The sequence below is a fragment of the Phoenix dactylifera genome, chromosome 4 (assembly GCF_051530095.1).
Source record: "Phoenix dactylifera cultivar Ajwa chromosome 4, Ajwa_hap1_PhDact_Kaust_v1.1, whole genome shotgun sequence".
In the NCBI taxonomy this organism is placed as follows: Eukaryota; Viridiplantae; Streptophyta; class Magnoliopsida; order Arecales; family Arecaceae; genus Phoenix; species Phoenix dactylifera.
This window is the reverse complement of record NC_143193.1, coordinates 41,834,376-41,978,554: the sequence shown is the minus strand read 5'-3', so window position 1 is coordinate 41,978,554 and position 144,179 is coordinate 41,834,376. Positions and strand designations below refer to the sequence as shown.

Sequence of the window (144,179 nt, the reverse complement as noted above, 5' to 3'; positions counted from 1 at the left end):
GGTCTTCCAACATGCATGTTTCTCATCCTAACTTCTCAATTTGTCCAAGGATTTTGGAAAATTGATATTTTTGTAATGTTATTTTAATATTTTAATACCTCTATTATTGGCCAATCTCAACGAAGAATAAAAACTCAATTTTCACACCATTATAGTGGGAAAATGCATTATTGGAAGAGTCCAATCTCTAATAATCTTTAGAGTTGCACCTAGGAAAACTTCGTAAATATCGACGCGTCTGATATCTGTTTTGGATATGTATTTGACACAGATTCCAGGAGTCGGATAAAAGCGTCCAAGTAGAAGACTTTATCCAAGGATATTCTTTTCCTATTTAAGAGATTTCTGAACATAATGTTACAATGACTGTTACATTTAATGATTTGATAAGATGGATTTCTGATGATTTTTATTTCATGCTATGAATACCTGAATACTGTTGGTGACAAAAACAGATGGACAAAAGTTGAGGTAGAATTGTTGGAGGTTTTTTGTAGGGGAAGAAGTTCTATATAGTTAGGTGTTCTCCACTGACGATGAGTTGAACTGCTTTGATTAATTGGGTATTAAAACTTTTGGTGGAGACTTCTATGGGGATATTTCATACACCATCCTAATATGACTGATGATATTTTAGTTAACAAAAAATTGTTGATGTGAAACTGTGGAAATTTCAATCTCAAATTTATTATCCAGTGAATCTGATTTTCTTTTTTGGTTACTTTAGTACGATTTGTGTAAAATTGCTTATAAATTTATTTCACAGGATGGTAACTGTATTGTACATGACATGTTTGGGCATGAAGTTGTGGAGAGGATAAAAGAACTCTACTGTGATGCATTCCTAACGGCCCACTTTGAAGTTCCTGGAGAAATGTTCTCTTTGGCAATGGAAGCAAAGAGGAGAGGAATGGGAGTTGTGGGTTCTACCCAGAATATATTAGATTTCATTAAAATTCGGGTGCAGGAAGCTTTGGACAGGAACCGGGATGATCACCTTCAGTTTGTGTTAGGAACAGAGTCAGGAATGGTGACTTCCATTGTGGCTGCAGTTCGTGGATTACTAGGTTCCAGTGAGTCCTCTTCTGGAAGAGCAAAAGTTAAAGTTGAGATTGTGTTCCCAGTCTCATCAGATTCAGTGTCAAAAACCTCAGTGAATGGATCCCATGGGCTGGATTCTATTACAGCAAATGATCTTGCTAAACTGGTTGTTGTTCCTGGTGTGGCAGCTGGTGAAGGATGCTCCATTCATGGTGGTTGTGCTTCTTGTCCATATATGAAGGTCAGCATCTCTTTACTTGTGATAACCTGCATCAACTCACAATTTCTTTACTTATCCAATGATACATGATAGAAACTTATATATGGAAATACTGAGGCATGTAGCAGCAGCATGCAATTTTTTTTTGGTTCAAGACTTTTTTTTATCCCCTGTATTTAAACTAGTCTTTGTCACATCATGACGACCAGGATATGCTAGTTCCTTAATAAAAGCTGTGACTTACAAAATAGAATTACAGGGGACCCTCCTATGGTACGGCTAGTTTCTACCCAACATACAATTTAATAGCCTTCTCAAGGAAGAATATCTAAAAGACGTCTAGCTACTTATGTGGATGACTAGCATACAAAGTTCGACCATGTCTGGGAAATCATCACCATCAGCTAAGGCCACTGAAATCAGTATTTTAGCCTGGACGCTTGTCAGCTTTTTTTTTTTTTTTTTGCTTAAAAAAAGGGTGAAGGGGGGGATGCTTTCAGTATTATCATTGGATTTTTACCTCTTTATTTTTCTTTTCTTTTTTTTCCCCCTCCCTTGCTCTGTACTAGACTAGTCACTCTTTCTCATATTCAGCCTATGATTGTAATTTAGGGTGATTGTAATTTAGGGTTGTGTTAGGGGTGTCAAATTGTGGTATGTATGAAAGATTATTTTATACAAATGTGAGATGCACCTGGAAGGGTTTATGTGCTGGAGATATCTGTTTGGTCACTAGTTTGGAGTCTCCAATCAGATACTGCTGAGACATGCTGTCGTATCTGGAAAAATATTGGGATCATGTGAGGTGCACTTGAAATGGTGGATGTAGTGGAGATGCTTGTTCACTAGATTGAAGTCCCCATTGGGATGGGATAGCTGCTGTATCCAGAAAATTTTGAGATCATGTGACTAGACTAATCCTTTCTTCTTCCACCACCTCCTCAACTGAATCGAAGACTTACAGTACTGATCTCACCCAGGTATGGGACATCATATGGAATGAATAACTGAGCATAAGACACCTAGTACTATTGATTAATCACCAGCATGATACTTCCTACGTTATTATGAGATATATGATGTAATGGCTTGAGTGTGTGAAACATGTTCTAAAGGCGAACAATATTACAAATAGCTAAGTAACACTTGGATGCATCATCCATATCATCACGAATAATCATTTCATGTGATTTAGTTTCTTAGCACTGTCATCTTGTAATCCAAAATGTTTTCTGAATGTTTTGAGGGTTTTTTTCTAGATAATATCATGACCATTTTTTTCTATGATTATATTTTGTCTTTAAGAAATATTGCTTCAAGACATTGCTGGTGTAATTATTCTTTGATCCAGGAATGGAGATACCATCCATTTTATAAGCATTGTGTGGTTAGGACCTTTTAAAAACATATAGTTACTTGTCTTTGGTTTGCAGATGAACTCCCTTAGGTCGCTATTGAGAATTTGCCACCAACTTCCTGACAAAGACGGTACTCTATGGGCCTATGAAGCAAGCAGATTCAATGCAACAACACCCCTTGGAAAATCAGTTGCAGAGGTCGGGTGTGAGCCAATTCTGCACATGAGGCACTTCCAGGTTAGCTTCGAAGTTTTTGGACTCCGTTCCCCCTCAATAGTGTAGCTGCATTACATAGTCTATACTCTGTACTTGCAGTTTAGCCGGCAGCATCAAGAACTTTGATGTGCAAGACAAGATCATAGTCCTTGTGTGAAGGAGTGTCTCTTGCTTGCTCTTTATCCTTAAATCTTCTAAATCTTTAGATCAGAAACATGTTTCCATATATTTTTGGGCTTGTTCAAAAAATTATGAAATTTATCTCTTTTGAGAGAAAATTATGAAACTTAATATAAATATGTTCTGGTTGAAGTTGACATCCTGTTCCCTCCCTTGGGATCTCATTTATAACTAATGAATAGATCATAGCGCATTGTTAAACTTTTATCTGATGCAATCAACTGGAGCATTCTACTTGTGATTTCCCTAATATTTTTCTTCTTTCTTCTTATTTTTGGAAACTTCCAGGCAACAAAAAGATTGCCAGAAAAACTTGTCCATCAGGTTCTCAAACAATCAAGTGACGGAGCAGCAGTATCATGACAGTTGATCTGTGATGTGATGCTAATTTATGATCTGAGTTTGACTGCAATGCCTTTGTTCCACCCAAGTCACAATAAGGATAGCCATCCTTCAGCAATGCTACTCGAAAACACAAGACTTGGTGTTGTATGAAGCAAGCCAACCTGTGTTGCTTGGCTTTGCCAGTCAGTTTTAAATTTTGAGCAATGCCACAGGAAATGCTTAATCTGTTGTACAAGAACTGTTCTCCACCTGTTTTGTTTGGGTTCTCCTAATTTTGGTTCTCAATTTTGTTTGGCCTTTCAGTAGTTAAATGTAACATTATTTATAGTTCTGCACTGGAGGAATTATATCACAAGTTGTGAAATGTTTTCAGTAGTCAGCAGGCTTTTACTACTATATGTGAGGGTGGTTCACATCGGTTGCATCCCAGAACCGTAAAGGAAATGCCCTAGCGGGAACAGAAAAATGCTTCGTCCAATTATAACTGATTTTTTCCTGAACTGCCCAAACCTTTCCATGCTCGCTCAAGATTGCAGATGAGCTTTCATCCTTAGAAATTTCTTTCGGTAAACCAAGCAGCATGAGCAAAGGTATTTTATTGATAATGATCAGCTGATCAGTGTTTGTCCAGACGACAATTGCAGCTTGTGGTGCTGCTTGTTTTGTTTAGAATGGACTTGTCGAACGCTTTTTGTCCGATTCTGTGCTGCCTCTGAATCAGGCTAGTGAGATGAAGAAAAGCTTATGAACTTTTGGACCGGTGGGCAATTAACGAACTCATGAGCTCTTGGAGTCATGGACCAACAATGGCAACGGTAGGGGAGTAGATGAATAAAAGAAAAAAATAAGAGGTGAAATTTTTAGCATCCTCAGGCAAACCGGAAAAATCCAAGCTGCAGCTGCAATCAGTTCTACACGTCATGATGAATTGATGAAGCCAGAAAAGCAATTCTATTGCAAGATTTTTGAAGGCCTGGATCCTCAAGTGTCTTGGTTGGTGGCCATGACCGGATCAAGGGGAACTAGGGGTCCAGCATCTCGGCCAATATTATAGGACGAGATATTAAAATCTAGGTCAATATGATTAATCCAAAACTAACAACTATATTACAACATTAATTTGTATTTATTTTATAAAATTTACTTAGAAGAGGCAAAAATATGGTTGAAAAATATCAATCGATAAGGTGATATATTTATATCATATTGGTGGAATTTCTCTGCTTATATCAGCTAACATATATAAGCTTAAGATGTTCAATGTATTGTATCGAAGGGTGCATATGATACTGATGCAAACCCAGATCTTGGCTGAGAAGAAAGCTTTGCACTGTTTTAAGCCGGGTAAGAATTGTCCAAAGGAAGCTTGTTTCAGATCACAAGTCAAAGGAACGCTTAACTTTGAGAGGTTCAATGCCTTTCCAAATGGGACTTTGTCTTTGATGGCTGATCCGACCAATTGAAGAAGTTGGGGATGCAAGTTAAACAATCCTGTATTTTTAAAATAATGAATTTATACACCAAATACCATTAGTCAAAAAGCGAGCAGTAGGATCTGATAAAAAAAAATCCCTTGATGGATCCTGATACACGTCCAATCCAGCTACAGCTCACCAGAAGGACCAGCTAATCAAAGCACGCCATGGCCTTAGCACATGGTGGATCAAGAGATGTCCACCGGACGGGCCCAACGCCATACCGCTGACCTTATCTATCAGGAGCTATCTACTGGTGGATGCATCCTTACTAGAGAGTCTAGTGATCATCGTGACACTACTGATGTGACAAGCAGGATGTCGTCCACGTGCGAAGCATTCAGGCCAATATCCAGGTTGTACTCACACTAGTCACTTCAGGCTGACCCACGTACCCATATCCTCTGGCGGTAAATAAACTTCTCCACCTAACATACACAAAAGAGAAGGGGTAAGTAATAGAAAATATTCTATCAACCTAAGACATAACCTCCTTCTGTTCCTTAAGAACTACACTGACTTAGGCATTGAAAGGTCCTCGCCGGATATGTTCCGGCCAGAGGACTTTCTTGCTTGGTGCTGTTTCAGGTCAGGGCGCCGTTATACGATGAGGATCTTAGCCGCGGCCATCGAGCTCTCCAGCATCATCATTTCTATCACAGTGGTGCCTGGGACTAGTTAGCTTTCAGCGGCAATAGATTGACGCTAGAGGAAGAGCCTAGACTACCCTAGGAGGTTTCGTCTCTCCATCATTATGAAATCTTGAAGGGCTCAGCCAACACCTACTACTTCTCAGCCGAACACATTGAAGGAGTCCGATATCTCTTTACAGAGTCCGCAGAGGGCTCCACCTCCACCAGAGCCACAGATGGCTCCGACAGTGACCTCTGAACAATTCCAAGCATTCTTTCAACCAGTTCAGGCACTACTGCTGCGGTCCAACACATGCAGCAGTCAACCATCCACATACTATAAATGAACAGAAGAACCATTCTGATTACCTCAATGGCTGTGCGGCAGGATGAGTTGATTATACTTTCCAGTGATCTCTGCCGCAGCTCCCTCTTGTCATTGGAAAGTATGAACCTCTGGACCATCTCCCATACGCGGGGATCGCCCTGGCATAATACTGAATCAAAGACCTTCATAGACCAGTTCAGCACAAAGGTCCTTGTCTCTGTGTTTTGGGAAGTCGACCGGAGTGAAGAGGTTGACGCATGCACACCCCCAGCGGGAGGGTTGAAGACCGACTTGAACGGCTCAGCCGACAGCCCGGGGTGGTGCAATCGACAGAAGAAGATAGCCCCACTTCCAGAGCTGAAGAAGGATCGGCAGCCTTGGGTGCGGTCTGTGAAGCCAGAATAGTCGCAGAGGTCGTCCCCAGAACAGAAATGACCGTCGAAGCAGATGACAGTACGCCAATGGGGAGGGCAGTAAGCACCTCCACCTCTAATGGTCCTCCACCTGCGGACTTCTCCTCGATTCTGATGACCGACCCCATGGGTACACTCCTCGCCAGATTATCTCTTTCTCGAGGTATGAAAGAGTTCTTCCATCTTGAACTTCATGGCTGCAGAAACGAAAAAGAAGTAGGTCAGTCACAGATTCGAATCAATAGAAAAGAAGCCAAATAAGATGATTAAATATACCGACAAAAGAGGCAGGACTCAGGCTAGCGTCGACCAAGGCCGACTCCCAAAGCAGCTTGGTTAAAGGTGGAGCCTTCAGTAGATGAAGCCGATTGACGGACTCCTGCTCTCCATTAGACAAAAAGGAAAAGGTGTCCTCCATAGGGTCGGAAAATCCCAAGGAATCGCCGAAGACACAAAGAAATACTGACCCTTCCATCCATGAATGGACGAAGTGCCAAGAGGAAGGATGTTGTAACCCTTCTTGCAAGAAAGGTACCACTATCTCTTATTCGGAGGATGGGCCTTCACTTGAAAGAAGGCTGGAACATCCCCAGAGTAGGGATAATCCTTTAAAGCCGGACAAAACAAAGGAAGCCCACAATCATCCTCCAAGCATTAGGGACAAGTTGTGCAGGGATGAGTTGGTATTGGGCTAGCAGGTCGGCAATAACCGATGGAATCGAGAGTCTTAGACCCACTTTTAGATGCTCCTCATACAAGGCTATCCGATTCTCTCTAGGTGAAGTCACTTGATTTGAAGGACCAAGGCGTTCAACGACAAAGTCCTCGGAGATGGAGAATACTATTTGGATTCGATCGAGATCAAACTCCCCTAGAAAGCTTATTTCATTCTTCGGGCATGAAGATATCTCGAGATGAACTTCCCCCGAGGCCACAAAAACCTGGTCAGGAGAACCCCGACCCACTACCTCATTGTCGGAGGACCGACTTGAGTAGATGGGTCCAAGAATATCTTCTAAACAAAAATAAGACAACAAGGAAAAAAAAGCAAAATAACCAACTAGAAAACAAAAGCAAGATTCTGATCGAGACAAGAAATGAGAACGTTGCAACAGGATCGCAGAGGTTACACCCTGCAACTTCACACCTTCTTTCTCTCTATGTCTTGAATTGTAAAAGAGTGAGATAAATGGGTTATGACAACAACCTTCGCTATTTATTGAGGGTTGAGCAACTCCTTTCAAGGTGACACTTCACCTAGCCTCAGACATATGTCTCCTAGGCGTTTGCCCCAGGATGACCCATTCGGATCGCTGCCAAGACTTGGATGCCAATTAAACTCACAGACACCTCGCCTATGATTACAACACTCCAGGAAGGATAACGAAGCCACGCCCTTCATAAATGCGGGATTTGAAAAAACTCCATTTTTCCAAAAAATAAGGCACCATATGTCCAACTTGGCGACCTTCATTAAAAAGGCCCTTATGGGTGATCTACTTCTGCAACTCGAGCAGGATAGCTCGACTCAGTTGTGGAAGTAGGGGGCAAGTGATCACCTCCAATCTTGCTACAACTCACCAGAAGGACTTGCTAATCAAAGCATGCCACAACCCTAGCACGTGGAGGATCAGGAGCGGTCCACTGGATGGGCCTAGCACCATACCGCCGAGCTTACCTATCAGAAGGGTTGGCTACATCCTTACTGGGGGGGCCCAGTGATCATCACGACACCACCAATGTGACAAGTAGGATGTTGTCCACGTGCGAAACATTCATGCTCGATATTCAGGCCGTACTCACACCAGTCACTTCAGGCCGACCCACGTGCCCACATCCTCTGGTGGTAGGTAAATTCCTCTTCCTAACATACACAAAAGGAGAGAGGTAAGCAATAGAAAATACTATAACAACCTGAGAGACAACCTTCTTCTGTTCTCTATGAACTACATTGACTTAAGCATCAAAGGGTCTCCCGCCGAATACGTTCCAGCCAGAGGACTTCCTTGCTTGGTGCTATTTTAGGTCGGGGTGCTGCTATTTGATGAGGATCTCAGCCGCAACTATCGAGCTCTCCAACATTGTCATATCTATCACTGCGGCGCCTGAGACTAGTCAGTTTTCAGCGGCAACAGATCCTATCCGCACACCCGCAGTGGAAGAAAGACTCAATCTAAGTGAAGCTCCAAATTACCCAACAAGTGCTCGGATTATTCTATCAGGGACTATCCAATTTTATTTGAAGAGAGGGGATTAGAATACCCTATTATCAACCACCTCAAGGTGTCCACACTTGAATGTCGGGGCAGTCTTCAAATCTCTCCTCCAAAATGTGGACAACTTAGAATCCTAAAGATTCTCATTATGTAGAATATAAACAAAATTGATTACATAATTATATTGTAACACCCAACCCAACTAATAGAAAACTGAGCCTAGTCTACTTGACTGGCCGAGATGTAAGAGTTGGAGTAGGAGACAAAAAAATGATAGAATCTTGTTCAACTTGGAGCAGGAGACAGACTCCTCTCTCCTGATTTTCTACAGGAGCTAGAAAATCTAGCCTTTAATAGCTATTTAAAAACTTAGACACCCTCTTTCACCTCACCGATGATAGATTTTGCCGATCACCATTGCTATACTACTGTTGGTTCCTTCTCATTTTGGCTTCTAATGATCTTGGCTTATAGTGTTCATTGAAGATTTTAGTTAACGGAGTCTTAGGTTCTAAGAGGGATTGTCCAAATTATTAAACCAATAGTTTGGTTTTGCTTGTAAGATAAGTAATAATCTTTCTTTTTAAAATTTTTTATTTATATAATATTATTTTTACATCAAATAACGTGTTAATCGATTTATATGTGATTTATGAATTTTATGAGATGGTATTTTGAATGAAAAATAGATATGTAATTCAGAGTAATATTTTTCAGACTATTGTTATATTATTTTCTGATCTTACATTGTATATGCATATTTTGATTGAATTATGATATATACATTATTTTGTAAAAAGAACTTTGACATGTATTAGATTTGAACTCTCAGCTAACTATATTTTGGACCCTGCCAATTGAGGGTTATGTATTGCACTCTGACTATTATTGAGCTCATTAATTCTAGTTTGGGCCCTGCCACAAGGTATAAATATGATATTCTAGCCCACTCCGCAAGGTATCAGTGTGGTATTTCAGCCTGCTCTGTGGGGTATAAGTGTGGTTTTGTTTCTGGCCTAGCCATAGGGTATAAGTGTGGTCATAGTTAAAGACTATTGAGTTGAATATGATTTATTTCGAATCGAATTTATGAATACGTATATAAATATTTAAAAAATATAGATTTTAATGGATTTATGTTGTGAAACAGAAATGGTTATGTCTTTACATTGATTCGTGATAATTTGTGTTTTACTATTGTATCTTATGTTATTACATGAATTGTCCAGTTAAGGCATTTGTTACTTAATGGGTTATCGAGCTCATCACTTTTTCTGATTTTTAGATTCTGAGAACTAAGATGGTACGGGTTATGATCGGAAGAGCGATTAAAGGCAAAGTTTGACATTTTTAATTTAGTTTAGAATTTGACTAGAGTTTGATATAAAATTTTTTAAATATTGTGTGAGATATTAAAATTTGATTCTAGAATCTTTTTAGTGTTATCGTCGGAGGTTTGAATTATGTAAGACTTCAATTTTATTTGACAGTTGGATTTGTTAATTAATTGAATTATAACTTTTAGCTAAATTATCTCTACCGTGATGCGTTTGATATTATGTTTGAATGCCTTGCATGCTTGTAGAGAAAGTTTTCTATGAGTATGCAATGGTTGCCGTGACGCTTAGCTTACGATCTCGAGTCGAAGGCATGACACATATAATTTAAGGGATAAAAAGAAAAAGAATGGTGGCAAACTTATAACCAATTGCAATATGATAATTTTTTTGAGTATCAAATTTCAATGCACATATTTTAATTTAATTTTGAATTTGAATTCAAATATTTGAACTCATATTTGACATCCAAAGTGAAAAAATTAAACCTTTCCTACTACTCCCTTGCTAGCTAGAGCGTGTGAGAATTTGTCACACCCAACAAGAAAATAAGAAACCAAAATTATGCATGTCCAAGGGCTTTGGTAAAGATATCAGCTCGTCGATTAGTTGGAACATAACGAGTGGAAATCAACCCCAGAGTGATTTTTTTTTTCATGCACAAGATGCTAATCGAGATAGCGGGTTTGTAGCAATCTGAAGAATGATCAATTGTCATGATAAAGTAATGTAGTATGCCAAATCATTAAGAAGATATTTCAGCCAAGTTAGTTATCTCACAAGTTGTAGTGCCCATTGATCGGTACTCATCCTCGGTAGATGATCTTGACACTTTTCCTTTGTTTATTTGTCTTCCAAAATATTAAAAATAGATCAAGCAAGACCATGGACCCAATAATACAATGTTGCCATTGAACTAGAAGAGGAGAGAAGTATACCATGGCCAAGTGCAATCTTGAAATAACAAAGTATAAAGTAGCATCCACATGAGGTTGATCCATAAACTGACTCGAGATATTCATCAGATCACCAGGTCAATGTTGTCTGTCCTAGTGTTTGTTAAGTAAATAAGATGACATATGAGGTGATGATATGTCACGCCCCGGACCTGGATCCGTGACACGGCCGTGCTATTGCCGACTATCGCCCACAGTAGCACGCAGCCTCATACAGGGGTAACAGGTAGCCAAAAGGATTCAAACTTTTATATATATTAAAAGTTTTGCAGTACAACCTTGAAGTTTGATACCAAAAATACAGAACTTCTATGCTATTCAAATGTACAAAAGTATATAAGCTTCTCCAAAAATAACGAAGCTCTGTAACAAAATAAAAACATATCTGATGGCGATCACTGGTGAGGATCTGAAAGAAAACGAAGCATAAACAGACGTGAGCTACACGGCTCAGTAAGTAATCCTGCATAATCCTACCGGATCAACTAGTAGGCTAAACACATAAATCAGGGTTTGAGAAGCTGACATGCATATTTATCTAATAATCATCATGGCATAATATGTATGCAATTTAAACAAAGCAGTAGTGCAAATCACAAAAATTTTCATAAAATATGCATATGAAACCGTGCCCCCGGCATGCCGTGGTCCATTCTCTCGGATGCTACTGCGAAGTCAGTCTCGGCCGCTGGCGGGGCCAGCTCAGTTACTATTCAGCCACTGGCGGGGCAGACTCAGTTATTATTCAGCCACTGGCGGGGCAGGCTCAGTCATTCTCGGCCACAAGCAGGGCCAGCTCAGTTGCATTCGATCAGTAGCATCTTTGAGTTCATTATAGTGCCTCTTGGCTAGCTAAGACTTTATAAACTTACATGCATGATTAAAATATCAGCATCATCATGTTGCACACATAGCCATAGCTCCTGGGATCATGCAAGTTACTTATGCATTGTAACATATCATGCATGAAACATATATACTTAAAAAAATTGCTGAGGAAGCATTAATAACATGACATGATCCATAACATGATTAGAACAGGTTACTTACAATAAGTTGTTATCAATCCCTTGAGTCCGGACGACGAGTCTTTAATTCCTAGGACCATATTATAAGACTCACATTATCCTCTATTTATCATAAATTTTAACCCAATTAAAGTAAATTTGAGTCTACCAGGCCTAATTGGGCCTCTAAGGAAAATGTTGGGCCTGATTTGTGGTTAAGTCCACTTTTCCTAGCCAATTTGGCCTTCTGCCAATTTAATTAGGCCTGGTCTGGGCCTGTTTTAGGGCTAATTGGGCCTGCTGGGGTCAACCTTTTATGAACATGGTTCGGACCCATTTTAATGGGGTTCAAATTTAGCCCAATTTGCTTAATTTGGGTTCATTCAGGCTATGTTGGGTTCAGACCCAACATCAATTAGGCTTAATTGACTCGTTTAACTCGATTGGGCTTGGATCAACCCTACATTGGGCTCACCCCAAACCGATTTGAATCATTTGGGCCTAATGGGTTTCGGATCCGAACTTGGATCCGACCCGCTAGGCAACCCGTTAAGGCCCCCCTCCCCTTTTTTTTTTCTTCTTCTTTCTCCTTCCGGGAGCTTCCAGAGGCTTCGGCCTCGCCTCCCTTCTTCGCCCGTGCCTCTCCATCTCCCATCCGCCGGCCCCCCCTTCCGCCTTCACCGAAACCCTCCCCGGCCTCCTCCTCTCCCGGTGCCTTTCTTCTTCTTCCCTCGCCGCCTTCCGGTTCTTTCCCTCCTCTCGCAGGCGGCCAGGGAGGCGAGGCTCCCGATCCACCAGCCCGGAGTGGTGCTTCCCTTTCGGGGCGGCGGCGGTGGGAGGCCAGCTCTTTCCCTCTTCTCCGAAGTGGTGCCGGAGGAGAGGAGAAGAGCCGGGAGGTGGGATCGAGGCCGATCTCCTCCGGGAGGACTTCACCGGCTCCGACCACGGCGAGGTAAGGCCGTGGTCTGAGGTAAGTACCCCCCCCTTTTTTTTTTTGTTCTTCTTCCTCTTCCGTTTTCTTCTTCTCCCTTTTTCCCCCTTTTTCTTGTGGAAGTCGCGCCACCACCTCTCGGCCGGCGGAGAGGTGGGGCTCGGCTGAGGCCGGCGGCCTAGGGGCCGCGTCTGTCGCCGGTACGGCCAGACCCGGTGGCCCCTTGGCTGCCCCTCAGCCTTAGGGCGGCGGCAGCCGCAGGCTGTCACCCGCAGGCCGAGTCCGGCTGGGCTCGGCCCGGGTGGCGTTGGGCTCGGCTTGGGCCGTTTTGAGGCCGGCCCGCGGCCCGTGGGTCCGGCCCGTAGCGGCCCTCCTCCTGTCTCTCCCATGCCGGTTTCCTCCCCTCTATGCCGGTTTCCTCTCCTCTGTGCCGGTCTCCTCCCCTCTGTTTCATCAATGAAGCAGAGCAGAGAATACCCCACAGAGGGGTGTCTCCACCCTTTCCTTGCCCTAAAAAAAAAACTACTTACAGGGCCCTTACCTTGATTCGGTTGACTGGAGTTGGGCAGTATCTCCTTCTCGGCAAACTCCCTCCTTCCTCTCCTAGGGCTGCAGGGTCCCTTCCGCCTCCAGCTCCAAGGCTTGGCTCTCTGGTGCAGTAGATCCAGAGGGTTAGAGGTTTAGGGAGGGTACATTCAATTCGGGGTTAGCAAATCTTAGGGGTTTTAAATATAGGGCTTATGACTTGACCCCAAAGGAGAGGTGGCGTTCTCTCCTTCCTCACTGCTCCGGGAGCCACCAGCTGCCCCTCCTCCTCAGGCCAGCTCACAGCTCATTTGCCGAGGGGGAGGAGGTGGCGGGCTCCTGTTTTGCATGCCTGTGGGGGTTTTTCCGTTGGCCATCTGGTGGTCTTGTCTTTTCAGCCCTCAGGCAGGAATTATTGCCATCTTGGGCCAGTGTGGCCTGCTAACCCCTCCCTGGCCCAATACTATTCAACTGGGCCCTACAGCATTGGGCCCGGTCTGTATTGGGCCCGGACATTACATCCTTTCCCCTTTAAATAAATTTCGTCCTCGAAATTAAGCATACCTTGGTTCTCGAAGAGCTGAGGGTAACATTGTCGCATCTCTTCTTCCAATTCCCAGGTGGCTTCCCTTTCAGTGTGATTGGTCCACTGGACCTTAACGTAGGGAATGGTGCGCCTTCGGAGGATCTGCTCTTTTCTGTCGATGATGCGCAGGGGGGCCTCTTCATAGGTTAAATCTTTGTTTAATTGCAGAGGCTCATGTGGCACCACATGGCTGGGATCCGGAACGTACCTCCGTAATAGAGAGATATGGAAGACGTCGTGTACACCTGATAGCTCTGGGGGTAGGGCCAACTTGTAGGCAACCTTGCCTATTCTGGCGAGAATCTCGAATGGGCCGATGTAGCGAGGACTTAACTTGCTGTGTCTTCCGAATCGGATAATACCCTTCGTTGGAGAAATTTTTAGGAAGACAAAGTTTCCCTCCAAAAATTCCAAGGCCCTTCTTCCTCTGTCAGCCCATCTTTTCTGTCTGTCTTGGGCAGCCTGAAGCCTTTGCTTAATCAGTAGTACTTTATCTCTGGTGTGCTGAACCAGTTCGGGGCCTAACATTCTTCGCTCCCCGACATCATCCCAATGTAAGGGAGATCGGCATTTCCTCCCATAGAGAGCTTCGTATGGAGCCATCTGGATGCTGGAGTGGTAGCTATTGTTATATGCGAACTCCACAAGAGGTATATGACTATCCCAATTTCCGCCCAGATCCACAGTACATGCCCTCAACATGTCCTCCAGAGTTTGGATTGTCCGCTCTGACTGGCCGTTTGTCTGGGGGTGGTATGCTGTACTGAGCCTCAGTCCGGTACCCATAGCCTTCTGAAAGCTTCCCCAGAATCTGGATACGAATCGGGGGTCGCGATCAGAAATGATGCTCACTGGTACTCCGTGCAGGCGTACAATCTCGTCGATGTATAACTGGGCCAGCTTGTCCAAAGGGGTTCTAATTCTGAAAGGTAGGAAATGGGCCGATTTTGTGAGGCGGTCGACAATCACCCACACTGCATCATTCTTTCTTACCGTTTTGGGGAGTCCTGTAACAAAATCCATCGTGATGTGCTCCCACTTTCATTCTGGAATTTCTATTGGTTCCAGTAGCCCTGCTGGCCTCTGGTGCTCTGCTTTTACCAGCTGACAGGTCAAGCATCGGGCCACAAACTCAGCTATCTCTCTCTTCATCCCCTTCCACCAGTAATGTTTCCGAAGGTCCCGGTACATTTTAGTACTGCCTGGGTGAATAGAGAAACGGGATTGGCGGGCCTCTTCCATGATTTCCCTCTTCAGGTCATCATCTGCCGGAACACACAATCGGTGGCCAAACCTCAGGGTGCCATCTGGGTGGATTTGGAGCTCGGGTCGTAACCCCTTCTCCACTTCATCCTTAAGCTGACAGGTATGCTCATCGGACTGCTGGGCAACTTTTATTCTGTCAATCAATGTGGGTTGTATACTCAAAGTGGCCAGTAGACTTCTTGCAGTTCGGGTAACCACCTCAACCTGCAGTTTATCGAGATCCTTCCGAATCTGTGGTTGAGTGGTGAGTAATGCGGCGGAGCCCGCTACTGACTTCCTACTTAGGGCATCAGCCACCACGTTGGCCTTTCCTGGGCGGTACTTAATACTCAGGTCATAATCCTTCAGGAGTTCCAACCACCTTCTTTGCCTCATATTCAATTCCTTCTGGGTGAATATATACTTTAGGCTCTTGTGGTCAGTGTACACTTCACAGTGTTCGCCATAAAAATAATGTCTCCAAAGCTTCAAGGCGAACACCACCACGGCCAGCTCCAAGTCATGTGTCGGGTAATTCTGTTCATAGGGTTTCAGCTGTCTTGAGGCATAGGCTACCACCTTGCCATCTTGCATCAACACACAGCCTAGCCCGTTCTTGGAAGCATCACTATAGATGGTAAATTCTCCAGTTGAGGACGGCATTGTTAAAATTGGGGCAGAAACTAACCTTGTTTAAGCTCCTGGAAGCTCCTCTCACACTTGTCGTCCCAGATAAACTTGGCCCGTTTCTTAGTCAAATGGGTCAAGGGAGTAGCTATTTTGGAGAACCCTTCCACAAATCGCCGGTAATACCCGGCTAATCCCAAAAAGCTTCTAATTTCCTTGGCGTTGGTAGGACGAGGCCAATCCACCACCGCTTCTATCTTCTTGGGGTCCACTGACACTCCTTCCTTGGAGACCACATGGCCGAGAAACGCCACACTGTCTAGCCAGAACTCACACTTGTTCAGCTTGGCATACAGCCTTTTCTCTCGAAGGGTTTGTAGCACCACCCTCAAATGGTCTTCATGCTCCTTTCTGCTCCTTGAGTAGATTAGGATGTCGTCGATAAAAACTATCACAAACTGATCCAAGTATTGCCTAAAGACTCTATTCATCAAGTCCATAAATGCAGCCGGAGCATTGGTCAGTCCGAAAGGCATAACCAGAAATTCATAGTGCCCATACCTGATTCGAAATGCCGTTTTTGGTACATCATCAGCTTTAATCTTCAACTGATGGTAGCCTGACCGCAAATCTATCTTGGAGAAGACCTGGGCGCCCTGCAGCTGGTCGAACAGGTCGTCGATCCGGGGTAGGGGATATTTGTTCCTTATGGTTATCTTGTTCAATTTCCGGTAATCGATGCATAGCCGCATACTCCCGTCTTTCTTTTTCACAAACAGGACAGGAGCTCCCCATGGCGACGCACTGGGCTGGATGAACTTTTTGTCCAGGAGTTCTTGTAGTTGTATCTTCAATTCCCTTAACTCCGCAGGGGCCATCCGATATGGAGCCTTGGAGACTGGCCCCTCTCCGGGTGCGAGGTCGATAGCAAATTCGATCTCTCGGTCTGGGGGTAATCCCGGTAATTCCTCCGGAAAGACATCCGGATATTCTCTGACTACTGGAATGTCTTCCAGTTTGATCTCTTTCTGAGCATTCTTTACACAGGCCAGATAGGCCATACACCCCCTTTTTAGAGCCTTTCCAGCTTTCAAAGCGGAAATGAAGTGCAGTGTGGGAGCACCTTGAAGGGGTATGTCGCCCTGAAAGAAAAATTCTTGCTCCCCAGGTATCCGAAATACCACCCTTTTATGGTAACAATCAATGTGGGCGTGATAGTGTGACATCCAGTCCATGCCCAAGATAATATCAAAGTCTTGCATGTCAAGCTGTAAAAGATTTGTCTCTAATTCTTTTTCCCCTATCTGAATTATGCAATCTCTATATTTAGTGTCAACAATTGCGGTTTTCTAAAGGGGTGTAGCAACATGCCATGGTTCCACTAATTTCTCAGATGTGCTATGTAATTGTCTGGAAAAGCTAACTGACACGAAAGAATGCGTAGAACCAGAATCAAATAGAATGAGGGCAGGGGCCGAGTTGACTGGAAGTGTACCTGTCACCACCTGATCGCTAGCACTGGCATCCTGATGGGTCAGTGCAAAAACCCGAGGGTTACCCCTCGACCTCTGGTCCTCCGGTGCAGTATGCCTGGGCTCATCCCTTTTTCGGCTAGGGCAGTCGCGGGCGATGTGTCCTGTCTGCCCGCAAGAATAACAACCCCCGGTCTTCTTCAAACAGGTACCCTTATGGTTCCTGCCACAGGTGGGGCAGCCTCTGCTTTGTCTCTTCTTGGGCACAGACCCCTTGCTGCCTCCGGACCCACTACTCGGTGCTCCCGACGACCGGGTCCTCTTCAGGTCCTCCCTCTCTCTCCCGGACCGTATCAGGTCAGCCTCAACCTTCAAGGCTCGGTCCAGTACATCCTTGTAGCTTGAGAACAGATGGGAGGATATTCGGGACCGAATCCCGTACCTCAACCCCTGCTCGAACCTGTTTACCTTGCTTCTCTCCTCCTCCATGAACTGGGGGCAAAATCGTCCCAGCTCGTTGAATTTATTGGCGTACTCCAGAACGGACATCTGGTCAGTCTGGGTCAGCGTCAAAAACTCATTTTGCTTCGCCTGGTGGACTGAGTCCGGAAAATATTGGTTGTAAAACATCCTCTTAAAGTCCCTCCAGGTGAGTCCGTCAACGGCATAAGCCGTCTCCATGGCCGTCCACCAGTATTCGGCATTTCCTGTCAGCATAGAGGTCGCCAGTCGGACTGTCACCTCATCAGGAAAGTGGAGGGCTCGGAACATCTTCTCCATCTCCCGGATCCATGTTTCTGCCGCCATGGGGTCAGACCCACCCTCAAAGATCGGGGGGTTCAGTCGGCGGAACCTCTCATAGCAGGAGTCTGCTGATGGCATAGCGGCCAGCTGCATCATCTGTTGCTGTTGCAGCACTTGTGCCATAAGCTGATATACTCCGGCTAGGCCTGCCTGACCCGCTGCAGACCGTGGAGTATCCGGAGAAGCTGACCGCTCGCTGGGCTCCGGGGAGGGTGGTCTCCTGTCGTCGTCCATGTCTTTCTAATGATCACCTAGCAGTCAAAAATTTTTAAAGTGAGATTATGATAATCTAGCATATTATAACATTTTCCATGACGGTGACATTCTTAACTACCCCTTTCCTCAGGCATTTTATGGTTATTCTATTGTTTAACCTAAGGCTCTGATACCACTAGATGTCACGCCTCGGACCCGGATCCGTGACACGGCCGTGCTATTGCCGACTATCGCCCACAGTAGCACGCAGCCTCATACAGGGGTAACAGGTAGCCAAAAGGATTCAAACTTTTATATATATTAAAAGTTTTGCAGTACAACCTTGAAGTTTGATACCAAAAATACAGAACTTCTATGCTATTCAAATGTACAAAAGTATATAAGCTTCTCCAAAAATAACGAAGCTCTGTAATAAAATAAAAACATATCTGATGGCGATCACTGGTGAGGATCTGAAAGAAAACGAAGCATAAACAGACGTGAGCTACACGGCTCAGTAAGTAATCCTGCATAATCCTACCGGATCAACTAGTAGGCTAAACACGTAAATCAGGGTTTGAGAAGCTGACATGCATATTTATCTAATAATCATCATGGCATAATATGTATGCAATTTAAACAAAGCAGTAGTGCAAATCACAAAAATTTTCATAAAATATGCATATGAAACCGTGCCCCCGGCATGCCGTGGTCCATTCTCTCGGATGCTACTGCGAAGTCAGTCTCGGCCACTGGCGGGGCCAGCTCAGTTACTATTCAGCCACTGGCGGGGCAGACTCAGTTATTATTCAGCCACTGGCGGGGCAGGCTCAGTCATTCTCGGCCACAAGCAGGGCCAGCTCAGTTGCATTCGATCAGTAGCATCTTTGAGTTCATTATAGTGCCTCTTGGCTAGCTAAGACTTTATAAATTTACATGCATGATTAAAATATCAGCATCATCATGTTGCACACATAGCCATAGCTCCTGGGATCATGCAAGTTACTTATGCATTGTAACATATCATGCATGAAACATATATACTTAAAAAAAATGCTGAGGAAGCATTAATAACATGACATGATCCATAACAGGATTAGAACAGGTTACTTACAATAAGTTGTTATCAATCCCTTGAGTCCGGACGACGAGTCTTTAATTCATAGGACCATATTATAAGACTCACATTATCCTCTATTTATCATAAATTTTAACCCAATTAAAGTAAATTTGAGTCTACCAAGCCTAATTGGGCCTCTAAGGGAAAGGTTGGGCCTGATTTGTGGTTAAGTCCACTTTTTCTAGCCAATTTGGCCTTCTGCCAATTTAATTGGGCCTGGTCTGGGCCTGTTTTAGGGCTAATTGGGCCTGCTGGGGTCAACCTTTTATGAACATGGTTCGGACCCATTTTAATGGGGTTCAAATTTAGCCCAATTTGCTTAATTTGGGTTCATTCAGGCTATGTTAGGTTCAGACCCAACATCAATTAGGCTTAATTGACTCGTTTAATTCGATTGGGCTTGGATCAACCCTACATTGGGCTCACCTCAAACCGATTTGAATCATTTGGGCCTAACGGGTTTCGGATCCGAACTTGGATCCGACCCGCTAGGCAACCCGTTAAGGCCCCCCTCCCCTTTTTTTTTTCTTCTTCTTTCTCCTTCCGGGAGCTTCCAGAGGCTTCGGCCTCGCCTCCCTTCTTCGCCCGTGCCTCTCCATCTCCCATCCGCCGGCCCCCCCTTCCGCCTTCACCGAAACCCTCCCCGGCCTCCTCCTCTCCCGGTGCCTTTCTTCTTCTTCCCTCGCCGCCTTCCAGTTCTTCCCCTCCTCTCGCAGGCGGCCAGGGAGGCGAGGCTCCCGATCCACCAGCCCGGAGTGGTGCTTCCCTTTCGGGGCGGCGGCGGTGGGAGGCCGGCTCTTTCCTTCTTCTCCGAAGTGGTGCCGGAGGAGAGGAGAAGAGCCGGGAGGTGGGATCGAGGCCGATCTCCTCCGGGAGGACTTCACCGGCTCCGACCACGGCGAGGTAAGGCCGTGGTCTGAGGTAAGTACCCCCCCTTTTTTTTTGTTCTTCTTCCTCTTCCGTTTTCTTCTTCTCCCTTTTTCCCCCTTTTTCTTGTGGAAGTCGCGCCGCCACCTCTCGGCCGGCGGAGAGGTGGGGCTCGGCTGAGGCCGGCGGCCTAGGGGCCGCGTCTGTCGCCGGTACGGCCAGACCCGGTGGCCCCTTGGCTGCCTCTCAGCCTTAGGGCAGCGGCAGCCGCGGGCTGTCACCCGCAGGCCGAGTCCGGCTGGGCTCGGCCCGGGTGGCGTTGGGCTCGGCTTGGGCCGTTTTGAGGCCGGCCCGCGGCCCGTGGGTCCGGCCCGTAGCGGCCCTCCTCCTGTCTCTCCCGTGCCGGTTTCCTCCCCTCTGTGCCGGTTTCCTCCCCTCTGTGCCGGTCTCCTTCCCTCTGTTTCATCAATGAAGCAGAGCAGAGAATACCCCACAGAGGGGTGTCTCCACCCTTTCCTTGCCCTAAAAAAAAAACTACTTACAGGGCCCTTACCTTGATTCGGTTGACTGGAGTTGGGCAGTATCTCCTTCTCGGCAAACTCCCTCCTTCCTCTCCTAGGGCTGCAGGGTCCCTTCCGCCTCCAGCTCCAAGGCTTGGCTCTCTGGTGCAGTAGATCCAGAGGGTTAGAGGTTTAGGGAGGGTACATTCAATTCGGGGTTAGCAAATCTTAGGGGTTTTAAATATAGGGCTTATGACTTGACCCCAAAGGAGAGGTGGCGTTCTCTCCTTCCTCACTGCTCCGGGAGCCACCAGCTGCCCCTCCTCCTCAGGCCAGCTCACAGCTCATTTGCCGAGGGGGAGGAGGTGGCGGGCTCCTGTTTTGCATGCCTGTGGGGGTTTTTCCGTTGGCCATCTGGTGGTCTTGTCTTTTCAGCCCTCAGGCGGGAGATTATTGCCATCTCAGCTGGTTGTAGCCTCGGAAACCAGAAACCCAAAAAGCCAGTAGCTGATAAAACCTACTTATCTTGGGCCAGTGTGGCCTGCTAACCCCTCCCTGGCCCAATACTATTCAACTGGGCCCTACAGTATTGGGCCCGGTCTGTATTGGGCCCGGACATTACAGATAACAACTAGGATCTTTGAGTAAAGCACTAATATTTTGAAGTTTAGATGTTGCTTCGTAGGGAAATCACAAGTTCAAAAGCCAACATAAGTGAGAATATCAAGCAAATTTCTCAAGGGCCAAATCTTCTATAATTCGAACCAAAGGGTTAGGTTCCCCAAGGTGATTGATCTAGACTCAGGTCTTATTTAGAATTGTTGTTAGTAGTAGAGCTTTTGTTAATAGAGCTTTTGAAAGTAGAGGTTTTGCTAGTAGAGCTTTTAACATAAAGTTGTTTGCCATTTGGTAGCTATATTTGAAGTGCTGTGGTAGAATTTTAACATCTATTTGGTAACAAAACTGGGAAAGTGCTTTTAATATGAGAAAATGACAGTAAAGGATATTGTACAATATTTTTTAACTTTTTAACTCTTTGTACTATCCGGACTAGGTCGCACGAGGCTAGAAGCTGGGCTCGATCTTCTTGGTGACAAAAAAGATTTCCTGGCGAATTCTATCAACATGCTCAAGCACAACCTTAGCATCCAGAAGAAAGAAAGTAGAGGGGAATCAAGTACCAATTGCAGTAGCACCAGGCATTCGTTGTAAGAAAGAGAAGGCTCTTCGACCCCACCAATCTTCTATCAGTATGATCCATAACAAACTGCCAATCGGATTGGCTCAACTCCCTGTCCAATAGAAGTCCCAGATAATTGGTAGGAAGAAACTCACTTGCAACTCAGAATATAGCTGAGAGACGTTCTCCCAATGCTGAATCATCACCAATCACAATCAAACAGCTCAGGAGATAATTGATCTCCAAAGCTGATATTGAAGGTTCAACCAAAAAGCCTGATGATTTGTATAGGATCATCAAGCATCTCTCTTTCACCAGAAGGCAGCTTAAACTGTTTACCGAGAACCATAATATTCATTCAGGTTGGCTTCCACCATGGAAGGGGTTACCATCATCAAATCTTAATGCTGAGGTATGAAGTTGCTTAAGGTAATATACTCAACTTCCCCCCTCCTTTTAAATACCAAATGCTTTGAATTTGTGCTTGCATAAGCAAGGTTTCTCTTTTGTAATTTTGATGACAGAGTCCAATACTGCAGGCATACATAAGGAATTTCCTGATGAGGGTGGAAAAGTTTGGCAAGGAGGCAGGGCTCCAGAATCCACCACTTGATGCTCTTCATCTTGTGTGGACTACCCCAGCTATAGAAAGCCTACCATCTGAATAAAAGAACCAGCAGTGGTAACCCATGCCCAACCTATACGAGGTGATAACTATTATATTGGTCATCTAGGGTAGACTCTTTTTTGTACCCTTATTTGTTTTTGTGGCATAACACCATTCTCAAGTTTTCTGTTGGCTTGTTGATGAGTTGTTGCTTTAGTAGTCTGATGCCAACAGTCATTTTTCCAATTATTGAGATCTCTTGCTTGGTTGGGAGAATTTCATATGCATTATCTGTGAAGATTTCTCTCTCTTCGGAGGAAATTTGTCGATTCAGTTGTTCTCCTCTATGTTATTTGCAGATATTAGACATTGAAAAATTACAGCAGTTTTCATCCAAATGTCTGTCACCTACCACCCTTTAATCAGCTAGCAATCTCTTGATCAAGATGGTGTTGCAGAGAATTTATCGATTGCATGCATTTTAGAAAACACAAGAATTTGACCTGCCATTCATGTACCACACCATTATCCAGGCAGCAAAGATCACAACTTAGTAATGAGTTGTCATGAAACATTTTAACTTATATTTGCCGATCTATCAGAGTTCTGTAGCATAATACAGGGAAAGAACAATTCAAAGGAGTAAACACAATAACATGCTATCACTCTCGATGAACAACTTAGAAATTAACAATTCATGTGAAGCTGAGATTCATGGTCGCAGGCCCGAAACAGTTTCATCTCATAATATTCCAGGTGCGACATGGTCTAGAAATTATTTCAGGGTCATATAGACATGCATTCATCGCAAGTACTTTTGTGGAAAGCTTACATAATTTCATTGTGGAAATTAATCATTGGGTGACTGTTTATATGTATGACAGGCCGAGGTACTTGGTCAATGAACCTCAAATGCTCCAATACCTATACAGATAACACTTAACCCTCTAACCTAATTACCAATGGTTGACTGTTTGCCTCATCCTACATAGATCAATGATATAAGAGTACAAATTCCCATTTCTCACTAGAACTATCCAACATCTTAGCTCATGTGTTTAGTATGGAGAAAGTTAACGTCTTCTTGACCACTTGCTTGCTATGACAATGCTGAAATGGACTTCATCATCTATCATTCTCTGCCTTTCTCAGACAAAGGTGCTTGAGCAACAGATTCTGAAGCAATAGGAAAACTAACCCTTTTCGGGTAAGATCCTAGGTCCTTATATTGGCAGCTACAACTTCAGATGTTGATGATGCTGTTATCATGTGAATTGTTAAACTACATCACATGGATGAATGATAAACTTGACACAAAATTGAAGGCAATATCAGGAGCATCAATTTAGTGGTGTGAAATAATCATGGTAACACCAAACCTTGCAGTCAATTTGTATCTGTTCCTATGTAAATGGTTACCGATATGTAATAACAAGTGCAATATCAAATATTAGTGCAACTCATACATAGCTAAATTTGACAAATTGATTGAAGATCGATTACAAATCTATCCCTAGGCCTTATTTTTCAAGAAAATCAGAATGAATTCCCTGTAAGTTACAATTAGCAACTAATGCCTATCAACAAAGATTTAATCTCACTGGCTATCATTTCCTGTAGTACTTGTCCTACTGAGTTTGTCTTCTGGTAACATGATATAAGTAAAATCTACTTGTTACTTTTTCATGCAATGCAACCATTTTCAAAATGTTTTAATTAGACATTTAGATTGCAGCTGTCTTGGAAGCCAATTGTTCTTGCTATATGATCATTCTGATCCATGAATTAATTGTGCAAAGAGAGTATCATATAAAGTTTCTCTCAGTGAATGAAGCTTGCTTAAAGTCTATATAGCAGCATCATGACCCTAGTTTGAGTCATATTTTAAGACTAGCCAGGCATCTACCACTCTAATCTATACTTAGAGCCAGCTACAGGAAACATATTGTTAAAGATAACATTTCAAAAAGGCAATAACTGAAAATGTTCAGCCAATAGAAATAACTGAAAATGTTCAGACGAATTTAAGGCATGGAGAAGAGAATATGCTCCAGTATCACAGGAATAACAGATGAAAATAACCCCAGAAATGAGATACAAGCAGAGTTACCAGACACCATTGAAGTTGCAGAAATGTAAGACACTACAAATACCAACTTATCACTAAGTTATTTAATTTGGCATCATATCTAGGCTGATTTTGTGTAGATTCTGATGGCAACAGCCAACCCCAAGATAGCTAAGGGAACCAAAAACTGGAGTAGCTTAATGATGAAGTCAGAGGTCTTGTCCTGGTTGTAGTGAGGTTGCTTGGGAGCGGTATAATTGACTTTGGTGGGAATCGTCGTTGCATCTATCTCCCCAACATAGTACTCATCCATCATTGCCCTTGCAGTGGTACTGTGGCCCACATCCTCGAAATCGTCTGTGGCATCCTTCCCTACAAATTGCAGAATCATACTGAGGTAAATTACCACATTTTCAATAAGCTCAGTCTTCGTTGAGCATTGGCAAGTATAAACAGATTTACCAGTTGCTGACAGCAAAACCTCATCTCCCCCAGGGTGATCTTCTAAGAATTTTGTTACATTGTAAACCTGTTCAAACATATTAAGACGTGAAACTCAACAAGAGATTATGCAAACAAGATGTCAAATTTTATGTGCAATGGAGAAGGCAAGAAAAAGAATCCATATGAATAGTTGTAAATTATAAATTCCTGATGGAATTAGTGACTACCAGCAGTGTTGCTAATCCAAAACCATAATCATGATCATCAAACCCTTGCCTGACCTATTTGGCCCAGCTTTATGAATCCTCAATCATCAAGGATTCCTATTTAGGACTATCTCCGATGTTACCTTAGGTCATCCCTCCTTGCCCTATTATTCTTCAACAAGGATTGAAGTACCCCTCCTTACTGCCGATATTACTAACGTTACTGCTTGGTGAAATTGTCCCATTCAAATGCAAGTAACATGGATTATAGACCCTTCTCAAGAGTTTTAATCTGGCCTGCAGGTAATTTATCATCTGGATAGCATATAATTAAGCTGATTATGCTTGAAAAAAAGTCTTTGCTCCATAAAACACCATGACATCCACATCATGCAAGGTTCAAAGCTTTGGCAGGAAACAAAGAGTTCAAATGAAAAAGATCAATTGCAGCCAAAAATGAATTCAAAATCTCCTGAGTTCCAGCAGTTCAGAAACTGCTCATAATAAGGATAAATGCCTCATTTGAGGGTTATATCATGAGTTGATCAAAATAATGCTTTCCCATGGATAATAAATTACAACCATAGGAAGTCTTTTCGCGATATTAAATTCATATTTGTCAGATGAGTATTTGTTTCAAATATTTTGTTGTCTTTATGTTTTGTTTTAGATATGTAAAAACTATGCAAGCTCTTGTGGAGGCACTGCATTCATTTGATAAAGTATCCTAATTTTGTAAAGAACAAAAAGAGTTTCTGTTATTTAATATTTTCAACAAATATAACAATTTGACCCTAACACAATTTCTTAGTTTTTTCTGGTAGTTTGTCTTGTTTTCTATTTCTATTTTTTTCCAACTACTGACTTTGAATTTTACTGTGTTTTGGATATTCTAGATAGTTTGTAAAAAGTCTAAAAATAACCGACACAACATAAAAAGCTAAATAGACCGTAATAATAATCATAATGTAAAATGACAGTTAACTATTTTCCCACTCATACATTATTTTTATCTGTTATTTCTGATTTTGCAAAATATTCTCTTCTTTTGTTCCAGTCAAAACTCAGGTTTAACCAAAATCTTTGAAATTACCGAAATTGAAACCCATTTGGTCTATCCTTAACCAAGACTAAAACCAGGTTCAATCTTTGATTAAAAGCAGAGCATAAAGTACTTCGGAGCAGCAGCGCCAATTTCATGATTGTTATCTGCCATAATGTCAGTCTTCTATGAAAAAATTGAAATAGGCCCCAATACACAAAGTAGCGTTGCTAAGAAAAGACTGATTCCATAAATAATTACAGAGAAAAATGGTTAAGGTGTGAAGAGAAAAGGGGAAAAATCTCAAACACTAGGGAAACATATCCCAGAATTTGAACCTGGAAACTCCTCCAAATGGAGGAGAGATGCAACCACTGGCATATAAGCAGCTGTTTAAGGCCAAGCTGGAGGGACAATGGACAGCTTAAGTTTAGTAGACTTCAAAGGACTCCAATAGGCAAGTAGGGAGGTTCAATGGTATGTCCAGTGGCTTGAAGTGAGAGAGAGCAGAAAACGGACATGTATGGCCACTCCCTTCCATATCTCACCCTTGTACCCCTACTCTTAGGTTTTTACTCATTATCTTTCTTCCTGACTCTCCCTTTATCTATTGTTTTCTATTCAATCTATGGTTGTTCTAATACATTTTTTTAAAGCTTCAACATATATGGTTTCTTGCTTTAAATAGCTTGCAATTCTAAGTTTCTAACCATCCTCCTTGTGCTCTTTTATATTAATTGCATGATTGCTTGAATTTTCAAATAACTTTCGGTAATTAGACAAAGAACAAAGACTTCTTCAGGTTATCATAGTTTGTCTGGATTGAATTGTGGCTTATGTGGACATTCCCTTATTTTTTTCCTGTTTCGTCTATTGTTTACCAACCAGAGCATATTCAGCAGCTTTGACCTATCAGTTATCCTTAGGACTAATCAATATCGCCTTAGTACTTACAGAAGTTATCTTAAACATTCTGCATTAACTGTTTGCTGAGTGAAATTGGGAAAAAACATTCTCCCTTATAAGAACACAATACTCAAACATCAAAAGCACCATAAAGCAACTGACTTTTGAGGGAATAAGTGAGCAATGATGGAAAAATATCAAGCATTTATAGGTAAAGGAGAACAAGATGTCTAAAGATTTAAGGATGAGCCACCGTACAAACAAAGAAATCTAACAAATTTTACAACAAAATTATGTTTTAGTACTTACAGAAGTTATCTTAAACATTCTGCATTAACTGTTTGCTGAGTGAAATTGAGAAGCAACATTCTCCCTTATAACAACACAATACTTAAACATCAAAAGCACCAGAAGGCAACTGACTTTTGAGGGAATAAGTGAGCATGATGGAAAAATATCAAGCATTTATAGGTATAGGAGAACAAGATGTCTAAAGATTTAAGGATGAGCCAGCATACGAACAAAGAAATCTAACAAATTTTACGACAAAATTGGGTTTCAGATCCAATAATTGAAGACATGCAATTTGAAGGCAAAGGTTTTTCGACATTTGCTGACATATGACAAAATGAATAACCTCTGAGAAGTTGATTGTTTATGATCAATGACACAAAATGTCTTTCTTGATTCTTATTTCATGAAAAGAAATTACCAATTCTTGTGACTCCAACATCAAATGACTGATCAAAGACCAGCATGTGACTAAAAATTTTCAATAAAATGATGGCGTCAATTGGTTGAATTGATCAAGTCTCTTGTCAGGGAATAAGAGACCGAGAGGTGTGATATGACAATACTTCAGTATCGCTTCAGTAGGCCTATTGACACATGGTATAGATGCTGTCTCAACTTCAGCAGCATACCATGTGGTGGCACGGCATTATATCGTATCAACCCAGCCTATACTAGTAAGGTACTAATATGGTGTCTAGTATCCAAACTGCCGACCTTGATATCCCTAACATATACAACCAAGAAGTGATGCCTTCCTAATAATACGGATATATAAAGAACTTAATTGAAGTACACTGTAATAACTTTAAGGTCAAGATAGAAGGATTTGAAAGCAGTGTGTAAACATAGGAGGAAATAAATGGATCAAATGCATCCTCAATTCATCAAAACTTTCTCATGTAAATTAGATGAGATAGTGTTTGTATATTGTGTATAATGCTAACTATACCGGTCACTATTCTAATTGTGAATTCAAAATTAAGAACCAAAATGTCTAAGCATATAAAGACAAATATGGCCTCAAAAATTTTAGGAGTATCTCTTGTATGTTGACTCTTATTATATGTGTATACAGCAATGTTGTCAATACTTCATGAAGGTTTTGATAAAAAATTTAAATCCCATAACATGCAGGGTGCCCCAGTTTCTCCATCATGCCCTACTATCCCGCCCTATCCCAATGGTCATACCCGTCAAGTGCCCGTCAAGTGTCCCAACACGTTATGTCTGTCTCTCTCCTCTTCTTCTTTCCTTTCTTTCTTTTCCTTGTTCCTTTATTTCCTTTTATTCTTTTTCTTTCTTTCCTTCTTTCCTTCCTTCCTCCCTTCCTTCCCTTCTTCATTCTTTCCTATTTCTATTAAGGCTGCAAGTGGAAGAGATTAACCTCTTCTTGGTCCACAACCAATCTAAAGAATTTGAACCTATTCAGTGAAAATAACCTAATTCAATCTAACCCAATCATTTGGATCAGATTTGGATCAACAAAATGTGACTTGTCTAAAATATGGAATGAATATGGATCACATAAGAGAAAATCCATACCGGAACCATCAATAAACTGATGGAATAATTTTTTCTCAGCCATACTGGCCCACCTCAAATATAAGAAACTAATATGATGTTAATAGTAACTCTTAAAAGGGTACGTTTTCAGAAAGCTGCAGAGAAAGTATTCTGATGAATGAAATGGCCAGAACTATCTACTAATGAGCCATTATATATATACACACACACACACACACACACTATCATTAGATTATAAAAATCAATTATGACTGATGTCACATAGGGATGCACAACATTTGCGTGTGTAAAAGTGTAGGGAATTGCAATATTTATTTCCCCCTTTTGAAACACACAATCAACTACAGATAAAGATTATTCCATAATGCATGAAGTAGCATGTGTCTTTGTTGTGATATTCAAAGACAATATCAAAAACACGTCCATGGGAAACTGGATTGCTAGCCATCTGGACAACCTTTAGGTATTACAACATATATAAGTTGGTCCTGTGTTGCCTATGTACGAGGGCAATTGAGAAAACCAGACTAGCATTTAGATCATTGCAAAGCTATTGGAACAAGCTATAAAATCTAGCTGCCTTTGTAAGATGAGGTTTTCTAGAAAAGATAGAAGAGCCAATAAAAGAATGATCAGTAGAATCATTGGCTCAATCAACAAAGCTACAAAATTCAGTTTGGAGGGCAGGAAAGACAGCAAAGTAAGAGTGTCATGAAGATAACAGGAAGAATGTAAAGGCAAGTAGCATTTGGATGGATTGTAGAACACATGCAAACAGACTCATCACAAAAACAAGCTTGACAATGCACGTGAAGAGATATTTAAAAAGGCAAAGCCACTAAACATCTACTAATACCAACTGCAATTTAGGAAGGGTTTGCCATTAGAGGTACAACTGAAATGAAGCCCCACCAGATTAACAGCATCCAAGTGTTGACTCGACAAAACATAACCATCAGCAGGTGTGCTCTCTTTACTTTTTTCATTTTTCTATCCTATTCCATGTTAAGATGAATAGCATTCACTGGCAGGAAACCAAGCCATCCTTACTATTTCTGAATACCAAGTAAAAAACATAAATAAGATTGTGCAAATTTTTAGACAAAGGTCTTTAATAAAAAATTATAATCTTTAAGATTTTTTTTTTTTTTTGTGATCTCTGAACAAAGTCCATTCTTGTTCATCTGAATTACTAAAACTTCAAAACACGTGCATGGCACGGGGTAACTATCAAATACACCAATCGTGCAAACAATTAGAGTACGGTCAGATCTCCTGATATCTTCATGCACAATATAAGTATGAAGCAAAATATTTTCTATGTACTTATAGATACAAAAGGATTGTATATAAAAATCCTCGTATATCAAAATATTTCTGTTCCTCTGAGAGGGATCTGCTCTCCTTGAGAGTACCAATCAAAAAAGCCCCGCCTTTTTCCGCTACAAGGTATCACAGAATCGATCCATCGAAGATAAAAATCCCCCTCTGCCCTTTTGACCCACTTTCTCTCCACATCATCAACCAAAAAAAAAATCTCACCTTGTTCCCCTAAAATCAATCCCAGAACGGATCCACAGACGGGGGATCGATTCATGGAATCAGACAAAGACGTACGAAATTGGACATGAAGAAAATACCAAAAGCTGAGATTTTTGAACCCAGATCGATGATTAAATCCAAGAATACCTTGCCGCCGATGATAAGCCAACAGTCCTCGTTGGAATTGTGCTTCGAGACATCCTCCAGCGTGTACACCTTCGCATCGCTCCCCATCTCTCTCTTGCTCTCTTTCTTGGATCCCAACGAAACAAAGAGAGCGGCGAAGAAGCCGAGGATTTGGAGGTCGATATATACCGTGCAGAGCGGCTCGGTAGGTGAGCACAAAATCTATTTGATATTCATGCAAGATTTTCTTAAATTTGTTAATTAAAAAATGGGAAATAATTTTTTAAAAGGCCCAAACCATGCACCAAATAAGTTTCTCGATCCGATGTGGCCCCGTTAAGGAAAGTGGGGGGACCACGTCATTAAAATAACAAATAGCATATTGCCGCGTCAGTTAAGGATTTCTTTGGTAACTATTCGGGTCTGCTATTATAGTCCTCTTAGAAACCCTACCTCCAGCAAACGAGGCGTGTGCCCACCCAACTTAACAGCGCCTATTTGGAAAAAAAAATTAAAAATTAAATAAAGATAGAACTCGGACCTATGACTTAAAAAAAATTTAAAAAAATTAAGTATACCAAGAAAGAGAGACCGTGTGCAATTTTTTTTTTCCATGTTCGACATTTTCATCGACCATCTTCCTTATCAGGTCGTCTATCCCGTCTATAAAATTTTTCTTAATCTTTTTAGTTTCTTTCTCCTCCTTCAATTCCTTTTTTTTCTGGTATCTTTAGACTTAAGAGTTTATAAAATCACAGAAATGATATGTATATAATTTTTTTTATGTTAGACAAAGCTAATAAACCATGTATCAGTACCAATAAAAACTATATATCAATTTATCTAGAGGTATATATTAGCTTGCAAGATAATTAATTTACTTGGTATGTATCATTTAGGGGTACAAATGGGTTGGGTCGGATCGGATCTTGAGTGATCCCGACCCAACCTGGCTCCTTATTCGGATTCTAATTTTGAACCCAGATCTGACCCAATAGAAGATCGGATCCACCGCTATAATTTGTGACCCAACGGATCATTCGGTTTGGGTTGGATCCATGTATAACCTGACCCAACCCAAAAAATTAGGATCCGGTTCGAATCAATCCATCATGGCTTTAGAACTTATGTTTGTACCCAAATAATTTTACAGATTCGGATTGCGTTGGATCGGGTCGTAAAATTGAAAACCCAAAATTACCCAAATTTCAAATGGGTCGGGTCGGGTTTGAATTCAGTAAATCCAGACCTGATACGAAAAATAGAACGGGTCCAATTTTAGAATCTGATTCGGCCCCACATGTCCTTTAAAATGGGTTGGATCGGGTTTAAGCGGCTCGGGTCGGGTTTAAGCGGGTCAACCCAACTCATTTGCAGCTTTAGTATACTTGACGATATGGTATTACTGATAAAAAATATATCTAGATATGTGTATCGATTTATCTGAAGGTGTGTATTGAATCACTGCTATGTGTGTATTAATAAGCTTGCAGTATATATCGAAAAGTCGATGAGAATGTATTACCGGTCATATAGTGTGTACTAGTGAATATAATATTTTAAAATTATGTATCAATTTGCTAGAAAATGTATATTAAGTTTCTAAATAACTAATTTACTAAATGTGTATTCTCTAATCATGTACTGTGTACTGGTTAACACAATGTTCTTAAATTATGTATCAATTTTTTAAAATATGTATATTAGTTTGCTAAATAACTAATTTACTTAGTGTGTATTATTTGGCCATGTAGTATATACCATGATTTTTTTATTTTTTTAATTGCAGGAGTGATACTTTGTTTTTGACTTTTAGATTTTTTTTCTTTAAAATTGGTACCAGAGAAAATACCCACTTTTTTTTTTTTTTTTTTTTTGGTGTCGCCCCATGTGATTTGTTCCCTGCCCGCTGTATGACGTGTATTTGCCCGAGATCAGCATGGATGGACGGCTGTGATAAGCTGAGATTTTCCATCCGGGTTTTTGAAAAGACAGTAGATCCGCTCGGTATCTTTGTTCTCTTTGTCAGATCATCTTATATTATTTTAATACCAACAATAATTTTATATTAACAATATTCATAATTTATACTTTTATCCTGCCAACGAGATTTAATAATTTTTAAGCATATACTCTTAAAGCAATCAAGCTAGATAACTCTCAGGCGTCTGATTTAATGGACGGTGTGGATGGAAGAAAAACTGGAGAAGTGGAAGGGGAGCGGGGGGGTTGGTTGGTTGGGTCACCGGCTGGTTTTTTCCATTCCCTCCTACCCTTTGGGGTTTGTTGGCTTACGATGGTCCCATGGCCAACTTGGTTTGGTGGAGTCCAGCTTCAAATTTTCATGTCACATTGACCGGTCTCAATAATTGATGTGGCTAGTAGATTGTTTTGGGACAATAAAAAGGATCCAACCAAAAAGACTTCTAGATTTGAAACCTTATGAATATAATAATTTGCTAACCAAAATAAAAAAAAATAAATCTTAGTTCTTCTCCTCATATTGAGATCAAGATCTTGTAAAGATATGCTTCTCCTTTACATTATTCCCTTGAGACCTCACTGACCTAACTATTTGTGAATCTAAAGCCAAAATTTAAGTCTTGATTCTTCCCCTTATAATATAATGTTAATCTCAAGACGATACAGTTGGAGAATGCAATCTTAATCTCAGGAAGAGACAGCTAGTCAAGATTATTTGTTTTGCATGAAAATGTGGACATGCACTGTTGGGTTTTGGATCTAATTGATGTTAGAATAATTTCAAAATATGGGCTTCTACTAATTGCGTATTTTTGTTTTATAAAATGGATTAGACGTATAGCTCATAATGGTACTATGGTTAAGCCCAATATAATTTATGATTAACAATTGGGTAATCTATGATCGGCTAGCCGGATCTAAATCACTTAAGATTCAGACATGAGATGGAGTAGTTATGCGAATGTAAGAACTACCGGATAGTTTCTGCTTCCCTTTTCCTCTTACGTATGAGTTATGCTACCTCTATTCATGCAAGAAATCTTCTCCCAGCACTTACTAAGTATTTCAAAGTAAGGAAACACCTAGACAAAACTCTCCCTAGCCTTATTCTTGCACCTAGAGCATTTGCACAGTAGATTTTGCATGTTTTTCCATTTTTAATTGCATACTTAGCTTAGAGTGAGTTTCAGAAGCAAAAGAGCACATGGTTTAACCCTTCAAGATCCTAAGAGTTTCATACTTTACATACTTTTGTGGTAACTAATGAAAAATTGTATTTTTTTTATTCTGCATTCTTTCATCATGCACATTGAAGTTTGATCTTTTTTAGAATGTACTTAGTCTTGATTCAATCTCTAACTTAAAAACATAATGCTATAAATATAAAGGATCCAGTTAGTCAAGATTCTTCTTCTCTTCATGAAGCTAATATTCAGTGAAGGAGACGTTTAAAATTTTCTAACCTAAACTCTTATCTTAAGAGAAGAAAACAAAGATAAACACACACACACACAAAGATAAAACAGAGCTATCTTGAGAGCAAAGAAATTTATCTTTTATAAAGAAATTGATTATCCAGCATGATAATAATTAAAGTCTCCACTGTAAAAGTGCACAGAGCCCATAATGACATTCATAATATGTTAGAATTTTCTCTCCATACTTTAATGTTTCATAAATAGTTGGTTGGACGTTAAAGAGAAACACTGGTTTGATTGTAAAATAAATACTTCCAATGATCATCAAATAATCACAAGATGGTCAGCGTCGTCTAAGGAAAGATATACAATCTTTTTACTAAAATTCCTTCACCATAATCATTATAATAGTCCAATCTTTTCATAATTATTTAGGATCGGCTTTATGGTTCTTTCTTCGCCAAGTATTCTTTTTGAGGATCACCTATAATATTATTTCAAGTCTCTTAGTATCCTTCCTTATAACCTCCTCCATCCATGTTAATTTAGATATTCCTTTTCTTTTTTTTTCTTTTCTTATAAGAACTTCCTCAGATCTTCTTGTACGTGTTCATATCATCCTAATTGATTTTCCACCATCTTATCTTAATTTATGCAACTATTATACCTCCTCAAATATGTTCATTTCTTAAACTATCCTTTCCAATATTATCATACATCCATTTTAATATTTTCAGTCTTACCATATTCAATTTCTTTTCATGTATTATTCACTGCAACAATTTAAGGATACATCGACAGCAGCATATATATAAAATATTGGTAATTTAAGCTGAATTTAATAATCTAACCACAGAGATAGGAAATTTAATAAATATGATATATATTGCAGAGGCATATAATAGATATATGCCACTACTAACAATTTTATTATTAGATAACCAGCTCCTGCACACCTCTACGATTTCATGCCAGGAAGTTTGATTTTGTGGGGGACCCCTAGTGAACTCATATTTTCCGTCATGGAGAAAGCCTCAGCTCATCTAGTTGAAGATATCCTGAGACAGCGAGAGTAGAGAAAAATCATGACTTCAAAGCGCAAAGTTTTGGCAGAGAAACAAGACATGATTAACTGTAACAAACAAGACATGTTTAACCGTAACATTTAAGGAATGTAACAGAAAATTCATTTTGCGGATAGCTGCATTAGTTCAATTGTTAAAATCTAAAAGATCTCCGACTAGAAGACAATTACACTTTAACCTTGAACAATGGACATCCCAGTACAAAAGATGCCTGCCACTATAGAGTCTAAAAAGAGTCAGATGTCCGCAACCTTGCCATTGCCTCCTCAAGCAGAAAGATTGTTTCCGTATTTTGAACCTATTAGATCCAGATCATAATGAAGCAACCTTACTATTACACCAAGACCCATCCTCTTTAAGAACCTTAAATGGCTATCCAAAAAAGACATGACCAATGGAGAACATATTTAAGTGGAAGATGCTCTACCACTGCCAGGGCTTAAATCGCATGAGGATGGGCCATTTGATAACCGATCAATGCAGTTGTTGATGCATCATCACTAACAGTACATATGGTTCAATCTCTTCAGAAACTTTTCCTGCTTGAGTGATTTACATAGATAAGAAAGCCAGTCTACCAAAATGACCTGTAATAATGCTACAACTAATTTATCCTGCTGATCAATCTATATGTAAAATTCCATTAGTCTGACAACCACCAGACAAGCTTGACCAATCAAGACAATTTGATGACCCATGAACGATGGATCTCAGCGAATAAACCTCTTTATATTTTAGTTCTCATTTTGAGGATTTGTAGAAGCCTTCTTAATCTTCTTTTTCCTTGAAGCAAAGCTGCTTGGGCCCACAGCTATTGACATGCGCTTTGTCCTGGTTAAAAAACAAGTAAACAAATAAATAATTAAGTATTTTGAGCAAACGCCCCATGACGAAGAAGCCAGAGGCTAACATACCGCATGGAGAGTTCCCCTGATTCAGGATCATCCTTTTCTTCCACTTCATCTGATGTAAAATATGGAAAAAACAATGTAATTTTATGACCAAAAATATGGAGATGCTTATCATATCTATATTGGATGCACTCTAATTCCAGCAAGATGATGCTTGTTTAAATTTATGTTTTACTTCTTTTCTTATCAAACCTCACGACTGATGGGAATATCTCTGCAAACAAAAAAGAAAAAACAAAAAGCATGCAAGATCATAATAGGATTGAGCACAATATACTTAAATAGAAACATACCACATTAAAGTAAAGACACGACTAGCTTTTCCCTTGCATTGGTACCCATGTTATGTGGTAATTCTAAATTTTTAATTGATTAAGAAGTATTGGAAATACCTACAATCATACAGGTACCAGGTACATGCAATACTTTTTCTGGGGCTGAAAGTGGGTCTGGAAGAGTTCGACCGGACCCAGTTCCACTCATAAATCAGGTTGCATTTGCATGGTGAATATGAATCCAATCCTGGCTAGACACAATAACAAAAACTATTGGATCTGGATTTTAATTTCTTTTCCAGATTTAGATCTGGATTTTACTTTCCTCACCTCTTTTCTGTTCTCAACAATATCTTAGACTTCCCTTTGCCTCCACTGCCAACTCCAAGCCCAGCACTGCTGACCACCATGTCCTAAGAACCAATTGTTGCCACCAACCCCCAGGCACTGATCTATCTCTCATCTCTCTTTTCCTCGACTCCTAGGACATTTCCCAAGCCACTTTTATTGTATAAAACATGCATCACCTCCTGCTGGTGTCAGACAGTCCAATGGTGCCACTCTGAATAGTTCATCACTTCTTTTAGGGTTCTCTCTCTCTCTCTCTCTCTGTGTGTGTGTGTCTGAATGCATGCATGCAGGTGGATTTTTTTCTCTCCCTAACCTCTTTTGTTGGTGCCCTGTGGAATCACCACCACATCCACCTGACCCGTCACACCTTCACCCATTGCTGTCCCAGATCCTTCCACCCCCAAAATATCAAAAGCTAAAGGATATGTCTGTTGCAACTAGATGCTGCTGCATGTTCCAAAGATTATTACGAAGATGAACAAGGAAAAATAAATCAATTGAAAAAAGTATAATTGCAATTTTTACCAAATATGGGGAATCATCTCCTGCAGTGGTATTCTATGATTGAACTTGAAAACTACTTGGAATGCTAGGTGATGATGATTCCTATTCATCTAGAACAAACATAGATAAAAGACCACAGATCTTCCATCAATAGATAAACCACCCTTGAGCGCATTGGAGTACCCATAGATTAGGATAAAGCAGGATTCTGATAGTGGCCTCAAAGTTCGGTACCTTTGGATCTAATATCTCACAAACATCCGTATCCAATTATTACAAATGTGGTTACACATCCAATTGATATCTGTATCCCTATCTGCTAAACAACTATCTATAGAAATATGAAGATATATCTGATCCATTTCAGCCCTAACTCTTTGCATTCATCCAGACACAGAATTCAAATTAAAAAACATAGAATCCTACACATTAAAACTGAAAAAAGAATGACATTCTAATTCTACCATAGACCGGCCAGATCATTAAACATGTCTGAAAATCATTGCACGTGTTTTAAAGGTAAATGAATAACAGACCAACTTCTGGCAACAGTAAAATTCAAATATCACACCTCTAGTTGATTCATCATTTCCACATTCTTGAGGGCTTCAAACATTAGTAATAGGGTCTGTGATTTAGATCTATCATGATATCTGTGGTAAATCATGCACGTAAGAAGCAATGAAAGATGAACACATGTGATGGCTGTCATTAGAAGTTTACATGGATTTGTGTTTTTATATGGATTCATTATTTAAATAAGACTTGCAACCTCTCTCTGCTAAACTGTCACTTTGAGGAGAATACATGTACTGTTGGTTCATACATGGATAATCTTTTGATTAATATTACATCATAAGAAACATATTGATAATTAACTTCAATATTTTTTTGGATAATCATTTAGCTTCAAATAATAACATACTGGGTGGTTGCCTAGTTTTAATCAATTTGGTCATGTTAGCTCTCTCTATATATTTTCTTTCTGTCCTCTTTATATTATCATGGGTCATCAAAAAAATTGACAAACTTAGAATGGGTTATCTCTAAAAAGGTAATGTAACGAAGAGTGCAGGTTCTTGTCTAGTAAAGTAGTAAAAATATTATGAACATTAAGCTAATGAACCTGTGGCGTTGAGCAAGTTGAGATTGACAATGTTATCAAACAAGAAACTGTGCAAGGCAGTCATCTTCCACAATCAATTATCACAAAATAATATTTGAGGGAAGACCAAGGTGGCCTTTTTTTCTAGAGGAAGGGTGGGGGTGATCAAGGGCTGACCACTGGGAGTATGAGAAGTTTACCATTTAGCACATTCTTCTAGAAAGGAGACCTCATGTGTGAGCATGGCTTCACGTATATTGACATGCGACCAAACCGCTACAATATATTCGATGACCAAGAGGTTCTGGTGGAAAAACTTTAGAGAGAGTAGATGCCGAAATAAAGGGGATAGGGGATATTGCAAAGTGACCGATTTTGTTATTTAGGATTTATTATACAAAATATGGAGAGAGAGATGAAGGTAAATGTCGTGGAATTAAAGCTACTTGGATGAAATAGGAGGTGCATCTGGAATATTATGTGACAAGTACATACTTAGTAGAGTTAAGGGAAACTTTTATAGAATAATCATAAGGCCTGCAATGTTGTATGAAAAAATGTATGCAAACATATTGAATATGGCAGAAATAAGAATATTAAGATGCATGAGTGGTAAAACTAGGAATGATAGATTGAATACATACGAGAAGCTATAAATGTTGCATAAATTAAAAGCAAAGTGATGGAAAATTGATTGAGATGGCATGGGCATGCACGGTAAAGATCCGAGGAGGTCTCCATAAGAAGAGGTACTTTAGTTTGAGAAGATTGTATGAAAAAAAGAGGAAAACCTAAATCAACGTGGATAGAAGTTGCGAGGAAGGATATAGAGAAACTTGGAATAACAACTGAGTTAGCCCTAGATAGGAATACTTAGGAAATGAGGATCCATAAGACCAACCCCAAATAGTTGGAAAAACGCTAGATGATTACAATTACGAAATGCTCAAACAGTCTAGCAGCCTAAATTTAGGGAGTGACAATAAACCAATGTTCATGAGTTGGAAAACCTTCACAATCTGTTGGTAGGCCTCTCCTATCATTTTCTCAACAACTCAAAAGTGACTAATTCTTGTGCACCATAGTTAAAGTAAAGAAAAGTTTATTCCAATGCTAGATATTTGATGGCTCTCTCTCTCATACCTTTCTTTGGCACCAAGTTATTGATCATTGTAATATGCCTTCACAATCATGCAACTCAAGGTAAGGCTTAGAAAAAGAGAATAAGTGGTGAGTAGCATTGCAGCCATTCTTGGCGTGTGGCGGGATATGTACGATAATGGCAAGAAAACTAACCTACTCACCAAGGTCAAATTCTTCTCATGGCTAGCCACTGGTAACAAAATTCTAATGAAGGAGAAATCGAGGAAATGCAACCTGCCTACACCATCTGGTTATCCTCTTATATAATGACACCACTAAGTCCACTGACCATTTCACCAAGGTGCACCATCTTGAAGGGAGTTTGGATCATATTCAAATCTAATACAGGTGGTCGAGGATGGACAGACTCCAATAAATCTTTCCAGACTCTTAAGGCAAAGAGGATCAAAGCTAATCTAAAACCACGGAAGGACATTCTTGCTCAAACATATTCTAGTGTATTTGGAAGAAACAATCTTACACTTCCAAAGGAAATTAAAAGGCAACATCAGGTTAAGATTAGGGTTTTGTTCCTCAATTGGACATAAATGGACCTAAAAAATGCCTCGACTTCTCCAAATCATGTAATCAACATGGTCCTTGCATGCAACTTCTATTCTCCCCTCATATTGTAACTAAACTATTTCCTTTATGGAAGGTTGGCTGGGCTCTTCGCGCCTTTCAAGAAAAACTCACTTACTAGTAAGTATTGAAAATATGATTAAAAATGCATGCATCACAACCATGGTTCTAACCAAGGTCCGCCGTACCGGTACCGGTCGGCGTACCGGTGGCGTCCCGGACCGGTACGAAACCGGTCCGTACTGGTCCCGTACCGGTTCTTCAACAGTAAATTACCAGTACCAGATTTCACGCTGATCCGGTACCGGTCCCAGGCCGGACCGGTATGTACCGGCCCGTACCGGCCGGTACGGACCGGTACGGCAGACCATGGTTCTAACTCTTAGCTGAAATTCCAAGACCAAGATTAGAATATCTCAATTTCAAAAGTAAGGTTTCTTTCAACATTCTAGTCAAAAGTAACCATCGGCTCGTAGAATGTATTAATGGGCCCATCAATGCAGGGCCATTATCAATACAATTTATCTCAGACAAAATGGTCTCGATTAGTACCTCAAAAATGGCGAAATAGAATCAACCAACGTTCTATGATTCAAAATAAGAATGGACCAACTATTAAATCTTGGATGGAAATTTCTTTTACCTATTTCTTTAGGTAATTTATTATTGACAACTTCTTCCCAACTTATTTCACTATAAATAAGAAAATACGATAACGATATTCCAGATTCATAACCTCTTTCAAACAAGAGAAAGAAACATAAATTTATTCCTGGAGCCTACTTGCGAAAAGTTCAAGAGATGTAAAAATTTTGGGGCCTCAAAAATCTCTTTGGTTTGGAAGGGAAAGCTTTTCCACCTAATGGAGGTGGAGGGGGTGAGAAATCTTAGGCATCAAAAAGTGTTCTCTCAATTAAGTGGCTGAGAAGCTTTTCAACCTACTTGCAACATCAGTTGCAAAAGCTTTTAAGGTCAACTTTGACAGTACAACTCTTTGTAATTTTTGACAAACATTTTTGTAATTCAATTACAGCCTTGTAAATAAGTTGCCAGTGACAATACAACTGCAAATAGCCACCTGCATCTCATTTACTGTTACTAGATTTGCACCATAGGAAACCAAACAGCCCCTAAAGTGTTGCAACTTCTTATGACAAATATTGATATGTTATTCTTTTTCTTGTTCTTTTTAGATATGAACATAGGTACTTGCCTCAAAGGTTCATACTTGCATCGACCATTGATGTATGTTTTTAGATTTTAATTGAAGAATATTAGAAAATGATAATATGCACTTTAAAGTGATGTGAAACATGCAGTTTAGTCTTTCTATAAGGCATTTTATAATCTATCAACAATACTAGCTAAAAGAATCAAGATTATGCACCCAAAATGCAAGTACTGCAAAAAAATTTAAAGTAATGTCACAAATATTCATGACTTGCTTTATTTATCTTTCCTTGCATTAACATGTCCTTTTTATCTTCAACTAACATATTATATATCTATATAGCAATTTTTCAACTTTTCTTGATGTTTTTAATCAATTTTTTGATTGAAATTCCAAAAATTGAACTGAAACTACCAGAAAAAAAAATACAGAAACCAAAACTTGATCAGCCAGCCAAACCTTCATAATTTCTTTCTAGATCTTGAATTTTATGTTTAGTAAAATAACTCCAACCGTATTTTTTCAAAATCTTGGACAAAATGGTGGGTGTACCCATATACATACATACATATATATGTATACGTACGTACGTACGTACATACATACATATACAATTATACATATATACACATAATATACACATAATATGCATATGCATATACATATACATATACATATACATATACATATATATATATATATGTGTATACGTACATGTATATGTTATGTATATGTATGTATGTGTGTGTATATATACATATATATCAATATGCATATGTATAAATGTGTGTATGCATGTATACATATAGAAATTCAACTGTATAAGTCCACATAGTAGCTTTTCCCAAACATTTCCCAAAAGGCGGCAATATTTAGCCATTCCAGAACACTATGGGCATGAAAGAGTACTCTTGATGTCTTTCAAATAAATATTTTAAATACGAGAGCTGTTTCCGAGAAGCTAGTGTTTGATTTGAACTTTGGCTTGATAACAGCTAAGTTCATTATGAAAAAAGACACACTTCAGCCTGAAACCTGAGCTTGAAATGTAAATAAGCTAAGCTTGAAATGCATGCAACTTGCCAGCTTTCTGCTCGATTAAGCTTGAAATAGACAGACATAAGTATGTATAAAAATATTTCAATTCAGTCTTTAAGCAGAAAGCCTTAAGTCTCACCCTCGACCTTGATGCTTGCACTGACTACCAACCTCAAGCACTCAATCTTCGTCAAGCCCAATTGCACTAAGCCCGAGCGAGCTGAACTTTAGAACAGGTGAAATTGAGCTATGAACGCCCACTTCATGACAAGCACATACCCACTTGAGCAAGTTTTGCTGCTTCTCAACTCAAGCATGAGCTAGTTGAACTCGGTCCATTTACGCCTTTACCATCAAAATTTTATATCCCAACCCCCCTCCCCTTTCCCAACCCCCTTACAAGTACCAGTCATACCCATAAAAGTGCATCATTTTCCCATACTTGCAACAATTCTAGTCAGCATATTGAAGACCAGAGATATTGAACTCAGCAATTTGCCATAAAATAGATGCTTGGAGTGATTTGCTTCCATCTGGTTATCATATTATTGCACTATATTAGATTTACTTCCAAACCATGCATAATCATGAAAGCGGATTTTTAAGGTTTAAAGGAAAAGTAAAAGATTTTCAAGTGAAAGATTCAGTATCACAGCCTCCAATTCTGCCTACTTTGTCTACTCACTGAAACTCAAGCAAAAACACTGTGAGGAACACTTCGCTTCATAACTTATCACTCTCATCTTAGACTAAACAATCATTTTAGATTTGTGGTTCTCACCACACAGCATAAGGTGCAATCTGCAAACTGCAGGTGTTTACCCTAATCTCCTATCAATGCCCAGAGTACATCCAACATGCCAAGTGTTAATACATGCAAATCAAGATCTCCACCCCCACACAGCAAGGAAAAGATTGTATCTTTTCTAACAATCGTCTATGAGCAAGAAAACCTTTTAAACAGCTACGCCATTTATAAGGACAGGTGCATCTTTGAGTTGCAAACAGGAGTTCCGAAACTAGCCAATAAAGCCATTTGGCAAAGCAAGTTGCACTTTCACTTATGGTATCATTAAGAACATTGCAGTTAACCTTCTTTAAGTAGCATACATATTAAGCTACTATATTAATTATTAAGTTTTCTTGAAGTCTAAAATTTAGTAACTGAACTTTCACAATTAAGCCATCACGGTTCTATCTACCTTCTGTATCAGACTCGTTAACATCCACAAGTTAAACTACAGGATAAAACTTGATAGCATAGTAATTCATTAGAAATATTGAGTCTAAAACTAGTAATATTCTGCACCTTTTCTTTTGGATGAAGACCAACAAAACTTTATCAAATTATAGATGAGTCCTTATGCCTCTATTGCTAATTTGATGCAACGTAGGTGTTGCTGGAAATTGGACCCGGGGGCCGCCGTGAAGCCGGGGAAGGAGGAGCTCCGCTGCTGTAGGAGGCGGGCGGCGGTGCGCCGGCTGGCTGCGTCCTCCGCCGCGGGGGGTGTGCAAGTCCTGCAAGGAAAACCGGTGGCCGGGCTCCCCGGCGCCGGCCCTCCGATGCCTAAGTCAGAGGGGGCAAGTATGTGGAGAGAGCAGGGAAGAGAGTATATGGAGAAGACAGCAAGAACATTTGGATAAGATAAAGAAGACGAAGAGGATGATGTCCTCAATTGTGTCTGTGCTTCCCGGCGGGTTCAGTCCCGGAGATCTGTTTTCGTTTTTTGTTCTCCTCCCCCCTTGGTTCTCCCCAGGTTCCCTTTTATAGGAGGGGATTACGTTACCTGGGAGGTGACCGGGGGATTTGTCCCTGTACGTATTAATTGGGCACGATTTGGCCCATTTATGGCGTAGTGGAGAACGGGGCCGAATCAGACCGGAACCAGGGAGTTGTCACGGTCGATCGGACCTGTTGGAGTGGTTGAACCGCCGGCCGTGGCGGGCCTGGGGTCTGTGGATGGTAAGTGCATTTATTACCGAATGAACCGGCGGTCAGGTAGAGCCATGCGCTCTGATGGTTCAGTGATCCGGAGATCGTCTTGGGTCGTGTTCATTAAATGCCTGAGTGCATCGGAGACTTGAGGGAGTCTCGTGCATTAATGGCAGGTCGTGCCGAATGCCTGCAGAGATCTTATGCCTTGATGGCTTGGAGATAGTGGCAGGTCGCAAGCCGTAGGAGTTGTCAAGTCCCTTGGACTTTAGGCGGAGGTGGAACATTTGGTTAAGGCATCGGCTCGGCAAGGGTGCCGAGCCGAGTTGGTCGCCCAATGGGGCGCCCTGTGGCGGGGCTGCTTTGAGTACTCCTGGTCGGCGCCCTTTAGGCGAGCACCTTCTAGCAGAGCGCCTCGGCGCTGTCTTTGGTCGGCACTTTCTAACCGAGCAGCTTATTTTGGTTGGGCACCTCTTGGCGCGCACTCTGGTCGGCGCCCTCTAGTCGAGCGCCTTCCTGGTCGTCATCCTTTGGCCGAGCAGCTCTCTGGTCGGCGCTCTTTGGCCAGGCAGCTCTCCGTTTGGCACTCTTTCGCCGAGCAACTTTCCGGCTGGTGCTCTTCGGCCGAGCGCCTCCGTGAATGTATGGCTTGGGGTTCTTCCCCCAACAGTAGGGATTCTGTATGATGCAGACAACATTCTTTTGGAGAACACATAAGCTTAACAAGGATTAAAACGAATCAATTGAGAATTCACAATCCATTCCCCACAAAACTGTTAATTAAAGCAGTGATTAAATGTATTGGCAAAACAGAGAAGAAAGCAAAAGATTTAATAGCACCAGCCACCTTAAAAATTGACTAGTAGTTCAAAGTGGGTTCATATATGAAAATAATGCTCAGGCAGTCCAGAGACATAAAAAAATAATAATGCAAACTATGGAGAGTAGAAGGACAAGGAAGCAAGTTGAAAAACATTTAACAGTTCCGACAACAGTAGATGGTAATGGCAAGACAGAGATGAGAGAACAAGATTTCGGTATCTAGAGAGGAAGAAAAGGAAGCATCTAGTGGGGAAAGAGAATTTAAAGGATCTCATCAGCGGAAAAAAACAAGGCAATGCATTAATGACTGTTGGCAACAACTTCGTTGCTAAGCATGTGATGTGAAGCCTTTAGAGGGCATATGTTACAGCCAAGAAGAGAAGTAGATGAGAACAACCCTTACATCAACTGAATTACTCTTTAAATGATAACATGGGACACATGTACAGACAAGGAGGAAGGTATAGAGAAAAAAAGGTTGAATAAGCTACAATGTGTCATCTTCATTGTAATTTCTTCCAGCAAGCAATTGTCTTTTTGCTGTTGATTATTTCACTCGTTCATGACTACTACAACTAGTTTTGCAAAAACCACCTTCAGCGCCACCCATAATTACTACAGTATTCTTTTCTGCAAGACCATGCATATATGATTGTGAAGAGAAATAGTCAACTCTACTAAATACATGCACTACCCAATCATTAGAAGTTAGTATATCCTCCAATAAAGCCAAATGGAAGTTCAAATCAAGCAAGCAAGTGTAAGGCAACCGATTCAAAAGTTTCACTCCAACCATCTTTAATATGTATGGATGTACCTTAATCAAAGAAAAGTACATAGTTGAACCATACCTGGAATTTCCATATGGGATTTGTAATGTTTCAATGAGGACTAACCACCAAGAGAAATTAATAGCTAACGGACAATCTATGAGCAGCAAAAGTGTATGGTGAAAAATAATAGAAGCATGATGGAGTTGGAAGATAGAAATGGCAATTTTGTTGATCAAGTTAGGGGTAAACAAAATATGACCTTCTAAGTTTCCTTTCTATAAGCTTGACATGAAATAAAGGCCTGCATCCATAGATAGTCCATTTAACAAGCCTACCAGCAAGCTAAAAGTTCAATTCTATAAAGACCCGGCGACAAATTAATGAATGAAACTAACAAAGCTTTTAATCAGGGATTTAAATACTATCAAATGGAACATTACAACTGGTACCGTATCGTTCCAAACAGATTCCAACACTGAGGCACCCCTAGGTCATCGAAACATATAAAACTAGGCATCCCAATTTGGTCAGGTTGGTACTTGCTAGTACCAAGGTTCAGTCTACATGACGCACATATCGTGCATCCTGGCCAAAACAGGTTGGTAACTCCAAGTGCTGACCCTATTTTGTGTGATTCGAAGGCATCCCAATAGAGGTAATTTTTTAAGAAAAATGGTTGGTGGTCATGGTTGTCCCTCAATGCCTTAAGGCATCTCATGAGGAGGCTGAGCTCCTTTTGCCCAAGCTATGAGAGAAAAAGAGGGGGGGGAGGGGGGGAGAGAGTGGAGGAAGGTCTTGAATGGGAGAGGATGCTAGTAGATGAGCAATAGAGGGAAATCAAACCAAGAGAGGCCCTTCTTCCCTCTTTTTTTAACCAAAAAATGATAAAAACAATAAAAATTAGGAGAATGCGCGTACTTTTTTTTGTTTTACTTGAATTTTAGATATGTCATAAGACCAACAACACCCTACAACATGGTGATTTTATCGATGAATATTTTACTTTTATAAATCATTGATAATTCTAGATTAGGATATTAGCTAAAAATAAATGAAATTTCGATTTGAAAAGTTGTAGTATGCTTGCATATATTGAACATGCATGCTACAATTTTTTTTTGCCTCAGATCCACCTTTCAAAATATTTATAATTATTTAATTATATTTTCATTAAAAAATGACTAACAAATATCAGAATTTCCTAAAATATAAATGTGATTTATAAAACTACTTGTCATGCATTTAGCGAATAATAGAATTTTCATGACCTTAAACTATTTAAGAAAAATATTTAAAAATAAAAAAATGAATAAATATAAAAGCGTAGAACATGCATCGACACTTAACAAGATGAATTTTAAAATTCCTATATTGCAAACCAAAGTGACATTCCATGGTATTAAAGTTATAAATTGAGTTATTATGCAGTTTCTCTTTAAAATACTATCACTTATAAATGTTACTAGCTTATTAATCATTGAGTGTCAATACCGATATCAACATTCTGATATCACAAACCTGTTGAAAAACACAATTGAAACACTAAAAGTACGAAACAAAATCACCCCAATACCCTTATCATGCATAGAAACCCCAAAAAAAATAAAAAAGTAAAAAAAAAAAATCATGTTTTAGCATCCTAGTATGGGACCGTTATGAAGCCACACACCATGCGTCAGCATGGGGCAAGTCGGTACCATACTGTTCTGGCTCAAAACTGCTAACAACCCTAATATTGGTGTTTAAAACATGTCTTTTAATTGCCCTTCAAAGTCAAAATTAAACAGCAAACATGTCTTCTTCCTTTGAAACAAAATACATGACTTTTTCCTACTTCTTGGTTTGGAAAGCCCCCGACATTTCATTGGAGATAATATATCTTTACTCTGCGATATAGGTTATATTTAAAGTCTAAGTAAATATGAACACTTTTGGATTCAGTCAGTAAGCCAATTTATCAAGGTCTCTTTTATAATAATTGTTTCTATATAATGAGTAATATTTAGGATTGAAAGATGACAGATATTTATTTAGTTTGAAGCAGTAGGAGAATGTTCAAGCATCTACACTGTTATGATTGTGAGATTCCTGTAAGCTATCTCTTCTTCTTTTATCCTTCCTTCTCTCCTTTATTCTACCTCCGAATAAAAGATTTGAATTATGACATGTAACCACAACAAAAAGCATCATCTCCATGATTGTGGTGATTTTATCATACCACAACCATCTAACATTTTACCAACTTTACGATTGACTTAAATAATTGATATCAGTGGGATTTGAACCCACGTTGTTCCAGACCAGATCCTAAATCTGACATAAGCATCAAAAAGTAACAACCAACTTCAATTCTTCCATCTTCGCTTGTTTTCAAACCATTACTTCCCTTTTAAACGATCACTTTTCCCACAATTTTTCCTCCAAAGAGAAGATCTTGAAGATATCACTTGCTCATAACTCGATTCCTGTTTAAATAGTCATCCTGGGATGTATACAGGCAAAGAACATTTATCACATCATCTCCAAAGCCAACAAGAAATTCATTAACAGTCTGATTTTGCTTTCCCATCCCAGGTCTTATTCTCATTATGTTTTCTTCTACCATCACAATTATCTGTCTCCTATATTATACAAATACAGAACCTTGGGTGCGTTCAAACTTTAAACTATATAGGGTGTTATGGAGAGGCATAAATAGTGGATAAGCATGCGTGCAGATCAGTCAATGGAAAATATTGTTTCTCTAAAGAATGACATATTTTCTAATTTAAAGAACTTCCCTTCCTATCTCACAATCAACTATATCAAATCATTCTTCCCACCTCCTACTATAGTATTCAAATATTTTTGATCCATGGGTCTTGCAAGTAACTTGACAGGTTTTCCCAATTTAAAGAACTCCCATCCTATCTCAGAATCAACTATATTAATATATTCTTCTCACCTTACTACTATAGCATTCAAATATTTGTGATCCATGGATCTTGCAATGAACTTGAAGTTTTTTTATCCTCTTTCTTGGCAAACCATACGTAATTTGAATAGATGCACGAATCATCGATTTCTTTTCATATAGCCTTGATCTTTTCTCCTTTGCTAGACATAATGTTCATTGCATTATCAGAGAGAACAAATGAAATATAGAACTCCAATCTACTAGACCTTGATTTCTTCCAATAATTCTGATTTCTGGCTCTACTGAGATTTTAAATTCTACTCAGGTACTTCAGAATTCCATGACCTTAGAAAAAAGTGAGGTCACTTCATCTCCAAAACTAAAGCTCTTAAAAATTCAAAAACTAACCAAAGAATTGTTTATGTGGTTTGGAGAAATGCATCAAAGAGGGCACTTCTTTTTATACCTTAGCAATTGATATCCAAAGCAATAGTAATAAAAAATATCCATGAGAAATTCCAGGCGACATGGTTCTACGCTCTCCACAGCTCTGCCTTGACATTCTGCACTGTTAACTATCAATCTTTGCATGCAAACATTTTGGAAAACCAAGAAAATGTCTATGAAAATTCTTTCTCTCTAAATATTTAGAGAGACAAGTGAGGCAGAAAAGAGGGTAGAACTCCCTCCATGTTTTTCCAAAAGAACCATGGCAACCATGATATAGATACTACCAAACGGGACTAATGGGGCATTGGTCATAAATAGCCACCATTCCTTTCTTTAGAGCTTATTGAGCCACCTAATAGTATCATCGTATTAAAAAGGCATTGGAAATCTTTTTCATATGTTCACAGCTATCCTAATCAGTTTATAACCTTGGATGGGAAGAGAACAGTATGCCCAAATTTCTCACTGATAAAAGCCTGCTTAAGTTCTACAGAAGCTATCCAACATATGACATCTACTATTAATTACAGAAGATACGAAAATAATTTACTTGCATTCATGAGAGACAGAGTTCAATCATTCAACAAGCAAGGTAATTAATCTAATTATGATCATGCATGCTTCAAAAATTAGATGACCAATGATAGCAAGTTTGTGCAATCTCCACACCAAGAACAAGCTACAATATAGTTACACCAAAAGGGTAATATAAGAAGAATTTAAAAATAAAAGATTCAAACCTTGTGCCAGTAGAGTTTAGAACTTCAATTGTGTTTTAGCCCTTTCAAAAAGGGATAGATTGTATTTATAGACGCAAAGGAGTATGTGGTTAAGCAAATATTAACAACTTGTGCAGATTAGAATCAAGTGTGAAAACCCTGGGAAAAAGAAAAAAATTATATACGAGCCCACACATGAAAGGCAACTTGATATTACCTAACCCAGTGCCATCATCTGTTTCACGACCTGAGCTTTTACAAGATTCCCAGCGATCTCTTCCATCATCAAAATCCCAACGACTTCCAATAGGAGGGACCCAGAAATCAGGCTGTTCTGAATCACTGCTGTTTGCATTGGTTTTCCTTGTTGGAGGAGCATTCTCACCATCCTTTTTCTTCTTATCCTTCTTCGTTGCTTTTGTGCTTGACTTTGATAGCTTCTTTGATTGTTTGGTATCTTTTTCCACTACTTCAGCTGAGGCCAGCTTTTCTGCTTCCTTTTGTTCTGTTCAAAAAGATGTCCATATGATTCAGAGATGACAACATAGTAAAGTATTTAGTCATCACTTTCAAAAAGTTTGAGAGAAGGGGTAGGAAATTGGGTTAACTTAGGTTATGTTTTGATGTACTGGAAAATTATGTATTTTCATATTTTTTGAATGCAAATCATGATTTTTTATGTGGAGCATTTGGTAGTGTGATGAAATCTCAAAAAGGTCCTACAATCATGAAATTGAAAAGTTTCTACTTTGAGTAGAATTTTTCATATGCATTTTTTTCTTGCTTTCATATATTCAATTTCCTTTTCATTTTTGAACTTTCTCTAATTAACAAATAGCAACCAATGTTTTTTCTAAAACTAATCTCAACTTTTAAAATTCAAAAATTTAAATTCATGAAACAAATAGAATCATGATTGTTTTTTAAAAAAATCTAAACCTCTAAAAGCAGACTTGGAGAGAGAAGGGGGAGAGAGGGAAGAAAGAGGAGAGATAGAGATAAATAGAGAGATGGAGACTTATATGCTTCCAAAAATATCACAACAAGTAAAAAAATTAACAGAATTTAGAATTTTTCAATCACACTTTGGAGATTTAATTGTGTATGGAACACGAGATTTTAGAATTTCTTGATCATACTTGGAGATTTATGTGAGCATGGAACTCGGGGATAGAGTATCTTAGAATTGCAACCACTAAATAACCTGGAGATCATATCATTAAACCTTCAAGAAATACAAATGCGCAACAAAACAAGACGAGCTGCAGCATTTAGACTAAGCAAAGGCAAATGGTCAACCCAAGAATCCTAAGGTTGTCCTCTCCTGTCAACACAAATTAACATATGTACCCCAATATCAAATTTTTCAAAACCAATTAGCTAAGTAAATTTCATTCTCCATTTCCACAATGGTGAATTCAAGATTTCAGACTCCACTAACACATCAAAAACATCATTTTCTTTCAAGCAATCTAACCATGTTATTCTCGAATCTCCTTGTCGATGAGAATATCTGCAGCTCAGCTATCATATGCTTAAAACCCACTAACCCAATCAAAAAAGGGGGGAAAATATCATCTTTTTCAAGAAGAACTACCTAATTTGTTCTGAAATCTCCTTCCATTGATATGCTTCCAGATGTGTTCCTCCGTTTTATTGACTGTGTCTCCTGTCATCTTGCAAATCAGCTGTGACCTGCAACCAATCCACTTCCATTAATTAAAAAAAATCCCCCTACACAGAGACTCGGGTTTTATCCATCTTACTTGGAGAGAGGATGGGGTTGGAACATATTGAGCGGGGGCTTCTTCTTGGTGATGGCAGCGTCGATGAGGGCAAGCCGGCAGGCCTTGGACCGGGCGTAAGAGTCCTTGTCCCTCGCGAGCAGCTCGTGGCCCGTCTCCACGCACCGGAACCGCCCATTCCCGATGTCCACGAACGTCGGCGAGCCGAGCAAGAAGCTGCCCTCCTTCTCTTTCTCCTCCTCCTTGTCCTTGAGGCCATGGCGATGCTGGGTTTCTCCAATGGAGCCAGAGTTTCGTTCTTCTCCCTCGCCTTCGACCTCCATTTTTTTGCCTCTCTTTCCCATTTCTGCGGCGCTGATGGTAACCTTGCGGCGGTTCGCAGTTGCGTGAAGCGAAACCCTCCTGGTTCTCTCGGGAACTCAATTCATGCTAGTATGGGTAGAGGGGGTGCGGAGCGAGCTGGTTTGAAATTAGTTTGAAGCTTCAAATTGAGATCAAATTTAATCTATTTATTACAATTGCAGCTTAATTTTGAACCAAACCAAGCATAAATCCAATTCATCAGTTTGATAATCCAAAAATCAATTCCAGCTTAAATCAAGCTCGGCTCAAACTCAAATTAAGACTTGATTCGAGGTTGGATCAAATCTAAATTAACATTTAATTGACTCAAAGATTAGATAAATATTTAAGCTTGAAATGATTGTAGTAGTGTGGATTGTTAGATTTAACATCCAAAAACCTCTCTCTACTTATATATGTAATATACTTTGGAGCCTAATTGAGTTAAGTTTGATCGAGTCAGGTCTATTTTTGGCTCTTTTTGAAAGTCATTTTGAACCTAGATTGCTGGTTCAATCTTGATTTCTTTTGCTTTAAACCGAGTATTTTCTGAGATGAGATCGAGTTGTTCATATCATTTGCCCCCTCTTGTGTAGCATGTAAAATGGCCGAGTAATTTTATTTTTAAATAATAAAAGTTTATCTAAATAAATGAACAATATATGGTAGAGTAAGCAATGATCTTTGATGTTGTAAACATGTGCAAGACAGAGAAATGCAAGGTTGGGAAACATGGATGCACATGAGAAAAAAACAATAGAATAAAAATCTAAAGAAAAGAATAGAATTAGGATCATGGGGTAGATGTGAATGTTTCTAAGGTTCTAGAAACTATGTTAAAGATTTTAATTTGTGGTATTTTTGGTGGGCTAGGTGTAATGGCCCGTAGAGGCCCATAGGCTTGTGGGCCAGCTCGGAGTGACCAGGCCCACAAAACCTCACATGTATGGGGAAAACGAGGAAGGAAGACTCTGGTTGGAAGTCTTCTTCCTCCCTGATCTCGATCGGTCATCCAAAAATAGGAGGTTTTAAGGCGATCCAATGACCGGATTCGCCTTTTGAGACCCCTCATCTTCCTCCTTTGAGATCCATCAAACATTAGGCAAAAAATCACTCTAATTTTAAGTTCTTCTTTTCGATTTTTTTCTCCATTTTCTGCTGGAAAGAGTCGTTGGAATGCTTCACTGGACTGAGATAAGGTTCCTTCCTCTCCTTCTCTTTCTTCTTTGTTGTTTCCAGCCTCATTTGCCATGATTGGAGCCGGCGAATCATCGAAAATTGCTGAAATAGGGGGCCCCCGTTCGGTCTTCTTCAGGAGTTGATAGGTGATCTCAGGGGTCGACTCGTGATTTTTAGGGTCAACTCGTGATCTTCAGAAGTCGACTCTTGATCTTCAGGGGTTGACTCATGAAAAGATTATTTTTTACTGCTTTCTGTTTTCAACCTGCAGCATTTTGGGGCCGACTCCTTCACTATAAAATTAAGCTTTCGAAACGCTTCAGATACTTTTCCAACTTTGAGATATATTTTTTTTAAGCTTCTTCTACTTCTCTAGCATTTTAAGCTCATTGAGCTCCCTATAAAACAATTTGACTACTTCACAAAATCATTAGTATCATAGTCAAATATTTTGTACTTATCAAAATCAATCTATTGGGTTAATAGGTTTAGGTTTGCATAAATAGGTTTGGATTATAAATAGATCGACTCAACCTAACCCATTTCTTCAATAGACTGGTTTCAAATTTAGACTTTTTACTTGTTTAACCATGTTCTACTCCTTTAGTAGTCGGATTGTATCATAACCCAACCTATTTAAGATATGTTTAACATGGTTTATATATTTAAGACTTGTTTAACCCGTTTAACCTAATTTAACTTGTTTATTAAATGGGTTATCAAGGTAGGGTCAAGTTACTTGTTTAGTCAAAAAGGTGAGGTTCAAGTTTGGATTTTTGACCCATTTAAGAAATGAGTTGGGTTTATATTGGCATATATTCATCTCAACCTGCATTCAACTCAACCCTTATTTAATTCGATCCATCTTAATTACCAACCCTAATTATCAGTACACTATGATCAATGATAATTGCATGACCAATTGACCCATAATACCTACATAATGTGCTTGTACCATCTCTACTTGACCTCTCTAATTTATTTGATGCAACCAGACTTATTTCTATTTTTTTTTTTAAAATTAAAAGCTTGCATCATCCTCACCCAAACCATCCTGACATAACTTTTAGATTTATTCTAACCTAACCCGGTCTATCTCAACTTGCACAGTTATAACTCATAAGCCAACACAACCATCCCAATTCAACGAGTGAAATCTCATCCAAACAAAAGAAAACGAAGACTCAACATATTTTTTTAGGATTAAATATGTACTATCAACTTTGAGATTTCACTCATGGAATTTTTAGGATTAAAACGAAGACCACGTTGCCACTGCATTGCCTATCGTCGTTCCATCGACTGTCGCCCACTACCTCGACCATCAAACCTTCTCCCTCGCTCCTTTTATCATTCTCTCTCCCTTGCGTTACCTTACCTTCTCTTATTTTTCACAAAAAAGCCCTTCCTACTCTCTCTCACAATCTCCCTCTCCCTCTTTCTCTCTTGCAAATTCTCTCTAATATTTTCTCTCTCTAGACTTGGTCGGATATGTGGATCCTTTCTCTTTTCTCAAAACACTAGAGCCACCGAGGTCACTACTAGCAGCACTATCGACTCCTTCCAAAATCTTTTCGTTGTGTCTGTGTTGCCGTCAACTCTTTCCAGCAACACAGCCTCTTCCTATGAGAGCTCCAACGGCTCTCTCAATTCAAACAACCATAACATTTCAAATAGTTTAAACGTTTCATAATAGTAACTGTTGAAATGGAAACTAGTTGAAACTAACTCAGAACTCTATGATCCAGAAGCTTCATCTTTTTAAATTTTAGATTAGTTACATTTAGTTACAATGTACATTGCTTAATAGCTAGATTAGTTACACTTTAATCCAGCTCGAAGATGTATAAATATCACCAATCTGTACTGTGATGAAGTAAGAAAAAGAAATAAAATTAACCTTTTCTTCTCCCCTGTTTCCAGCTTCCGTTCTTCCTTTTCTAACATGGTATCAGAGTAAGTGCTAGAATTTTAAATCAAGCTTCTTCTTCTTCTTCCTTGAAGATGCAGTAAGCTATATCAACCATTCCTTTTTCTTAGGATTGTTCTAAAATGGCAGATGGAGAATCTTCAGCTCATGTATCCCCTGCCTACTCTTCAACTCACATCCCTTCTCCCTCCGAAGATCCAAACAGTCCATTTTTTCTTCACCACAGTGATAATGCTAACACTGTGGTGATCACTCCTCCTTTAACTGGATCCAACTATCTCTCATGGAACAGATCCTTCACATTGGCCATTCCATCAAGAATAAGCTGGGATTTCTTGATGGAACTATTCCCACACCAGAATCAACTAGTCCCTTTTACTTATCCTAGTTGAGATGCAATAATTTGATCCTTTCATGGATTCTGAATTCCATTTCAAGAAAAATTGCATCTAGTGTTTTGTATATAAATTTTGCAAAGGAAGTATGGGAAAAGCTAGAGACCCGGTTTGCACAACCAGATAATTTGAGGATATACCATCTTCAACAACAACTCAGCTTGGTTATGCAAGGAACCCAATCAGTAAGTGATTATTTCACTCAACTCAATGCCATTTGGGAAGAATTACAAAACTATAGACCACTGCCTTCGTGTATTTGTGGACATTGTACATGTAATGCAGTAGGAACTGTCAGTGAAGCCCAATAGAAGGATTATGTGCTCAAATTCTTAATGGGACTGAATGATTCATACAACAGTATAAGAGGTCAGATAATTCTTATGAGCCCTATGCCCTCTTTAGATAAAACCTTCTCATTAGTTTTACAAAAGGAGAGGCAAAGGCAAGCACGTACATTAATGCTTTCTACCTCTAAATCCTCTGCATTTTCTGTGGCACATACAAAAAGGAGAGAAAAGTCTGAATTAGTGTGTTATCATTGTGGAAAAATTGGACACACTAAAGAGAAATGCTATAGGTTGATAGGATTTCTACCCAACTTCAAATTTACCAAAATTAAATCTGAAAATCCCAACAGTACTGCAAACAAATATTCAACAAATCAAGCAATCATTCAGAGCCACGAAAAGGAGCCAATCTCATCTCAGATAGTGCTCACTTAAGCTCAAATGCAGCAACTCATTGATCTTTTCAATGCTCAGATGCTTCATCAACCTAAGTCAAATGACTCACCTTTCCTGATGACCAAGCCATCCATAGAATCATCAAACACTCACTCTTAAGCCAACAAGGCAGGTACTACTCTCCCCTACACTTCCATCATTACTTCTTCAGCACTCTCTGCTATCAATCAGAATTCTAAACCAGTCAAAGAATAAGAAACTCCATGGATAATTGACACAGGAGCCAATGACCATATGGTTTGCTCCATTTCCTTTTTTACATCCACAATTTCTGAAACACATGTCCATGTTCAGATGCCGAATGGAACTAAGGCAAGAGTGACTCATATTGGCAATGTGAAGCTATCAGAATATCTAACACTCACAAATATTTTATGGGTACCTTTCTTTACCTTTAATCTTCTCTCGGCCAGTAAACTCACCCATGATGCTTCCTTATGTCTTATTTTTTTGGAAAAACTATGTTTTATACAGGACCCCTCTTCATGGATATTGATTAGACTTGCAAAAGTTCATAATGGTATTTATTTCCTCCTTCCAAGTTCTGTAGTCAACCAAACTACTCTTCCCAAGCATACTTCATTTTCCAAAGGTCAGGTTCTTCATGCTAAAGCTAAACATTCCTTTGATCTTTGGCATTTTAGACTGGGACACTTATCCAATCATCGATTGAATTTAATTCAATCTCATGTCTCTGATGTAAAAGAATATAAGCCAATGCAATGTACTGTTTGTCAGTTAGCTAAACAAAAAAGAAAGCCATTTCATATGAGCAACTCTGTTACTTCTTCTCCATTTGATTTAATACATTGTGACATATGGGGTCCTTATTCTCAAGCATCAATTCAAGGTCATCACTATTTTCTAACCATAGTTGATGATTATAGCCGAGTAACCTGGGTATATCTCATGAAGTTCAAATCTGAAGCTAGATACCTTATGCAAATTTTCATTCACTTGGTTCAAACTCAATTCAATGCCAAGGTGAAGCAAATTAGAACTGATAATGGCATGAAATTTCATATGCCCGAGTTCTATAGTTCCAAGGAAATTATACATCAAAAAATTTGTGTTTATACACCACAACACAAAATGGGATAGTAGAAAGAAAACACCAGCATCTACTCACTGTTGCTAGAGCCCTTCTCTTTCAAGCTTCACTTTCAATAAAATTCTGGAGAGATGCTGTCCTAACAGCTATTTATCTAATCAATCGAATACCCACTCCTACTCTCAAAAACAAACCTCTATATGAAACCCTTTTTGGCTCCGTTCCCTCTTATACCCATTTAGGAGTATTTGGATGTTTGTGCTTTGTTTCCACACTCAAACACAACAGAACTAAGCTCAGTCCCGGAGCTAGCAAATGCATTTTCCTTGGGTATCTAACTGAGATTAAGGGATACAAAGTCTATGACTTATTAGAAGCTTAGTCATGTATCATTTCCAGAGATGTTGTCTTCTATGAATCCACTTTTTCTTTTCAAAATTTCAGTGTCGAAGAACTTGAAACTTCATCAACTCCATCAGAACCGGCCTTACCACTAGCCTTACCAGACATATACTTACCAAGTCAATTCATTCAAACAGAAATGAATCATTCTTCCAACTCTCCAGCATCTAGTTCTATAGGCTTAACCATGCAAAATGAGTCACCATCACAGGATGAACATCGCAACACTAATATTCCCCTTAGAAGATCTAGTAGAATCAGAGTTCCACCGAGCTATTTGAAGGACTACTATTGCAAGTTAGCCACAAATGCACCTGTTGAACACTCAAGCTTATGTTCTACCTTCCACCCTCTACCCAAGCATTTATCTTATGACAATCTTTTATCATCCCACAAAGCCTACACACTCTTCCTCTCTTTGATCAAAGAACCCAAAACATATACCGAAGCTATAACTTCTCAACATTGGAAAGATGCAATGAGAGGTGAAATAAAAGCTCTGGAGGAAAATAAAACTCGGACCATTACTCCTTTACCTCTGGGGAAGAAAGCTGTAGGGTGCAAGTATGTTTACAAGACCAAGCTTAAATCAGATGGAACAATTGAAAGATACAAAGCTAGATTGGTGGCTAAGGAATATACACAAAGAGAAGGATTTGATTACTAAGAGACTTTTAGTCCTGTAGCAAAACTCAGAACCATCAAGGTGTTTCTTGCCTTAGCAGCAATTCATGATTGGCATTTGGGACAGTTAGATGTCTATAATGCATTCCTTCATGGAGAGTTAGATGAAGAAATATATATGAAATTACCTCCGGGTTTTCAGATTAAGGGAGAGTCATTTAACAAGAATTTGGTTTACAAACTACACAAATCCATTTATGGTCTAAAACAAGCTTCTAGGCAGTGGTACACAAAATTTTTCTCTTCTCTTATTGCCATTGGTTTTCAACAATCAAAATCTAATTATTCCCTATTCACAAGAGATGATGAGCATAGGTTTGTAGCTTTTATAGTCTATGTGGATGATATTATTGTGGGCAATAATAGTTTGACAACAATTGATTCAATCAAGGCATATCTACATACCTAATTCAAGATAAAAGACTTGAGAACTCTGAAATTCTTTTTGGGATTAGAAATTGCAAGATCGGCTACTGGCATTCACTTATGTCAAAGAAAGTATACTCTCGAAATTCTAGAGGACACTAGATTTCTCGGTAGCAAATTTGTCACAATTCCAATGAAAATCAATCACAAATTATTACATTCATCCAAAGATTCATTGGTTGATGTCACAAGTTACAAAAGATTGGTTGGCAAACTCATTTACCTACTAATTACAAGGCCAGATATAACGTATGCTGTGAATGTCCTCAGCCAGTTCATGGATAAACCAACACAAATCCATTACATGCATCTCACAAAGTTTTGAGATACTTGAAAGGCTCTATAGGCCAAGGTATATTGTTTTCCTCTCAATCTCCTTTTTATCTTAAAGCTTATAATGATTCAGATTGGGCAGCATGTCCCGAAATAAGAAGATTTATTACTAGTTTTTGCATCTTCATTGGAGACTCATTGGTCAGCTGGAAGATCAAGAAACAAGCCACTGTATCATGATCCTCTGCATAAGCAGAGTACCGGGCCTTAGCTCACACTAGTTGCGAAGCTATCTAGTTACTTGCGTTGCTAAAGGAGTTCAAGATACAGCATGCACAGCCAGCACTTGTGTATTGTAATAATCAAGCTGCTCTTCACATCACCAAGAACCCAGTCTTCCATGAAAGGACCAAACACATAGAACTGAATTGCCACTTTATTAGGAAAAAGGTTCTAGCATGAGTTATTAATCCAATACATATTGGCTCAAAGTTACAATTAGCAGATATATTCACAAAAGCTCTGCTTGCTATCTTCTTTCATTTCTTACTATCCAAGATGGGCACGTTGAACATCCATGCCCATCTTGAGGGAGAGTCTCAAAATACTAAAGCCACTGAGGTCACTACCAGCAGCACCATCGACTCCTTCCAAGATCTTCCTGCTGTGTTTGTGTTGCCGTCAACTCTTCCCAGCAACGCAGCCTCTTCCCATGAGAGCTCCAACGGCTCTCTTAGTGCAAACAGCCATAACTTTTCAAACGGTTTAAACGTTTCATAACAGTAACTGTTGAAACGAAAATCAGTTGAAACTAACTCAGAACTCTATGATTCGGAAGCTTCATCTTTTTGAATTTTAGATTAGTTACATTCAGTTACAATTTACATTGCTTAATAGCTAGATTAGTTACACTTTAATCTAGCTCAAAGATGCATAAATACCACTAATATGTACTGTGATGAAGTAAGAAAAAGGAATGAAATCAACCTTTTCTTCTCTCCTGTTTCTAGCTTCCATTCTTCCTTGTCTAACATCTTTCTCTTTCCCTCCCTTATACCCTAGCAAAGGATCATTTTCTCTCATTTTCTCTTTATGTGTCTCTCAATTAAATCTAGTAGAGGATCCAAAATTAAATTTTTGTGACCGCTCATCGTGTCGGCCTCCACCACACCCTTTGTTGGGCATCACTAGTTTCCACCATTAACGGCCACTATTTTACTAACTTTGCTCTGATTAAACTCTCATTTTACAATATAGCCGGTTCTCACCCAGATCAAATTGACTCGGGCCGCTAGATGTCGCTATTAGGCTAACCTTGTCCTTCTTCAATCTCTTCCTCATATTTTTTTATTGTAACATTTATTTCCTATGCAAATCTCCTCTAATTAATGATCGTGGTTTTGCATAGAGGAGTCATCCAGACAAGAAGAAGTTTAGCATGGAATTTTACACTTTATTTCCTTAAATTGAGGTAAAACCCTAACTTTCTTATTTATTAATTTTGATGAATAACTTGGAGTAGGAGATGGAAAGGATTTCTAGATGATAGGTTGAGCTCGAGGACCTATTATCTAGAGGTAAGGCTACTGATTTGCAGATCTAAGATTACCACTACTGAGCTACAAAGTTCCAAGGCTATGGAGTCCTACGAGGGTTTCGCATCTTAGTAGAAAGTATTCCCAAAAATTAGAATTGAAACTATGTTGTAGCTGAGGATCTTAAAAGAAAGCCTAATGATTCTATTGTATTTTTGATAGGTCATGCATAGCCTTATTAATAGGTTGCATCCTAGTATAACCTTTCCATATGCTCATGTTAAATACCAAGAGAGAGCTAGATTAAGCCGAAATTTGTTGCTTTGTGGAAATGCTTGCATTGTCCACTCTGCAAAAGTGAAGCAATAGCACCCTTAGAGTAATTTCTAGCATATATTACAATATTGGTTCTCAAGTCTTGTTACTTTCAATTTGTCGATTTGGTTTTTTAAACTTTCCAAAACATTATTTTTAAATTGAATGTCTCTAAGACTTTGTGAGATATCTACAACAACGCTCCATATCGCATCAATGCTAAAGTAATAGATAATTGTTACCAAGTTACTTCAGTAATGATGTGAGTGGTTCCCCATTTGTTTTTCAGCCCTTAAATTCTCATAGATCATTTAGGGCTTCACTTCGATGCATATTAGAGTGCATAAAGCATAAGTTTGGATTAATATAGAGTGTTAATTGAAGTTTTAATTTAGTTCTTATATTTTTTTGCAAATTATAATGGGGATGCTTCGAACTTATAACCACTTCTAGCTATTTGTAGATATGAATTGGGGCTTGCCCTAATGATCATATCCTTAATCCTTGTTTGAGCCCAAGGTAATTAATCTCCAAAAGCAATAATAGACCATGGCCCAAGGCATGTCTAGTGAGATTGAATATTTGAAAGTTTTAAGAGGCGCTATTCTCTGTGCGTGTGTTGTAGGGTTCATGTTGTATCTTTCATACGAAAGAATAATTGATTTTCTTTTGCGACATCAACCATTGGATTGCAGATTGCACATATCGCAAAGCACTCCAAACTTTCTTTTATCTACCTACAAAGGTCACGAAGTGGCAATTGCACGATCAATGGTTGACATCACGAAAGAATGTGAGTCATTCACATAAAAGATACAACTCAAACATAAAAAAAAACCTAGAAACACTGTATATGCAATTATATATGCCGCATCTTGTCTTGCCAAGTGATAATTCGAGCTCATGCTCTTCCTTCTTTGATCACATTTCATTCAAGAAAACCCATAGTTTGAAATGGCACTAGAAATAGTAGAACCAGCTCATCAAACTAAAAAATTATTGATTGGATCAGGTCCACTAGATTGGCTATGGGCCAGTCCAACTGCATAGCAATACGCACAAATATTTCTGTATTGCTCCAATTTTTCTCCTCTTTTTTTTTTTCTTCGTGTCTGCATGTTGCTCCATGGTTGGATTGGTCCACCACTGAGCCGGTGGATCTGGTCCAACAAATAATTTCTCCATCAAACTGCGATCACATGAGAAATCAATCAATGACTTATTTATGCTTGACGACCATATCCCATCTGTAGTCCAATCTATTCTAAGCCATGTAATTATCATGGTCACCCTTTGTCAATTCTTTACATCAGAATAGAGAAAAAGAGATTTTTCTTCAAAAATAAAAAATAAATGAGATAAAATAGCAGAATTTTTTTTTTCTTGGTAACCGATACAATAGCAGAAACATAAAAATCCTTGTAACTCATCACTACTTCGTTCACCGAAATTTGTGCTTAGAGGAGCTCCATGCCACTCTACACATATAGCCTTTCATTTTTGACATAAATTATTTGATCAGATATAATTTGTCATCTTAATTTTCTTTGCCGCAAAAGTACAAATCATGGGAATGTATCATGTATGCACTTAATTGTCAATTCGCCATGTTGATTCCAAGAAGGAAACAACACTTCCTAATTTAATAAAGGTCAAAAATGATATCAGAAATTTAAGGAATATTTTATTGAATATATTTTTTAGTGTCACAAAGTTTGTTGTTTGTTAATCAAAGGTGGCTCCCATGGATCGGAAAAGATAACACAAATGTTCATCTCATGCCACCAACTTTAGAATCCTGCCAAACGGCAGTTTAATAACGCGTTGGCTTTGTTCATCCTTTATTCTTTTGTGATCTTTCCTTCCTTCCAATACATGAGGAAAAACTGGCATCGACAACGAAGGATAAAATAAGATACTTGTAGCCAATACAGCTGACTCCCCTTGTACACCAAACACCAAAATAAAACACAATCCTCTCTGCCACGTAAAACCACAAACACCACTGTCATGCATGAACCACACAAGTGGCAGTAAAGTATTGGTTGAATTTCCTGGTTTAATATACTTAGCCGAACACGCGATCCTTAATTTGTCACCCCCACAGTTCTAAGGTATCACGTCAATTCTTACATTATGAAGCCACCACCAGGAGCCAAGTCAAAAAGTTCTCCATGCCCTTTAGACAAAGCTAAGAGACATCAAAGACTTAATCTCCTTGTATTAGTATTAGAGAAAGGATTAGTAGACGACGACTTAAAACTTGAGAAAAATCCCTCCCTCACCATCCCTTGGGGCCCTTAAAGAGCCCCTTTTAGGAGGCAAAGTGTTTCATCACATCTGACTTTTGCCTAACGAGACAGTTTCCCATTGGTCGGTTGTTTGGGACTGTGGGCTTTATTTATAAGAGGTCGTCTACCCTTTGTTTCCCTCACCAAACCAGAGAGATCCATAGTTGAAGACAAAGAAGACTTCTTTCTTTCTTTCTTTCTTTCTTCTTCTTCTTCTTCACTTGGGAAAGGGAAATGGCTCGTCTGCTCTCAAATCAGGCTACTGCCTTTCTCCTCCTCATCTGCTATGTAGGGTCTTCCATGGGATCAGTGCACTTCTCCGACCTTAAAGAGACTCTCATAGTGACCGCATCTCCAAAATCTGGTCAAGGTTTGTACCCTTCTTTTTTTTCTCTCCTCTTCTCTCTCTCTAAATGATAATACTAATAGATGTTGGTTTTATTATCTATATGTGATTTTTGGATCTGCTTTCTCTCAAAAAAGGATTTTCAGATCTATTATTTTTCTAGAAAAGGAAAGAAAATTTTGTTATGTAATTATTTTCACTATGTCATCACAATCCTGTAAGATCTTAGGAGTGTAAAACCTGAGTTTGTTCTTTGATGGTGTTTACATATTTTGATCCTTCATCTTTTAGCTTCTTATCTTGTGGGACTGCGATTAATTAGAGGAAATCAGGATAAAAAAGAATAATTAGAAAAAAAATCAAATGAGCTCATCTCAATCTCATCAAAATTTACCCTGAAATTTAGAAAGCTTTGATATTTTCTCAAAACATGCCTTGAGACATTTAGCATCCTTTTTGCCTGATCTATGTCTTAGTGATCCGAAACATTAGTAACTGCATAGCTTTCCTAGTTCTCTTTAATTCGCTTAGAAAGTTTGAATACAACTTCTCTTCCTCCTATAAAACTCAAGAATGATGATATGCTGGAGCCGAGGACATGCAGGTGGGGAAGGAAAACAACTCTAGATCACTGGATATTTACCTGTTATTCCTTATATTCTACTGTGGAAAGAATAATCAAACATCCTATAAAAATACAATACAACCACATGAAATATATCTTCTCTTGTTTGACATGAAATCTTTATTAATGCAGCCACTACATGCTAAACATACCAAAATTAAAGATTGCATATCTCTAACTGTCCATAGTCTCTTCATCAAATATTGATCCACTCGAAGAACAAATCATTCTCTTTGTAACTTCTAGCTAACATTGATCTTGTTATGTCCTCTTGGGAACATAATTCAGTGCTGTATGCTGGAGAAGATAAGATCACTGTTACATGGAAGCTGAACAGCTCCCTGCCGGCCAGCACCGATGCGGCATACGAGAAGGTCAAGGTGAAGCTCTGCTATGCGCCGGTGAGCCAGAAAGACCGGGGGTGGCGCAAGACTGAGGACAACCTCAAGAAGGACAAGACATGCCAGTTCAAGATCACCAACCAGCCCTACGCCGGCGGCGGGAGCTTTGAGTACACCGTCGACCGCAGCGTGCCCACCGCCACCTACTTCGTGCGGGCATACGTGGTCGATGCCTCCGATACCGAGCTCGCTTACGGGCAGACAACTGATGCCAAGAAGACCACCAACCTGTTTGATGTCGTCGGGATCACCGGCCACCATGCCTCGCTCGACATCGCCGCGGGATGCTTCTCGGCCTTCTCGGTGGTGGCGCTGCTCTTCTTCTTTGTCATGGAGAAGAAGAAGGCCAAGAAGTAGGCAACTCATGCATGGCTTTTATCACTGCAGCAATAACGGATGGAGTGTGTATTGTTCTAGTGTGCCCTAAAACCTTGTTGCCCTCCACGTATTGAAGTAGTCTTCTTCCTGGTTACTTGAGTGCTAAAAGACTTTGTGATGCTAAAAGCTACAGCTATAAATTTTTAGTCCGCCAAACTTTTCATCTAATGTGTGGTTTAATGGAAAAGGTGCTGGGGTCTGTGCTCTTGGGAACTTGGCAAACGATTAAACCTGTTCCTTTTCAATTTTTTTTTTATTGAATCCTTTTTAATTTGTTACCAAGTCTTTCATGTTGGCGTTATCATTTGGGAGTTAGTGATGCACCTAAGTTTCATACAGATGTTTGACTTCTATCTTTTCATTTAGTGAGGTATTGTGTGGTGGGGAGAACGAAAGGTTTATGGAATAAGATAAAATACTTCACCAAATTTAAAGGGAGGATATTCTTGATTGTAAGGCTATAATTTTATGATAGCCACGTTGACAACGCTGAAGGTGGCATATAGTACGTCCATAGGGAACTGCTAGTTGCCCCCATCAACTAGAACCACGTATATATAATTTAAAAAAAATAAAAAAAAAGAACTTCTGGTTGTGCCCATCAGGTGTGAGAACCACATATATATAGCTGTCAAATTATCAAACTCTGGAAAGCCATAGAATTTTCTGAAAGAGATGATTTAAAGTAAAGATAATATTAAAAATAGAGGCATTTCAACGATATCCTTTTGACTATATAGAAGAATTAATATGATCAGAAGAAGAATTAAACTATATGGAAATGAAATACAAATGAAGCATAATTATCTTATTGATAAGAATACATACACAAGTCAATTTGTTTTGGAATTAAACTATGATGAGTATGCTTTTCTACTTCTAGATTTGTGTACAAAGAACATCGCTGTGAAATAATGTCAACTTGTTCCTTGACAAATTCTAGATTGTGACAGATTGTGAAGTATCAAAAAAAATTTTTAAAAAATAAAAGATTCTGAATTGGTCTTAGGACCTTGAATGTCTTTGAAAATCAAAAATTTCTCATGAAGGACATTTCATTTTACTATTTAACTAACATATGTTTACCTAAATAGGAAAATTAAATAGCTAGCTCCATTATTTCATAATTTTTAATAAAACAACAAATTTGTATTTAAACCATTTTTTCTATATTTTCATTGAAATTTGTTTCTTAAAATTAAAAATCTTTAATGAACTAATTTTTGTTTATTTTTTTTAAGCAACAGAATGATTATAGTTTTCTCATGAGTATATTTTCAGGATTAATTATTTTCAAGTATGTTGCAATTATTGAGAAATCATATGCTGTTATTGTCCGACCACTTAGTGTGCTTTAGCTACTTCACTTAAAAGAAAAACTATTGCATAATTATATTTTTTCTTGGGAGGAGAGGACGTTCCTTTTGGATGATGTCCTAAAATAGGCACGTACATAGCATGCTTCTTTTTTTTTTAGCTTATTAAATATGTACAATAGTTTTGATAAATGTTGCTGGAAATTAGACCCGAGGGCAATCTTCGGTCGAGGAAAGGGAGCGGCGTGTTCTCACGGCGGGGCGGCGGTCCGTCGGCGAGCGGCGTCCTCCGTCTGAGGCGGTCGGAGAGAAGGGACGGCTGGCCCACGCGGCGAGGCGGGGATCCGTCAGCTGGTGGCGTCCTCCGTCTGGGTGCCTGCACACGAGCCGGTGGCCGGGTTTTCCGGCGCCGGCCCTCCGACGCTCAAGTCAGGGAGGGGGCAAGTAGTGTAGAAAGGAGATGAACAGTGTCTGTAGAGTGCTTCAATTTTTTTAACCCCCTCCTGAGAGGCCAAGGCTCCCTTTTATAGGCGGGGGTCGGTTTACCTGCGATGTAACAGGGCGAAGCCGTAGTACGGCTCGGCATGTCATTCGGGTCGGCGCACGGTTAGGCGAATCATTGCACTGATATCGGCGGTGAGGGCGTCGTACAGCCCGAACTAGCACGCTATCAGGCGAATTATTGCATTGGTGTCGGAGGTATGGCCGAGATCGGAGACTTATCATAATTGACTAGACTCTGCTGGGCTGATTTACCGTGGAGAGCTGAGAGTCCGTAGATGACAGGAGCCATGCGCATTTATTGTGGAGTAAGCCGGAGATCCGCATTTATTGTGGAGTAAGCCGGAGATCCGCATTTATTGTGGAGTAAGCCGGAGAGTTACAGCGACCATGCGCAATAAATGCCAGAGGGGCGTCAGGGTATGGTCCTCGGCCAGACCTCAGAGGCGCACGGCCGTAGTAGGTGGCTGACAAGAGTAGACCTCGAACATTGGGGTTTTTCTTAGGTCGGAGGTCTCGAGGTCGGGCGTTCCGAAGTCGGGCGCCGACTTCGGCCGTCCGGGGTCGGAAGTTGTACGGCTTCTTAGGGGCATTTATGTCATTTGGGAAAAAATCTTATTCCCCCCAACACTACCCCCGACTTCCGAGTTCGAGCGACTTGTGGGCTCGGACGTGGGAAGTAAAGTCTGTCACTAAGGTTGGGGGGCGAGTCTCGTCCGCCCCCTTGCGCTTCTCGGAGCTTTCATGGTGAAACCTGCGCCCTTTGGCGTCTCGGGGCTGCTTTATTCAGTGAGCTTATGATGAAGCTCGTATCATTACGCTTCTTGAAGCGGAGGTGGCGTCTCTTGAATCGCCAGGATCGCTTTACGGCGGATTAATGATGGGGGTCCTCGAGCTCGTCGAGGCGGTGCCTCGATCCCGTAATCGAGGCTTCTCGCTCATTAATGAGTGTGCCGTTACGGGGTTTAAAACGGACACGCGGCGTGACCCAAGGTCGGACGCTTCCGATTTCGTGTTACTAGATCATAATTCCGGAGAGGTGGAGGCCACATCGAGGCTCCACGTGTCCCAGATCTTATTAAATGAGGGGAGCGGGGGCGGCGTCCGCTCGTTCCTCAAGATGATTTGATTTTGCGGACCCATGATGAGGCCCCGAGATCCGACGGGACAACGCTTCGATTTCGTACCTGATTTATTAATCCGGAGTGAATACGGTGCCTCGGCTTCCGAGGTCGACACGTGGCGCAACACGATCGGGGGATGGGAACCGACCCCGTCGATCTGGGCCGTCAGGGGGGTCTATATAAACCCCTCGAGGTTGCCCTAAAGGTCTTGTTTGGCTGCTTCTCATTTTCGTTATCTTTCTCCCTTACTTCCTTCCTCAACCGAACCTTGCCGTCGGTGCCCGGAGCAATTTCCGGCGATGTCCAGTAGGTTTTCACCCTGTTTTCACTAGGGTTTCCTCTTTTCTTCTCCTCCCCAGCTTCCATTTTCCGCTTTTTTTAACTTTTATTTCGTTCTTCTGTGGGAATGGGTTTGGGTCCTGAGGAAGTGGGATCGAGCCTGTCGGGGGAGGAGTTGGAGCTGATCCGCTCCCGGTTCTTCTTCCAGCCCGGGTTTCGTCTTGAAACTGCGGGGCTGGAGGACAGGGTGACGCAGCCGCCCCCAGGTCGGATCGCGGTCTACCGCGAGACACTTTGGGCTGGCCTGCGTTTTCCCGCCCACGAGTTCGTGAGCCAGCTGCTGGCCGAGTACCAGCTCGTCCCGGCGCAGTTGGCTCCGAACTCGTGGAGGACCATAATCGGGTTCTTGTCCCTGTGCCTCGGGCACGGGATCCCGATCTCGGTAGGCCTCTTCCGCCGGTGTTTTCTGTTAAAGAAGAACCCGGCGGACGCAGGGTGGCTATACTTCGCCTTTCGGGGCGGTATGTCACTCTTCCAGGGTGCCCCTTCCTCGATTCATGAGTGGAAGGGGAAGTTTTTCTTCCTGGCGTCCGAGGCGCCTTGGGGGTTCGACCCGAGGTGGAGGGACCCTCGGTTGAAGACCCTCAATAAGCTCTCCGAGCCCTCGAGGAGGGAGCTGAGGACCCTGGACTCCGTGCGAGCCCTCGGGAGGGGCAACGACCTGACCGAGCTCCTGCGGGAGGACGCCCTGGCGAGCGTAGGTCTGAGCTCGGCGCGCCCCGAGGGTAAGGGTGGTTACATTATTTTATTTTTTCTTCGTTCTTTGCTTTTACTGTCACTGGTCTGACACTTAACGAAATTTTGATCTCAGATATTCCCCGCCTGCCGACCAGCAACACATCACTTTTTTCTCGCCTGAGAAGGCGAGAAGCCGAGGCCGGGGGAGCCACGCCCCAGCCTCGGAAGAGGGCGAGGACGGACGGCGCCTCTACGTCGGCCGGGAGGAGTGGCCCCGAGGCGGGGGCCTCTGCAGCCGAGCCGAGGCGGGCGCGGGTCGCCAGCGACGCGGGCCCATCGGCCCTTCCTTGCCCTGCCCCCCTGCCCAGCGGGGGGAGTCGTCCATGGCCCGGCCGCAGCAGCCAGAACCCGGGCTTGCCCGAGGCCCCGAAGCGAGCGGCTCCGGGACCTCGGGCTCGATCGTGCCGAGCTCTTCCCGGGCTTTCCGAGAAGAGTCAGTCGAGCCGGACTCCTCTATTCCCGAGGGGAGTTCGGCTTTTCGTAATGCCGAGGTCGCACGCTCCGTGTTGCGGCGTGTGATGCTCCCAGCGGACCGGGCCGAGTTCCGGAACATTCCGCTGGAGGAGGTCGTCAACGGCGCCTACTGCAACACTGCCCGAGTAAGTTTCTTTCCTTGATTGCCTTGAGTCATTGGCGAGTTCATATGCTTTTCAACTCACGATATCTTCGTTCCTTTCTTTTCAGCATGTCCACGAGCTCGACGCCTTGGTGTTTATCGCCCAAGGCTGTCAAGATGAGGCCTGGCGGCTCGGCCAACAGTTGGAGTCGGCCAAGAAGAAAGTCGCCGAGCTGGAGGCGGCATTGGCCGATGCCGAGGCTCGGAGGACGGCCACCGAGGCCGAGCGCCTTGCTATGGCGGGGGCGCTTGAGGAGGAGAGGGCGGCTCACGCCCTGACCAGGTCGGCCATGCGCGGTACGGAGGCGCGCTTGGGGGAGGTCCAGACCGAGGTCGCGGCCCTCAAGTATGAGGACGGGGTCTCCCGCCTCCGAATCGAGCAACTTGAGGCCCGGGAGAGGAGGGCGCTCGAACGAGCCGAACATGCCGTGGAACTCTTCAAAGAGTCGCAAGAGTTCCGCGACATGTTGGAGGAGGAGACGGTGGACAGTTTCCTCCGGGGCTTCGAGAACTTCCGGGCGCAGATGCGCCGGTACTGCCCTCAGTACGACCTTTCGACGGTCCGTCCGAGGGAGGACCTGGGCTGGGGGTCCGACGTGGAAGCCCTTCCCGCCATCCTGACATCCGAGGCGGGAATATATGAACAAGACCCCGCCGAGCCTTCGACGGGGGTGGCCGAGGCGGACGATGTCGTGGAGGCGGCTCCAGCGGCCGAGGTGGACGCCGTCCCGGAGCCGGTGCCCGAAGCCCCTGCCCCCGACCCCGAGCCTGTTCCGGATGAAGATCACGAGGTCATCAATGTGCCGGACGACCCCCCGGATGTTGCTCCCGCCGCTTAGGACTTAGCGTATTTTTCTTTTCTTTTTCGTTGTACCCGGGGTCGGCCCTTGAGTGGCCGACTTCCAATTTTGTAATTGGCCTTCCGGCCCTTTGTTAATGAAAAGATATTTTTGTCATTCCGTGTTCATCTTTCCCTCTGTTGTCGTGGATGAGGCTAGAGCTTTAGCTAACCGCCTCGACGACCTCTAACTTTGTATTTTAATTTCCGGGCTGCTTAACGAAGTTGCCCTCTTTTTCCGGGCTATGTCTTAGCCTTCTCGGGTTCCAGTCATTCCGACCAAAAGGAGCTCCGAGTCTTAGGTTTTTTAGAAAATTTCTCTAAGTCCTATAGCTCGGATCTGAGTGTCGTGAAAGTCATCACGTTTAGCCTTCAAGAAAATCTCAAGGGCTCGAGGTCGGGCCTTGGCCCTTTAAGTAAGACCGGACTAGGTCTGTGCGTGCTGCTATTCGGAGAGTTTAGCCGGATCTCCGAACTCAACTCCGAACCCCTCGTAGGGAGCGCGGGCTAATAAACAAGTTATTGCCGAAGATTTTCGTAGTTATCGTTCTCGGATTCTGCCGAGATTTCGGTGAGCAAGGCCGGGATTTCCAGAGATTGCCTTGGTACCCGTGTTTGGCTGGTACACTCGTGGCCGGGACCACTTTCTCAGCCGGACGTCGGAGTTTACGTAGAAGAGCCGGGTTGGGCCCTAATTTATGAAGCCTTTGCACAAATTGCGGAGACTTGACGAATGGAGCATACATAGCGTAGTTAGGGGGTCAGTCTTAAGCCGACCTATTGGAGAAGCCCGGCTTTGGGGCGTGATAAGACTCCAACGTTGAGATTCCACTCAGCAGTATGTAGATAAAATTTGACAAGGAGGGCATCTAGTTAGACGTACCTCTTGCATTCTCGGAGTTATGCTTCGCATGGTGGAGTAGGTTGCCTCCTTTCCTCGTCGACCTCCGGAGTCATTTTGACTTAAAGGGGGGCTCGGGTTTCTCACGGACCCAACAGCGCCCACCGAGGTTGAGAGGATTTGGCGAGGCTTCATTGAATTGTAGCTTTCTGCGAGGTCGAGGGAGTTTCAGACCCCATGGTAGGACCTCGGGCGCCTCAACCTTGGTCGAGGGATCTTGAGTCAGGTCGGCGAGTCCGTGGACGCTTTGCAGACCTGTGGTGCTTCCCGAGGTCGAGGGAGTTTGGGACTCTACGGTCGACCCTCGGGGCATCCCGACCTTAGTCGAGGGATCGTTCGTCAGGTCGGCGGGTCTGGGCACGCTCTACCGACCTGCGACGCTTTCCGAGGTCGAGGGAGTCTGGTTCTCTACGGTCGACCCTCGGGGCATCCCGACCTTAGTCGAGGGGTCGCTCGCTTCGGGGATCGGGGATCGTCGACCGCTCCCGGGGGTCCACTTTGTGGCGCCCCGGGTGGAGCCACCCTTTCCACCCCTCACGGCGCCTTCCCGAGGTCGAGGGAGTCTGGTTCTCTACGGTCGACCCTCGGGGCATCCCGACCTTAGTCGAGGGATTGCTCGCTTCGGGGATCGGGGATCGTCGACCGCTCCCGGGGGTCCACTTTGTGGCGCCCCGGGTGGAGCCACCCTTTCCACCCCTCACGGCGCCTTCCCGAGGTCGAGGGAGTCTGGTTCTCTACGGTCGACCCTCGGGGCATCCCGACCTTAGTCGAGGTAGGAGAACGAGCCGAGCTCGTCTGGTCAGAGAGGACCGTGCTCATAGGTGGAAGTTGATGGAGAACGAGCCGAGCTCGTCTGGTCAGAGAGGACCGTGCTCATAGATGGAAGTTGATGGAGAACGAGCCGAGCTCGTCTGGTCAGAGAGGACCGTACTCATATCTTGACGTCTCGAACATCCCTATAGCCGGGGCATCCCGACGTCTCGGGGCATCCTGACGAACCGGGGCATCCTGACCTTAGTCGAGGGAATTTCGCGCCAAGTCGATGTTTCGTCGTCCTGCGATTCTTCCCGAGGTCAAGGGAGTTTGGGACTCTACGGTCGAGCCTCGAGGCATCCCGATTTTGGCCGGGGAATCTGAGGATCACAGACGACCCAATATTAGAAGAGAATTACAGCCATCAAGATAAGAGAATTGTTTGCGAAAAGGAAGCTGAGTCCATTGTCCTGATTGTCTTGAACCCCTAGGGATTTTACTGGTAGTACATTCGTAGATTCTCGGAGTTCCAGCTTCGCAGGATCAGGGTCCCCTCTAGGGACTTTAATTTATACGCCCCTGGTCGTTGTACCCGGGCGATCTGATACGGCCCTTCCCAATTTGGGGCGAGCTTTTCTTGCTCAGTCGGTTGAGAAGCCTCGGCTCTCCTGAGGATGAGGTCCCCCAGTTTGAAGAGCTTGGGCTTGACTCTAGAGTTGTAGTACTGGGCCGTTCGCTGTTGGTATCTCGCCATGCGGACCCGGGCAACCTCTCTTGTCTCTTCGACGAGGTCCAAGTTGCTCCTGAGCTGGGAAGAATTGGTGTTGGGGTCGTAATGCTCCACCCTTGGAGAAGGCAGGCCGATCTCCAACGGGATGACGGCCTCAGTGCCGTATGCTAGGTTGAAGGGGGTCTCTCCCGTGGGCAGTCGGAACGTGGTCCGGTACGCCCAAAGAACATTGTACAAGTCCTCAACCCACTGTCCTTTGGACCGATCAAGCCTAGCCTTGAGTCCCTGCAAAATAGTGCGATTAGTTACCTCAGTTTCTCCGTTTGTCTGGGGGTGAGCGACTGAGGTGAAACGGTGATCAATGCCGAGCTCAGAGCAAAATTTCCTGAAATGAACATTGTCAAATTGTCGACCATTGTCAGATATAAGGATACGGGGTAGTCCGAATCTGCAGATTATGGACTTCCACATGAAGTCCCGCATCTTTTGCTCGGTGATCCGGGCGACGGGTTCAGCCTCAACCCATTTGGTGAAGTAGTCGATGGAGACGACCAGGAACTTTCTCTGTCCGGTGGCCAGGGGAAAGGGCCCCAGGATGTCGATCCCCCATTGGACAAACGGCCAGGGGGCGATGATGGAGGTCAGCAGAGCTGAGGGTCGGCGCTGGATATTGGCGTTTCGTTGGCACCGATCGCACTTCCGGACGAAATCTGTTGCATCCTTCTGGAGTGTGGGCCAATAATATCCTTGTCGCAGGACTTTATGGGCTAGTGCCCGACCCCCCAGGTGATTTCCGCAGATCCCTTCATGGACCTCCCGGAGGGCATAGTCCGCCTCGGAGGGGCGGAGGCATCTGAGAAGGGGAGAAGTAAATGATCGTCGATAGAGTTTATTCTCGTACAAGACATACCGGGGAGCCTGGCGCTTGATTCGGCGAGCCTCCATCTCATCGTGAGGTAGGGTTCCGTCCTGAAGGTAGCAGACGAGCCCATCGATCCAGCTTGGCTCGGAGTCGATGCACATGGTGGGCTCGGGTTCCTCCGTGCTGGGGATCTGAAGATATTCGAGCGCTGTTCCCTTGGGAAGCTCGCTCATGCGGGAGGTTGCCAATTTGGATAGCTGGTCTGCCCTGAGGTTCTCCGCTCTGGGAATGTACTGAATATTGAAGGAATTCAGGGTAGATATGAGTTCCCGCACCTTTTGGAGATACTTTTGCATGGATGGCTCTTTAGCCTCGAAGTCTCCTTGGATCTGGTTCACTACCAGCTGGGAGTCGCTGAAGGCCGTCAGGTCTTCCACTTTTAGTTCTTTCGCCAGCTTGAGCCCGGCGATGAGAGCCTCATACTCCGCCTCATTGTTCGAGGCCGGGAATTCGAGGCGCAAAGCTTGCTCTGCCACCACTCCGTCTGTACTGGTGAGGATGAGTCCGGCCCCGCTACCCCCCGAGGTCGAAGACCCGTCCGAGTGCAAGACCCATGGCTGCCTCGGGGCCTCCTTTACGGATTCGGGTGGCCTCTCGGGGTCGTCCGAAAGGGTGCACTCCACGATGAAGTCGGCGAGTATCTGAGCTTTGATAGCCGGCCTGGGCCGATATTCGAGGTCGAATTCCCCGAGCTCGACTGCCCATTTGGCGATCCTCCCCGCACGATCCGACCTCTGCAGTATTTGCTTCATAGGCTGGTCGGTCAATATGGCTATCGTGTGGGCTTGGAAGTAAGGCCTGAGTCTCCGAGCCGAGATGATGAGAGCGAAGATGGTCTTCTCAAGTTTAGAATATCGAGTCTCAGCATCCCTGAGAACCCGGCTGGTGTAATAGACCGGCTTTTGGAGCTTGTCCTCTTCCCGGACGAGAACTGAGCTCACTGCAGCTGGAGAGACGGCCAGATATAAGTAAAGGATCTCGCCTTTCTGGGGCTTGGTAAGCAGCGGGGGAGAGGCCAGAAGGCTCCGAAGCTCTTCAAAGGCCTGCTGGCATTCTTCTGTCCATCGGAAGTCTTTCGGTCGTTTGAGGCTCTTGAAGAAGGGGAGGCATCGCTCGGCTGACCGAGAGACGAACCTTCCGAGGGCGGCAACCCGCCCCGCGAGCCGTTGCACCTCCTTAACTGTCTTTGGAGGCGACATCTCTTGCAGTGCCCAGATTTTCTCCGGGTTGGCTTCAATTCCGCGCTGGGTCACTATGAAACCCAGGAACTTGCCCGAGGTGACCCCGAACGCGCACTTCGCCGGATTGAGTTTCATTTGGTACCTTCTGAGCTTGGCGAATGTCTCGTTGAGATCGGCTATGTGGTGTTCCGCCGCTCGGCTCTTTACCAGCATGTCGTCCACATAGACTTCCATGTTCCGGCCGATCTGGTCTTTAAAAATTTGGCTGACCAGTCTCTGATAGGTGGCCCCAGCGTTTTTCAGGCCGAAGGGCATCACCTTGTAGCAGTAGGTGCCCTTATCGGTGATGAAGGCCGTCTTCTCCTCGTCTTCTGGCGCCATTCGGATTTGATTGTATCCTGAAAAGGCGTCCATAAAAGTTAGCAGTTGGTGTCCTGAAGTGGAGTCGACGAGCTGGTCGATGCTCGGGAGGGGGAAGCTGTCTTTTGGGCAGGCCTTGTTCAAGTCGGTGTAGTCCACGCACATACGCCATTTTCCGTTGGCCTTCTTTACGAGGACTATGTTGGCGAGCCAGTCCGGGAAGGAGACCTCCCGGATGAAACCGGCTCCGAGGAGCTTGTCCACCTCTTCAGCTGCAGCCCGTTGTCGTTCCGGAGCAGAGCCTCTTTTCTTCTGCTTCACAGGCCTGCTGGTCGGCCTTACATGGAGTCGGTGGACCATGACTCCAGGGTCAATTCCCGGCACGTCCGCAGGCGACCAGGCAAAGACGTCAGCGTTGTCCCGCAGGAAGCTGACAAGGCAATCCCTCTCGCGGGCGCCGAGGCCGGAGCCGACCTGCACAGTTAGCTCGGAAAAATTTTCTTGTAGTGGGATTTGAATAAGGAGCTCACCGGGCTCTACTTGCTTCTTCCAGAGGGTGTCCCTCGCATCGAGGGTTTCTATGGGCAGCGAAGGGCCCATCGGGTGGTCCGGCGCCTCGGCTGGTTGCTTTACTGGGTGGGCCGCCATGTAGCATTGCTTGGCGACCAGCTGGTCTCCGCGGACCTCGCCTACTCCTTGGTCGGTGGGGAACCGCATGAGCAAATGGCGAGTTGAAACCACGGCTCGAAGGGCATTTAGCCCTGGGCGCCCAAGGATGGCGTTGTAGACCGAGGGCAGACGGACCACCAGGAGGTCCATCCTCACAGTGCTCTCCCGGGGGGCGAGGCCGACTGTGACAAGGAAGCTAGCCTCACCTTCAACCGGGACTGCATCTCCGGTAAACCCAACCAACGGGGCATTGACTCTCCGGAGATGTCCTTCTGTCAATCCCATTTTTTGGTAGGCATGATAATACAAAATGTTGGCTGAGCTTCCATTGTCAACTAGGACACGCTTTACATCAAACCTATTTACAATCATAGAGATGACCACGGCGTCATCATGGGGGGTTTCGACCCCTTCTAAGTCCTCGTCCGAGAACGAGATGACTTCACCAGTACGTGGGCGCTTCGGGGGTGCTCCCTGGGTGGCCGTTCCTGCCGAGGCCCGCCCGATCATGTTGATGGTGCCGGCGATGGGCCTGTTGTCGCCCGGATTTTCGGTTGGTGCGACATTCTCCGCCGGCCTCCTTTCCTCAGGTCGGTTCCTCACGAACCGGTTGAGTACTCCCCGTCGGATGAGCGCTTCTATCTCATCCCGGAGTTGGTAGCAGTCCTCCGTGTCGTGCCCACGATCTCGGTGGAAGCGGCAATACTTCCTGGGATTCCGGGAGAATCCCGTGTCTCGCATAGGAGGCGGGGGTCGGAAGAAGTCCCAACCCTCGATTTCCATCAGGATTTCGGCCCGGAGAGCGTTGACGGGTGTGTAGTTCTCGTACTTTCCCGGGTACGTCCGAGGCCGTGGTGGGGACCTCGGCCGAGGAGGGGTCCTTTGCTGAGATCGCCTCTGCTGTCGGGGCGGACTTCTCAGTCTGGGGAGGTTCTTCTCTCGGCGGGGGGATCGGCTCCTTTGTCGGCCGCGCTCCTCGCGGCGTTTCTTCTGCTTCTTGGAGGCGGGCTCAATTGCCCCCCGCCTGGATGCAACTGCCTCCTCGGCCTTGGCATACTTCCGGGCTCGGGCCAACATTTCAGTGAAGTCGGCCGGGAAGCTCTTCTCGATGGAGAAGAGGAATCGGTAGGAGCGGACCCCAGTCTTCAGAGCCGACATAGCCATCGACTGGTCTAGCTCGCGAACCTCCCATGTGGCGGCGGTGAAGCGGTCCAGGTACTCCTTGAGGGGCTCCCCCTCTTTCTGTTTGATGTCGAGGAGGGAGTCTGACGTCCGTCGCTGGCGCCGACTGGCAGCGAAGTTGGTGGCGAACTGCCTGCCGAGCTGCTCAAAAGAGGACACCGTATTCGGCTTCAGTCCAGAAAACTAAAGCCGAGCGGTCCCTCGGAGGGTCGCTGGGAAGGCCTTGCAGAGTATGGCCTCCGAAGACCCTTGTAGGGCCATGAGGGCCCGATAGCTCTCCAGGTGGTCGAGAGGGTCGGCCGTCCCATTGTAGGGTTCCACCTGAGGCATTTTGAACCTCGCGGGAACCGGCTCATCCTCGATCTGGCGGGAGAAGGGGGACTTGGTGGTGAACTCAAAGTCTCCCTCTTGTCTTGCCTTCTTGCTGTAGAGCGCCGCAATCTGACGCTCCAGATGCTCAACTTTCCGGTCGAGCTCCCCCACCCGTGGGATTGTCGCTGTGGTTTGCGCCGGCTCACGGTGATCTGGGGCTGACTCTGCCTCAGAAAGTTGGGGTCTCCGATCGAAACCTTCTCCCGGTAACTCCCTCCGGGGAGAAGCTCGTTCTCCGTTGTTGGCTCTAGAAGAGCCATGCAAGTTTTGGCTTGGGAAAACCGGGCCGTTGGGGAGACACTCCGGCGGGGCCTGAGCCCGTGGGGGGAGCGTAGGCAAGGCTTCCTCGCGCCGCAGACTCTGAACGGCGGCGGCCAGGGCCTGGACTTGCTGTACCAAGGCGTCGAACTGTTCCGGCTGGACCTGAGGAACTGGGTCAGCCGGAGTTGGAGAATTCTGGACAGAGTGTCCAGGGCTTTGCGGGGGACGCCGGGAGATGTTAGAGGCTCCCTTACTTCTCAACTTCATGACTGCTACTCGGGCCCTTCCTCTAGCGCCAACTGTTGCTGGAAATTGGACCCGAGGGCAATCTTCGGTCGAGGAAAGGGAGCGGCGTGTTCTCACGGCGGGGCGGCGGTCCGTCGGCGAGCGGCGTCCTCCGTCTGAGGCGGTCGGAGAGAAGGGACGGCTGGCCCACGCGGCGAGGCGGGGATCCGTCAGCTGGCGGCGTCCTCCGTCTGGGTGCCTGCACACGAGCCGGTGGCCGGGTTTTCCGGCGCCGGCCCTCCGACGCTCAAGTCAGGGAGGGGGCAAGTAGTGTAGAAAGGAGATGAACAGTGTCTGTAGAGTGCTTCAATTTTTTTAACCCCCTCCTGAGAGGCCAAGGCTCCCTTTTATAGGCGGGGGTCGGTTTACCTGCAATGTAACAGGGCGAAGCCGTAGTACGGCTCGGCATGTCATTCGGGTCGGCGCACGGTCAGGCGAATCATTGCACTGATGTCGGCGGTGAGGGCGTCGTACAGCCCGAACTAGCACGCTATCAGGCGAATTATTGCATTGGTGTCGGAGGTATGGCCGAGATCGGAGACTTATCATAATTGACTAGACTCTGCTGGGCTGATTTGCCGTGGAGAGCTGAGAGTCCGTAGATGACAGGAGCCATGCGCATTTATTGTGGAGTAAGCCGGAGATCCGCATTTATTGTGGAGTAAGCCGGAGAGTTACAGCGACCATGCGCAATAAATGCCAGAGGGGCGTCAGGGTATGGTCCTCGGCCAGACCTCAGAGGCGCACGGCCGTAGTAGGTGGCTGACAAGAGTAGACCTCGAACATTGGGGTTTTTCTTAGGCCGGAGGTCTCGAGGTCGGGCGTTCCGAAGTCGGGCGCCGACTTCGGCCGTCCGGGGTCGGAAGTTGTACGGCTTCTTAGGGGCATTTATGTCATTTGGGAAAAAATCTTATTCCCCCCAACAATAAAGATATCGTGTCAACTCCTTTTAGAATAAGAATTTAACATAGCAGCAAGTTATTAGGGTGATTCCATTTTCTAGTTCCCTAATTTCTAAACCTCGTCTATAATTAATAAGAAAGCATGAAAATAACTGGCATTTTGCTAGAGCTGATAATATCACCAACTACAAAAGAAGGTATGCAAACTAAATAATGGTATTTTCATGCACAAGTATAGAGAATGACTTAAGGTCGAATATGTGACAATCCAATTACCTATATACACAGGATAAAAAATAATTTCTTTTTTAAGAAACTATTATGGGTGATGGGATGTTGGCATGCTAGATCAAGCAGATCGGTCAATGATTTTTGTTTATTAGGAGATAGGGTTTGGTTTTGCCTTGATTAGAGGACTTCAACATTTCTGCTAGATGGAAAATAATAAAAGAAACCAATCAAAAAGAACCAAGCAGAAAAGATTGTAATAATTTGCAAATAAATAAACAAACCTAAAGGGATTGAATAAGATAAGGATAATTGAGTACAAGGCAGGAGACTCATCAGGGTAGAATGATTATCATGTTGATGAATCAATATACAAGAGATTCATGAAAAGTTTGCTCCATAGAAACTCCTTACACTAAGTCTAGATAGTTGTTGAAGGTTTCGGGATACCTCTGATCATGGCTTCACTTTATTTAACTTGGTAATTGTAAGAAATTGATCACAAACAACTTTCTTTGAAAACATAAAAAGCAACTTTGCATTTTAATCTTTCGGTAGTTTCTTGTTGCCTATTTATGTAACCCAAGAGGGGGGTAAATTGGGCTTTTCAAAAACTTTAAGTAAAATATAGCAGAATAAAACTTGATGAACGTGTGTGAGTTGCAATGAATAATTAACAAAAATAAATATACAAGAGATCAAAACACAGAATTCATTCACTACAAATACAATAAATTTATAGTGGTTCGGTGCTAACCCTACATTTACGTCCACTCTCCAAGACGCCCTTTTTGAAAATTTTTATTATAATTTTTTAAGATTACAGTTCGATTATTTTAGCCAGGCTCAAAATCAATCTAGTTGATTTTTACTGGCAATCAACTAAAATCATATCCGAGCATTTTTCTAGGCTCAATACAATCTAATTCAAGTTTTTCGCAAGTTTTGAACCTTGAAACTTGTCATACAAAGTATGAAGAAAATATAAAGCAATAGGATTACAGCTTCTCAAAATAAGATATATACAAAATAAATGGATTTCTGAATTAGTTGGTTAGCCTTGATTGAATTTGAATGCACCTCACCAACTCTTTCAGTTATAGAAGATGTTATCTTTCAGATGTTAGTAAATACACTTGAATATTTTTCTTTTTTAATCTCTCTTCTTTTTCTTGGCTATTTAATTCATTCTATTTTCCATCTCTTTTCTTCCTTTTGGTGTTCTCGTGCATTTGTACTACTTAGGAATGGTTAGAAGATGCTCCTAGCTATTAGATAGGTCGAGAGAGCCGTTGTGAGACAAAAATAGCCATTTTGATTCACAGAAAAACTAGTCGTTACTGTTGTTAGGTACAGATGGATCGACTCATAATTTTCAGGAGTCAACTCATGATCTTCAAGAGTTGACTCAAACTAGCTATTGTTTTTGTTGCGCTTTGTCTTTCTCCTGTGACCATTGTGGGGTCGACTCGTTATTTTCATTGGTTGACTCTGCAACAAATTGAATTTTATTGCTTTTTGACTTTTGTAAATGGTCATTCAGGGGTTGACTCATTTGCTTCTCGGGTCGACTCTTGTCAAACTAGAGTCGGCTTATATTCTTCATGGGTCGACTTGCCAATATGATGAATTCTACAACTCTCTGTCTTTTGTTTATGGTCACTTAGGGGTCGACTCGTTTGCTTATAGGGTCGACTCTTATATGACTAGAATCAACTTGTATTCTTTATGGGTCGACTCGCCAATATAATATATTGTACAGCTTTCTGTTTTCTTCTAAGCATATTCTGAGGTCAATTTGTGATCTGCAGAAGTTAACTTGTAAAAGTGTATCAGTCTGTATTAGTATGCTCGGGTCGACTTGTAATCTAGGGGCCGATTCTTGAGATAGCCCAAGTCAAAATTTGCTATATTTGCATGCGAAGATTTAAGAGTTACTTCAAGATTCTTTTGGAGTTGAATCTCTGTGTAGAGCTTTGGAAAATTATTCTTCATTTGAGAGTTACTAAAAGCCTTCTTCTTAGCTTTCTGCAAACATTCAAGTATACCCTAAGCAACTGATTAGTAAACTTTTTACTCAAATATTTTGCATCATCTAAACCAAATCTTTAGGGTCAACATTTCTAGAATGACTCTGCATCTCACATACTACCTTTGTCGCTTGTTTCTTTCCACCAAATATTGATTGATTATAGGATTAAACACAAAATACCACAAAAAAATTAATATGCTCTAACTTGAATTTTCTAATATTGACTTCATAATTAAGTTTCTACCACTATCTGCTGCATGGCAACGTATATCAATTTTAGGATAAATATATGACCTTTTTTTCAGAATTTAAAATTTGTTAAATATCCTAAAAAATCCAAAAACTTAAACTAAATTAATTTTCATGATTATCTAGAAAATGTTTGAAATCTATCATAATGATAGCCGCTTAGCGGCTATATTATTAGCTCCCAATCTGATGCCATCACACTTCGAGCCATTACAGAAGGAAACATATCTAAATAAGGCTTCGATGCCATTTCAAGTCACTTTACCTTTTCCCTTTGTTGAGCCAATGAGTAACCCAAGGTCTTCTACTTATCCCTGTTTCTTTTCTACTTTCAAATTCCCCAATAGTTCTCAGATTTGTTCTCTCTTTTTCCTGTTGCAGCTCCTGACAAAGTTGGAGTCTTAGAACATCAATCATCTTCGTCACATGCATATGCATACAAACATATCCACAGGCACATGCATGCAAGCACAAATCAGGACTATTAGCACCATTCGTACTTCATACTAATTAAGATCATCACACATGAGATGAAAGAGAGAATATTCAGACTATTAAGTTTTCTACTTCATAGCTGATAAGCCCATGCTTATTCAATGAGCAACGACATCAAAAGATATAATGTTCTAACTTCTAAAAGCAACACAGCACGTCCTCAACAGTAGGATGGCTTACAGGGAGACACCACCATAAAACTAGACCATAGAGGTAGAGAAAACACACTTACGCTTCTAAGAGTCACAAAGGCTGCTGCCACTTGCCTTGACATGGAAACAAAATTCAAATACACCACATCAAAGGTAGCAATAAATTACGTGACAAGATGTTAACTCAGTTACACATGATTTCTTGCCACCTTACATAGCAAAACAAAAAAGAAAGGAGGATCAAAAGGAAAATATAAAAAACAAACAGCTTATTTTGTTTTTTGTGTCAAAAAAAAAGAAAACAAAAAAGATTCAAAGCAACAGCTTTTCACCATCTCTCCCTTGACTTTGACCCGAAAATAAAAGGAAGGTGAGAACGACGACAACCATTCACAAAAAATTGTCATAAAAATAGTAGTCAACTTCTAAGTAGCATTGTGAAGATATGATCAATAATACCCTGTTGGTCCTCTGAATTAATAATTTGAAATTTTATCAGAATGCAACCACAAAGACTCTAGATGCCCTAACTTCATAATTTACATGGGACCCACTCATATCTTTGCAAACAGAAATGAAACGGATGGCCTAATCATATGGTCAGTTCTTTCACAGCCAGAAAAACAGACTAGCTAGAAGCAATAATAATTATAGAGTGGCTGGCATTCTAATGATCAAGGTGCAAGAAACATGGGGCACTGAAATAAAGATGACCTTCAATGGAGTATAACTTTTGCTAAACCACCCAGAAAGGAAAATGTGTAGTTGGATAGCTCAATCCAAATTTAAGTGAATATACAAAGGGTGGGTTATTCAGATCTTAGGATGACACAACATCAAACAGGTGATACCATGCCCAGTAACAGAAGTTTCAAATATGAGAATAGCACAAGAAAGTCAGCATGGAAAAAGAATGAATGTACCTGTCCATAACTCTGCTGCCAAAAAAGCCCCTCTCTCCAATTCCTTCAGATCCGCGTTTATCATCCATCGGCCTGACCCACATGTCTCCCATCCCACCACGGGATCGTGGTCTCTCCATGAACTCTGTACTCCTCGAGTCCTCTGATATACCAGAATGTGAAGGTTGCCTATCTGAAAACACAGCAATCCTGCCTGATCCAGAACCAGGCCTAATATCACTTGTGGCTCTCTGTCCAAACCGAACCTTATCATCCAATTCACGTATAAGTAGCTCCAAGTCTTTCTCTCTCCTAATTATCTGATCATGTAGACTGGTTATTTCTTCAGCAGAAGTTTGCACAGAATCACCACCCAAATTCCCTTCTGTTTCTTTCAGTTCCTTCTTCAGATGATTGATTTCTTCTTTCAGCAGCTTTTCTTCAGCTGTCTCTGGTCTGAGATTTCAAGTTCTCAAATTATAGAGTGCACATATTGATAAAAAAAATCTTCCACCAGGGGAAGGTGTTCCTTCCTCCATATTACATCAAAAAAATAAATAAATAAAATATTGTTTCCAACCGTACAAGGAAAGATGTATACAAACAGAGACATATCTAACATAAATCACTAAAAGCTCTCTCTCTCTCATGCGCATGAACAAGTTCCAAACATCCAAGAGATTCATGCTGCAAATCAATTGCATATGTACAGCATTTAGTGCAACAGGTATCACAAACCTTCAGGGTTTTACTTTATTTCCTATCAACTATTTTATTATTATCAGTAATGTGAATTGTTGGAATATGCGTGTTTTGATCTGAACATCCTATGGTGTGCTCAGGTTCAAATTGTGCACGCTCTCAGTATTTCAGTAGTAGATATTTTAGAGAGGACAGACTGGCTTGCTGATTACCTATTGTTGAAAGCCAATCAAGCGGACATCTGCCTGTCCAAATGACCTGTTGAGCATAGTGGCTCTTACTAATTTTGCAGAGCTGAAATTGAGATTGTGCTTATGCTTTGTGAAGTTTGAGAGTAAATGCAGAATAGACCATATGACCAGCTAGCCTTCACCAGCTACAAGGGATCAGCTTTATGAGTGCTTCTAATAGCACTAGTTTAAATGCATAGCTAAATCCATTGCACTGTTAAATTCTACAACTCCTCTTGTATAACTTTATTCATATTATTCTAGACCTTCCTGTCTTTCTTGAGCATTCAACATAAATCCAAGCCTCTCCCTAGAGGAAGGCCATCATATTATAGTGTACAAGGCCATATTATTTCATTATAGTTGGACATTCTGCTCACAATTGGTGTGACTCCTTCAATACCCCACATCCACCTCAAGAATAAAAATCTCTACCACAATCATCCTATGTACCTATACCTTCTGCAATGCCCAACATCTGAAAACATGAACCATTTTGGGCCTAAATATTAAAAAAAATCCATCAAATTTTGTAGATATGTATGAACAACATGAGACCACAAAAGCATCCTTCCACGACATCCTATACCAAGCCGAATTGGTCGCCAGCCGATACAAGCACCAATACTGGTTTGACAAACTTTGCTTGAGAACATTATAAATAAGGATCTGCCAAAACAAACAATAAAATTCTAAATATAATTAAGAGAAAGTAGGTAAGAGAGATAAGGTTGTTGAGATAAACAAGAGAGTTTTCTCTTAAGAATAAAAGAGAAAAAAGAAAGTAAACAACTCAAGTACAATGGTCAGCGCTAAGGGAAGAGAGAGGCAAGGTAGGTAGCATGAACTTGTGATGGGCAGAGGGGATGATGATGATGTGAGTGGAGAGGTGTTGAAGGTTTGCAGCATTGGTGGGGTTAAGGCTAGCCATCCTCCAGCTGCCATCGATCATGGTTTATGTGGTGGAGGGATCATTCACTTATAGTTCAAATAATAGCAGTGTGGGAAACTACTTTGGCCTTGGGAGGGGGGTAAAGAGAGAGAGAGGGGAGGCGGCAGGGATGAGCTCACCCCTCATGTAAAGATTTCTCCTGTATGAAGTTAGGATAGGTGGAGAAGGGGAAACAAGAGAGCAGGTTGATGTGATGGGATCCAGCTAGTTTCATTAATTGTGATGATGGTAGGGTAAGGGAAAAAGAAAGAAAAATAAACAAATGTGATGGTATCTAAAATATATCTAGATGATTTTTGAATATAATGATAGCAAATAAAATCTATATATATATATATATATATATATATATGATTAATGTTTTATTAAATATTTTATATCGAGCAATATTTCCTAAGTCATGACTGACTCTTGCCTAACATAAGAATAAATATCTTTTCCTATTAACATTTTAGTAGTTGAAAAAAATGTCAGATAATACATTGAGAAATTTCTTCAAGCCAGGATTACATATTAAAAAAATCTAGAATTTTAATCAAAGTTTGTCGTCTTGGTGTCGGACCCCGTACCGGTGCTATACTAGCACGGTATCGGTACAATACGGTACAAAATTTTTTTGACATACCAAATGTCGGTACGCCACTCATACCGGTAACCTTCATTTTAATAATTATTTTTATAAATTTAAAATATATAAATTTGTATTGATGTTTAACAGGAGCTTTCATCCTTCCACTTTTTAGACATTGTTGCTTTCTCGCACCAACACTCACTTCTAGCTACTTAAAGCCAAACTTTTTATAGGAATAAGGGCATGTTGAGCGTTGCATCTACTTTTTAATAGTCATTCCCAAGAAGTGTTTTCATTTAAGTTCTTAAACATAAAGCACTTTTTTGTATATTGGGAGTTTGGTAATCAGATATTATGAAACTACACTTTATGGATGGGCTTATCACATATGAAAGATAAGGAACAAACTTGCAAGTAGAAACCAAAAGCTAGTTTTTCTAGCTTCTCATAAAAGCCACTTTTTTGCTTGTACTTCTCTATAAGAAGCATTTTGTAAATAATGTCGCCAAACACATATCCTTTTTAGAGAACACCTTTTTTATTTTATAAGTCACAAAAGGACTTCTTTTAAAGCACCACCAAATGTGCCCTCAACCTAAATCCAATTTATGGCTCGCATAGATGGACGAAACTTCTACTACACAGAGACAAACATTGTGAACCTTGCCACTCCTAAGCAAGCTATTCTACCTATTTTGCTTGAATCCATCGGTGCCTAAGTAAATGCTTCTTCACAATAGATCAATTATCCAGGTCATCCCAATTTAAGGAGTTGATAAGATCAAAAAGATGGGCGCTTCCACTTTTCTTCATCAAAATAGCCTCTATATGAGTTAAAATCAATAACAAAAAATGAAAAATGATTTGAACATAGTTGATAGTCAACAAGTTGTGACTACGTATGATAATGCAGAGTGAACATTTATGAATTAGATATAATTTTTATTCAGAGGAGGCTCAACATCTCCAAATTAATCAACCACTAGAAGTTAGAATAATCTTTCTTTTGGTGTTTATGTTTTTGAAGAAAACAGATTTTGTCCAAGTACAAAATCAAGGCATTTTAAAGTTGAAGTTTTCTTTGAGGCGATTAAAAAGTTTGAGCTCAGAGAAGGAGCTCACGATAAAAGAAAGGATAATCACAAAATTGATTAAATCAAGCTATCTTCTCTACGTAAAATTTCCAATTCTAAATTTTAGTGATCTCCAATTCTCCAATCCATTTAAATAAAGGTCCAAATATGTAACTTCCTTCACCAAAAAACTTCCAAATCTCAAATTAAACTGTAGGATACAAGTAGAATAAAACTAAGTTATGGCGCAAATATAATATATATTTACATGATCAAACAATATGATGAAGATAAAGATATAAACACCTGATCAAGAGCATACCGAACTTTAAAATACATACATACTTACATGCATACATACATACATATAATATATATATATTATATACACATATTGAAGTGATGGAACTTCAAAAAAGAGAGGAGAAAATCTCAAACAACGAGTCATCAGTCATCACCCACAAGAAGTAAGCTTTGCTAAGGAAGCAAATGCATCAACCAAGTATTGACAAGGATTGGAAGTTTTGGCCAAAACAAATTAGTTTTGACTTGAGATAGTTTAAAACCAACCAAAATTTTTGGTTTTGCTTAGTTTCAATCAACTTTTGAATTTGAGTTGAATGGCAATTTCGGCCAAAATTGTCCAATCTATTTCCAAATAGGATTTTATTGCTATTTGGGGAGTGGTATGGGATTTCCTATTTTACAAAATCTCAATGCCTCCACTTGTTTAGTTATTGGTTAGTGAAAGATACGATGGATCAAGATTCATCGTCTCGGTATAGGATCCCATCCCGGTACCATGCTAGTACAATGTTAGCATGCCAGATACAAAGTCAATTCAGTGTACCGAAACTCGGTATACCTCCCGTACCGAGTCTCATCTCGGTACCAATATGGTGGTACAGTGTGCCCGGTATGAGGTGTACTGATACGATGAACCTTGGGACGGATACTAGCTATCCTTCTTTTTTGATTCGTAACTTTATCCTCGTTTGAAGGATGGATCTTCAAAAATTCCACAAGATTGCAATAATAATAACGATTATGACTAGCACCTATGCATGTCTTGCTAGTATCGATTTAATTATGTCATATTTGAAATCGATTCACAATAGATTGGTGCACTCCTATCATATATTTACTACATTCAGTATCCATGCAATTTAAGTTCAACCTAAAGCTATCCAAGATACACATTATGATCCTAGGAAATTTAATACAACAATATGATGTGAGCTTGAATTGATTTCCTTTTCCCCACTTAATTCATCTATTTCTTGACTTTATTTTAACTTTTTTGATTAAAACTTCAGACCAGAGCCTTTGAAACCTAAATTATACACAAATCGACCTAAACCAAAATTAGAACCAAGTTCTAAAAGAATCTTCATATGGGTTATAGGCATAATATGGCAAACACAAACACAAGCAGCCTCCAGGGGCACCAATTTTAGAACAATGGACCCTACCTACAAACTATGGCAAACTAGGAGAATAATATCAGGTCAAATGACTTTCTTAATGAATTAAAAGTGGTTACTATGAGAAAGCAAGGACATGCATATTGCAAGAATTTAAATGTGAATTTCAAGACGATATCCATGCTAATAAAAAGCCAATGGTGGTTAATTCTCTACTGAGTTATCAATGAGTTATCCCCTCTGAATACCTTAACCCTACCCTACTTTGCCTGAAATAGAGCAACTACCTTCTAATTAGACTTCCTTGCTGTAAAGATTTTACTCTAGAATTACAAAAAGAAAATAAGAAGCATTATGTTTTATAGAACAAAATAAAGATAAAGAAATTCATGAAAATCCATCGCCCTTCCATCGCTCTAACAACTAATATTAATTTTTTATTTAGGGGAGAATTGTAACACTGCAGTTGAAGCACCGATTTTAACAAAATATGACAAAAAAAAAAAACACTTCGGAACTTTTCAAGATGTTTTTGCATTAGCAAATAACTTTCAACTAGGAAGTAGACAATGTCAATCATGAAATGGACGCAAGAAGACATCCAGGTTAGGTTGCCGTCACTACCAACAGAAAACTACAGGAATGTGCCACTGAAAGAAAATATTAAGAAACATAGTGTCAGTCATAATATGACCATGTGAAGAGCAAAGAAAGTTAAAACCTGTCAACCCTGCGATGCTCCAGCTCCAGGTCTAGCTTCCTCCAATCCTTCCCCTGCTCCTCTAACAGAACTTCTCGCGGCCTGGCGTTACCAAAAGGATTCATCTTCTGCCGTGCCTTTGGAGCTCCTTCAGCTCCTCCTCCTCCTCCTCCTGCTGCTTGGGATCCCGGGCTTCCAGGTCTACTCGACTTAGCGCTCGAAGGCCTGCTGGAGTGAGAGCTAGTGGGCCTACTCGTCTTGTTGAGCTCCATCTCAGAGTCAAACTTCCTCCAATCCAATCCCTTCTCTGCCAAAACCTCCTCCCTCGGCTTCGCAACACCAAACGGGCTAGGCCGACTCCTTGCAGGTTCTGCCGACGCCCCTGCCGCTGCTGAATGAAGCCGCTGACCTACCATCCCTTCTAGCCTTACCCGATTCGCCGGGAAGTCTCTCCCTTGGGCTGATCCAGTACAAGTCTCGGTCTTTCGCGCTCCCCATTGCGCGGCAGCGGTACTCCAGCTCCTCCCCTGACCCAGCGATCGGAATCTGAAGGACCGGAAGAATCCCTGAATCCCGATCCGAAGCTGGGGTACTTTCCTCGAGACCAATTATCGACCTCATCAGCCCTGGACGAGCTGCCACTGCCAAGCGAGCTATACCGATCATGCCGCCCTGAATCCATCGAAGCCACCGGGGTGAATGTCTTCTTGTTAGCGGCCCAGTTGTCCACCTCATCCGCCCTCGACGGCTGGTCGAGGTCAGACACCCTAGATGGCGGACCCCTCTGCTGCTCCTCCTCGAAGCCGCCGCCGTAGGTCCTCCTGCCATCGTCGGACCTCCGTCCGAGGAACCCGCCGGCGCCATAGCCGGAGGAGCGGAAGCCGCCACCAAGGCGGGACTGCTCGAGCTCCTCAGCGGAGCGCATGCGGGGGTCTGTGGGGAGGCGGAGCATCTCGTCGTGGGTGAGGCCGCGGGGCTCGAGGGAGGATGGGTGGCGGCGGCCGCCGCCAGGGCCGACGTAGGCGCCGATGGTGAGCTCGGAGAGGGAGAGGGGACGGCCTTCTTCTTCTTGGGCTTGGTGGCGGCGGCCTCCTTGAGGCTGGGGAAGCTCTGGGGAGGCTCGCCAGCGGCGAGGGCAGGGGGGCGGGCGGCGGCCTCGGCCTCCGCCCCCTCGCGCTCCTCGGCCTCGGCGCGCTCGGCATCAAGGGCCCAGGCGCCGATTCCTCCCCAGGGTCTGGACATCGCCTTCTTTCCTTCCCTCGGTAGAGTATCTGGGATCAGGTTAGGGTCTGTGGGGAGTTCGATGGAGAGGAGGACAGAAGCGCGCAAGAGAAAAGAGAATTGGAATAGGGAGCAGGAGCCCTGCTAAAATGCGCGGGGATTTTTCCCTTGCTCTTTCCCTTTGGTTGCATCGGCTGGCCGCCACGACGGACGAGGTCGGGGAGCAGAAGTTAACTTTTGTTTGTTTTTTACTATTAAATGTTTTGATTTTAGAAAAAAAAAATAATGTTTGGCATCTGTCAAGCATCTGTGAGATAAAAAGAATCAACGGTTATGATTGTCCATCTATTTTTTGGAAAACCTTACGTTTTAATTATTTTTTTAACATTAATATAATTATGATTTAATAAAGGCAATCGCATTTTTGGCAATTATTTTAGTTGTTCTTTAACTGAATGACAATATAAGCTAGGAGGGGTCATAATTACATACAATGAGAATGGGCCTGAACCATATGCAAATGGAAAGTGTGATGGACAAAGCATATGCTGAGGATGTCATTTACCAAGTGTTTATGTATTTTAGGAACATTGAATTCACTAAAAAATATTTAAAGAATATAAACAACACTAGCCTGCATTGCTTTTTTTTTTTTTTTGCTAAAAAAAAGAAAAGGGGGGAGGAAGGGACAAGCCCACCTCCATGTAGCAACCCTCACGGACCCCCGCCCCACCAGGAGAGTATTCGATGTGGGCAGAAATGGCTGTGTGTTGGGCACCCCGACCGATTTTACTCATACCCTCCCCAACCTTGGGCCTGGCCCAGCTACCCCTCTGGGCTTCGGCTCAAATCCCACGTGGGAATACGTCATACCTGATACCACTAAAGCTACTAGAGGTCCAATAAGCATTCCTAGGCCCTATGTTCAAGTAGTGGCCGAAGCTACATTTTAATCGACGGCGCAGCTACTCGAACTTAGAATCATGAGGATAGAAAATACGCCTAGTACCACTAAGCTACCACCCTGGTGGCCTAGCCTGCATTACTTCATCCTGTTCCTTCCTTCTTTGAATAATTTTCTACATTTCATTAGAGAGAGATTAAGTAAAGAGAGCAGAGACAATTTTAATGTCTTACATAACATATCAATTTTGGAAGGCCAGAAATGATTGCATATTTCAAAATATTGTTAGGAGTCCCAGAATGATCTTAATAAGAGCTTGAAGCCAAGCACATAAATCCATAAATGTTACTACCCCAAAGGAAATCTTGATAGCTGGAGAAAACTATGGCTCCTTGTTTGTAGGCTATGCATTCCTTCAAAGAATTTATTTCACTTGGAAGCTACCAACCCTAGCGTCTTCGAAGTTAATTTTAATGGTAGTGCTCTGAGTGAAGGAAATTGGGGGGAAATAGCTTTGTTATTAGAACTATAAGTGGAGCTTTGGTTGATATTAGAGACACATAATCATGCTTTTTTTGATGTTCATGCCACAAATGATCAACATTGGTACATCATACATGTTGGACTTAATTAGATCTAAATTTATTACTAGCATCCAATCCAATCAAATGCCAAACAAAATTTTTGTCATGTATCCCAGGCATGTCCAAGACCTATACTTATTAGCCATCTTCAAATAAAGCCCAAAACTTTTATAAACTTTGGATCATCTAGTTTTATGCTAAAAACTATATGCAGAAATTTCTATAGAATACGAACCGATACCATTTTGGGAGGCCTGTATAAAATTATCTAAATTGAATTAGTATGTAATCCTTACACTTGATCAAAGTAGGCATGTAATAGGGCAAGATCTAATAAGAAGCAGATTAAAAACATCTTGTTTGGCAAAATGCTATTTAGTCATATGTGGCAATACAACACGGCATACATTTAAAGATATATAACATGCAAATAAAAATATTTTATGCATGAAAACTAGTCAAGAGATAAATATCATGGCCCATTCATATACTAAAAATTATTAAAAAATTGCAAAGCAAAAATCATTATTAAAAATTTAGAATAAGCTATGGATGCATAAATCTGATTCTAGAACTCAATCCAAGGCGCTGATACTACTTTGATTGAATTCTGGAGAACCTCAGAGTACTTACATTGGAAGATAGAGATCTTTCATTCATGACATTGCCACATATGAAATATACATGACAGGTAAAATAAATTATACCTGCCCATAATATTAAATCTGATGCAAATCTTTGCGTTCCCAGAAGATGCTAAAGCCGCAAAAATACATGATCATTATGAAACTATTATCTATAATTATTCAGTCCATGCCGATTTTCAGCCACACCGGTAGGCTTTTTTATTATTATTATTTTTTTATGTGTGCTAAGACGGATGGATTATACCTGATGAGTACGGATACGCTCAATAAAATAAAAAAACAAAATACCTCAAAGTGCTAGGGGGCAACTCTCCATCACCAGTCTACAGGGTACTATCGAAATGACTAGCTATATAAGTAGCCACCCAATCCACAAACCCCTTAGCTTTATGGAACATAAGTTTGGTCTGAAAGGCTTCTCCATCTCTCATCATTGTCTAGATATCTCGGAGCAAAGAGTGGGCACAACCATTGCTTCTCGGGCCCCCCACCGCACCAAGCCACCAATAGGCTTTGAGTCACTAAAAATCACAAACTAAGAGGATGAGTTGCTAGAATCCTTTTGGCTTCTCTCTTCCTCTCATTCCTCTAAAAATATATTCTAATAATCTAATAAATTATATTAAATAACTAATTTTAATAATTAAATTTTTATTGTATACTAAATAAAAAATATTATTAATATTTGTTGTATATTAAGTAATAAATTTTAATAATTACTGAGTATAGGCTGGGCCGAAACCGGACACTCTATTTTGGAGACCCATCGGTCCGATTGAACCATGCGAGTCCCTGATTCGTCCTTATAACTTCGGCGAGGCTCGTTCTCTTCGTCTGGAAGGAGCGGTCGGCTGAGAGAAACGAAGTGCGAGCGCAGGGCGATCTATCGGCATGAGCGCCAGCACCGCGAGCTACCTCGCCCGGAGGGCGGCGCAGAAGGAGCGCGTGAGGATCCTCTACCGCCGAGCCCTCAGGGACACCCTCAACTGGGCCGTCCACCGCCACCTCTTCTACCAGGATGTACGTCCCCTTCTTCTTCCATCTGATCAAATTCTCGTTTTACCCTATTTTCGCTCTCCCCCTTCTCTATATCTGACTGCTATTAAATCCGATCTAGCTGGCGTCTCAAATGCTTTGTAGGGTGTGTTGTATTCCTCCCTCCCCCACTCTCTCTTAATATTTCTCTTCTTGCCGGATTTACGCGTTCTAGTTCATTTTTGTTTTCTGATACTTTACCTGTCGACCCCTTATCTGATACAAAGTGTCTTTTTTTTTCCTTTTATTTAAGAAAGAGATGGGATGATCTATTAATTCGTTTCACAAGAGAAGAGAAGTGTCTAATGATGGTTAAAAAGCTCCGGGTGTTCTGTCTCCAATCCAGTTTTTGTTTATCCTTTTAATTGTAGCTCATGCTATTCGGTTTTGTTCAAGTTCTTCTGTGGCGTCTGACATTGTGGTACCTGGTTTAATCTGTTAAATTTTTTCAATTTTTGTGGAAGAGATCAAACAACTGTTTGTGTCTTTCTGAACAGTTGTTTCCTCCTGTTGATTTGCTGCCTTCTGATTTTTTTGTATTTTAGTCTGTGTAGAACTGGAGATATCTTGGCTACCACTGAATTTTGTGTAAGACCTCATTCTGTATTATTGCTGGCCACAACTGGAAATATTGCAATTGCCCAATTAATATATTATATATGAGAAACAATTGTTTGCTTTTGCTCATGCTGTATTCCTTTTCAGGCATCAGACCTAAGAGAAAAATTTGAGGCCAACAAGCATGTGGTATGTTCCTGTTTTCTCTAGTTTTTTTCTCTTTTATTTATTAATTATATGGAATCAGGTTGCCTACTGGTTTCATTATTTTGGCAATCCTGACCATTACCTCCGTTGGTTGTCATATTTGTTTTTAGAACTTGAAAATGTAATATCTTACTCGACTTGTCAATTAGAAAGAAAATCCATGATGAACATGCATTGTCCTTTGCGTTGTAGAAGGGATAGGCTATTCCATGGATACGTCTTCCTTGGTGTTGGTTGGAGAGGTAAAGTGTGGAATAAATGAATGCATCGGTTTTCACAATGAATTGGATTTTATCATAATAACATAATTTCCCTCTCCTTTTTGTTGTGTTTGAAGAGTTGATTAAGGCACAATAGTAATTGGAAGGGATAAGTTTCCTCTACTCCGTGGGATAACTCTATTCTGCTACAATGGCATAATAGAATTTATCCCTTCTCTCTTTTGCTCACTTTTTGCACTTATCCGAACAGGCCTATTCCAGGGTGCTTTTGGGGTGTTTGGCTGGATATCACCCCTCTTATCCCCTTTACCAAATGCAGCCTTAGGGCCCCATCCTGTTGTAAGGAACATGTGGGGAGTGAAGCGCAAAAACAATTGCTTCAAACATTCTCAAATTTATTGCTAATCGAGTAGCTTTTAGTTTCTATTTTAGTATGTATGGCTTTTAGGTTAGTTGTGAAAGAAAATAAGAGGGTGATTTCAATTCATGTGAATAGTACGTGCCTTGCTAGGAGTTCTGGTAGAGGTTCGTAGTTGGTCAATTAGTAGGATTCTAGGGGATTTCAATATATTTCTGTAGGAATTCTATTCGACTCAAATGAGGAAGCTTTAGGGATCGGTTGAGTCGGTCAAGATCATAAGGGCTAGTTGAAATATTATTGCATAATGGAATTTTTATGAGGGAGTAAAGAAACATTTTGTCTTATTCCTCTCACTTATCACTTAGGCCTTGTTTGGGTGCCCTGGTTAAAGATTCTAGAGAATGAAAATTCTCTAGTAACAGAGTGATGCATCACACTAATATTCCATGAAAATTTTACTTTGGAATCCCATATTCTTAACCATTTGGGTGATTTAAAAAAAAAAAATCTTGGTGATGCTGCTTCAGCTCAAAATTCTCTCATTTACCGATCTTGTTCCTCCATTCAAGCCAACCCAAATCATCATTCGTCACAAAAATCACTAGTACTGTCCATGACCATCACCATGGTCATTACCACCACAATAGACACCACCAACATTGCCCATCAATATAATTAAAACCGCTACCACCATCGCCATAATTGCCACCATCAAAATCACTACTTCCATGAGCACCACCACCGTTGTCATCACAACCACCACTACTACCGTCACCAAGACCACCATCACCATCATAGCCACCACAACCACCACAATATCCCCACAACTACCACAACCATCACAACTACCACAATCACCCCCACCACAACCATCACCATTGTAACCACAATCATTGCATGACCACCACCACCATAGCCACCATGACCACCACCCTCGCTACCACAATAACCATGATCACCACTACCACCAGCACCACTATTTCTACCAGCATAACTACCACAATCACACCCATCATCATGACCTATATTGTCACTACGACCACCAATATTATCAAGACCAGCACCACCACCATTGCGACCACTGCCAAAGAGTGGGAATTGGGAGGTGTTGCTGCAGGGGGTTAGATCGTCCAAGAGATGAGGTGGAGGAGGAAGATAGAGATTAGGACGTACATGGAGCGCTTGGGTGGGGGGCGGGCTGTGGGGGTTGTCGGCCAATGGTGCAGTGGTAGCCATTCTCAGTGGTCGGGTTGGGTTGGGTGAAGAGAGAGTTGCTATCACTGTTGTGTCATTGGTGGAGCTTAGCAGTCAGTGTGATGTAGGGCCAAGGCAGAAAAGGGAAGAAGAAAAGAGGGTTGGGGTTGTGGGGGTGGGCTCATGGAGTGGGAGGAGTCATGTGGGTTGATGTCGTGATGAGGGCAGCCCTGATGGAAAAAAATTGCTGGAAAACTTTACGGAAGTAGGAGTGAGGAAGGAAAATACTCTGGAATTAGGGTTATTTCAGGGTATTTTCTCCTGCCAAAAGTCATATTCGGGTGCTACTTTGGAAATTTTTATATTGGGCAAAAACAGTCCAAGAGTATTTGCCTAAACTCCAGTAATTTAAGGTACCCAATCAGGGTCTTAATCTTCTACTTCATATCTTAAATCTGTTATTTATGTCTGTTCCTTTCTCTCTATTTTATTATGTCTTGACAGTTAATCATATTGCTGCAATTATTTAGTGAATAGTTCTGTTCAAATTGCTTAATACATTTGTCTAGAAGATTTGTGGACTAGTCATAGTCTAAGATTTTGGACTTTGTAATTGTTATTGTTATTCTTCTTTATTGCGTATGCTATTAACCCTTAAAAGTTAGACCCAATTGTTTGAGTCTGTGGTCCAATAAAACCTGCAATCCTTGCAAGCTATTTCACTATTCCCTTAATTTGTACATTAGATTGGCACTAAATGGGTTTCCAGGGTCTATTAGACTCCTTATAACAATTAGTGCAGGTTTAGATCAGCAATCTATCAACCAATAATCCTCGATTTGCGCTCTATCATGTTCCGTGAAACTTGACGGCAAGCATAAAACTGAGCCTAAACCCCAGGACTTCTGCACTTTTAGGTTCTCCACACATTGCAGAGTATCCCTGTTTGGTCCCGCATCTTATCCTCACCAGTTTACTGAATATGGCCACAAATATCCTCGATGTCTACATATGACACTTGATGAAAGCTCCACATATATCCTCATGGGTAATTTGAATGCAGCTACATAGTATGGAGCTAGAGGTCTGCAAAAATCCTCGTTGATAATTTGAATAAGACCAAAAATACCACCTAAATAGAGATCCATATATATCTTTCAAGTACGATGTTGCTTCTAGATTTGAAATTCTACAAATGCCTTATGGAACAATTCTAAGAAACGATATGGATGTAGAAGACATTGTAATATGTATAAAATTACAAGTATGCCATTTTGAAATAGAAACTGAAATGCTCAAACTAACATAATATCAAATTTCCAAAGAAGAATAACTGAAAAGTGTTGGCAGCTAATTGCAAATTTTCAAAATTCAGAATGTCTTCAAAATTGAATCTGATCAAGGCATTCAAAATTTCTGAATATATCCTGTAATTTGGAAACTGAGTTAAGTTTTAGGATTTTAAAAACGACACCTAGATTGGATAAAGTTCAAAAAATACAACACATCTCAAAATCGTGGTAAAAACTCTTACAAAGACAACCCTAAATTTTAGAAAGAATATTTGGGATAGAATTTGAAAACAACAAATAAGCTTCAAAGAGGCTCCGACACCCAAAGAAACCAAGCAAACCTTAAAATTCAATGACATACAAGTAGTTACTTATGATTTGATGCTAAAGGAAAGCAATGAAATCCTTGCTTCCATACTCTCTCAAAAGTTTTATCATGTTCTTCCTTTTTGCCATAACTTGCTGCCATTGGCCTTTATTACTGGCATGAAAGGGCAGTGATCATTAGGGGTGCACATGGGTTTGGGTCATCTTGAAATTGTACTGTACCAGCCTTGTTGGATTGGTTTGATTTGGGTTCCTGGTAGGATCAGGTTAATTCTGGTTCCAATTTTTAGAAACCCGTTCAGAGTGTTTTGGGTTTGGGTTAAGGTGTTGTTAAGAATAACTTGGACCCAGCCAACCTGGTCCATATAGATACATATGTATGTATATATGAAGTTTATTATAATGGTATTGATTTTATATTATATAATATATGGTCGGATAGATTCCTGATTTAAGATTTTGGTTAGCTATTGCTTTTCTTGAAGAGAGTATTGAATTATTATGGTTGCTGTTTGTATTATTTATATTCTATTTTTATAAATATTTTGAATTGTCGTTATAATATGCCTTTGAATATTATTATATATTATTTTTTTTGTAAAGCTTCTATCATTAATTTGTTTTGTTGAATAAAATCAATAGTTTATTTGCTTTGTGGGATCCAACAACCGAATAGAACCAACTTGATTTTCATTGGTCAGGTTGGATTGGTTCCGATGTTGATTGGTTTGATCAGGTTCCAAAAGTTAAGAACCTACCGGATTGGGTCACTATTGGGTTAGCCTCTAACTCTAACCAACCCAACCAGTGCGCGCTCCTAGTTATTATGCCTTAACATTGCTAAATGTCAATGTTCCAAAAAGAAAATCTAGTCATTAGTTTCCAAGATATCATCTGTTACAGTTCTAACCTGACATAGTGCATGAGCAGAATGGTTTCGTATTTCAGTCTCTTGCATGCATATATTCCTCCAAGTATATGACATATTATTTGTATATGACATATTATTATGGTACTCTGAAACTTTTCAGTCTTTATAGATTCCTTCCATTTCCCATCAACACCTTTCCTGGCCATCATATAGGATATTATTTAGAGCCCTATTCAGTATCACAAAAGACAATATTGTTTCTGTAGTGCTGCCTATTCATGGAGGCTGTAATGATGCAATTTGGAATTTAGTTATTTAGATAGTTGAATTATTTCCAGTCTTTTATTTTCAATTTTTGTACTATTTTTGTATTTTTTTTAGCTTTTTTCCTACTGATCTTTGGAGTGATAATGCCAATCAAATCAGTGCTTATATTTTATGATTTAGCTGGCAGTTTTTTCCTTCTTTAGTAACCCTAAACAGAATCAAATTAGGTTGTCAATAGGTAGCCCGTTGATTTGGCTTTGGTCATTTCTATTTCTGTTCTCATAAGAGTCCTACAGATGGAAGAAGAATGGGTTGGTTAACATTATTTAAGAAGACATGTCTCTGGTTGTTTTGCTGAAGTTAATGGAACTAAAAATTACATGACTAAAATAGATGACATTGTAGGGGCCATTGCTTGGAGTATTGGTAAAAGGTTTGAGCTGACACAAGGTCGGAGAAACCAATACCGGGCACCATACCGGTTTTCCGATGGGACGACTCGGTATGAGCCATGTCGGGCCTGTACCAAGAGAGGGACCGTGGGAGAGAGGAAAAGAGTAAGAGAGATCGAGCGGGGGAGGAAGGGCTGGAGGAGGGTGGCGGAGTGTCGGAGGAGGCTAGCGGAGGCCGCGGGAAGTGAGGCTGCTGCCATTGCCCCTGTTTCGAACGACATAGGGGTTGGCGACAACGTTAAAAAATTTTATTTTTTTAAGTGAAGTCGACAAATCTCTTGCCGACTTCACTTAAAAATCGTGATTTCTTTTAAGGCCGCGGCCGGACCCTATTTCGTTCGAAATAGGGTCAGCGGCCGCGGCTTCGCTTCTGGCGGCCGAGGCCGGCCTCCGCCGGCACTCCGCCAGCACTCCGCCTTCTCTCTCTCCCTCCCTCTCCTGCTAGGTCTCTCTTTCCTTCTCTTTCTTCGGCTCCGACAATGGATTCTATTGTCGGAACCATACCGGTGGATTCGGGACGGCCGAAACCGCCCTGTTCGGGACGGTTCCGCCGACCCTGGGCTGATATGCACAATGGCATGATCCGGAAAGCCACTTTATGGAAAGAAAAAGCCAAAAGTTAGGTCTGTCCATAGTCCACCCCATCTAGAATCTTGGATTGCTAGGACCATAACTGGGTAATGGCCTCTATAAAATAGATGATAGGTCTTTTCTCTTCTTCTTCTGCTGCTGCTGCTTGTTCTGCGTTATCTTCTTCTTCTTCTCTTTAACTCTTCTTTTTCTTATTTGTTACATTGTTATAACAGGTTTCTGCTGTACCAAACCAGATTCATTTAAAATCCAGATCTGATATAGATCTAAAGTTTTCTTTTTTGGCCTCCTAACAAGTTAAAAAAAGGGCAAAGTGAGGACATTGTTTAGATTAAATTAAATCTGCACTTGATCAGCTAGTGCTTGTTCTTTTGTAACCTCCAAATTAGTAGCAAGGCGCCATCAGAAAGGATATCAGAGCAAATTGATCCATGCAACAAACATGCCGGAAGAGACCTTCAGAAACTCTAATATATATCCATTTCCATGCATAAGAATAAAAGATAATGGAGTTCCAGAGATGAAAGATTCACACACTTTGAAGCTTTCTTGCAGCTAAAACAACATATATTTGAAGTTCATATGTTGACTTAATCTAGGTCTGATCCGGCCAGAACATAATAGAAGACATTCAAAGGGAATTCTATTGTTTCAAGGTGAATATGTCAAATAAAGAATCAGTTTAAGTACAGGATGGGAAGATCACGGAACTAATGGATGTGATAGAATTGGAAGGTGACAAGGATCCATGAAGCCAGGAATCAGTTTTTGTAGATTTGATGTTTTTTAGATTCCTTAAACAAAGATTTGCCATATAAGGAGCATTCAGTTGAGACCAGGATCTAGATGGTTGAAATTATTGTCAGTTTTAGGCTTTTTTCTCAAGTTTTATATTATTTTCATATTGTTTTTTCAGTTGTCTGTCTTGGACTTTTGGAGTTCTTTCATTCAAATTGACATTCCAATAGTCCATTGTTTTGGTTGGCAATTTTGTTCCTTGTTTAGGAGCCCTAAAGGGACTTGAATTAGGTTGTCAGTTAGTTGTCATCTAGTATTTATATGGAAGGATTTTATTTGCAGATTTAGTCATGTTTTCTTTCTATTTCTCAAGAGCCATATGAGGAAAGGAAAAGTGGGTCATGTTATTGAAGGGGTTATATGGCTAGTTGTTTTAGGAAAGTGAACCACAGGTCTTCTTTCTCTTTCTTTCTTCCTTCGATTCCTCCTATTTTTCTTCTTCTTCATTCACTTTTTATTGTCCATTTCTAATTTTTTGCATTGTTTTGATAGGTTTCTGCTGCACTAAAGCAGATCCATTTGAAATTCAGATTGAATATTGATTTAAAATATGGTTCGCCGTACCGGCCTGAACCGGATGGTACGAGGCATACCATACTGTACTGGTTCGGTACTGGTACCCAATACGGAAGGCGTACCGATATTTGGTATGCCGAAAGAATTTCATACTGTATTGTACCGACACAGTGCTTGTGTGGTATTGGTATGGGGTCTGGTATTGAGACAGTGATCGTTGATTTAAAAATTCATTTCTTATGCTTAGCAAGTTAAAAAAGATAAAATGCAGGAATTTTGATTCACATTAATCTAAATCTGCAGCAATCAGCTACTAGTTCTTTGTAGCATCTAGATTAGCAGCAGGCTACATCAGATATGCTTGAAAATATTTTGTAAGGAACTAAATATTCATTTTATGAATTTCCTGTAACTAATCTTTTGCTTTGTTATATTAAGTAGGTTTTTTTACACTAAACTACATTTTGCTGGATTATGTTTTGTCTTTTTCATGTACTATTTTTCAAATTGCTTCTTAGAGAACAAATGGTGTTTATACACAAATATCTTGTTATCATATTAACATTGTTTAACTTTTAAGCAAGCTTTAAGGTGCTATCCATCGTGGGTGGTACCTCAATCCTGGTTTGAAGTAATAAGACATATCGGTCTCTAACTTTTTTATTTTCTTTTGCTTTTTTGAGTCTTTTCAAGTTGTAAACTAGTTGTTTCATATGATTCAAGTAGATGCCTACTTGATAACACTGTGATGCTTCAAAATATCTAGAAAAGGAGAGATTATCCTGAATGGTTATACATAATTTTTTCAATTACTAGACTGGTAAATTTGCAGGAGGATCTAAACACCATTGATAGGCTTATTGATGAGGGAGAAGCAGCATATGAGAAGTGGCAGCACCCTGATCCTTACATTGGTAATTGTTGTTTAAAAGTCTTATTGCACTTTTAAATCTTTCTTCTTCTTTTTTTTGTTGATAATGATGATATTTTCTCAAGTATCTTTTCTAGCTTTGTACAATGCATACGGAAGAACTTATTTTCCTTCTTTATGTTTTTTTCCGCCCCCCTTTTTTTCTAGGGTATGGTTACTATATCTGATGAATATCCTATAATATTCTTTCATCCTTCTTCACATGCTGTTAGCATGTATTATTTTATTGTGTTCTTTACTTGCATACTTTTCTTTTAATGGAGGTTGTATATATGCCGACTGTGGAGTATTGGTGCAATATTTATCAGAAAGTACATTGTGGCTTCACAGTCATTAATGAATGTGTGAGAAAGAGGGATTCCATTGTACGATAATGATTTATAAGCTAGAATGAGCAAAATGCAGCTTAGCCTTTATCAGCCAAAAGTAAATATGTGCACAACAAATCAGGTGTTATTGGGTTTTACTTTCCTATCCATTTTCTTGCTTTCCTTCTGGTTTTCTTTCCTTTCTTTCTCCTAATGGCAAGCTATTCCAATATCAGCTTAAAATGATTTGGAAGTTGCTTTTGTTTTGTACTTATCATTGTTTTTATACATTCCATTGCTTTTCTGTATATCACCTTAAGGTTGGTCTTGATATATAGAAACTTGCCCTTTGGGCTGCTCCTTTCCTGGCTAAGTTTGCCTTGTTTTGTAAATTGACACCATTTTACAGAGGATTGGATCAGGCATTGCAGCCATGATTAGAAAATAAAATAAAAATAAAAAAGAGAAGAGAAGGGATGAAACATTGAATGGAATACGAATATTATGTCTCTAACTGCAGAATGCAACGCTTGAACATGTCACTTAATAATAATCTGAAACTGGAAGATTATTAATAGAATTGTGCTAAATATTTTCGAGAATAACTTTAAGCTTGTGATAAAAGTAATTAATCATCAATGCTTTCTGAATATATGGCAAACATGCAATGTTTAAATCCTCTTTTTTTACCAAAAGAAATCATCTTTCTGAATTTTTATTTGGATTTTCTGATTAAACAAACTAGTCTTCTAGAAAGTAATTATTAGGGTGGTCATGATTTTCATTATTTATTTCATGCTTGATTTTCACCAAAATTTCAGAAGAAGAAGCAATTCAAGACTGATCAAGCATGTTTTAGCTTGATTATTTGCATCTTATGACAAATGCTATAACATCATTGATCTCTATACAGAGCCCATTAAAATTCACTAGAAAGTTGACAAATAATATCTCAGTATATGTGGTGACTTATTCTTAGTATAAACACAAGCATGTATAAATAAGGCTTAAATACATTGCCTGCCAAAATCTTCAGCCCCTCCTCTCTCTCTATGTTATTTTCTTATCTTCACTTTTTCTCTATGGATTTTGAAAATATTTTGCTGGCAACATGTCATTCCTAGTTTTTGCTTCTAGTGGAAAGACTTTGGGGGATGTTTTGTAATGCTTAACCCATCGAATACCTCTTGCATGCTCCAATTCTAATATGCCTTCTACTGTCATAAAGCATTAGTAAGTTCCCATGAGCTTTGATTCTCAACTAAAGTACATTTTTTCTAACCAAATATACCACTGTTTGTTTTCCTGTCTTACATGGAAGAGGGAAAAAGATAAACCATTTATAATGTGCTGCAGATGATGTTAACCTTGTCAGCAATATTTTCACTTTCATGATTTGCATGGCATTTGCATGGTGTAGAATCTGAACCCTGCTTTCTAATTGACAATATCATCCCTTCAGACGCTATTTCTCTATGGTGGATGCTGCACATTTTGTTTGTCATTAGTCATTACCATATGAGTTCTAAACCCGATAGTGGCCCTTTTGTAGGGTAATACAAATATACTTTGGCTAGCTTAAGTGCTTTTTTTAAAGAAGAATATTTTTGAAGAGAAAGGGCTTTTCTCTCTGGTTCTTTATCTGTAGCATGAATGGTTGGGTTGCCTTGTTCTCTACAACTAAATTACAACAGATTTCTTCCATTATGATTGTGATAGCTCTGCACATCCTGGACCTTTCTATCTTTCATGTGGTCATCTTCTTTTTCCACTGTTTAATGGGATTCAGTACAGCACCTTCTCCACATGCCTTAAAAGTATTTACTAGAAGAAAAAGTACTTCTGGATCACAAACTATAGGTCCAAAACATACGGAGATTGTTTGCAGTAGCCCTCTCTAAGCTGTCTGAGTATAAAGCAATGTGACAATTATGATTTGACGATTCCAACCATAAAAAAGCGATGTGATAATTGATTGAACTTATGCAATAGCTGCTAAATGTATGTTTTAGTATCTTCCCATGAGGCTTCACCCTATGGTTGTAGTCTTATTCCATCAACTGACTTTTTTGCAGTCTTTGTTCTGATGCATGCTACTTTTAGTCATAGAGTTAATCCAGGTGGCATGACATGTCATGCATGGTAAGTACGATGCTAGTGCCTTAACAGCATGTGGCATGGGCATGGTATTGATTGATTGTGTGCTAGTATTTGGGATGTTGCCATGCCAGTTGTGCCAAGTATTTGAAGCACTGACACAGCACAGTATTTTTGGTACCATCACCTGTCCAGCACACCTCAGGCAGACAATACATATATCCTTGATTTTAATATTGTCTTAAATTGATTATGCGATATCTATGTAGTGCAATTTGATTTGTATTATTTTGCTTGATTTGCAGTTCCCTGGGCTCCTGGTGGCTCCAAATTTACACGAAATCCACCACCACCTACTGGGGTAAGATATTGCTTTAATATGCAAAAATCTACTGTGTCATTCTTTGAGTCCCTTGTTTGGTTGCTCTACTACATGACTTAGCTTACTCATGTCGACATATCATATGTAAATATATTTCATATTCAATATTTTATTCCTTAGAGAATGCTTGCATGCTCATGCTGGGATAGGCATTGCTTTTTATTGAGGTTTGAGATTCTTGCAAGCATCACAATTGTGCATATGTGATTGATAATGCGCATTGGGTAATTTACAATCTTACAGGCAAGTTACTTTTTATCTCAATTCTTTTTTTTTTTCCGAAAGAGGAACTTCTTTGATGATTCAGAACATTTCTGAACTTCATACTTATGCTTTAATGTAATAGTGCAAGCATATCCGAAGTTGTTCAAGACTGTTTAATTGGAAACCCAACAGGGTTGTAATACACCACAAATGCAACCTGCAATATCAGCCTCTTACATGTGCCAAATGCATTTGAAGATCAAGTATTCGCTCAATTAGATTTTCAAATGGATTTCATATTAAAGAGATTTTGAGTTGCTTCTTGTTGTTGGTTCATTTCTCAATCCTTTGGTTGCCACTACAAAATGCTGCACATACAATATTCTTGCCATTTTTCATTTTAAGTGGTGTTCTCAGCAAGAGCGATAGGATGGCATGTCTTCTTTGGCTAGAAGGTAGACTCAAGAATCTGCTTTTGAACTAAAAAATTGCCACCTTGAATTTATTCGGTTTATATAAATCTTTTTTATAAAAAAATTTGAGAAACCTTTTGACTACTGTTCAATAATGATGAGATGAATAACCGACAACCAGGAGACCGTTTGTTTAGGTGAAAAGGATAATTAAGGGGAGAAAAGAATGAATGAGAGGGGAGGAAATAGCTTCAACAAGTTTCAAGGAATACTCAATTTCTAGCAGCACCCAAATCTTCAATCACAAAATTTAAAAACCTAAATCACTGCATTGTATACTTGATATTCTCAAAGCATGTTTGGAGTTCATTTCCATATTGATTTTATCAATCTGAAAATGCTCAGCAAGTGCTCTGCAGTGCTGCTGACATTCAGGTGGCTCGTGTACAACACTACTAGCTGTCACATAAGTACTTGAATTTAGTTCGTTAAGGTTAACATTTTACTTGGTAGGAGAGTTTACTGGATATGAACACTGTGAATTGCTTTTGTCGTGTGATTTTGACTATTGTTTTTATTTTTCTGCGAGGATAGTTGAATGGCATATGTGCACAAAAAATTATTGTTTTCCCCTTTTTTTGGAGGAGAACATGCATGTAACCATAAAAACAATATTTTATGACTTGTGACATTTGTTTGCTGCCACTTTTTTTTTTTTTTTTTCAGTTTATAAGTTTGTTAACATTATGTTATCTCTGGTGCAGATTGAGATTGTTTATGACTATGGCAAAGAGGACCACTTGAATTAGAATCACATCTTTGCAAACAAAGCTTAAAAATTCTAGAAGTGCAGAGACATCCATCCATTCCCGTTTCTCATCTGTTTGGAATCAATAATTGTCTCATGAATAAAGTAAAACTATACATCACATGTCGTATATTCGTGATGTCGTGAATATTTGCATGAAGATTTGGGAACTCTCTCCATTTACTAGGGCAACCAGTATTGAATCGCATTTGCGCCTTAATCATGTGCTTGGTGGAACTGGTTTACCTTGCCACTGTTGGTGAGTGCTCCTGCTACCCCTGCACTGATGGTGCTTGCAGTGCCTGCATGCATGATGTACATGTAGATGAGTGCGATACACCGGGGTGCACATCACACAGATCACCATCTGCATCATGGTGGCATTGTGATGGCAGACCGAGGCAAACTGGTTCAGTTTTCAGGATGTTGTGAAAGGAAGCTTAACTAGTTACTTCAGGAAAGGATTCTGAAGCGTTAGTATTTTTGGGGCAGCAGGTATATTGCTAGGCATGCTGTGGCGTGATTAAAGGCTAGTCCTACTGAATTGCATGAAAGTTTATTTTAAGCCAGATACAATGTCAAGGGTCCTTATCAACTCCGCAGAATTTTACTGGAGGCCTTCAAAGCTGAAGAAAATATGCTAGCTTGCTATCAATCTTTCAGGGAATGCACCAGTCCTCATATTAGCTTAGATTTCACTTCCAAATCTACCATATCTAGATTTATCTTTTCCATGCAAAGAAGCGAGGGAGCAACAAGGAACACGTTCTAACTTTGAATTCCATGTGATCTGATATAATTTCTAAAATCAATCATGTAATTTCTTCTCCCTTGAATAATTTCAGTAGGAATTTTCCGCAACAAATCTTTAATTTGTTTGGATGTTGGTATAATTTGAAGTCCAAGAATTTTTCTCCACTTATCTTTTGCTTTCTTTTAATCTAGATTTAAGTCATTAAAAACCTTTCGATCTCACTCTCCCAAATCACAAGTCCACAAACCATAATTTCCTTTAATCCTTAAAAAGAAAATCCGGGAGGGTGGAGGCTCGGATTCCTCTAGCTTTGCCAATCAGCATCGGTAAACACCACTTGAAGTGGCATTCAATACTGTGACCAAGGAAAGTTTGAAGCCCCAAGTAGCGGGCCTGCTATTTGCTAGGGTAGGCAGTGTAGCCTAAACACCTTTTGCCATTGTACCTTTGGTGCCTCTATCTAGTTTGGAGGCCATTCCAGTATTCATGTATTTGTTGCAATCTTTTAATTTTTTTTTATCTTAAAAATAAAAATGGATGCCTCCAAACACCATCCTCGCATAGGATATCTTAGAGGGACCATCCACAAATTTTAGCTTTCTAGAACTAGTTCCGCGTCTTAAGTTGCTTTTAGATGCAAAAATCTATTTGTTGGAAACTTGGCAGTATAGTAGCTAACATTAGTCAACTTTCAGTTTAACTTGGACCTGAAAAGGAAATTGACAATAGATCTTTGCCATCTAAAATAATTTAACGGTAAGTTTATTTGCCTTCAGATTATGATCTAATGGTAGGATTTCAGCTATTACACTGTGGTTGGACTACACTGGCACTATTTCAATATTTTGGTCATTACTTCATTGTCTAAGCACTGTTTGAGGTGATTAAAGATGAGTTAGGAAGCTTATTGATTCAGTGGAAGTGGTTTGAGATCCTAATCTCATTTGTGGTGATTATAGTAAATTTATATTAGACATGTGAGTCAAGTGGCATCTCATATCCTCCTTTTAAATTATCTGGAAATCATTTGGAGGTTGCTCGGTGGTCTTCTGATGACAGCGAAGATTGCAGGCTTAGCCTGCATAATGAAGGGCGTACTTGGTGATGCTCTAAACATATCCTAACATTCTCCCACTTGGTCTAATCTCCATCATGCCCAACGCTTATTTGGAAATAAATGTGTTACTGTTGTAAAACAAACTTTAAATTTTAAAACAAAAATAATTCAGCACATAAAATATTAGAAAACAATTATATGAGCAGTCACTTTAAAGCTTTTAAAAATAAATAGAAACAAAATTATAAGGTACAATAAGTGTCTCTCTTATACCATGACCAAGTGGATTGAAAGTGAAACCATTAACATGGAATCATGGATGTAGAAGTGTTTCATTTTATGGTCATATTACATTCCATTGTCATAATGTTAGCAATAACACTTTTTCATGGTCTATCATAAACTTTACAGTGGGTTTCTGTAATTGTGGTTAAAATTTCAAATGCACAAACAATTTTGCATGTAAAAAGATGCATCATTAATAGTAAATCTATAAAAGAAAATTTTAAGTACCTAAAACTTTATTGCTAGCAATATTAACTTCCTCTAACCATGTATATCTTTCCATGCAATACCCCTACGAGTGTCATGCTCAACAAACAGAATTGAATTTATCTCCTTGGTTAGTGGATCAACAATCATTAAAGAGGTACAAATATACTATGTGGAAACTATTCTTTTCTTTGCCCTCTCCAACAACTAGATACTTTGAATCAATATGATTGAATTATTTGAACTCCTGTTATTTTCAGATATGTAGACAGCTGCAGAATTAACATTGAAATTAAATCAATAATTATAATACATGGATAAAATTCCACAGCGAGCTAGCTAGTAGAACATGTTAGAATACATTTTTCGATGTAAAAGGGGTATATAGAGAGAGAGACATGGTAATACAGATTATTTTAGAAGTATAAAGAAGACAAAGTCCACATGGTACATATGATTGTCTCCCATGGAAAGGAGGCCTGCATTTGTATGTGATTTCCTTGTCTTTTCAATAGAAAAGAGAAACCTAAGGAATGAAGAAGCACAATCAGCCTTTTATTAAATGAATTATGTTACAATAAATTTTACTGGGCATGTGCAATGCATGCAAGAGAAAGAATAGATAAATGCCATCATGTAAGAGAATTTATTTCCCCTTCTAATTCATATGTTCCCAATTTTAGCTGATATACTCTTACCCTGAACAAAACTTAAAGTGATCAAAATATATATATATATTTTTTAAATGGGTTATGTACGAAGTGTCTTAAGATGGATAATCAGTAGTGCTTTATAACCACCAAAGGCCTAGGACCATGACAAAGCAACACAGATGTGCTATGTTGGAGATGAAGCCGAAGGCAAAGGTCGCTCAGAAGTCCAAATATAAGCCTTATGAGGCAAAACACAGTGAAACTCCAGAAAGTGTCCTACTCTAACAACTATGTTGATGCAAGTCTAAAAGCCTATGCATTAAGATTCAAATCAAGTTTGGTTGGTGATCTCTAGAGAGTCTAGACCATCACACAACCACTGATGGTGGAATATGCAGTACTACTAATTCACAAATGATCAATTAGCTAAACTTTGTAGTGATGGTTGCAAGTTTGAATCACAAGTAAAAGCCAATGTAAAGCCACATAAGAGTCGCTTCGCATTGAAACATGAGATGAGATCACTTCCATTTCATCTAACATTTCATATTGGATTATGTCAACCAAAATCTGGATGATGTAGATGTGTCCCAAAGTTTTAAAGCTATCGTGTTGAAAGTTGCTATTAAACTTGTTGAAAATTATGATTTTGTTATTCCATGACTGATTCAACCAAAACTTGAACTTTAACTACCTTCTAGTGTATTTTTCTCTCTCTATTAGAATAGGTTCAGCCCTCTCTGGAAAATTTCAATCTTCACGTTTGAGAGGGTTCAAAAATAAAGCTTTGGTATACAATACACCTACATCTTTAAAAGATTGCTTATCATAATGCAGTTTATGGGAAAGATGGTGATAATTTGAATACTGGAAAGTTGATATCACATGTCAGTGCTCAGATCAGACTTTCTATCATACTGAATTTCCATGACTCTGATGCCAAATTTTCTATAGTACACCAATAATATTTTCTTCGAGGTGCATGTAAACCCATTCCTTAGCTGCTCAGCAGGAGGCATAACAACCCTATCCAAGTCAGCGTACCTCCTTCAAGGAGGTCATCAAACTGCCATTAGGGCAAGCATGGAAGTTGAATTTTCATTTAAAAAGATTGTCTGTCAGTAGACGTGCCAACATAAGACCTCACACAAAACACAGATAACTGACCTGAAATGTCTGTTCAATATTTTGATGATTAATACTAACCTGATGACCTTGCATGATTCTGAGAAAAATCTGGAAGCAACTCTAGATATTCTTGACATTTCCCATCCGTGGAGGACAAAGTTAATATCTGAGAAAATGTTGATGCCTCGAGAGGAAAGCATCACTCCTTCAATTTTTTCAAGAAAATCTACTGCCCTTTTTACCTCAGCTTTCTCCAGCAAGCAATGAACAATGACATTGAACATGACAGAATATGCAAGACGACCAGATTTTTCCACATGCAAGAGCAAGTCATCCACCTTATCTAACCACTATATTTTTATTAGCCATTTTTCCATTATGCTGAAAGTAAAGACATCTGGCTTCAAATCATTAGGGATAGCGCTGAATAGATTTTTGGCTTCTTGTATCTTACCAGCTTGAAACATCCCAACAATTAGGATAGCAAAAGATCTAATGCTCAGTTTTATTTTGGAAGACAACGTGCCCTGAAATAGCTGCCTAACTTCATCAAAGGCTTTTGCAAAACCATCCAAGATTATGCTAGATCTGTAATGGTCTGGGGATACCCTAGCAGCAAACATCCTGTAACACAAATTTTCTGCATCAGTAACCCTACCAACATTATACATTCCAGCTAGTATCATGTTGTATGTAATAGTTATCCACTGCACTCCTTTACAAGGCATTGCATTAAAGAGATTCAGACTCTCATTAGTCCTCCCTTGCAATAACCATCAACTAATATATTGTATGTGTGTTGGGCTTGGGACTTCTGAAACCATTAGAACGCACTCTCACTGCTTTGAAGCCACAGGTGAGAGGAAGAGAGGGTCCGAGGAAGAGAGGGATCGAGGCAGGTGAGAAGCCCAAAACTCTCAAGCACAAAGGGCCAGATCAGGGCATCAAGGTACTGGATCAGCTAGTCAGTAGTCGCCAGCAACACAGGATGGAATCTGCACTGATGAGGGAGTGACAATACAGGGTTTTGGGAGACCGAAGCTCCAACCTTGCAGAGGTGGCAGATCAGGGCATCACCGAGCTGGATCAGCGCACATGGCTTCCTTGCAGCTTTATTGTAGAAACACAGCCTACAGGTGCGACGGATGCCATAGTCATGTTGCACGGAGATCTCGAATGGATCATAAATGGAGATTAGCAACTGCTCGTGCATAAGTGTTCAATCATCATTGCTGATCAGAGTCACTTACCTGCATGCCAGATAACATGCAGTTAAACATGCATCAACAACACAGTTCATTGCAGGAGTAGTGATTAAAAAACATGCAAATAATATCTAAAGAGCTAAAGAGCACAACAATAAAGTCCATATATTCACATACAAAAGACAAATGGCTCACAGATGGGAAGCAAAAAAATATGCCCAAGAAGTGAAAGAACACTGAATAGATCAAAATTTCCCACCATTTAAGGAGAATGCCTTGCACCATTTCCATATAATATTGCTTTATATTCTACCTAGATCATAGAATGAAGGCAGGTTGGATAACATATCATGCTAACTATGATATGGGCCTTCAATTGATAGATACCAGCAGACCTTTTGTACCCTTAAATTAACTGGTTTGTTCATATGATGGGAATCCAACCACCATCCTGTTGACACCATATCATCATTTTCTTTCCCCACACCCTATCACAAGTTTGAGAGTACCAATGAGATCAAGTTTTTAATATTTACCGAACCTCAGGATCAGCACTCATGATAGGGAAAGGCCGCACAAGTTATCAATTTATCCCAACTGGTTGTTAGACCAATGGAATGAAAACAAATAGTCCAAATATATCTAAATCATATTATGATCTAAGTAGAAACAGACCACAAACTTCAAGCTTGAAGACAAGAGCTTGCACTGCTGACCTCAGGATTCAGTTGTGAAGCTTCCATTTCCAAAATGTATAATGTCAAATTTTTAACGACAAAATTTTTTGAATGACTAACATTAAACATGAATCGACCAGCATTTTGCTTGTTAGTAATCAGTCTACAACCCAGAAGACAGACAATAGGAAATAGGTTATAATTGGATTTCATATTTGAACAAGGAAAAAGAAAACATGCCAACCAATCCAAGATTTATCAATGGCTATATCAAGTATACGCCAAGTGATTGATGATCAGCTAGAGAACCATATTTATGCCTTTATCAAAAATAGCCAACATATGCAGCAAAAAATGTTTTAATTACAATAGTACAACAAATCATTTCAATTATTATAATATATAGGAAGTCAATTTAGCCATTCAACAAAGACTTGTAAAAATTATAGCCGGCAGCAAGAAATTATGTATTGATTGAGAACATGTATAAAGCTAATACTCTGAGCATGATAAGTAGATAGAATACTCCAGAGTTGAGGATGCCAAGGTAGTGCAAGTACACATGTAATATATTTTCAGTACTTAGGATGATACACGACAAATGCAGGGGTATGTAATCAAAAGCAGATTATAGATTAGGACTGAATAAGATCAGGACATATTAAAATGGATTTGTCAATGTTACCAAGCAGAGTTTAAGCATGTAGACAATTTCGGTGTAAAAGGTTGTTGAAAGCATGTGTTGGTCTGGTTATTTCATTAAATGAATGGAGTCTATTATCTATTAATGATGATGTTTTGCCTGGTCAACATATTTTTGATTGTAGAAATCATTCTTCTGTGGTTGATGCTATGTGATTATAGACATTTTTATTTTATGATTGATATTACACAATTTTGCACATTTATATCTTATACAACTCAACTAAACTCAATAAGCCTTAGGGTGTGTTTGGTTTGCGACCGTAATCGAAATCGGCATGGAATTTGAATACTACGGAAGAGTAGGGATTAGGTTTGGGAGGATTAGGGCATTCCCATTCTCCCATGGAATGGGAATGGGAATAGGCTCCCCTTAACCAAACGGCCGGAATGGGTTCACTTATTCCCATTCCCATTCCAAGGTCCACCGCCTCCCCCCTCCTCCAGCCAAACATGCCTTTAATTCCAAACTAGTTAGGGTCAACTACCTTTTCCTCCATTCTTCTCTGTTTGGGCTACACTTTTTGAACGATGTAGGGATATCAAGTACTTCCTCACTACTTAAATCATGTGATTTTCGATCTACCTCTACCCTCTTTTCTTTCTATATGTATCAATCACTCCTTTGTATTGGTGCATCCCTTGGTCTATGTTGTATATGTTGGTCTTTTAATTTGTCCTCAAATAGTGCCACCTCTAGCTTTCTATGAATGACTTCATTTCTTATTCTATCTTTTCTTGTATTACCATACATCCATCTCAATTTTTGCTGTTTTCTAACTATCCAACATTTTGTACCATAAAGCATAGCCGGTCATATAACTATTCTATAAATCTTTTCTTTCAACTTGCAAGTATCCTATGACCACATAAAACATATCCAGTCATATAACTATTCGCTCTTGGTCCTACTTAACCTGAAACCTTTACATTCTAATGCACTCCTCCATAATTCCAACTTATGATTAATTACAATTTCAATTTCATCCACTAAGACGGTCATCAGCAAATAGCATGTACAAAAGAATATTATATTGAATCTGCCAAGTAAGCTCATCCATAACCAGCATAAAAAGAGGACTTGGAGCAGATCTTGATGTAAACCTACTGCGATGGAAAACTACTAGTATTATTACCCGTAGTTCTCATACTAGTAACTACTTCATTGTAAATGTCCTTAATCATATTATTATATCTAACAAAAACTCCTTTCTTTTCTAACATCTACCATAAGATATCCTTAGAAACTCTATCATATGCTTTCTCTAAATCAATAAAAACTATACGAAGATTTTGTCTCGTTTTGCTATATTTCACCATTAACCACTGAAGGATAAAAATAGCTTCATGGTCAATCTTCTAGCATAAAACAAAATTGGTTCTTTGATATTCTCGTATCACATCTTTGATTTAGTTTCCCTATCACCTGAGGCTGAACATTTCCAAAACTAAATAGTTCTATCAGGCCCAACAATTCTTAGTTTCATTTTTTTTCATAGCCTCCTTTATCTCAAATACTCCAATTCTACATGTTTAATAAATATATCCTCAATAAAACTAGTAAGGCATTCTAACTCATTTATATGACTTTTATTTAATAGATTATTACAATAACTCCTCAATTTTCATTGATCTTGGCCTTCTTAACCGAAGCTTCTTGATTTTTCATCTTTGATGCATTTAACCTCGGTAAAGTCTATAGTTTCTCTCTTAGTTTTGCAATCTTATACAAAATTTTCTTCCTATCCTTAATTTCTAACTTGAAATATAACTCTTCATAAGCTTTGAATGTAGCCCCTTGGTACCGCCTTCTTAACTTCCACCATGGCCACCTCACAATTTTCATACACATCTCTATTTCTACTTTTAAACAGTTTTCTGTAGCACTTTGTTTTAGTCTTAATCATCAACTAAACATTCTTATTCTACAAGTTTCCTTATCAGATGGCACTTTTGTCCTTTTATACTTCAATGCAACTATATCCATATTCTTAATACCGTTAGCTATCTCTTCCAACATGGATTTGATTTTCCCATGTATATCCCATTTTCTTCAACATTCCACCCTTATAAGCTATTTGTTCTCTCCTCGCAAATTCTACCATCTAGTCCTCGAGTTCCTATCTCTTTTAGTCCTGTTATTCTATTTCTTAATACATACATCCAAAACCACCAATCAATATTGGATGGTTAAACTCTTATCTCATATAACCTTACAATCTTCCCATAAAACTCGATTGGTTTCTCTAGTAAGGAAAAAAATTATTTAACTAGCATTATACTGACATGAAAAGTTATCAAGTGAGAGTCCTTTTTAAAGCACGTGTTAGCTAAAACTTGGTCAAATGCCTCAAACTCTAAATAGCATTTCCTTCCTCGTTTCTATCTCTGAAACTATAACCTCTATGCACCCTTCCAAAACCTATATTATAGTTCCCATGTGCCTATTCAAATCTCCTCCAATTAATATCTTTCTTCACTAGAAATCCATGTCCTCCCAAAAACATTACTCGATAGTATCATTCAATCCTACTTGAGGAGCATAAGTACTAATAATATTAATAGACTTACTATACTATAGGGGGAGGGTCGACACTCCTTAGAGCTCATAGTGAAGTATTCTTCACATGCTAAAAAAGGATCCCACATTTTTTCGGAGACTCGTTGGAGGCCTCATCTACTAATTTTATTAAGATTAGTCCATCTTCTATCTTTATCTCTACAACATCATCTTTTATACTCTTATCTATAATAATTAAAATTCTATTTTTACTCTTATCTTTCTCAATATACCAAAATTTATAACCCGTCTTACCAAATTTCTTTGCTTTTTCTCCTATCAACTTTTTCTCTTGCAGGCAAGCTATGCTAACTCTTCTCCTAGGCATTGTATCTATTAATTCTATCATTTTCTTTGTCAACCGTTCTATATTTCAATTTGCTAATCATATCCTACTTTTCTAAACTAACTTCTTCATCTGCACCCGTCCATTGAAATGTGAGAACCCTTGTCTATGCCCTACCTCATTAGGGCACTGATGTGGCGTGCTGCCTTTAGGGAATGTCGTGGTTAAGCCCTGCTTACTTTTCACTACACCTAGGGTCTGGTGTAACACATTGCTTGTAGGAATGCCCCAACAGTTTTTTTATATAGATTCATGTTCATAAGTTGTGACTATAATTTTATATTAGCAATCAATCTACTACAACTCTCTTTATCGCGGCATGGCACCGGCTATATACGAAACATAGGTGAAGTTGAGCAATTTCGTTATTTGGTGGATGATGATATTTGTCATTAGATTATGAACCATTACACTATATAGATGTTGATATGATATCATGATCAAAGATTGCCGAACTATGCCACACCAGGCAGTTTGAAACATACCAAACCAGACTAGTCGATAACTGGCATGGCTTGGCTATTTGATTCGATCCATTTTTTATATAAAACTAACATCCCTCTTTATCTCGAAGTTTCTCTTCGGCTCACCCCCTCTCAATTCGTCTCTCTTTGTCATCTCTCTCTTCTGGCTTTCTCTTTCTCATGACAATCTACGTTGATTGACGTTGATGCCAACATGCTCTCCCTCAATTGACAATTTAGATGGTCTCTTTCTTGATCGATGTCGACATTGATGCTGATGCCCTCTCCCTCGATCCGACACAATTCTCAAGCCCATGATCAATGCTAACACTGTCCCCTTTGATTGACGCTAACGTCGATGCCTCTCCCTCATTACACGTCTCTCTCCCCCCTCCTCCCTCCGTCTTCTTCTCCGTCTTCCCTCTCTCGCTCTCCCTCTTTCTTCCCTTCATCTTCTCTCTCCTACCTATTTCTCCTCTTTCTAGGGTTAGGGTTAGGGTTAGGCTTTTCTCTCTCCTCCTCTTCTCTTGATCTTTTGTCGCTGATACATAACAACTTGGTATGTCGCTGCATACCAGTACCATACCTAAATGGTCATCAGCTAGTGCAAGCTCCAATACCAGTTTGATGAACCATGGTTATGATGCTACATGCATGATGTGTTCTAGCTTTACCCTTGATAATTCTTTTTACATTTTTTGCATGAAGTTGATTTAAATTATTGATTTTTGATACTTGAACAAATATTTTCATATTTTAGCAGCCTGCTTTGGGTACATAGTACTAACTATTTGCTATCCACTATGAAATCCCCTAGCCGCTACATGCCCAACATTTAATTTTTAATGCATTCCGTAAAGGAATGTAACAAATAAATTGGACAGAAATTACTGTAGACTCAAGTAGTCTTCCAAATAATTCAAGTTTCGTTTGAACTTATTGAGGAATAATACTCATGTCAATGATGGATAACTCAAACAGACATCTCAACTCCTAATTTAATCAATTTAAGAGATACTAAATGCAATTAATTTAGGCATATTTCATAAAAGAGATAATTTGAAAGCATAAGACTAATTTCAAACTGCTTTATAGAGCACAGGTTTTGCCCTTGCAAAATCTACCTTGTGGTGCATAGCTACAATCTCAATCCCCGGCATCAATACCAGCCAGCTTTGACCCCCTCTCATCTACAATGATGAAGAACATGGTCAGTTAGGATAAACCCCAGTCAGGAAGGAAGGAGGAGAAAAATATGAATGCAATATCAAAGGAGAAGGGATTACCTTCAATGGCTGTCAATTGGCTTCTCTTACCTCCAAAATGTACCTTATGACTATATGGCCTCTCAAGAAGATGGGGGAACATGATGACCATCAACTCTTGAGCAGAGCTTCACCAATGGAAAGTGACAAAAAGGCAAGGAAAAATAGAGATAGGGGTAGTTTATATAGAGCTCAAGGAATCACAGAGGAGTAGCAAAACCGTCAAGTGGAGTTTAGAGGAGACTGGTTCAAAAAATCAAAAGGTTGGTGTGGTTATGCATCAAAGAAAGGAGATAAGGACGAGATAAATGAAAATGACCAAGGGGCAGTATCAATCTTTTCCAAATATCTCCCTCCTAGCTTAACTCCACCCAAGACTAACTTATCCCCAAATTCTAGTTCAACCATCTCCAATAGCCCTACATTGATTGAACTGTCAAAGATGGCAACATAGAAAAGACAAGTGAGCCATTTGGTTATTATCCTAGGGATAGGTGAGGATATCTACACCATAAGGTCACTCATCAAAAGGAGGCATCCTAATATGAAAGTCCATTTCCTTGCTAAATCATCATTGCACTTGATGAGGTCCAACAACCAAAAATTGTTCTCAAACTGGAAAATGTAGCAGGCTTGTAATAACGCTAATTGGCATTTTCTTCTCTCTATATTCTAAGGTGTGAACGTTGTTGATAGAAGTAGCATTTAGATCAGTAGTGGGTCATAGATATGTGACATCCAACTGATCAATGGGAACCCCATCTAGAATATTCAACCTGCATTAGACATCAATATAGAAATTCTCTTGACACCTATCAAGATACCTGATGATGAACAAAACAAAAATCGAAGGTAATGCTCCCAATCAAGGAAGTGACTGAGTCGACATGCACTATGTTCAGAGAAATGATTGGGGTGGGGAGCCAATAGTGAGGAACTAGTAGACATCTATGAAGTTCCAAAGAACCTTGCCTTTTAAGGGCATAAAGCATTGCCTTCAATAATCATTATTTAGGCTGGGTTTTTCTATATATATTTGAAGTTCCTTACCATGTGACATCCCCCTCCTCTGAACAAAAGAAAATAAAGAGGAGGATTAAAGTCCAAACCCCTTCTTGGAAGCTTTGAGGGGTTCCCATTAATAATGTTAGTGAATGTCATTAACTGGTCTTAAACTTTCAGGTGAAACTTTAAAATAAAAGGATGTGTTTAGACACTCATATTGCATATGGAAAATAACTTGGTCAATTGTCAGTATAGCCGAATCAGCACCAACTTCTTATCTAGTTATCTGAAAACAGATTTTTTAATATAAACACATAGAATATGGAACTCTTATTAAATGAGGACCTTTCATGGAGTAGTGCTGCTTAGACAGCAAAGGTGTTTGCTCATTAATTGGGATTCCATCACATGTACTAACCCTAGTAATGTTGTGGGCTAGGAATAAAGGAACTTGCTTAAATGGGCAATGTCCTACTTTAAGTAATTTGATGTTATCAATTTTCACTAACAAATATATGGACAATAACTCTGATGAAAATACATGAGCAGAAGGCATACTCTAATTTGGTTAAGGACATCATCAGACCAGCAAACAATACAGAAGGAATTGTCAAATGAAATTTATGAGATTGCAGTTAGCTATAAAGGTTACAGAGAATTGGTGATAAGAAGTGATGAATACTTTCAACATCAAATAGATGGTACACTCCAATTCCTATCTTTTCTTTGTGAAGGTGCCATGGTTGGGGGCCTTGCAGAGAATGGACGATTTTTCACAAGAAATATGCTTGCAGCCTGCTCACTAAAGACATTACACACAAATAATATGACCTTTGGATGAAAATCAAGAAATTTATCACCCTCAAATTTGGGCTCCTGAGCTCCTCTAGAAAGTTCTAAGATGTCACTTCCTATTGATCCTACTCTTTTGCAGCTTATTCCTTTAGCTTGTCATGTTTGTGATGAAGATAAATATGTGAATTACTTTCCAATTGCCAAAGAAACCTGGAGAAATACTAAGAGAAAATATGGATCACATTTCCATGCAACCTCATTCCTAAACTAGTAAATTAGTGGTTAACCAAATGACCAAAATTACAGGTTTCATCATCCAGATGTAGAACCTAACTACATCGATGTTTTCTATACCCATCTAGTCAATATTGTATTAACACTAACTCACTCTTGAGGTTTAAGCTAAGGTTGTATTAACACTAACTCACTCTTGAGGTTTAAGCTAAGGAACTCTACAATTACTTCTACGGCTACTTTGAGTCTGTGATTGCTAAAAGAAATAACCATTCCCCATATTTTCCCAGAACTAGGACCAATGGAGATCAATTACTTTGGCTGGCTGAGTGGCCCACTTACAAGCATTGTCGAAGGTGGTAATTAAATTATTTTGGGCTATCTAAAAGTCAGGTCTTAGTTAACGAATTAATGGGCCCAGTACCAGTATGTTGGAGGATGTTCTTAAGCATCCTCTCCTTTTACTTGTTTTCTATGAACCAAGTATTTGTTTTGACCATAACTAGCAGCTAAGCTATTGGTTCATTCTTCAAGTTTTTTCATGCTCCATTCTAGCACATCCATATATTTTCCCTTCTCATTGGATTTTAGTCACCTAACCATTAATTGTGCATGAACTAAATTGGTTGTATGCCTATTGCTTCTCCCAATTGTTAGTTGTCATCCATGCAATTATCAAGCCACATGTCACATATGAAAGACAAAACCTATTCTTAATGCCATTTAATTGCAAGTAACTCTGCACTTGACCTCAAAGTAGTCCCATGTGAAATGCATGTCCATTTTCTTTCTTCCAAGTTGTTTATAATGTGCATGCAAATGAACAGATCAACATATGCATTTGCTGAACAAATTCCTATATCTTATATTCACTTGACATTAGTTCTCTAAGCAACTTTAAAAAAAAAAAAGCAAAACAGGGGTAATTACCAGATTCCATTACTCAAACAAACCCAAAGTACATGATGGATAAGGGGTTCTGAAGATTGATAACCCAAAGATCATCCAACCAGATAGAGTATCATCTCCCAACAATAGGAATTAAAAAAAGAAAGGCCATTAAAACACGACCAACAAATCAAAAGATGCAGAGAGAGAAGATCCAAAAAGAATAAAATATGAGGAAAAGGTGTTTGAACGTCCTTGATTGTCAAGCTCGCTATCCAATCTCACAGGAAGCAACCTCCAGGAAAGAAGGCACTAACCTTCCATCATTTGGGCCTCAAAGAATGCACCTTTCTACATCAAAACAAGATTTATGTTTTACATAGGCCCGCAGACGGACTAGGTCTGGACCAATAATATCAAGACCTGGTCCAATCCAATCTCCTTTAGGGTCATAACTTTAGAGTTGGACCCAAGACATTGGCTAACAAGAAGGTTTAGATCCATGAAAGAAATTTTCGACCCATCTGGTCCTTCAGGCTGGGCCAAGTAAAGCATAAACCGAACCTACCCCAATGCTCAGGTTCCGGTAGAGTCTAGGTTCGGATCTGATATAAGATAAATAGAAAGTGCACACTTCATTCTATATGCAGAAAGAAAATTAGTAATAAAATGAATAACAAATTGAGAGAACAAAAAGAAGTGTTGGTGCATAATGCTACCACAAGGGCCATCTCCAAAAATGTGACTCAAACTTAACTAAGCCTTCCACGTACAAATAGATATCCTTAATACCTACTCTACAAATATAAAGTGAGTGATCAAGAAACTAGACATTTCGAAGTCATGGGATTTTAGGTTGAGTAGGACCAGGGCAAGCTGGTTTCAATCATTTAATATTTGATCCATCTTAGACTTGGTTAGCCATTGGTCAAGCGAAGCCAAGATAAGTCATATTTCAAACAGGTTTTCCAAATGGGTCGCTTGAGCCAAATTCAACCTGGGTTTCCTAAGGGGTCGTATTTCAGACTCAGATCTGAAATATGAGTCCAAAAGATCAGATCAAGCCAAGCCTAACTGGATAGGACTACGTTAGATCACAGGTTGATCCATCCCATTTGTATTTAACAACTTCCAAAAAGCATTTTCCACTATAACATGCTGATTTCCTTCAAGTCATACCAACCTAAGTGGTAGTGACCAAGATGTCCTAACCAAAACAATTTCTCTTCTTTATGCAAGAGTTTCTTCATTCCATCAAGGGGCTTCAATAGAACCTAGCCAGCTTCTACCTCCAATTATGCCCATGATTGACTCCCACAAAGGTCATGTAGAATTGCAAGAGAGAGGTGCACATCAGATTTCAATACTGCCTAGTAGATGGAGCAATTTACATGACATGATCAGTCTCTTTTGGTTTGGTTTATCTTTTATGAGAATTTCATTTTGGACAGCCAAATTCTTGCATTTTGGACAGCCAATACTGCACATCAGCTTCTACCTCCAATTATGCCCAAATTCTTGCATTTTCTCCTCCAGGAGTCATTGGACAGCCCAATCTGCATATTCTATAGCAAGACTTCCATGTTCTGGAACTGCTGGAGTAAATTTCTTTGAGAGGGATCTCAAGCATAGGATTCCAACCATTTTTATCCCATTGCTAAGCAGTTGGGTAATCTTCTTCCTGTGCAGTACAAAACAGGGCGAGAAAGTGAAGCTCTAATAGACTTTCCCAAATCGAACATCTCTCCAATATCTGATATGATATCTGTTTCCCACCACTGCTGTAGAACCACGTTACACAATCTTGGTTGATTTATGACTCCCAAAAGAAAGATAATTAACATATTTCTTCACTCCAAACAAGTCCACTATTGAACTCCTAAAGTATTGCTCTTTTATTGAGTTGGCTTCACACTCCTTATCCTCTAGCTTTAAGTGCCGCCACCATCTAGAGAGGAGAGAAATATGAAATATCCATATCTCTCAGGTTGACTATCCCAGCTCCTCTGAACTCCTTTCCCTTACAAAGTGCCCCAACTGACTAATTTTTACCCTTATCTTTCACTTTCAAGTCTCTTCCATAGCAATATTCTCCTAATTTTATCATTTTTTTGTATGACCTAGTCCGGCAAGGAAAAAAAATCAACATATTGTAGCTTCGAAGGTTACTTAGGACAGAATTGATCAATATATTTCTCTCCCCAAGAGATTGCAATTTGTCTTTCCACTTGACAAGTCTCTTCTTTAAATTATTTCACCGAGTCCAGTCTTTTGTTTGTGTTGAACTTTGCAGATGTTTCATCCTCGATTACTTGAAGTATCAGAACCTTTTGTAGGGGCTAAGCAAGAAACCAAGACTAAGATCAGGATTTTAACGAATTGGTCTCACACACATGGATGTCACATCAGTTAAAAGGCTCTAAAAATGGTCTCATAGGGCCTAAATCTAGCAAAGAGGTGAAAGAAGGGGCAGTCAAATATCAAGTTTTATTGGTGCATACAAAAACTTGCCCCCTAACAATGCATGCTTATCAAATAGCTCGCATAGTTCACTTATGGAACACCTCTATTCTATTTCCATCCTTAAGCCTTTTTTAGTTTTTGGGGTATGTAAAATCCAACTATGAATAGGATTTAGGTTATCTAATTATGATCTATCAAGGGTTGAGATTCATTATCAGTAAGGAGATAAGCTGAAGTATAGGACTACAGTGGGCTGTGCTTTTTAAAACATCATGTTGTTTCTGTGAAATAAATTTGTACTGTCTTTACCAAAACTATCAGTGGCATAACTGCACTGTAATTGATAGTTCTAATTGGGAACTCTTGGAGCAAAGCATCTACAAGAATCAGTCAATTTCACAAGATAACATCATGAACAACCTTGTTGAATTCATGAAACATAAATCATACAGGCACCTTAAGTCAGAGAAACATTGTAATAAATGAAAATCAGTAATCCTGTCATTTTCCTGTAAAATTCCTCATACACCCACAAGCAAAATCTCCCATCTCGAGGAAAATCTCCCATCTCTTCATCAAGCAGAACAAATAAGCATTTTGCCGTGACGAAACAAGAGGGAAAAAAAGGACATAAAAACTATACAGAACAACATCACTCACCCGAATCCAAGACAAAATTCTCCTTCAATCCTCAGACAGCACAGCAGCCCCCATCAACACTGCGGCGACTGCTCCGCTCGCCAATCCAATCAAAAAGCTCCTCCATGGTCCAATTCTTTCTGGCATCGGCATTGGCGGCGGCAACGGTGCCAGCAATGGCGGCGCGCTCGGCTCGACATAAGAGAACTCAAGCGCCTCGACCTCCGCCGGAATCCTCGGAACTCCGGCGACCATAGGGGCCCCGCCGATGGGATCCGACGGCGGGGCGGGCGCAAGGCACCAGAGAATGCGGGCGGACAGGCGGAGCGAGGCGTGGGGGCGGCCGGACGGCCGGCGGAGTGGCAGGGTGAAGGGCTCACCGGCGGAGGGGAGTGAGGAGAGGGGGATGGCGGCGGAGGCGACCGGCTTGGCGGCGCGGAAAGGGAGGCGGGAGGAGAGGATCTGGACGGTGAGGGAGGAGCTAGGGTTTTGGAGGGTTTCGAGGGAGAGGGGGAGGTGGAGCTTGGAGGGAATGGAGGAGCTAGGGATTAAGGGGATGGGGGACTTCTTGATGAGGGCCGGGTCGACCCACGCGACGGCGAAGGGCTTCGCCGTCTTGCCGAGAAAGGCGGCGCTGCCCTTGAGGCCGTCGGCGGCGAGGACTGTCAGCTCGAGGGTTGCCTCCCCGGCGTCTTCTTTTGCCATCGTCTCGGGTTCCCGCACGTTACGTCCGGGATCGAGGATCGAGAAAGTGGCCTGCTTTGGTAGCGGTTTCCGATCTCATCTCCCTAAATCATGCAATTTGAAGGAAAAGAATTCTTCTGAGTATCGGAGTAATTTTAAATGTGTCTGGGCGGGAGCAAGGTAGGCAAAAGGTGAGGCAGACATGATGAAGGGAACGCGCAATTTTCGACGTCAAGATGGAATGTGGGAAACTTCTGAAATATGGTGTGGAAGAATCGTGGAAAGGATGGACATTTCTTTTTTGGGTTTGATATATGGAAATCTAAGCAGACAAAGGAAGATTCAATAAGAAAAACCGGAAACATGACACGTTAAGAGGACACGAAAAACTTAATTCAACGGCTAGTTCACTAAAGCTTTGAAAGTGTGCACGACCGGCAATAGCGGAGAAGGCTGAGGCTGCCAAGGCAGTGGGCGGCGCTGCTGGGGTGGAGGCCGGGGTCTATTCGCGAGGGGAGAGGAGACAGGTGATCGGGTGACGTACCCAATCTCAGAGGCAAAGGTGAAGAAGCTCCGAGTCTATTCGTAACAGTGGCTCTTTGGACGAAAACAGAGGCGGAGGTGGAAGCGGTGCTGCTCACCGATGACCACCTCGCACTCTGGTTTAAATCTACGACTGACCGGGATCTGGTTCTGTTTGGTGGGTCGTGGGTGGTGGCGGGCCAATTGCCGGCCGTGGCTCCTAATTTCGTATTGGGACTAGCGCGGTGCAAACGGTAGTGGTTTGGATCCGACTGCCTCAGCTCCTAATGAAATACTGGTCGAGCAAGACGATCCTTCGAATCGCGACAATGGTCGGCCCTTCGTCTACGAGGACGTGCCCGGCTTCTGAAATGGCTGTGGGTGGATCGGGCACACAAAGGTGGCTTATAGGTTTCTAGCGCCGATGTTGGAGGAGGAGGGGTCGGAGCGGATGCCTATGGTGGTGGAGACAGGTGGCAACCGAAAGGGGCAGGATTCTAGCTCGGGCGAGGAGATCCGACGGCCGATCTTCGGCTCGTGGTTGGTGGCCATGAGAATCCGACCGCCGCATGCTGCGAAGGGACTGCCGCTACCGAGGAAGACAACCAAGTTGACGCCCGAGTCATCCTCCTCTAGGCCGCAGTCCTCGCCCAACCGCCTGAGCTCCATAGGCTCGTCGCTAGACTCAACAGCTGGCAAAAACCGGCGAAGGTGGCGTAGTGGCGCTCCTCCCGGAAGGTTCGGTCGCCCTTTGAGGGCGGTGACTTGGGCTCGGGATCAGGATCAACTCAGTGTTGTGGCTAAGTCAGGTCGAGTTTTGACCCGTTGACTGACTTGGTCGAATTGAGGACCGACACGGGTGGTGTTGGGCCGACCGGGGTGCAGGCTAGCCTAGACGTCCAGATGGCAGATGCGGGCCAGGGCCCGTCCAATAAGCGGCCCAGAAGCCTAGAGTACGATCAGGCCGGAGTGGGTCTGGGCCAGGTTGATGGGCGCCGGCCTGGAAGTTTGGGCCACGCCACCTGCCCTACTGAGCCAGGTGTGCTCACAGTACTAGAGCATCGAGCAGGGCCTAGGGACGGGCCCGGACACGCGGGACAGTAGGTGCCCCCCCTTCCACCTCTCCTTAGGTGTCTTCTCCGATGTAGACGCCTCCAATCTCTACAACCCTCTGCCCTTCCTTGCCTCCGTCGGGGGTGTTAATGGTGAGGCCGTTCGAGGCTGCTCCGGGCATCATCTCACTGGGTGATGGCGCCTTGGATGGCTTGGATGTGGGACCCTTGGAGTCCGAGCTAGGTGGGGAGGTGGCCAGGGAGAAGGCTGACGACAGGCCAACCGGTCCCCAGTGGTGCTGAAGGCCCCCTGGATCACCTCAAGGAGGTGAAGTTGGTGCGTTCGGTAGTGATGGGGAGGTAGTTGCTTTGGTTGAGGGGGAAGGGGCTAGTAGTGGGCCGACCCAATCTGGGGAGAAGATAGGTGGGGCCCAGTGTGGCAAGGGCAAGGGCCGGACTTGCAGCACAATGCAATATGAAGATCCTTGTTTGGAATTGCAGGGTAGCAACCAAGCCCTCCTTTAACTCCTTGTTAGAAGACTGGTCCAGGTGAACAGCCCGTACATCTGTTTGCTGTGCGAGACGCTTCTATCTGGAGAGGGCCTCCGTCGAGCTCAACATTGCATCTCTACTGCTTAGGAGTCTTTTGTTGTGGAGTCCCAAGGCTTATTCGGGGGTATCATAATCCTGTGGAAGTAGGGTGTTGCCACTATGGATGTCTTCCACAACTTTTCCCAACAAGTTGTAATGGTAATCTCGAAACATAATGAAGCCCCTTGGATTATGTTTGGTGTATATACTAGTACTGACTATAGGATGAGGAGAGCCCTCAGGGGTGAGATTACAAACCTTGTCTCCTAGGGGATTCCGACCATGGTCACAGGCGACCTCAATTGCATTCACGGACCAGTGAGAAGAGAGGTGGTAGGGTCTATATTGATAAGGTAGAGAGAAGAAAGTTCGGGACTTCCTGACGGTGAATGGGTTGGTGGACCTCGGGTTCTCCGAGCCAAAGTTCACTTGGTGCAACAACCATTCGGGCCATGCTAGGGTATGGAAGAGGATTGACAAAACTGTGGCATTAGCATGTTGGATCCAACGCTTCCCTGCCTATCACGTTCATCATCTGCCCCAGATTGCTTTTGACCATGGTTTACTCTTGATCAGTACTACTTCAAGTACCAACTATTGCAGTCTTTTCGGCTTCAAGAAAGTGTGGCTCTCGTATCCCCAGTCCTGAAACTCACCAAGCGGAGGTTGCACAGATGAAACTGTGAGGTGGTGGGTGACATATTCAGATGATTGGAGGAGATGGAGGAGTCTATCGCTGAGCTTTAGGGGAGGGAGGATAGTAGTGGTAAGTTACCGGAGGCTGACATGGTTGCACTGCGTCAGAAGTTGGCGATGCACCATTCCCTCTTGCGGCAGTAGGAGGTTTTTAGTAGATAGATGGCTTCTCCCCTTCTTTTGTAGAAGGTACTGGTGCATCATCGGAGGGTGGTGGTTTAGGCGGTTCAGCTGTTCTTCAGTATGGCAGTGATGGTGGATGATTAGAAGGTGACCTACATCACCCTTATCCCAGAGCAGCTGGATGCGGCAAAGCCCAGTCAATTTAGGCCTATCAGCCTTTGCACTACTCTCATAAGATAGTGGCAAAGATCATGGTGGGCAGGATGAAACATTTACTTTCCGGACTCATCTGTCAGGAATATGGGGCATTTATGGGTATTCGAAACATCGCCGATAATGTCCTAATTGCTCAGGAGATGATGTGAGATCTGCAGTGTGCCCCGAGGAGGCGGAGCTACATGGATGTAAATATGGATATGGTGAGGGCCTACGATAGAGTCCACTTTGGCTTTCTCATGTTTGCATTGGAGAGCTTTGGTTACCGATAAGACCAGTGCTATGCGAGCGGAGACTGGGCATTCATCCTCAGTGCCCAAGGTGTCAGTTGGATGAGACCATGGACCACGCTCTGTTCTAGTGCGAGCGAGCTTGGAGGGTATGGAGGCTTGTTGACATCCCGTGGGATGCACGGTGCCACTCAAGCCCCTTCGTGCAGGCGCTCAGATGGTGGGCCATCGCCCCTCGGATTCGGAAGGTGGCCATTGCAGCGACTTATACGACTTACCACATCTGGTTGGCCAGAAATGCCTGAATTTTGGAGAGTGCAGCCCTTTACCCAAATTCATCATGGAAAGGACCCGGGTTCAGGCAGCAGAGGTCACCCATACTCGTCCATCGGATGGGCCTTTGATAGCTTGAGGCACCTAGAGCACTATTTCTGCTCTTGTAGCATCTCGAACGGTGTTTTTTATTTGGGAACCCCCACCCTCAAGTTTTCTCATGGTCAACTTCGATGGATGCGTGCTTGATGGTGGCAGGAGAGGTGGTGCAGGCTTCATCATCATGCTAGACTCCAGGGTGCTTGCTACTGGTGGCTGTCAGATCTTCGACACCTCTATTCCATAGGCAGAGTTGAGAGCGGTGTGGGCTGGTCTAGGTTATGCATGACATATTCGCGGGCCAGAGCAGTCCCGCTCAAGGATGAGTCAGCCATGGTAATCGGTTGGATCTAGAGGCACTGATGGCATGGATGGGCGCCACCCCCTGCTCTGAGACATCCGGGCCATGGTAATCAGTTGTTTTTTGACTTTTTTTGGATGTATCTATACTAGAAGTGTATGAGCCATCCATTGTAGCAAAAAAAAAGGAAAAAAAAGAAAAAATCTTTATTCATATTGGAGGTGTTAAAATATTTGTAAAAAAAAATAAAAATGAGAGAGAGGACTTTATATCTCTTTTGCATTATATTCTCAACATCTTAGAGGTTATACATATTAGTATACACACTCCATACAAAAAAAAAATATAGACGATCATACTAATAAATAAAAATGTTACGAGCTAATATAAATTGTTATGTGATCCCTAAAATCACTCTAAAAAAACCATTCTAACAAAGAAAATAATATAAGCTAATAAATAATCACGTTAACAAAGAAAAATATTATGAGTTGATACAATTTGTTAAGTGATCCCTAAAATTATGCTAATAAGAGAAAGTATATTAAGGTTGCATTAGCTGCTGCCTAGTAATCCTTTCCCAACAATCTCAGTGTTTCCTATAATTATAGTTTTACTGGAATCTAATACAATTTTTGAGCTCTCCAAACCAACAAGAATTTACTAATAAGACTTCATCTAATGTAAGCATTACAGAATATTATGGAGGATTAGACTTTTCTTTGAGCTCATCTTCTGATCTTCTTATTGATGTAGCTCAGAAAGGATGAACAGTTGATTTGATTATCAAAATTATACTTCAAAGATTATATAAAGGACATGATTCCTAACCCTAATTTGGGCATTAAATGTAATACAAAATTATACTCAAAATAGGACTCAATAGTTAGAAAACATGCTAGAATTGTTCTATTGCAAATATATAAATTTGGTTAAAATTTGATATTGTCCGTGATAGAAAATTTATAAAAATCTAGCGAAAATCTTCGAAAACTTTAGGAAATAAATCTAATATTTTCTTATCGAAGTTTTTGCTTGCAAATATGCTAACTCTTGAAAATCTTAGCATGGTTCAGCTAGTCATACTACCTACTTGCTGCATCATTTATCCTATTCCAAGCACTTGTACAGGAATCATTCATAGGTGTTAGATTTTCAAAGTGGAGAAGTAGTAGTTGTTAAGATAAATATAAATATGTTTACATCACATCTCAATAATCTAGCTGGCGACCAAGAAAAAGTGCCATGCGGACTAAGTTGATAGAATCAAGGCAGATAAGAAGCATGTGACTCTTGCTAAGACTGAATAGAGTTCGACTATGAAATCATACTATGGAGAGCCAAAGGATCAAGTCTTCAGCCATTGGCTAGTAGAAGACCAAGACAATCATATCTATCTTAGATTTCCAAGAACAAAAGACTACATTATAGAACGAATGAGGGGAGATGGCCTATAAAAGCTATGTTAAAGACCGATCATGCATGACTATCGGTCTGGTATTGCAGATTGATCATGCTTGTGTACATGTATAGTGGAATAATGGTTGAAGCAGTTATCAGAACTACTAGAAGTGGAGATTAGACATGAGAAGCAACTGTTAGAATGGACAATTATTGTATTTCTGGGTAGTTATTATATATTAGTATAAATAAGTAAAATGGTACTCTATATAGGGACCTTACAATAATCAATATAATAGATTTTTACCTTAGCTTTAATTCATCCTTTATTATAGGAATAGGTGTAACTTAGCTTTCTACCATAACCCAGTGCTACACCCTTATTGTGGCCCGACACTATAATCCCATACATTTTCATCTTCTTCGGACGGTGGTGTGATGGTGGCGAACGTCCTTGAAGGTCACGACACTTCGACCCATATTACTCTCTGTCCTCCATTCAACCCACATCTTTCCAACTAGCCTAATGCTGATGGCATGTCTACATATGCATCCAGACCTCATCTAGTCAAGTTCGGCGGACCATCTTTTGCCTCTAACGGAATGAGTTCTGGCATGTCGTATGGGATACTATGTAATCATCATCACATTGTCTTTGGCAAGATGCTGCATAGTCATCATCACATTGTCTCCCGTGGAACACTGCTTAATCATTGTCACATTATCTCCTATGGGATAGAGACACTGTGTAGTCATCTTCACGTTGTTCTGCTGACATAATTGTGTAGATGCCAACATGCCGATATTAAAGGAAGTAGTTGCAGAGAAAGAGGCTATACGAAAGCCATATTTGGAGTGATATGCAGTATTTTTGTTTCTGTTAGTGGGATGATTTGAAAGACTTGTTTTTGCAATTGAAAACTGATATGCAATGCCATAATACATTCTAGTGAGTCCTGTGGTGAAGATAGCCATACCCATTCTTGTGATGGGTGAATTGACTTGTCAACCAACGTGTGGAAGTATTGCGGTGTACAAAGAACTAGAATTGGAGCTTGTGCTCATCAAAATATAGTAGCTAAGGATGATACTATGGAGACTTAGAATCTGTCTGTCGAGGTATGGTGGAAGTCAGACCAGTAAAGTTACAATAGAATGAACCATCAAGAAATATTTTGGCCAATACCTGGCCAAAATCTAAGATTGTCCATCATGGTGAGGTATAAAGGATCGTTGGTGAAGTCGGCAAATTCTTATTGTTACTAGTTTTTAATCATTTTTCTAGAGTGCATTATTTACACCATATCTCAATAATCTAGCTAGCGATTAGGAGCAAGTACCATAAGGATTAGGCTGATAGAATCAGAGTATATGAGAATCATATGATTCTTGCTAAAAGTTGATAGAGTTCGATTGGAAAATCATACTAAGGATGGAGACCTAGGCTGAATAGGTAGAATTCATTCTTAAGGTAAAGAAGTTGGCCGAAAGGTCAATTCTTGAGTTGTTAATAGGTAGAAGACTGAGACAATCACATCAATCTTAGATTCTCAAAAATAAAAAATTATATTATAAGCCGAATGAGGGGAGATGGCCTGAACAAGCTATGTTAAAGACCGATTAGGCATGACTATCAGTTTAGTAATTGTAGAATGATTTTGCTTGTGTACATGCATAATGGAAAGACAGTTGGTAGCAGTTACTAGAACTTCCAAAAAGGAAGACTGGATGTGAGATGCATCAGTTCGAGTAGATAATTATTGTATTTATGGGCAGATATTATGTATTAATATAAATAAGTAGAATTGTACTCTATAGAAAAATCTTTCGACAATCAATCCAATAAAGCTTTATCTTGTATGTTAGCTTTAATCTATCTTTTATCTCAGAAATAGATGCAAATTAGCTTTCTAATGTAGCCTAACACTACGCCCGCACCATAGCCTAGCACTGCAACCCTATCTATTTTCATCTTCTTCGAATGATTGTATGATGGTAGCAAAAGTGCTTGAAGATTAAAGCACCGGAACCTATACTACTCTCTATCCTCCATTCAATTCATATCTTTCTAGCTAGCCCAACTTTGGTAACACGCCTATGCATGCATCCATGCCTCGCTCAGTCAAACTCAACAGGCTACCCTCTTCTTCGAATAGAACTGCATGGAAAGGACAGGAACAAAATGTCTACTCTAGAATTAAGGCAACAATCATTAAAAAAGTGGACATAGAGGAGGGATGTGCACCACTTTCCAATATGTTCTCCTAAGGTGGCACTTGAACATTTCTTAGTAGTGTAGTCTTCTTATGTCATCAATCACTCACAAGATGATTTGTCCTTCTGTATATAAAGTAGAATGATTCCATACCTTTTTTGCTTTTGTTGCATTTTACTGAACCAATTAAATAGAGAAGAAAGCAATTCCATCAATCTGCAAAAGTAGGGTTCTAAGTTGGAAGAGGTTACAACGTTCTTAAACTAGTCATGAAGAAGTTTAAATCTCCATGGTGCTAGATCTCGAGTGTACATCAATTTTGATTTCAATCAAATTTCACTATATTCTGCCCAGATTATGTGTTATGCCTATTCACAATCTTTTCTAAAAGCGAAACTTTTACTTTGATTTGCTCATTTTGAGGCCTAAATATCATCATAGACCCTTGACCACTACATGAGATGAATGCTTTAGGGTCAAATGCTTCATTTTGGTGCCAAGCATGCTATTCTTTCTTAACTGGCTTTAAACTTAAGACTGGATAAGGTCGTCAAGGATGGTGCGCTGATATAACTTGTATAGATGGTCCTAATAGGGATTAGGGTTTGAATTAGAAGGCCTTGAATTTAGTTATTGTTGGCATTTTTTTGTCCTGTCCAGGTGAGCGCTAGGGAAGTTAGGATCCTAGAAAACTTGATTAGCTGGGGAAGAAAGGCATCGAGTCTTCTATAGCAACAAGGTTAGTGTATGCCACCAGCATCTAATCAACCAAAAAGATCATGTTGGGGATCAAAGCAGGATAGAGAGTAGCGTGAGTCTAGGTGCCTTGACCTTCAAGAATTTTAGCTACCATCACACTATTGTTCAGTGGTGAATAAAAAGAGTTATAATGCTAAGCTATGGTAGAAGGATGTAGCATTGAGTCATGGTAAGAGTGTAGTACTAGGCTGCAGTAAGGATGTAGTTGCGAGTATGATAGAAAGCTAAGTTATGCCTACTCCTCGGATAAAAGATAGAGTAAAACTAAGATAAAAGATAAAGCTTCATTAGATTGATTGTCGAAGGGTCTTTATAAAGTCCACTTTGCATTTATTTATACTAATAGATAATAACTATACACTCCGATGGTTGTTCTCACATCTCACCTCCACTTCTGGAGATTTTGATAAATGGTACTAGTTATTCTTTATTACGCATGTTCATCGGCATGGTTGCTCTGCAACTATTAGCCAATAATTATATCTTTTCAGCCTAAGACACAGTTATATTTTTGGGACTATCTTTCAGACCGTTTTAGTTGCTTCGGTCTATTTCCATATATTGCAGTTGATCATAGCCAAATTCTAAGATTTCAACCTACTTATGACTAAACTCTCATCCTTCAATTTATAACTCCACTTAGTAAAATTTATCGTGGTTGAACTTTTTCAAGTCTTATAGAAGTCACATGATCTTCACTTGCTCTGGTTTCATCAATCTTGATCCATGTGGCATTTGCCATTGGCCGCTAACTAGATTATTGAGATGCGGTGTAAATAGTGCCCTCCACATATTTTTGGCTAATGATCAAGAGACTGATAAGATATGTATCAGCACCTCCTCGATACATGCAGAGTAGAAATCCCTCAATAAAGGTTTTGATTTGCTGACTAATTATTCTTCCCTTTTTACTGAATCTGCTCATATATTTTCTATTTTCCTTTAGCCTGATACTTCTACCACCTTTCTTTTCATGGAATACTCTTATGTATTGAAATAACCTGCACATTACTCGAAGAATCTTTCATGTCTGTAGAGATCTGAATTTGACTTCTGTATTAATGGAGAACTTGATTTATTATCTAGTAAAACATGCATCAGCTCTATAAATAGGCTATGCATTCTTCTCTTCGATGTTCACCCCCTTTTCTTCTTATTGACTTTACTCATGACTCTTGATCTTCTTATAGCAAGACTGAGTCTTGGACAGAGAAACTCATTTATTTTGATTGATCGATTTTTGATTAGTTTGCCAAATCATCATATTATCACTAATCAAGGCATCACCACAAATAGATTATATTCTTGAATTGGACTGCCATAACCACCAAATTGCTGTCTAGTTGAGAGGTTCTAAATTAGCAAGTTGTCATTTTTGCAGCCAGCCTTTAACTATTCCTAAGCCCTCACCTTTTTCAAGTTGGTGGGATTGGACGCTTACGTATTCTTTCTTTATCATCCTTGTCTGCATCCCAAATCCTAGGCTCACTGTACTAATTCTACCTTTGTTATAATCGGTGAAGGATTGTGGCAGATAGAACATTGGATCATCTTGAAGCTCTGGTGGGCTAACAAAGGTGTAAGACTTATTAGACTAAGTCAGGAGACAAGTGAGCACTTTGGGAGTATTCACTTATTCAGCCTAATGTAATTGTATTAGCCGAAAGTAATAAAATAACACGATCTTTTATCTTCATATTTTCTTGCACACCTCTTTCAATGTTAGCTTCCCACTAATAGCTTGGGCTTCAACATTCTTTAATGCTCAGCCTACTCTTTGGCAAACCAAGCCGATGATCTTCAATGTTGGTTAGAAAAGACAGATCATCTCCTTTGATATAGAGCTGACTGACATCCATTAAGAAGTATAATTCTTGGAGAAGTCTACAAACTAACATACAAAGTGTTCTAAGAAAAATGGAAAGAATTGAAAAGTTGTGGAAGACCTATAAAATAGAGCCATCATAGTGAAGCATTACTATCTGTATCGGCATATTGGCCGAAACTTTTATGGAATTCCTAACTATATAATACTAATACTTATTCTACTTTTAGACAAAATTTATTACTTCTCCAATCTTTCAGCGGCTTTCTATGGAGCATTGAGACCCATTCTAGCTATAATCTACATGAGGGTCTCACATAGAAAATCTTCAAAAGCTCTTTTTGATAAGGTTGCCTCCCAACCCTTGCAACGCTCACACTCGATATTATGGGGCCATTAAAATTTTGCCCTTTACTCTTGGGCAAATGATTAAGAATTACTTATTTCTCGATAGTTTGGTCTATTTCAACTTTGCTGACGTGACTTCCATAATATCTCGATAGTAGATTTCGAGATCTCAATGGTATCCCCTTCAGCTGTGATCTTCTAATGAACCAAAGTCTCTAATTTAGGTTTTTCATAGATCCTAATACTTCCATATGCTAGTCGATAAGCCAATTTGTTCATTATAAGGATGTGCTCTGCCGCCCGCACCGTAGAACTCACAATACTATCTATGGCTTAATTCTTCCATATGTTGGCTGATAAGCCAATTCATCTAGCAAAAGGATGTGTTTGGCCTTTTTCATCATAGAACTTGTTGTAATGTACTATGGATTTACATATTGGCTTTCAACTACAAAAACAAGTTTTTCAAAATGTTCTAATAGCAAAGTCGAAGGTATTGCATGTCGATCCAAAAGTAGCCCTAGTATGGCGACTGATTTTTTGTAGTTTCTTCTCTGATCTCCTTTTGCATGATCTGATGGTAGCTATATGGTATCTGACCTAAACGAATTATGATAATAACTAGATGGAATCCTATTGGAACTGATGTGATGATGACTATGTAGTATCTCACCGAACGTGCCAAAAAAAAGACTTGTTGGCATTTTTTCCATTCTATTTGGATGAAAGCCAAGAAACTTAGGGTCTTATGGAACTTAATTGGTTGGCAAAGAAAGAGATCGAATCTTCTATAGCAATGGGGTTGTGTGCGTGGGTATGCCACCAGCATCCAATTAGCTAGAAAGATAATGTTGGAGATTGAAAGGATGATAGAGTGTAGAATGGGTATAGATATCTTTACTTTCAAAGACTTCCACCACTATCATACCATTGTTTGAAGGTGGATAAAGGAGTGTAGCATTGGGCTACAGTCAAAGAATGTGTAGCACTAGGCTACGATAAGGATGTAGTGTTGGTCTACAATAGAAAGTTAAGTTATACCTACTTTTAGTGGTGGAAGTGAAAAATAAACATTCATTAGATTAATTATCGGAGAATCTTTACAAAGTTTATTTTTCACTTTTTATACTAACAGATAATAACTATACATTTTGACGATAGTCTCACATCCGACCTTCACTCTTGGTGGTTCCAGTAACTGATGCCAGTTATCCTCTATTATGCATATTTGTCAGCATGGTTACATAGCAATTGTCAGGCCGATAATCATATCTTTTTGGTCTAAGACATAATTCTGATATATTTCCATATATCATAGTTGATCATGGCTAAATTTTCGTTTTCAGCCTACTTGTGACTGAACTCTCATCCTTCAGTCTATACCTTCATTTAGTGAAATTTATTATGGTCGAACTTCCCCCAGTCTAACAAAAGCCATTTGATCTTCACCTGTTCTAGTTTTATCAATACTGATCTACATGGTACTTGCTCTTGGCCGCAACTGAATTGTTGAGATAGGATGTAAATAGTTATGAAGTAGAGAAAAGTCAAGGGCTGATATCAAATTTAATGTGGTTAGCCTATATTTCATTTGGCATTGCTACCCCTTAAAGGAAGAGACACTAAATTTTTTGGTCTTAATAGAAGTACTAGAATCATGGGTAATCACTTGCTAAGGGAAAGGACGAAAGTTTTCAATTTTACATAACAAATTGAAAGGTTATAATAAATTTTTCTAGATTTTGATATCAAGATTTGATTTATTTCTCCCTTAAATTATGAAAAATGACCCTTAAAAAGCTGATGCTTAGTGGGATTTAACTCCTTAATTTTGATTTTAAAAGTTTTGTAATTAATGCTTGCAAAAACTAGTCATTTGGGGGAAGAGGTTTTAATTATTGATTTTTGAGTACTATACTATTTGGTTTTTGTATATTAGTTGCTCATATTTCTATATTTATATATAAATCCTAGTTTTTCTATATTTATATTTTAAACCCTAGAATTTTGAAACTTATTGCTTATATATCCCTTAGGCTAGGTTAATTAGATGATAACAAAATATTTTACTTATAAAATTTAAATGATAATGAACTATTCTACTTTTATTCTCGTAGTGGTTTTTATTTTATATTTTTTAGATATTTATACCTCTAGTTCTCACAATTAATTGACCTCTTCACCTATTTGCTACCATTGTTGGTCTCCTAATGACCAACTTCCAAGCAAAAAGAGGGTGAACTAGGCAAAAAGAGGCCGAGCCTCATTCATTGTTAAGCCAAAGGCATTTTATCTTTCTACGACCTTGATTAATCATAAGTAGGGTTTGTCAATGAAAACTATCGGAAGGACAGATTTGTCCAAATAGAGAATATTACAATAATTTTATATAAATATAAAGAGCATGGATTAATATGCAAATACAAAAATTTCAGGAACTAAATTATGAAAGACCCTAAACATTTTCTAGTTTGAAGTCATAAAGAGTATTCAAACAAAATATACATTAATAAAATGCAATAAAGATCCTGAATGTCGTAGTATTTAAATGGCGTAAATAAGTGTTTTAGTAATCATTTCCAGGACATCAATTTCAAATTAAAACAATAAATTTAATATGCATATACATTTGAAGCATGTATTTATGTATAGTAGGTATCTATTAAGAGTTTGTCAAGTCTTTACAATGGTATTGAAAGTATGTTTTCAAAATGTTGCTGTCTACTAAAAATCTAAAATGCTGGTTAGAAATTATGGCCTTGCGAGTTTTATATAGACTAACAACTACAATTTTCTATATTGTAAATTTCTATTTACTTGAAAATAATATATTGATATCTTAGTACAGATATGTATAAAAAAAGTACATATGTGTATTTTTGAAATAAAATAAAGTACTTATGGATATAAATCTAGTTGATATACTTCAGAACCAACCATAGCCGATATAGCAAACCTACTAATGAGGGCTTGCTACAAAGCTACAGCCTAACCATTCAACCATGTGGGCCGATCCAGAAAGTGTGCAAAAAATCTTTTACATTTCAAACTGTCTCTACAACTGGCAACAGCTTAGCTATGACCGTGAATTATTTCCAAATAAATGCGATATACAAGCATTCCATCCGGTTAAGAAGTGGAGGCATGATTTATGGGCTAAATATGCATGCTGTTACCATAACGGATAGCACACACGCCCGAACTACTCAATGATGGGCTCCAGCCCTAGCCTATATATTGCATTTCTGAGGGCCCTCCAATAAGCATCCATAACCCTTTATGTCACAACATCAGTCTTATCGATATTCGTGTTGATCTTGCACTTAATCAGCCTCAAACGGACCTTCTAAATTCTAATATCCTCACAACATCAGACAACTATAGCTTTCCTCTGCTATCATCCAGTCTTCATCAGTACTCACTCTCATCCAACTATGCGTTGGGAAAAGGCCATCTCGCTCACTCAACATGTCATGATAGGGGCTTGCTTAGTTCTCTTGTGTGGCATCATAACTTGTCTCTATCGCTCCATCCGATACTTGATTGCAATAATGGTGTTTCCCTTCAAGTTAATATTGTTTGTCAAAAAGGATTTGTGCAAGATAGAGTGTGTGATTAATTATGGAGATTTGATGCATAGGGTCTACTTTTACCAAGTTGGAGATCGTTTATGGTGGAGATTGGTTAGCTTCTTGTTCGTTTTAGTTCAACATGAGCTTGATTTCAATTTCTCATGATGTATGTAATTGGATATTGCATGATAATACATGCCACTGCTATATGATTGCAATGAAGATATATTTGCAGTAAGTTGCAAAAGGAGGGAAAAAACTGAAAATAGATACTTTGGTAGCAGACAACTTTGGAGAAGCTTGCAAGATTTTATTTCTTTATATAAAATTTGGTTAATTTGGATGCTACGTCTTTAATCTTGCTCTTTTTAAAAGAGAAATTAAACGTAGGATACCCCAAGTATAGGGTGTAGCAAAATAATATTCTCGGTGAGTCCGAGATCGAATCCACAGGGATTTGACAGTGAACAAAAAAACTAAAGGCTAAATAATATTCAGATTTACGAAAATATAACTAAGGCATTAGGATTCAGCCTAGCACTTAAACATGCTTTTCTTAAAATCATCTATTAATCATAATAAAATAGATTTAGTTTTATGGGCAGCATTACAGTAATTCTATTTTAAACTATAGGGATTTCTAAGCATCTATTATACCCGAGGGAAATAACAAATCAAAGAAAATATATAAGTTTGAAATAATTTGTTTCAATCTACTGCACCATAAATCAAATCTAAAACATTAAAATCCAATTGATGATTAAAGGAAAAACATGAAGAAAATGCTAGGCTTTTCCCTAGCCTTAGCTAAGAGAGATTTAGCTATCCATATGAGATGCAAGCATTTTTATAAAAGGGATTAGCATAGAATAAATAAAATAAAGCATAAATCCCCTTTATAGTTTTTTCTTCTTTCTTCTCTTAAGAAAACAGGGCACTCTATTTTTTCTCTCCCGATGACGCTTTCTCCCCTCCGTGGCCTGGCTGGATGGATCCGCGGCTTCTTCTCCTCTCTCGTCCGGCTGAGAAGATGGATCGGAAGAGGAGTTAAGATGTTTTTCTTGCTGGTTCCCTTGGCCTCTTCCTCCTTCGTCGCACGCTGATCTCCTCCTCCCTTTGGTTCCACCGGATGCCTTCCTCCTTCCTCCACCGGATGCCGCTCAGACTTGGATGGATCCAGCCGGCTGCCCTCCCTTTACTGCTGTCTCCTCCCCTATGCCCTCCCCTTCCGTGTGGTTGCTCCCTTTTATAAACATCTTCGGCGTGGCTGGGAAGACCGAAGGACGCTGGAAGATTTTGTTGCGGACGCTTAGGAACTGGGAGCGGATGAGACGCGGGATGGAATGAAGAGCCTGTTTGCATTTGCTGGGAGGTTAAGAAACCATGCGGCTGTTTGGAAGTTGAGAAGACTTCATGGAACAAGTTGGACTTTAATTGCTGGAAATGAAATGGAGGACTCGGCTTTGAATTGAAGAGCCGGTTTGGCCTTCCTGTTCCCTTGACCTATGATGTGCCACGATGCTTGGAAGATTCACGGTCGATGGGATGAAGGAACCGTGGATGACCATTGGGAAGAAACAGGGGAGACGCTTGGAGATGATGATCGTTTGGAAGCTCCTCACGGCCGCTGGCTCGAACGGATGGAATGTGGCGACGGTTGGGAAGCTTTGAAGATGTTGGAAAATCACTTGCTTCAGCCCGTTGACGTGGATACATGGGAATTTTAGGTTAGGAACTGTTGAGTTGCCTCATCACGGACACTGGAGAATTTGTTGAGCTCGGGCTGACAGGCGTTGGGCTGAAAACCAGCATTATTAAATCTCTTGAATTACTTGCACTCAGACAAAAATAAAACATTAATTAATTAATTTTATTAATAAAGATTAACTATAATACTAATTAAGATAATATGAAAATTTTACTTTTGTACTCTCATCACACCCCCCAACTAGCTTATTGCTAGTCTCTAGCAATTTAGTGTGAAAATGAGGGTGCAAAAGTATTATTTAATAATATAAATTTATATGCATGAATTAAAATAAATACTCACTTTCGTAGAGCATTACGATTGCACTTAGCATGTGCAACAAGCCGTTAAACTCCTAGGTTACCCTAGTGGACGAGTGTTGTCTCGTGAGGATTTGCAGTGATGTTACCCACAAACATCGTTTTTAAGTTAAAAGATACTTTAAATCATAGCAACCCTTAAGGCAAATGTAAATGTGACGTCTCAGAATACCTATACCTCCACCACAATTGGGTACCCCTTGAGTTCTAGGTGCACTACTCAAATTCACAAGTGTTAACTACCATTTGTTAGCTTCCGACCCACTAAATTTTCCGAATATCACATGTTATTTGTCCAGAATGGTTCGCATATAAAAATGAAGCTATCAATCCCAACTAGACATCCCAGGTACACAGAATTCTAAAACAATGGAGTCAAACCAGTCATCCACAAGTCACTTGGTTTTAATTTAACTAACCCACTCATGTTTATTTCAATAAATTTTTTCTTTTTTTTTTTTCTTTTTTTTCACACAGTGACTACAACAATCTAACTCCATTAGGCTCTAGTAAGGTCCATATAACGAGCTTTGGGTCAATGACTCTTGATCCAGTTGGCTCAAGGCATTAGGTGAAACACCCCTCAGACTTAATTACTCGAACCAGACTATGCCACGAGGTCAGACTAGTCACTTATTTCAGTCATTTTCACCTTTTAACGCGAACACTCGCTGCTTTGTAGGCAAGAGGCCCGGTTACTCAGTGAAGACAAACTGTATTATTTCTCTCTTTTTTTTTTTTTTTTTTTTTTAACGTGACTGTATTGTGACTATAGGTCAACCAAGGTCAGAACATAAGGCACCCAGGTGATCTAGCCGGGAATTTCAAGCTCTATCTTTATGTGAAAACCAAAACATGAACTTTAGGATAAGGACACTCGTACTTCTCTTGCGAATAAGGTCAACAAACAAATAGGTAACACAAGTGAACTCCTGAGGCCTTCCTATTGTCATTGAATACTTATGTGGGGATCTAGTAATAGGTCTTTGATAAGTCATAATGCGCTCCTTGCCTTAATAGCTACACATATTTAATTCTTTGAAAAAAAAATTAAAGTGGTAATTAAATGAAACAAAATATATGTTTGTTATTATTATTACTATTATTATTATTATTATTATATATATATTATTATTATTATTATTATTTTTATTTATTTATTTAATTTTTTTTTTTTGAAAGATATGATAATTAGTATGATATATAGAAAAATACAGTAATCTCTCCCCCCCAACTTAATTTCAACATTGTCCCCAATGTTGCAACATGAATGCATTAAATATGATAGTATGAAGGATAATAAGGCTGAAGGTTAGAATTTACCTGATAGAATGACTGCACACTGTTGTTGCTCACCAATTGTCATATGAAAGAAAGAAAAATTATGTACAAACAAAGGATCTCTAGCAGATATAGAGATCAATCCTGATAAACAGGATCTCCCAGATTGGTCGATTCAATTTTTGGGGTAAAGTTGTCCAAAAATAACTTCAAACGTTGGCCATTTACTTTAAAAATATTACCGGTGTTTGGATTCTCTATCTCAACGGTTCCATACGGATAAACAGTTTTAACTATAAATGGGCCAGTCCACCTAGATCTCAATTTTTCTGGAAATAAATGAAGTCTTGAATTATACAATAGAACTTTCTGGGAAGGCTCAAATGTTTTTCTCATAATATTTCTATCATGAAAGACTTTCATTTTATTCTTATAAATTCGAGCATTCTCATATGCTTCATTCTTGATTTCCTCTAGTTCATTAAGTTGAAGTTTGCGTAGTGAACTAGCTTTATCCATATCAAAATTAAATCTCTTAATAGCCCAGTATGCCTTATGCTCCAATTCCACAGGCAAGTGACAAGGTTTGCCAAAAATAAGACGGTACGGAGACATACCAATCGGACTTTTAAAAGCAGTACGATAAGCCCAAAGTGCATCAGTTAAATGCAAAGACCAGTCTTTGCGATTTGGGTTAACCATTTTTTTCAGAATATTCTTAATTGATCGATTTGATACTTCAACTTGTCCACTTGTTTGTGGATGATAAGGGGTGGCAACTTTATGGGTGATCCCATATTTTCGCATTAAAGCCTCAAAAGGCTTATTACAGAAGTGTGAACCCCCATCACTGATGATGGCTCGAGGCGTTCCAAATCTGGAAAGAATATTTTCTTTTAAAAATTTTAAAACAGTTTTATGGTCATTATGTTTGCAAGGAATTGCCTCAATCCATTTGGAGACATAATCTACAGCTACTAAGATGTACAAATTTTCGAATGAAGGAGGAAATGGACCCATAAAATCTATTCCCCAACAATCAAATATTTCGATAATTAAAATTGGGTTGAGGGGCATCATATTCCTACGAGTTATCCCATCTAACTTTTGACAACGCTCGCAAGCTTTGCAAAAGTTATGAGAATCTTTGAACAAGGTGGGCCAATAGAAACCGCACTGTAAAATTTTTGCAGCCGTTTTCTTACCAGAGAAATGACCACCGCAAGCTTCAGAATGACAAAAGGAAATGACACTAATAAATTCGTCATTAGGTACACATCTCTTAATAATTTGGTCTGGGCAGTATTTGAAAAGATAAGGATCATCCCAGAAGAAATTTTTTATTTCAGTTAGAAATTTTCTTTTGTCCTGTTTATTCCAATGACTTGGTAGTTCACCTGTGACTAGAAAATTTGCAATGTCTGCAAACCAGGGTGAAGATGTGATCTCAAACAGTTGCTCATCAGGGAAAGTGTCTTTTATGGGTGAATTGTCTAAGGAATCTAAAAGAGTCAGACGGGACAAGTGATCAGCTACTACATTTTCTACCCCCTTTTTATCTCTTATTTCTAGAAAAAGCTCTTGGAGTAGAAAGATCCACCTAAGCAAACGCGCCTTAGCATCCTTTTTTGAAAGAAGGTACTTAAGGGCAGCGTGGTCAGTGTAGATAATGATTTTGGATCCAATCAAGTAAGACCTAAATTTGTCTAATGCAAATACTACGGCGAGTAGTTCCTTTTCCGTAGTGGTGTAATTCTTTTGTGCACTATTTAAAGTCTTACTTGCATAGTAGATAACATAAGGTTTCCTTTCCTTTCTTTGCCCTAGAACTACCCCAACTGCATATTCACTAGCATCACACATAATTTCAAAAGGAAGCGACCAGTCTGGTGGTTGCATGATGGGAGCAGAGGTCAGCAAGCTTTTGAGTTTATCAAAAGCTTTTTGACATTCTTCAGACCACACAAATTGGGTTTCCTTTTGAAGGAGATTACATAAGGGTTTAGATATTGAGCTAAAATCTTTAATGAATCTCCTATAAAATCCTGCATGACCCAAAAATGAGCGTATATCTTTGATAGTTTTTGGGTTGGGTAAGTTAGCAATTAAGTCAATTTTAGCCTTGTCTACTTCAATTCCTTCAGATGAAATGACATGCCTGAGAACAATTCCCCTAGTTACCATGAAATGGCACTTTTTCCAGTTTAAGATTAGATTCTTCTCCTCACACCGAATTAAGACTAGTCTTAAATGGTCCACACAGTTTTCAAAAGAGGAGCCAAAAACTGAAAAATCATCCATGAAGACTTCCAAAAAGCGCTCAACCATGTCGGAGAAAATACTGAGCATGCATCTTTGGAAGGTTGCAGGAGCATTACATAATCCAAAAGGCATTCTCTTGTAAGCAAAAGTGCCAAAAGGACATGTAAAAGTGGTCTTTTCCTGATCTTCAGGATCAATTGCAATTTGGTTGTAACCTGAATAGCCATCTAGGAAGCAATAATATTTATGACCTGCTAACCTTTCTAAAATTTGATCAATAAAAGGTAGAGAAAAATGATCCTTCCTAGTGACAGAATTAAGTTTTCTATAGTCAATGCATACACGCCAACTAGTGGGGACCCTAGTTGGAACTAATTTATTGTTGGCATTTTTGACTACAGTAACACCAGATTTTTTCGGGACCACTTGGGTTGGACTTACCCATTTACTATCTAAAATTGGGTAGATCATACCCGCATCCAGAAGTTTCAGAACTTCTGCCCTAACCACATCCTTCATGTTTGGGTTTAATCGACGTTGAGGTTGACGAGAAGGTTTGGCATCAGCTTCTAAGTGGATTCTATGAGTGCAAATTGAGGGACTAATTCTCTTGATATCAGCAATTATCCACCCTATTGCTCCCTTATGCTCTTTGAGAATTTCCAATAATTTTAGTTCTTGACTTTGT

The 144,179-nt window shown here is 40.5% G+C and overlaps 8 protein-coding genes across 18 annotated transcripts in view; 3 read left to right on the top strand and 5 right to left on the bottom strand.

Annotated features, from left to right (window-relative positions):
* QS (quinolinate synthase) overlaps positions 1–3,739 on the top strand; it is a 19,486-nt gene extending 15,747 nt beyond the window's left edge. The window contains exons 5-7 of the mRNA XM_008795506.6: positions 767–1,282; positions 2,695–2,856; positions 3,304–3,739. Coding sequence (XP_008793728.4) covers positions 767–1,282; positions 2,695–2,856; positions 3,304–3,378 — 753 coding nt within the window. The 3' untranslated portion in view covers positions 3,379–3,739. The remainder of the gene's footprint in view (positions 1–766; positions 1,283–2,694; positions 2,857–3,303) is intronic.
* A 13,248-nt stretch (positions 3,740–16,987) lies between these two features.
* On the bottom strand, positions 16,988–18,148 carry LOC120110684 (uncharacterized). The gene has a single exon (XM_088720817.2). It carries the CDS (start codon positions 18,146–18,148, stop codon positions 16,988–16,990), a length of 1,161 nt encoding a protein of 386 aa, XP_088576943.2.
* A 6,230-nt stretch (positions 18,149–24,378) lies between these two features.
* On the bottom strand, positions 24,379–30,746 carry LOC103709958 (cytochrome b5-like). Its single transcript, XM_008795508.5, has 3 exons — positions 30,557–30,746; positions 24,914–24,980; positions 24,379–24,823 (listed from the first exon to the last, which is right to left on the bottom strand). The coding sequence occupies exons 1-3, from the start codon at positions 30,641–30,643 to the stop codon at positions 24,573–24,575; spliced, it is 405 nt and encodes a 134-aa protein (XP_008793730.1). The 5' UTR covers positions 30,644–30,746; the 3' UTR covers positions 24,379–24,572.
* A 4,354-nt stretch (positions 30,747–35,100) lies between these two features.
* Positions 35,101–51,919, bottom strand: LOC103709959 (Surfeit locus protein 2 (SURF2)). 3 transcript variants are annotated; one of them, XR_015977174.2, is made up of 6 exons: positions 51,461–51,917; positions 51,292–51,389; positions 49,912–50,199; positions 43,411–44,712; positions 35,936–35,984; positions 35,101–35,852 (listed from the first exon to the last, which is right to left on the bottom strand). XR_015977174.2 is itself a non-coding variant. In XM_008795509.4 (5 exons), exons 1-5 carry the CDS (start codon positions 51,781–51,783, stop codon positions 35,756–35,758), a joined length of 855 nt encoding a protein of 284 aa, XP_008793731.2. In that variant the 5' UTR covers positions 51,784–51,919; the 3' UTR covers positions 35,101–35,755. The 3 variants fall into 3 exon arrangements, 2 of the variants coding, with proteins under 2 accessions (XP_008793731.2, XP_026661564.2); XM_008795509.4 differs by lacking the exon at positions 43,411–44,712 and having other exon boundaries at positions 51,461–51,919; XM_026805763.3 differs by lacking the exons at positions 35,101–35,852; positions 35,936–35,984; positions 43,411–44,712 and adding an exon at positions 36,000–36,146 and having other exon boundaries at positions 51,461–51,915.
* Positions 51,920–63,106: 11,187 nt separating this feature from the next.
* Positions 63,107–64,926, top strand: WR3 (nitrate transmembrane transporter). The gene is made up of 2 exons (XM_008795512.6): positions 63,107–63,378; positions 64,268–64,926. The coding sequence occupies exons 1-2, from the start codon at positions 63,243–63,245 to the stop codon at positions 64,735–64,737; spliced, it is 606 nt and encodes a 201-aa protein (XP_008793734.1). The 5' UTR covers positions 63,107–63,242; the 3' UTR covers positions 64,738–64,926.
* Positions 64,927–81,790: 16,864 nt separating this feature from the next.
* LOC103709960 (eukaryotic translation initiation factor 4B1) lies at positions 81,791–89,895 on the bottom strand. Its single transcript, XM_089930123.1, has 4 exons — positions 88,908–89,895; positions 88,480–88,845; positions 82,828–83,262; positions 81,791–82,018 (listed from the first exon to the last, which is right to left on the bottom strand). Exons 1-4 carry the CDS (start codon positions 89,408–89,410, stop codon positions 81,913–81,915), a joined length of 1,410 nt encoding a protein of 469 aa, XP_089786249.1. The 5' UTR covers positions 89,411–89,895; the 3' UTR covers positions 81,791–81,912.
* Positions 89,896–92,630: 2,735 nt separating this feature from the next.
* CIB22 (LYR family of Fe/S cluster biogenesis protein) lies at positions 92,631–105,867 on the top strand. Of its 2 annotated transcripts, XM_088719871.1 has the most exons (5): positions 92,637–92,834; positions 93,555–93,596; positions 101,337–101,418; positions 104,146–104,201; positions 105,604–105,867. In XM_088719871.1, the coding sequence occupies exons 1-5, from the start codon at positions 92,706–92,708 to the stop codon at positions 105,646–105,648; spliced, it is 354 nt and encodes a 117-aa protein (XP_088575997.1). In that variant the 5' UTR covers positions 92,637–92,705; the 3' UTR covers positions 105,649–105,867. The 2 variants fall into 2 exon arrangements, with proteins under 2 accessions (XP_088575998.1, XP_088575997.1); XM_088719872.2 differs by lacking the exon at positions 93,555–93,596 and having other exon boundaries at positions 92,631–92,834.
* A 1,043-nt stretch (positions 105,868–106,910) lies between these two features.
* On the bottom strand, positions 106,911–124,297 carry LOC103709991 (uncharacterized). 8 transcript variants are annotated; one of them, XR_015977171.2, is made up of 3 exons: positions 122,996–124,297; positions 116,810–116,875; positions 109,375–110,902 (listed from the first exon to the last, which is right to left on the bottom strand). XR_015977171.2 is itself a non-coding variant. In XM_017843498.5 (2 exons), the coding sequence occupies exon 1, from the start codon at positions 123,677–123,679 to the stop codon at positions 123,020–123,022; it is 660 nt and encodes a 219-aa protein (XP_017698987.4). In that variant the 5' UTR covers positions 123,680–124,269; the 3' UTR covers positions 106,911–110,981; positions 122,996–123,019. The 8 variants fall into 8 exon arrangements, 1 of the variants encoding a protein (XP_017698987.4); XR_005514938.3 differs by having other exon boundaries at positions 109,375–110,981; positions 116,972–124,270; XR_015977170.2 differs by having other exon boundaries at positions 116,972–124,270.
* Positions 124,298–144,179: the final 19,882 nt, after the last annotated feature.

What these genes read in the sequence shown, in the direction of transcription:
- LOC120110684 (XM_088720817.2), bottom strand. Translation starts at nt 18,148, where the DNA reads ATGGACGACGACAGGAGACCACCCTCCCCGGAGCCCAGCGAGCGGTCA.
- CIB22 (XM_088719871.1), top strand. Translation starts at nt 92,706, where the DNA reads ATGAGCGCCAGCACCGCGAGCTACCTCGCCCGGAGGGCGGCGCAGAAG. An exon ending in TTGAGGCCAACAAGCATGTG is followed by an intron (nt 93,597 to 101,336) that starts GTATGTTCCTGT and finishes GTAAATTTGCAG; the next exon opens with GAGGATCTAAACACCATTGA. An exon ending in GCACCCTGATCCTTACATTG is followed by an intron (nt 101,419 to 104,145) that starts GTAATTGTTGTT and finishes CTTGATTTGCAG; the next exon opens with TTCCCTGGGCTCCTGGTGGC.
- LOC103709960 (XM_089930123.1), bottom strand. Translation starts at nt 89,410, where the DNA reads ATGCTCCGCCTCCCCACAGACCCCCGCATGCGCTCCGCTGAGGAGCTC. An exon ending in GAGCATCGCAGGGTTGACAG is followed by an intron (nt 83,263 to 88,479) that starts GTTTTAACTTTC and finishes TTGAAATCTCAG; the next exon opens with ACCAGAGACAGCTGAAGAAA. An exon ending in GGCAGCAGAGTTATGGACAG is followed by an intron (nt 82,019 to 82,827) that starts GTACATTCATTC and finishes TTCCATGTCAAG; the next exon opens with GCAAGTGGCAGCAGCCTTTG.
- LOC103709958 (XM_008795508.5), bottom strand. Translation starts at nt 30,643, where the DNA reads ATGGGGAGCGATGCGAAGGTGTACACGCTGGAGGATGTCTCGAAGCAC. An exon ending in GGCTTATCATCGGCGGCAAG is followed by an intron (nt 24,981 to 30,556) that starts GTATTCTTGGAT and finishes ATGTTTGAACAG; the next exon opens with GTTTACAATGTAACAAAATT. An exon ending in GGTTTTGCTGTCAGCAACTG is followed by an intron (nt 24,824 to 24,913) that starts GTAAATCTGTTT and finishes TGCAATTTGTAG; the next exon opens with GGAAGGATGCCACAGACGAT.
- WR3 (XM_008795512.6), top strand. Translation starts at nt 63,243, where the DNA reads ATGGCTCGTCTGCTCTCAAATCAGGCTACTGCCTTTCTCCTCCTCATC. An exon ending in ATCTCCAAAATCTGGTCAAG is followed by an intron (nt 63,379 to 64,267) that starts GTTTGTACCCTT and finishes AACATAATTCAG; the next exon opens with TGCTGTATGCTGGAGAAGAT.
- LOC103709959 (XM_008795509.4), bottom strand. Translation starts at nt 51,783, where the DNA reads ATGGGAAAGAGAGGCAAAAAAATGGAGGTCGAAGGCGAGGGAGAAGAA. An exon ending in CAACCCCATCCTCTCTCCAA is followed by an intron (nt 51,390 to 51,460) that starts GTAAGATGGATA and finishes GATTGGTTGCAG; the next exon opens with GTCACAGCTGATTTGCAAGA. An exon ending in TCAGGGGAACTCTCCATGCG is followed by an intron (nt 35,853 to 35,935) that starts GTATGTTAGCCT and finishes TTTTTTAACCAG; the next exon opens with GACAAAGCGCATGTCAATAG.
- LOC103709991 (XM_017843498.5), bottom strand. Translation starts at nt 123,679, where the DNA reads ATGGCAAAAGAAGACGCCGGGGAGGCAACCCTCGAGCTGACAGTCCTC.